The sequence below is a fragment of the Anguilla rostrata genome, chromosome 14, assembly GCF_018555375.3.
Source record: "Anguilla rostrata isolate EN2019 chromosome 14, ASM1855537v3, whole genome shotgun sequence".
NCBI lineage: Eukaryota > Metazoa > Chordata > Actinopteri > Anguilliformes > Anguillidae > Anguilla > Anguilla rostrata.
Genome location: NC_057946.1, coordinates 1 through 107,500, shown reverse-complemented (window position 1 = coordinate 107,500; position 107,500 = coordinate 1). Strand labels below are relative to the sequence as shown.

The 107,500-nt window shown below is 46.1% G+C and overlaps 1 protein-coding gene across 2 annotated transcripts; it reads left to right on the top strand.

The window, feature by feature from the left end:
• The first annotated feature begins 30,085 nt into the window (after positions 1-30,085).
• gnaz (guanine nucleotide binding protein (G protein), alpha z polypeptide) lies at positions 30,086-98,085 on the top strand. Of its 2 annotated transcripts, XM_064307214.1 has the most exons (4): positions 30,086-30,417; positions 64,617-64,879; positions 72,165-73,531; positions 96,011-98,085. In XM_064307214.1, the coding sequence occupies exons 3-4, from the start codon at positions 72,809-72,811 to the stop codon at positions 96,353-96,355; spliced, it is 1,068 nt and encodes a 355-aa protein (XP_064163284.1). In that variant the 5' UTR covers positions 30,086-30,417; positions 64,617-64,879; positions 72,165-72,808; the 3' UTR covers positions 96,356-98,085. The 2 variants fall into 2 exon arrangements, with proteins under 2 accessions (XP_064163284.1, XP_064163283.1); XM_064307213.1 differs by lacking the exon at positions 64,617-64,879.
• The last annotated feature ends 9,415 nt before the right edge of the window (positions 98,086-107,500 follow it).

The window sequence follows — 107,500 nt, the reverse complement described above, 5'->3', positions numbered from 1 at the left end:
ATAAGCTCTTAAATGAATGTACAATTGGACCCCACTCATTTTTACATTTAAATGGAAAATATAATCTCAGAAGAATGAAGCACACTGTTCCAAGACAGGCACCCATAAAACTAGAAATACGATTCTGTTATCTCTAAACAACTGGATTTTTAGTTTCATTATATCTACGGTCTTCTTGCGAGTTCCATAAATGCTCTGTAAGGCAAGCTTCTCACGGGTCTAGATTTAAAAGATTGGAGAGCAAAGTGTTTGCAACCTTCTCTTTCAATGTCATGAAAATCAACCATGGATTATTTCCTGTTGAGAAAAATATGCAAAAAAATGAGACCTTCATATTACGAAACATTCTAGTATACAAGAGACAGGCACCAGAGTACTGTGAGCATAAAAATAAAGCATTCTGACACATTTTTAACACCCATAATTGATCAAAAGATTGGCTGCATACAAAGTGCCTGGTTTAGAAAGATGAGCATGTGGCCATAGCTCAGAGAGGGAAGGGGTTTGGGCTTTCTGTAGCTCAGAGAGGGAAGGGGTTTGGGCTTTCTGTAGCTCAGGGAGGGAAGGGGTTTGGGCTTTCTGTAGCTCAGAGAGGGAAGGGTTTTGGGCTTTCTGTAGCTCAGGGAGGGAAGGGGTTTGGGCTTTGTGCTCACACAGGTGTGGGGGCGAGGCTAAATGTGGGTCTCACCACACAGTTGTGGGGGAGGGGCTAAAAGTGGGTCTCACCACACAGTTGTGGGGGAGGGGCTAAATGTGGGTCTCACCACACAGTTGTGGGGGCGGGGCTAAATGTGGGTCTCACCACACAGTTGTGGGGGAGGGGTTAAAAGTGGGTCTCACCACACAGTTGTGGGGGCGGGGCTAAATGTAGGTCTCATCACGCAGTTGTGGGGGAGGGGCTAAATGTTGTGTTGTTCATTCATCCTGAAACACGATGCCTCTACATTCCTTCCATCTCAGCCAAAAACTGACAGGTCTTTTTGGGCCTTCTCCCTCACCCCTACAGGTCCCCCCCTGTTTGCACCAATCCAGAAGCTTATTCAGGCACATAATATAATTTCACATTTTCAACCTTCCATCCTCTGAACAGGAAGTTCCCTCATTTCGTAATACGCGTACAGTCAGACACGATTGTTCCTGTTTTGGTGGGTGTGTCGGGGCTAGAAACAGTGAGTCATATTTAAGTGTGATGCAGAATGCAGTCTGGTGAGGTGGGGGGGGGGGTGTATAGGGAAGTGGACGGGTAACCTAAGGGCAGCATGCTCAGCTCCCATTTCAGGACACACTGTCATTGCGCCCTTGAGCAACGCACTTAACCCTGGGTGCTCTAGTCAAAATATCCAGTCACTTCGGATGAAATTGTCAGCTGCGTGGCCAAATTGTAATTATAATATCAACATAATCTATCTGCAGGTATGCTGACAGTGCCCAGCAACCAGATGTACTGTGCAGCACCATTTCAGTTTGGGAAACATTTGGCAATGAAGCCCAGGTTCTCTCGATCAGGGGTGTCCCATCGTATCCGAAAAGGGCCGGTTAGCTGCAGGTTTCGTTTTAGCCCAGCACTAAGGATACGCAGCTCAGCTGGACGCCCACAGGCTGCAGATTAAAGCTGCATATAAAAGGTCTTCCCCTGAACCGCCTGTGAGCTGAGCTGCAGTCTGCAGTGTGAAAAGGAGCATCTAGCGCCACCACATGTTTCTCAGGAGAACTGTGGTTGTCTACACTCTCCCTAATAGGTAGTGGGGTTAGGGTTAACTCTACACCCGAGTCGTACTATACAAACTTATAAATAAGGGAATCAGAATATTTGAGAGAGTGGTGCTGAGATTGCGTCAAGCTTCTACTAAACTTGTGAGTATTTGAAATAAACGAGTGAGACTGTATTTTTAAATCAGTCTAGAAATCAAAATAGGGCAAGTCCCTAGTAAGTGAGCATCAATTTTATTTTAATGCAAGGTTCCATCTATAGACCCATTAAACACACACACACACAAACACTTGCACGCACACACACTCTCTCACACACACACTCACAAATGCACACACACGTACACATACACACTCGCACGCACGCATGCACACACACACAAACGCTCACACACTCACATACGCACACATGCACGCACACACACACACTCACATTATAAGCACAAATTCTGCAACTTGAGTCTCTTTTAGCTGTCTCATGCAGTCATGATTGAGAAAACACACTGACACATCTCAGCCAGGTTAGATAATGAATAACATAACATATATGTAGTTAAACATCAAATACATGTTTCAGAAAAGAAAATGCTTTTATGTACAGTACTTTCACATGAACCCCTAGCATAGTTAAATTAGATGTAAGCAACTAAAGTTAGAAACTCTGGGTAAGGTCAATGAAATCTAGAACACATGAGATTACATTTGGCTGCTGAAATATCACTGTTATAGCTAGCTGCTTAGCTTCATAATGCAGAATATACACCGATCAGCCACAACATTAAAACCACCTGCCTAATATTGTGTAAGTCCCCCTCGTGCCACCAAAACAGCTCTGACCAGTCTGCAGCTAAGCAGCCCCACATGCAGCAAGCTGCAATGCACTGTGTGCTCTAACACCTGTCTATCATAGCCAGCATTAACTTTTTCAGAAATTTGTGCTACAGTAGCTGTTCTGTGGGATCGGACCAGACGGGCTAGCCTTCGCTCCCCATGCCCATCTATGAGCCTTGGGCGCCCATGACCCTGTCGCCGGTTCACCGGTTGTCCTTCCTTGGACACCCCACAAGACCTGCCGTTTTGGAGATGCTCTGACACAGTCATCTAGCCATCACAATTTGGCCCTTGTCAAAGTCGCTCAGATCCTTACACGTGCCCATTTTTCCTGCTTCCAACACATCAACTTCAAGAACTGACTGTTCACTTGCTGCCTAATATATCTCATCCCTTGACAGGTGCCAATGTAATGAGATAATCAATGTTATTCACTTCACCTGTCAGTGGTTTTAATGTTGTGGCTGATCAGTGTAGATCATACATATAAAAATGCATAATTATATTTTCTTTTTGGCTTGGGAAAAACACATATTTATCACATACTGTTCAGGAGGTTCTGATGGTGGTATCTTCCTACTGAATTGCAGCTTGGTTATTTTGTATTTCGGGGTTAAATCAATTTTCAAAGCTTAGAATACCTTATTATTGAATTTAAAAAGCTTATCGGTCATCCCGATAAGGTCTAAATATTAAAATGTCACACATACTTTGAAGTTTTACACAGTAGAGTTACAGTGTCAAGATACAAGCTAATGTCAACACGAGTGATAATTTCATTCTTTAATGTAAATACTTTTTTATTAAATTTATGGAGCCGACTATCTGTGGTAAACATTACCACCGCGATGGCAGTTTTATAAACGCTGTGGGTAATAATCTTGGAAATGCTTTCTTCTGCCATGTTGTCTGTGTAACTGAATAGCTCTGACCCATGGAGATGGCCAACCTTGGCATCATACCGTAAGCATTATAACAATACTGCACTGAAACACAGCACAAGCAAGCAGCTCTCATGCATTTTGTGTCCTTTTCTAACTTATTAATACCACTAGAAAACAGTCTGTAAATCTATTACAACATAACAATAAAAATTAAGGTAATGAGCACTTTTGTTTATTACTTTTGTCAGGAAATGGGTACCCAAAACAAATTTTAAACTATACATTTGAATACATGATATTATTTTTTATAACGAGATGTGTATTTCTCATACTGAAGTAACAATATCTAATAGAATAACTGATGCTTTCCATAAAGGCATTAAAAATAAAGCATACAGAGTTTACAAAACTTGCTGTGGTAAACGTTATTATTGCCTTATCATGCAACTTATGTGGAAGATATCAAAGAAATGTGTGGTGAGGGAGAAGTCCAATCACAGGTCACAGTGCTGATATCGCTGCTGCTTTTCAGTCCGATCAGAGGTCGGCAGTACTGATATCGCTGCTTCTTTTCAGTTCGATCAGAGGTCGGCAGTGCTGATATCGCTGCTGCTTTTCAGTCCGATCAGAGGTCGCAGTGCTGATATCGCTGCTGCTTTTCAGTCCAATCAGAGGTTGCAGTGCTGATATCGCTGCTGCTTTTCAGTCCGATCAGAGGTCGCAGTGCTGATATCGCTGCTTCTTTTCAGTTTGATCAGAGGTCGGCAGTGCTGATATCGCTGCTGCTTTTCAGTCCGATCAGAGGTCGCAGTGCTGATATAGCTGCTGCTTTTCAGTCCAATCAGAGGTTGCAGTGCTGATATCGCTGCTGCTTTTCAGTCCGATCAAGGGCGCAGTGCTGATATCGCTGCTGCTTTTCAGTCCGATCGGAGGTCGGAAGTGCTGACATTGCTGCTGCTTTTCAGTTCGATCAGAGGTCTCAGTGCTGACATCGCTGCTGCTTTTCAGTCCGATCAGAGGTCTCAGAGCTGATATCGCTGCTGCTTTTCAGTCCGATCGAAGGTCGGAAGTGCTGACATTGCTGCTGCTTTTCAGAGGCAGGAAACAGAAGGCTCTGTTAACGGTGAAAAGCAGAAGCTGCGACATCTGAAAGCATTAGCCAATCAGAATCACATCCAATGATGAAGCAGTCAGTTCCAAAAAACAAATGTATATTTGATTATCTGTGAGGGTGTTTTTGCCAGCTGTGTTTTTTTCCTGAGCTCTTGAAACAGATTTGTTCCTGAGTGCAGTTCAGTGGCTGAAGTTCATGCTGAGTTCAACATGCAAAATAAATGGAAAGGATGGAGCAGAGGCATCGTTTTTTACCATTGCCCTGATTCTGCCTCAAAATATCCTTGACATTTTACTCAATTATGAGGTTATACATTCAGGTTGAAGCTTGTATTTTATTACCATCTTAAACTAGCTAGATTAAGTATTTTTCATGGGTGCTTTGAGAATAATTTTCCCACATTCAGTTATGACTATGAGCATGGTGTGCATTTGTGACAGAGTATAATATGACCACTGCTCGATAGATGCTCTATCTAGGTCAGACACAGCGGTATGTGTTCTGACACTTAGCCGGGCCCCATTTGCCAAATCTGATATTAAACATTCAGCATTCTGTACCCCTGCAACTCCCCATCCCCCCTTTCTGTTGTATGTTTTTCACCCTTTTTCGGCATGAGAGAAAAGGAAGAGTCCCGCCAGTCTCCATAGCACAGGAAACCCAAACCAACCGTCATGTCACTCATGAGTCCAGCCAGCCTCCACAGGAAACGCAAACCGATAGTCATATTGTTCATTCGTGCTCAGTGTTCTCTCTGGCAAGATAAGAAGCACGTTTGACTTTTTTTTTCTTTCTATCTGACAGAGATGGTGAGAAGACAATCAGATAGTGCTGACTTCCTGCATGAAGCCTGACCAGCACCGTGCGCTAGCGCTGCCAGTTAGCACGTTAACAGCTTATAGGGGAGTTCCAGACTGCATCTTATATCACGATTAAGAATCCTGGCTTCTGCAGCAAACACTACTGATCACATTACAGGTGCTCAGCTGTCATAGTTTCTGACTCAATGGACTCAAGCCTTGTCTCTGTCACTTATCATCTCTCTCTGTCACTTAACATCCCTCTCTGTCACTTAACATCGCTCTCTGTCACTTAACACTGCTCTCTGTCACTTAACACCGCTCTCTGTCACTTAACATCGCTCTCTGTCACTTAACATCCCTCTCTGTCACTTAACATCTTTCTCTGTCACCTGTCACTTAACATCTCTCTCTGTCACTTAACATCACTCTCTGTCACTTAACATCACTCTCTGTCACTTAACATTACTCTTTGTCACTTAACATCCCTCTCTGTCACTTAACATCCCTCTGTCACTTAGCATCCCTCTCTGTCACTTAACATCTCTCTCTGTCACTTAACATCCCTCTCTGTCACTTAACATCTCTCTCTGTCACTTAACATCACTCTCAATGATAATTTCGTTCCTTTTGAAATTTTCAGTTTGTTTGTCATGTATTGTTACCCAGTAAAAAGCTCCTAACAAATAAAGATAAATAAAATACTTTCATGCATGTTTTATTGGGCACCATTTTTGGCAGTTCAAAGGTCACGACAGTCCCAGCCGGATGGATGATTCTCTGATATAAAAGTCTTGTCGGTGTGTGACAAATTGAACAGAAAGGGTTACAGTGGGAATGAGATGGGTGTAATCACATTTGTTTCTTCACTACATCCGTTAACATGAGACAAAACTCTTCTGATGTCATTCAAAATGTCCAGAGTAATTCTTGTGCACGATTAATGGCTGCCCACACATTTGGGTTTTGTTCACGGTTGCCATGCTCGTCTGTGGTCAGAGCTGTCAGCCAACCATCACCCAGTGTAAACGGCACAAAAAAGCTAGGCGAGGGCCTAGTCAGGCACTGAGATATGGCCTGTAGTCTGCATTAGTCCTTAACTTTGACTGACAGGTAAATGAAAGATCTGAAGAAAAAGTTTTCAACATAAAAAAATGCCAAGGTACTCACACATATGAAGCACTAACAGTACCACACAACACAACATGATAAATATTGGGGGGGGGGACCAGGGGGTCCATTTGATGCTTTCCCAAAGTTGTGAGAGACGTGTCCCCCCTGAGATCTACATCCATGGCATATGCATTCTCATCCCAATATTATGTGAAGTGCTCAAAGAGAGAAGAATCTTGCCACGCCTCAACACATGACTAAGATACAACTTCATTATGTCTATTTTCTGCGTAACATTTTCGATAGGCTATAATGAGATAAAGTTTCTCATCATGACGACATCCTTTTCTCATTACAATGAGACAAGTTGGTATGATGTTATAGTGAGTTTATCATAACAAGAAAAGTTTCTCATTTTAACAAGATATTGAGTGCAACATATTTTTTCCACTGTAGCAGCAATGCACTGCAGTAGCAATAGAAATTATATAGCTGATATAAACCCAACTGAAGAACTGAACAGTAGGGTGCGTAGAAGAAGATCTCGATGTGCCTGGCAGTGCTACAGCAGAGATTGCTGAGAATGAATCTCACTCTTTGGCTGCCACACCAAAGTCTAATAGAGGTCATCGGGACACTGTCATTCAAAAGGAAGACTTTTGGCGTTCCTGGTGTGAGTGAGATCCCTTAAGAACAAAGCAATTCTTTTTGCTGGCACAGTATTCTTTCCCCCGACTGCTCATAATGCCCTTCTGGTGTCTGCTTCAGATCCGCACAGAGAGCTCTCACCTGTTCAAGCAGACATTTCCTAAACTAAAGCTGGAATCCAGCTGTGATTACAAAGACTGTCTGTTCAAAAAGGCAAGGGCCCCCAATCCTCAAGGAGACTCCCTGCTTACTGCACACGGGAGAAAAGGATAAATCTGTGTTTAACACTGTGTATATAAGGGGTTTAAGGGTCCTGAAATCTGATTTTTTTTACATTTTTTATTTAACCTTTATTTACCCAGGGTGGGTTCACTGAGCATGGATGCTCATTTGCAGCAACGCCCTGCTTCACACTAATACACATTCACACCTGGGAGCTGCCCAGCACAACCACAATCCTCTATTGTTGGCCACTGAGCAGCTCCACTGGAGGGAGAGAACATTTTTTTAGCTGATTAAATCAGGGGATGTTTGAGTGGCAAGTGTTTTTTGTGAGAGCCAGATCTGGGATTTTAGCCAGGAAACCAGGGAACCCCCTACTCTTTGCGAATAGTGTCATGGGATCTTTAATGACCACAGTGAGTCAGGACCTCGGTTTAACATCTCATCCGAAAGACGGCTCTCGTACAGTACAGTGTCCCCATCACTGCACTGGGGCATTGGGGTTTATTTGACCAGAGTGAAGATTGCTTCCTGCTGGCCCACCGACACCACTTCCAGCAGCAACTCAGTATTCCCTGGTGGTCTCCCATCCAAGTACTAACCAAGCCCACACTTGCTTAGCTTCAGCCAGTCAGCAGGAGCAGAGTGCGTGGTGGTATGTCTGCTGGCAGAAAACAAAGTCAGAGTTTATGAGGTATATTTCACTCCTCACACAGGTCTTTCCCCAGCAGTCCATGCACGTTTTCGTTCCTTTTAAGGAAACCAGTTTCTCCCTAATATTTCAATGTTTTACCTTCCCACAACCAGGAATGGGAAGTATTTCAAATACATGGATATGAAACATATTTACATGCATTCATTTCATATTTAATGTTGGTCTCTTTTTGTATGATTTGTATGGTATGTGTACCACCAGTAAAGCAACCTACACCACCACTGTTTTTATTGAAGTTTATAGACACATTCTATCTGGGATGCATTTTGCACATTTCAGTGTATTTTCACTCATGTGTGCTCTAATCTAGCAATGCCTTTTCCATCTAGCATGTGCATTAGCCAGACACTGTGAACAAGGGCCTCAAGAGATTCTGAAGGCTACTGCCAACTTTCAACTGGACTGGTTTGCAGCTATTTAAGCCACAAATGACCAAAAATACATGCTATATGCACCAATACAGCCACAAACACAGTTTTTATGAGTGTCAATCAGGATTTATTTGAACTACTTTTAAACAGAGTGGTGAAGTGCACCAAACTCAATACTGCTTCATAATTATAATCATACAGCACATAAAGGCAATGTCAATATTGGTCAGGTTTGTTTTTTTCTATATTATTTTGGATGAATGAAAAATAATGATTTAATTCCTCAGTCTAAAGGACTTGGTGAATACTATAATGAAGTAAAATACAGCTGACTTCTATTTTAAGTGTAAATAAGGTCATATCATGATAGGTGCTATTTTTCTCAAAGAGTCTTTGCAACTCAAAGCTGAAAATCTACAGTAATGTCTGCAGATGAACAGCCCTGATGTAAGCACAGAGGATCCTGGGAGATACTCTTTCCAATTGCTCTCAGTAGGATCACAATAGCACGATAGCACGATAGCATGCCGAGGGACAGCGGTGAGAGAAGCAAGACAGAAGGCTTGTAGGCGCAAGGTTCCTGTTGGGAGCATCAGGGTGCGGAGGGAGCTGGGTGCGCTGACAGAGTATCCCCGCCTGCAATAAAAGCCTGATCAAAGCAGGACCCGTTCCGCCTGACAGATTTTCATAGGATTAGGGATTAGAGGGACAGGAAGCTGAGAGAGAAATGGAGAGGGGGGGAGACGGGGGGGGACGCAGACACCAGTGTGCATGCCGACGGGCTCGGGCGGAGCGGTAAAGCCCAGCCAGGCCAAGCCAAACCAGTCACATGGGCCAGCGTGGGGTTTTTATTTTGGACGATAGCAAATATAACCAGAGAAAGGGCCCCATGTCTTTGACTTTGTATCTACCCAATCTCTCTCTCTCTCTCTCTCTCTCTCTCTGTCTCTCATACACAGACACACACACAGACACACACACAAACATTTATGCAAGCATGCTTACACATATATAAAAGCTTCTATCAATACACATGTACACAGCTTGGCTCAAATTTAACCCCCTCCTCCCCGGTCCGACAGTGTGCACATGAATGGTATCCCTAAATCTCACGGCCCTATCTGCACTCCATCAATGATACTCTTCTGTCATCTGATTGGATGAAAAGACAAGAAGCCTGAAAGTACTGAAATGATCTCCTCACTCACCAGGCCTTTGCATCGGGGGGAATGACCTCACAGAGACAAGAGTAATGTGTGCACAATAAGGTTGCAAATAATGCCATATGGTGCTGTTCAACTGCTGCTACATTAACCAGCCACAGTTGTTTTTTATTGACCTTTCTTTATCACTACCCTTCTTAATTTCTCACCAATTACTGTGACAATAAAAATGAAGCTGTTTTCTCCCTGTTATTGTTGAACTCAGAGACTAACATTGGTAAACTAAAACCAGTGTAGCAACAGAAGGTGACCGCCATACAGCCCGTTAGCCAGTCAGCTAAGTCAAGTCAAGCAGAAAGCTGAAGAGTTTGAGCCTAACGCCTCACGCCACAGATGCAGACTGCTGGCCTGTTTGCTCGCCCTGTCAGGCCTCAATGGTTCAGGCCTCTACTGGTTGCTAGCTTACCAATGAATGCACTTTTGCTATGGATAGCATTGAATAGTTTTCAAACCAATGCAAACTTTTTCAGCCTGAGTCAGCTGATCAGTTAAAGCAGCTTATTACACAGAAACTCACTTTCTTTGGTTTCTTAATTCGTGTTTGAACTCTTCAGATCCACCAAACCTCATAAGTATCTGAGTGGGGAAGGAACATGTGTATCATACCTGATACTATTGGAATCATTTAATGATATCTTTATTATCTGACTGCAAAATAATGTTTAAACCTTTCCGCTGTGCAGAGAGAAGCTTACCAGCAGAAGTGTGGCTCTATACAGATCATTATCTGTCTTGGTAGATGCGGACGTGCCAAATGCCTGTTTAAAGTAACCTTTCTCCAGTGTTCGTTGCTCCCCCCCTTATTATAGTGTTCACTACTATAGTGTTGGCCGGTCTGTTTTAACTGCTCTTATATTAACACAAAAACCATAAATCATCACCAAATTTTGTTTAACACATTTTAAAGATGTGAAACAATGTCTTCAACTAATGGTACGGGGCGGCTGGGTGGGGGGTGAGGGGGTTGTGGTTGTGGATGTGTGGGTGAGTGGGTGTGTGTATTGGGATGTTTGTCATCTGCTGGATGAACATAATATAGTCTTACTCATTAATTTCCTATGGTGGTCATTTTAGACCCGGAACACCACAGGTGTGACAAAGTTGACTAAACCACTCAAAATTCAATGAAAGTGGTGATCAGCAATTTTATATGTTTAAATGCCTAGTGTGGAGGAAAACATAAGGTCTTGAGGCAATCAGGTGAAAAACACAATATTTATGATTTAGGAAAGTTGTAAATCAGTCAGATTTGACCCGAACACTGGAGGAAGGGTAAATGCAATTTATTGTAGTGCGTTAATAATGGCAGTATACAATGGTGCAAAAGAGTGGGTGTAGTGAGATGGTTATACTCATATACCCAAATCATTGCATCTTTCTACTTATATAGTCAAAGATCAAAGCAAAACACAAAGTCATCAAATAAAGACACAAAGATAACAAAACAGTACATTAATGATCCTGCTTGTGCTATCTCTGTAAGAATATCACACTGGGTTGACCTTTGTATCTGGCTGGGCACTGACCCATAGGTATCACAATCTTTCATCAGCACCCCACCACCAAAGACAGCAACTTGTTCCCCATGACATCGGCTTTCCAATGATACAAGACATGATTACACAGTATTATGGAGAATCTTAAGTTTTACATAATGCTGATCCAGTAGGTTTCACTGCTACTGTTTTGCACTCTTCTGTAAACTTCCTCACAAAGACCACTGGCTCTAGACAGCTGCTTTCTCAGCCCCTTAGTGTGCTAATATGACACCATTACAATGAAAGACCCATCCCATCGTTTAAAAGGGTGGCACCTTGAAATCGGCTTGTCCCAATCTGAGGTGGTGGGGCACAATCCCAGTGTCCTGTAATATCCAGGTGAGTGTGCCATTGTTTTCAGACAGGCACAGAGGAACAGGACAGAACCGAATCCGTTCCCCCATGAGAGGGCACCTCTGTGCACCCTGTGCATGTTCTCCCAGGACTGCAGCGCAGCAGAAATAAGAAGCCAATGTCACTGGGATGAATAAATGGGACTCTATTTTTAAGTAGCCCAGATTTGGACCCTGGCCTGCCCCTGAGCTTTTCAAGCAGAGCAATGGCGGTCATGATCATTATCCATTCTCACCGCTACCATCATCATTATTACTGCTGCCACGACTGCCATCCCATAATAACTCAGCCCAGCAGAGAAAGCTGCAAATGTACCTCTTTATTTACTCTGTGGGGGGGGTATTGTATGTAGGTTGAGAGTCAGCCAACCCTATGGACTGCACTAAGCACTCTCTCTGAGTGCTTAGTGTCTTATTCTAGTATTGGTACCATACGTGATTTCAATGTATTGCAGTAAATTACATTTTATGAGGGTTCTGACCACTGTGACAATTGACTGACAAATTTTCATATTCATACCATGCAAATCTCTCAGTACTGATGTACAACAGTGGAGATAAGCATACCACAAAGGGTTAAATACAGCCTTCAGAAAAATACTATCTGCATTTACTTTGGAAACTGCCAGCTTGCTGCTATGACAGGGCAAAGCGTTGAAAACAGGCAGGAAAGTACATCTGCACTTCGCATTAAGTATGATTTTTAAATTTTAGTTTGTTCCATGAACTCTCTCTTTTATTAATGCCTTTACATCATTAGATAATCATGAATTTAAACCATGATTCTTTTAAAGTAAATCATATCAAAGTCATCAACCTTTCATTTATGTCACATTGCTGGGAATTAAAAAACAAAACATTAGAAAATATCAAATTTTAAATAAATGGGAAAAAATGTTTTCAAATGCCTTAAAGCTATATACCAGACTGTTATACTCCATTGGAGTAAGTCTAATTTGGGCAAATTCTACCAAAACAGAAAACAATAGATAAAAATAGGAAGATTAGAAGGATTGCTTATAATATCCCTTAAGCTTTTCACATGCTATCAACCCCCGCTTTAATCCACATAAATAACAATGTTACAACTATTAGCACAATTCACTTAGATCTGTGCATGCGCTAAGTATTATCAAAGATTCTATAGACTCTCCAGATACTCAGCTTAACAGTGAATGACAGTTCTGTTAAAGCCAAATAATTCTAATTCAGTTAGCCTTCTGAAAGTTAATCAAAGGGCCTGACCTAGTTCAATACTGTGTCAGTTGACAATCTGTACTGTACAACAGCTCCAGAAACTCCTGTTGCCTCTTGGAATCTCCAGTAGTTAATAAGGAAAGAGGACAAAGGGAAGACAGGAGTTGAGTATCTGGTGAGTCTAAAGAATCTGTGGTAATAATGGTTAATGCTGTGATTGGTCCTGACCATACATAATATTAGGCTAATCACCAAAGAGGGCTAAAAGGAAATAGAAATGTTGGAGCATCTTTTTTAAAAGGTTCCATAATGGTTTTTTTTTGGCTTGGTTATGCATTTGATTATTTGCGTTCTGTTAACACAAATATTGTGTAATTTGCTTATTTTGTCTACAATAAAATAGAGGCATTAAAACAAGGCAAGTTTGAACCCAGGACAGAAAACAAAGATACAGAATAATAACCCTAAAGGACGGAACAATGGCGCGGTCCAGATCACTTTGCTGCTGCCCGCACACAATGTGAAATATGACCTGGTCCGAGTCTGTCCAGTGCCACTGCCCCAAAATCTCCCATGCTGCACAGTCCTATCTTTTAAATTTTACTTAGATATATTTTTCTTCCTTTTAGGGAGAGAAGATGGATGTCTGGCAGAGTTGAGCAAGCTGTGTCTCACCAGCCGGGCTCCAGAGAAGACCTGGCCTGCTCCACTATCAGCCTTAGTCTTTGTAGTTCATCCTTTCATGCAGGGTGATGTTCATAAATCTCCCCTCATTTACTCACCAGCGGAGCGACTCCTGTGGCCTCTGTAAGCTCAGCCATGTCTCCTGAGTTAGTGCTGTGTCACAGGGTACTGGCCATGACACCCGGTTAAATTCCATGGTTCTGTCTCCTGAGTTAGTGCTGTGTCACAGGGTACTGGCCATGACACCCGGTTAAATTCCATGGTTCTGTCTCCTGAGTTAGTGCTGTGTCACAGGGTACTGGCCATGACACCCGGTTAAATTCCATGGTTCTGTCTCCTGAGTTAGTGCTGTGTCACAGGGTACTGGCCATGACACCCGGTTAAATTCCATGGTTCTGTCTCCTGAGTTAGTGCTGTGTCACAGGGTACTGGCCATGACACCCGGTTAAATTCCATGGTTCTGTCTCCTGAGCTAGTGCTGTGTCACAGGGTACTGGCCATGACACCCGGTTAAATTCCATGGTTCTGTCTCCTGAGTTAGTGCTGTGTCACAGGGTACTGGCCATGACACCCGGTTAAATTCCATGGTTCTGTCTCCTGAGTTAGTGCTGTGTCACAGGGTACTGGCCATGACACCCGGTTAAATTCCATGGTTCTGTCTCCTGAGTTAGTGCTGTGTCACAGGGTACTGGCCATGACACCCGGTTACATTCCATGGTTCTGTCTCCTGAGTTAGTGCTGTGTCACAGGGTACTGGCCATGACACCCGGTTAAATTCCATGGTTCTGTGTAAATGGCTTAAAGTAAATTTACATACATATTCATGAAGGAAGGCCTACAAACCTTCAATAAAATACCAGATAAGTTTGATTTTTATCTGCACCGTAGATAATGAAGTGAATAGGCTTCATATTTGAGGTAGGTAATCACTGTGACATCAAATGAATCATAGCTTTCATTGTATGGTGCCACAGTAGAGCCAAAATTGAACAGAAAGCTCAAGTGTATATTAAAGTATGATTTGCACTTTCACCATATACAGATATTGCTTACTATATATATATATATATATATATATATAGTTCTTTTTTTTTTTACTAAACCAATTTATTATGAACAATTTTAGACATCTTAGTGTTCAGCATGCCTTTGCCTGGATTTACCATTGTCATATGCCAGCCAGGGCTTGCTAACTCTGTAACTATAACAATAACCCTTCATAAGCCTGCCATAAGCATAACATAATGTGTTATATGTGTCATAATCAGGCATGGCAGTACATTGCATAAAACTGTCAAAATGTATGCAGAACCATTACTGCACACAGTATGATTGTGTTATGACATGACGCAAGTTATGACAAGTGTTATGCCAAGTCTATGACTGGATCCAGACGTCTAACGAGGTGCTGGATCCAGAGGTCTAACGAGGAGGTGGAATCAGAGGTCTAACGAGGAGGTGGATCCAGAGGTCTAACGAGGAGGTGGATTCAGAGGTCTAACGAAGTGCTGGATCCAGAGGTCTAACGAAGAGCTGGATCCAGAGGTCTAACAAGGTGCTGGATCCAGAGGTCTTGGTTACTGTTGCTAGACCTTTTCAGTGGCACCCACTGGCTTGTTTATCAAAGTTTTCAGAGTTGGTTTCATGATTTCATGAAGATAAGATAATTCACTCAGCAAGTGTGCAGCAGGAGGCAGATGAGTGCTGGGTTTTCGTTTTTGCTGCACAGGAAATGAGAGATTAGTGAGATAGAACAAAACAAAAATTCAGCCTGTTTTTCAGCTTACAGCCACTGCATGACGCTACTAAAATCCATCATCTCTAAAACCATCTACAAAGGTGCCAGTACTCTAATCTGGAAGCTCTTACAGTCATGTTTTCTTATTAAGAGGCTGAACATTGTGCATTGGGTTGCTGTGTGATGCGAAGGCTGCTGTTAACTGCACGGAGAGGCCATTGATTATGCACACATAATGCACTGTCCAGACTGACTAGCCTGGCATTCGTCTTGCAGCTCAAAATTTACAATGTGGTCCAGTCACTTCATAGTCAGCTCCCTACTGCAGCCTGCCCTCGGGCTACATCGACTGAAGTGAGCAGTGTTAAGTGCTGCCACCATCTTGGAAGAGCCACCCAGGTCTGGCATGGGGAAGGAGCAGCGGTGCTACAGCAATGTTCCAGCAGTGCTCCAGCAGTGCTCCAGAGGTTCTACTGCAGTGCTACAGCAGTGTTGCAGCAGTGCTACAGCAGTGTTCCAGCGGTGCTGCAGCAGTGTTCCAGCAGTGCTGCAGCAGTGCTCCAGAGGTTCTACTGCAGTGCTACAGCAGTGTTCCAGCAGTGCTACAGCAGTGCTACAGCAGTGTTCCAGCAGTGTTCCAGCAGTGCTACAGCAGTGCCCCAGAGGTTCTACTGCAGTGCTACAGCAGTGTTCCAGCAGTGCTACAGCAGTGTTCCAGCGGTGCTGCAGCAGTGTTCCAGCAGTGCTGCAGCAGTGCTCCAGAGGTTCTACTGCAGTGCTACAGCAGTGTTCCAGCAGTGCTACAGCAGTGCGCCAGCAGTGTTCCAGCAGTGCTACAGCAGTGCTCCAGAGGTTCTACTGCAGTGCTACAGCAGTGTTCCAGCGGTGCTGCAGCAGTGTTCCAGCGGTGCTGCAGCAGTGTTCCAGCAGTGCTGCAGCAGTGCTCCAGAGGTTCTACTGCAGTGCTACAGCAGTGTTCCAGCAGTGCTACAGCAGTGTTCCAGTAGTGCTACAGCAGTGCTCCAGAGGTTCTACTGCAGTGCTACAGCAGTGTTCCAGCAGTGCTACAGCAGAGAGGCATCAATTGTAAAGCGCTTTGGATAAAAGCGCTATATAAATGCAGTCCATTTACCATTTACCATTTACCAGTGTTCCAGCGGTGCTGCAGCAGTGTTCCAGCAGTGCTCCAGAGGTTCTACTGCAGTGCTACAGCAGTGTTCCAGCGGTGCTGCAGCAGTGTTCCAGCAGTAAATGGTAAATGGTAAATGGTCTGCATTTATATAGCGCTTTTATCCAAAGCGCTTTACAATTGATGCCTCTCATTCGCCAGAGCAGTTAGGGGTTACGTGTCTTGCTCAAGGACACTTCGACACGCCCAGGCCGGGGTTTGAACCGGCAACCCTCCGACTGCCAGACAATCGCTCTTACCTCCTGAGCCATGTCGCCCCCGTGTTCCAGCAGTGCTACAGCAGTGTACCAGCGGTGCTGCAGCAGTGTTCCAGCAGTGCTACAGCAGTGCTCCAGAGGTTCTACTGCAGTGCTACAGCAGTGGTCTGGCAGTGCTCCTGCAGTGCTCCAGAGGTTCTGCTACAGTGCTACAGCAGTGTTCCAGCAGTGCTACAGCAGTGTACCAGCGGTGCTACAGCAGTGTTCCAGCAGTGCTCCAGCAGTGTTCCAGTAATGCTACAGCAGTGCTACAGCGGTGCTACAGCAGTGTTCCAGCAGTGCTACAGCGGTGTTCCAGCAGTGTTCCAGCGGTGCTACAGCGGTGTTCCAGCAGTGCTACAGCAGTGTTCCAGTAGTGCTACAGCAGTGTTCCAGTAGTGCTACAGCAGTGCTACAGCAGTGTTCCAGTAGTGCTACAGAAGTGTTCCAGCAGTGCTACAGCGGTGTTCCAGCAGTGCTACAGCAGTGTTCCAGTAGTGCTACAGCAGTGTTCCAGTAGTGCTACAGGAGTGCTACAGCAGTGTTCCAGTAGTGCTACAGAAGTGTTCCAGCAGTGCTACAGCGGTGTTCCAGCAGTGCTACAGCAGTGTTCCAGCAGTGCTACAGCAGTATACCAGCAATGCTACAGCGGTGTTCCAGCAGTGCTACAGCAGTGTTCCAGTAGTGCTACAGCAGTGTTCCAGTAGTGCTACAGCAGTGCTCCAGCAGTGTTCCAGTAGTGCTACAGAAGTGTTCCAGTAATGCTACAGCAGTGCTACAGCGGTGCTACAGCAGTGTTCCAGCGGTGCTACAGCGGTGTTCCAGCAGTGCTACAGCAGTGTTCCAGTAGTGCTACAGCAGTGTTCCAGTAGTGCTACAGCAGTGCTACAGCAGTGTACCAGTAGTGCTCCAGCAGAGTTCCAGCATGTCTAGTATTCAGGCCCAGGTCCATCTCCATGGCGTCTCTTCATTCCTATTAAGGTTCTCGCACAGGTGATATCACTTGCCTTTAAACCACTTATTTAGTTATGAACCTTTATATAGGGGAGGTTAACTGAGCATGCATGCTCATTTGGAACAACACCCTGTGAATGCTCCACCCTAAGTAGCCTAATCTGCAAATCTTTGTATCTTTGGGCCTGTGAAAGGAAAGAATAATACAATGTACTGTCATCATTACTACCTTAGGAACTACTTTGCATGAGAAACTTGTGCGTACAAACCTGGCTAATCATGGGATGCCGGGATGACAGTGTAGACCGAACCAACATGACAATGCTTGGGGAAGCTCTGGATTAAAGCACACCTGCATATATGCATCCTTACTCCTGATTGGGAACTTTTATTTTATTTTATTTCACCAAGCAAGTCATTAAGAACAAATTCTTATTTACAATGGTGGCCTGGCAAGCTACAAAAGCCACTTAAGGGAAGGGGAGGTGGGATAGAAGATAAAAGCATTTTAAAAGCACAAAATACATCAATAATAACAAACTAAACATAGGCACATGAAAACACAGGCCAGCAAACAAGTCGGCAAACGAGATATAGGGGGGGCGGAAAAAGAAAACCCATAAGAGTGTTATGGGGAAAATTACATGGCAGAAAAACAATTGGAGGAATCAGTGAAAATGTCTGAGATGGCATCTTTGAAGGCAGAAATGGTAATAAATTTATCCAGTTTTAGGGTTTTTTGCAGAGCATTCCAGTCGCAAGCAGCAGCAGATTGAAATGATGCAAGACCGAGGGAGGTGTTGTTTTGGGAATTTTTAATTGGATATGGAGTGAGGACCAGGTGTTGTGTGTGACAAACATAGGGTGCAGCAGGTGACACAGGTAGGGAGGTGATAGACCGAGAAGGGTCTTGTAAATGAGAGTAAGCCAGTGAATGTTACGACGGGTGTGAAGGGAGGGCCAGTTGCCCAAAGAGTAAAGCGTGCAGTGGTGTGTTTTGAAGGGGGCATTTGTGGCAAACTGGATAGCAGAATAGTAAAGAGTATCAAGCTTGCAAAGTGTACCTGCATGCAGACCTGTATATTATGTCACCGTAACCGAACATGGGGAGAATAGTCATTTGTATGAGGGTGAGATTGTCAGCAGAGGTAAAAGTGAATAAATTTCTATAAAGGAACCCGAGTTTGGCCTTGACCTTAGACTGCAGCTTAGAGATGTGGTGGGAGAAGGATAGCATGCTGTCTAGCCAGATGCCCAAGTACTTATAGACTGTGACCTGATCCAGGGTAGCTCCCTCACTGGTGGTGATGTTGAGGGGTGGAGGGGGCGTGGCACCACATAACCTTAGTCTTGGAAGTGTTAAGAGACAGTTTAAGGTGGGTAAAAGTCTGTTGGACTTGGAGGAAGCTATCCTGGAGTGTGTTTAGTACAGTATCAGGGGAAGGACCAGTAGCATAAAGAATTGTGTCATCAGTGTATAGGTGAATGAGTGAGTTACCAGCAGCCTGAGGGATGTTATTGATGGATATGGAGAACAGTGTGGGACCAAGCAAGCCTAGGGGGACACCCCTGGTAACTGGGAGAGGGTGAGAGAGAAGGTTTTCAAACCTCACACGTTGCACCCGGTGAGAGAGATAGTGAGAGAACCAAGCCAGTGAGTGATTAGTGACCCCAATGCTGCTCAGTCAGTTTATAAGAATGGTATGAACTGTCTTTGGGGACACAGGAATTTTGATTCCCCTTCTGCTCCAAAAAAACACTTCTTGTGTACCCTGCAGCTGCTCTCTGCGGTGAAACACTTCCTGTGTGACCTGCTGCTGCTGTCAACGGTTCTCTTTTTCTGATTGTGACATCACTATGTTGTGCTAGCATCTCCGGCAACGCCATCACAGTAGGAATATGTCCAAGGTACAGCTGCCACCCGCAGATCGCACACACAGTCATCGCCAACATCCATCCACGCTCTGGTTTCTTTGGTTTCACTTCTTCCAGCGCAAAAATAAATGCGTGCTCGGTGAAAATAATATTCTGCACCCCGCTGATATTATCAGAATCAGAAAAAACCTGAAAGCTTTGCAGTTTGTATTTGTATGTTGTGAATGTTTCTGAGCACAGATTAAGGTTTCTGATAAGATGCTTTTTGCTGAATATTCAAATATGATGATGAATGACTTTGCATTCATACTTCCTCTTTGCACCATGCATCCACACACACACACACACACTCACGCGCACACACTCACACATACACACACACACACACACGCATATGCACACACACACACAAACACACACACACACACACACACACACAAATTCATACACAATGTGCACACACACACATACTGACATAAGCTCACACATGCACACTCGCAGGCACACAAACATACACACATACGCACACACACGTAAACATATACACATACACACACATTAATCCATAAAAGATTAAATACTGTGTAACCCTCATTTTTTTTATAGTATAATCTGCCAATTTGCCAGTATGCTGTCTGTTTTGTGTTGAAGGTATTGTTTTGTCATATCTGTGTGTGTTGCATTAACTATACTGTATTGGATGTTTTGTCATGTCTATGTTTGAATGTTAGAGGACCACAATGGAAATAAGCCTGCTGACTTTCTTGTGTTTCCATCCTCAATAAATTTTAGAGGATTACTGTCTGTTATGCAGTCTTATGAAATCAAAGTTTTTAATTGTCAAATAAATTAATTCATTCACACACACAAACACACACACTCTCTCTCTCTCTCTCTTACATACACACATTTTTTCACTGTTTTATTTTTTCCAAATGCACTCTACACTCCCCAAGGGCCTATATTATACCCCAGATGTTGACATGATTGTTGAGAAACAGTTTCAACTGAACGGGCTGTCGTCGGTAAAAACCCACCATTTCAGACTGGTGCCCCTCCCACCCTCTCTAGCACTTCCCACCATTTGTACTAATTCAGGTTATGATATATTAATGCTTTCATATTTTTCTTCTTTTTCTCCTTCTTCAGGTTATGATATATTCATGCTTTCATATTGCTTGCATGCATGCATCCTGCATTTGTATTTTTGTTCTTGGTTAGATAGTTCATGTTTAGTGATGTTGCAGGGCCAACTGATAGTTGTTAGCCACATGTGGCACTGCCGCTCACATCGAGCAGGTAGATGCACTTATGTTCTCATACAGTGCAATGCACTCTGGAGAACAGCATCTACTAACTGAATGTAATGCAATGAAAGGCTGACCCCATAACCACACCCCTGTGACACACAAGCTCAAGATAAGGAAGGAGCAGTAATTCAGAGAGGTTTGGAAGCCGGCTGCTGGAGGCCCACTTGTGCACTGGCACACTTGTACTCTTGCACACTGGCTAGTTGGGACAGATGCTCTGAATGACTGATGAAAATGAAAAAATGAATCACAGTCCCTTCAGGTTCCCTTTCTATTTTGCTGCCAAAATGTATAAACGCAAAACATTTTTATATATTTAATATAATGGTGATATTTCATTGCTTACTGATGTTGTGATATGTATATGAATGTTTTCTTTTACTGTAGGGTCCTTCACTTCAAAGGGGCAAATATATTTTATAGAGACTTAGTCGACTAATATAGTGGTTACTGGGTGCATGCAAAAGTGAGGCGTGCTCCAAAAAGCATCACTTCTTATTTTCAGTTTCTTTTCTCGATAATAATCTCATACGCAGTCTGTCCTTGTATGTGGCTTCTCTGGGGCTTGTTAACTGACTGATGCTCACCTATTTTCTGTCTCTCTTGTCTGTTATTGTGGTCCTGTTCATCCTTATTTTAAGACGTTTCTTTTATTTTCAACCTTTTAACCCCTCCCCCACCCCCTCCTCGTGCCTCCTGAAAAGCACTCTTGACTCTTGCCAGGCCATCATTGTAAATACGATTCTGAATTTAACTGACCAGCCTTGTAAAATGAAGGTTACTTCAAAGAATCTCTTATGCCTTTAATCTTCAGATTCCACCACATCTGGAGCACAGCATATTGTGAGATCGCCAATGTAATACAATGACACACAAGGTCATACATGGTCACACTGGTTTTAGTGCTCACTGCTACGCAAGCTCAGTGTTATCATTTGCATCAGAAGAGTATTCATATCAAATCCAAATGAAAATATGAATGAATACAGCTCCAGCCCTGTCCCCTCATTTGTTCAGTTTGAATACTGCTGCACTCTTTGGCTGTGTGGTTGAAAGTTTAGGCCATATTAGTCTGATAAGATAGAAATAGAAAAAAGCTTTCTTGCTATTCTGAGGGACTGTTTTCTGCCTAGCAGATGACTGGGATTCTTGGTTTGCACTGAGCATTTTAGTCTGTGTTACCAAAATGGCACTTAACCTGCATTGCTTCAGTATACTGTATATCCAGCAGTATAAATAGATACAATGTAAAATGTTATGTAGAAGTTGTGTAAGTCACTCTGGATAAGAGCGTCTGCTAAATGCTTGTAATGTAATGTAATGAGGAGATTTGATTGAGGTTTTTAAATTCATAAAGGGAATCAACAAAGTAAACTACAAGTGATTCTTCAGGTTGAGTTCTGTGGGTAGATTGAAGGGACACTGTGGTGTGGGGATGGCTGGTTTAAGCAGCCACACCTGCCCTGGGTCAAGGTAATTAGACCTGGCCAATTGGATAATTGGTTAAGAATTAGATAATTGGCCAGGCTAATTGGACCCGGGAACAGGAGTGGCTGCACCTGTGCGTAGCGAGGTAATCAGTGCGCACAGGTTAAATCTGCCATCCCCACTCACACGGGGAGCCTCTGTCATGACTGTTTTACATCTGCTCAGTTGACTGTAACATCTTGCTGACCCTTGTAAATAAATGTGGACTGTTGGAACATCATCTCCCTGTGTCTCTGTGCTGAAGGGCCCCTAGGAAAGCCACTTCGGTGGCCTGTGGCAGGCTTGTTTGCCACAGACACAAATGGAAATTAGCAAAACGTAAATTCCATACAGATATTAGGACAAATATTTTCATGCCAAGAGTAGTCAATGTGTGGAATAACCAGCCAAGTCATGTAGTAGAGGCAGAAACTCAGGCGATTTTTCAAGACCAGTCTTGATAAGGTGTTAGATACTATCTAGTCTGTAGGTAATCAGAGCACTAGGTACCAATTTAGTCAAGAAAATGGCAAGTATTATTGTGCTAAATTGTCTGTTCTTGTCATTATCTTATGTTATCTATCTTCTACAAACGGCTTCTGAAAGAACTGATTAGCATATGTTTCACTACTGACACATATTTTAAGGAACCTTGGACGGGAAGCAGAGCTTTTACAGAAAGCAGAACTTGTTAAATGCATACTGTCTGTTACTTCAGATGTTCTGGGAAAGCTGACCACTGCACCTCATTTCTTAGCGGCAAAAAAAGGTCAGTTTCTCTCGAGCTTCCTCACCAGTCCTTCGTCGCCCTCAGCAACACTTTCTCACCAGCTTCCTGTAAAAAGGGCCCTCCATCACACTGAACCCTGCCACCTGAACCTCCATCTCACTGAACCCTGCCACCTGAGCCCTGCCACCTGAACCTCCACCACACTGAACCCTGCCACCTGAACCTCCACCACACTGAACCCTGCCACCTGAACCTCCATCTCACTGAACCCTGCCACCTGAACCTCCACCACACTGAACCCTGCCACCTGAACCTCCATCACACTGAACCCTGCCACCTGAACCTCCACCACACTGAACCCTGCCACCTGAGCCCTGCCACCTGAACCTCCACCACACTGAACCTCCACCACACTGAACCCTGCCACCTGAACCTCCATCTCACTGAACCCTGCCACCTGAACCTCCACCACACTGAACCCTGCCACCTGAACCTCCACCACACTGAACCCTGCCACCTGAACCTCCACCACACTGAACCCTGCCACCTGAACCTCCACCACACTGAACCCTGCCACCTGAACCTCCACCACACTGAACCCTGCCACCTGAACCTCCACCACACTGAACCCTGCCACCTGGAGCCTCCACCACACTGAACACTGCCACCTGAGCCCTGCCACCTGGAGCCTCCACCACACTGAACCCTGCCACCTGGAGCCTCCACCACACTGAACCCTGCCACCTGGAGCCTCCACCACACTGAACCCTGCCACCTGGAGCCTCCACCACACTGAACCCTGCCACCTGAACCTCCACCACACTGAACCCTGCCACCTGGAGCCTCCACCACACTGAACCCTGCCACCTGAACCTCCACCACTGAACCTGCCACTGAACCTCCACCACACTGAACCCTGCCACCTGAACCTCCACCACACTGAACCCTGCCACCTGAACCTCCACCACACTGAACCCTGCCACCTGAACCTCCACCACACTGAACCCTGCCACCTGAACCTCCACCACACTGAACCCTGCCACCTGAACCTCCACCACACTGAACCCTGCCACCTGAACCTCCACCACACTGAACCCTGCCACCTGAACCTCCACCACACTGAACCCTGCCACCTGAACCTCCACCACACTGAACCGCACCTGACCTGCCACCTGAACCTCCACCACACTGAACCCTGCCACCTGAACCTCCACCACACTGAACCCTGCCACCTGAACCTCCACACACTGAACCTCCTGACCACACTGAAGCCCCTCCACCACACTGAACCCTGCCACCTGAGCCCTGCCACTGAACCTCCACCACACTGAACCCTGCCACCTGAACCTCACCACACTGAACCCTGCCACCTGAACCCTCCACCACACCTGCACCCTGCCACCTGACCACCATGCCCTGCCACCTGACCTCCACCCACTGAACCCCTGACCACCTGACCCTGCCACCTGAACCTCCACCACACTGACCCTGCCACCTGAGCCTGCCACCTGGACCTCCACCACACTGAACCCTGCCACCTGAACCTCCACCACTGAACCCTGCCACCTGAACCTCCACCACACTGAACCCTGCCACCTGAGCCCTGCCACCTGGAGCCTCCACCACACTGAACACTGCCACCTGGAGCCTCCATCTCACTGAACCCTGCCACCTGGAGCCTCCACCACACTGAACACTGCCACCTGAGCCCTGCCACCTGGAGCCTCCACCACACTGAACCCTGCCACCTGAACCTGCTCACCACTAACTGAATCCTGCTACACTGAACCTCCACTACACAACTGACTGCATAGCCCTGCCACACTGAAGCTCTCCACCACACTGAACCCTGCTCACCTGAGCCTCCACACTGCATTGCCTGAGCCCTCACTGACTACACTGAACCCTGCCACCTGAGCACTGCCACCTGAGGGTTTGGTCATTCAGAAGGTCATAAACAAACCTTAATTCAGATGCATCACACCTTGTGTTTGTGTCCAAGTTCTCATCATAGTGGCTGTATATTTCCCACTAGCTACAGAATAATATTTCAAGTCAATAACCATGTGTACATCCGATTCATTCATTATTTTAGGCCTCTATGCACTTTTCATAAAAAGTTGCCCCCCAGGTAGGAGTATATAAGAAGCTGCTAGTACAGAACCCAGCTTGCTCTTTGAATTCTGTACACCTAATCTATACTGCCCTATAATGCCATAATCTATACCACCCTATAATGCTATAATCTAAAGTGCTCTATAATGCTATGATCTATAATGTCCTATAATACTATGATCTATAGTGCCCAATAATGCTATGATCTATAATGCGATATAATTATATCATCTTCAATGCCCTATAATGTTATGATTTAGGCCCTATAATCTATAATACCCTATAATTCTATCATCTTTAATGCCCTATAATGCTATGATCTGTAATGCTTTATAATGCCCAGGTAGTTACTCTGGATGAGACTGTTACGTCCCCTGCCTCTGCTTGCCTGGGTAGTGCAGGTAGAGATAATTACCTAATTACCTAATTGCCTGATTGCCTCCACCTGCCTGTGGCCCAATATAAGCCCTGTAGTAGAAGGCTGGAGGGGGATCTTCTTTGGGGCTGTGTGTGGTTTGTGAAGATCTTTTTGTTTTGTGTACTTTGTAGGGTTTTTGTGTGTTGTAGTTTGCGTGTTAGTTTGTAATTTATATTAATAAATGTCAGGGTTTTGTTTTTAAATCACTTTCTGGATTGTGTGTTTTTGGTGAATTTGGACTTCGAGCCGGCCGTGACAGAAACCATCGGTCAGATTTAATAAACAGTGTATTACCTGGTGTATGTTTGACTTTTGGTTATGGTTTGGTTTGGTTATGAATGATGTTGTCCACAAGTCCCCCAAATAAACCAGTATTTTCACTGGGAAAGCTTTGATAAGATGCTGCTAAGATTTCATTTCAAGTTAATGTGCAAGGAAGCCCTCAATTTCCATGACCCTGTGCAACGTAGACCAGGATTGATTCACCATGCAGTAACACGATGAACCAACAGGTGTCCTCATTGGAAGCAGACAATCAGTTCAGTATGACAGAGCACTTCCACATGAATACTGACCGTAGGCCTGTTACAGGTTCAGATAAACAGTGTTTTATTTGTGGATCATTTTCATGCCTTTAAAAATATTGTTCTGTGTCATTCTTAGCTTAGCCTATTTGCATTTATATCATAAAGCACAATGTTGCAAATACATGCATGTTTCTTGGTCAGCCTTGTACATTTATCGGGCCACACATTTTCTCCTACAAGAAAAAAAAAGTTGGACTGGCAGTTCTAGTTTGGATTATTCAGAAAGCTCATTCATATTTACCCGCAGCTCATATGATGGTTCATCAAAATGAATATTTATATATTGTACATTCAGATTCAGATTCTTTAATGACCACACAGCCAAGGCTGGTGGAATTTGTTAGCAGTACAGTATAGTAAAAACAGCAGAGTCCCAACATTTAACGCCAACATCATGATCATTTCTAACACAGTACAACATGGAACATCCCAGACAATTTAACACAGTACAATATGAGACATCATAGACACAGAGAATTCATCAATGAATAGATGCAATATGCATCAATGAATTCTGCACAGGCTTTGACTTGGGAATTTAAAATGAATTTAAATCTGTGTGGTGTTACAGAGTGAGAACAGAAAAGAACAAGAGAGGGTTAGAGATGGAGGAGGGAGAGAGAAGGAGGAGGGAGAGAAAGGCAGAGAAAGAGAGGAAGCAGGGAGGAGAGAGAGAAGTGGGAGAGGGAACCCTAGTGGGTTGTATAAGAGAAGCAGGTCATAAATAATCTGTGGCTCAGTGCAGATTAGTGAGTGAGAGACAATGGCACCTCAGCCTGACACCCGCTCACCTGCAGCACAGGATTAATGAGCCATTCAGAGAGACGAGCAGGCCCCACTGTCCCAAAACACACACTGCTCCCCCCCACACTGTCCCAAAACACACACTGTCCCAAACACCACACTGTCCCCCACACTGTCCCAAAACACACACCGCTCCCCCACACTGTCCCAAAACACACCGCTCCCCCACACTGTCCCAAAACACACACTGCTCCCCCCCACACTGTCCCAAAACACACACTGTCCCAAAACACACACTGCTCCCCCCCACACTGTCCCAAAACACACACCGCTCCCCCCCACACTGTCCCAAAACACACAACCGCTCCCCCCCCACCTGTCCCAAAACACACACCTGCTCCCGCCCACACTGTCCTAAAACACACACTCTCCCCCCCACACTGTCCCAAAACACAAATTCCCCCCCCCCCACACTGTCCCAAAACACACACCGCTCCCCCCCACACTGTCCCAAAACACACACCGCTCCCCCCCACACTGTCCCAAAACACACACTGCTCCCCCCCACACTGTCCCAAAACACACACCGCTCCCCCCCACACTGTCCCAAAACACACACCGCTCCCCCCCACACTGTCCCAAAACACACACCGCTCCCCCCCACACTGTCCCAAAACACACACTGCTCCCGCCCACACTGTCCTAAAACACACACTCCCCCCCCCACACTGTCCCAAAACACAAATTCCCCCCCCCCCACACTGTCCCAAAACACACACTGTCCCAAAACACACACTGCTCCCCCCACTGTCCCAAACCCACTGTCCCAGTCCCAAAACACACACTGCTCCCCCTTACACTGTCCCAAAACACACACTCTCTCCCTCCACACTGTCCCAAAACACACACTGCTCCCCCCCACACTGTCCCAAAACACACACTCTCCCCCCCACACTGTCCCAAAACACACACTCTCCCCTCTCTCCATCTCTCTCTCTCTCTCTCTCTCTCCATCTGCACACCCTCTTCTGTTCTACACTCTCCTCTGCCTTCTTCCAACTCTCTCTTTCCTGCCACAGGGCTGCATGGACACATGCACGCACGCATGCACACACACGCACACACACATGCACGCACGCACGCCCACACACGCACGCAAACACATACGCACACACACACACACGCACGCACGCACTCACACGCTCAGACACACACTTATAAACACACGTATGCACACACACACACACATGCACGCACGCACGCAAGCATGCACACACACGCACGCTCACGCACACACACACACACACATGCACGCACACACGCACGCACACACGCACGCACGCACACACGCACACGCACACACACACGCATGCACGGACATATGCACACATACGCACACACGCGCTCACGCAGGCACACACACATGCACGCACGCACGCATGCCCACACACGAATGCACACACACGCACGCAAACACATACGCACACACACACACGCACGCACACACAAGCACGCACGCACTCACACGCTCAGACACACACTTATAAACACACTTATGCACACACATGCACACGAACACATATGCACACACACGCTCACCCATGCACACACACACACACACACACACGCATGCAAACACACACGCATTCGCTCACACGCTCAGACACACTTAAAAACACACGTACACACACACGCATGCACACACACACACACATGCACGCACGCACGCATGCACACACACACGCGCTCACGCACACACACACATGCACGCACGCACGCACGCACACACGCTCACGCACACACACACGCATGCACGGACATATGCACACACACGCACATACGCGCTCACGCACGCACACACACATGCACGCACGCATGCCCACACACGAATGCACACACACGCACGCAAACACATACGCACACACACACACGCTCAGACACACACTTATAAACACACTTATGCACACACATGCACACGAACACATATGCACACACACGCTCACCCATGCACAGACACACACACACACACACACACACACACGCATGCAAACACACACGCATGCGCTCACACGCTCAGACACACTTAAAAACACACGTACACACACACGCATGCACATGCACACACACGCACGCACACACACGCAAACACACACGCACGTACTCACACGCTCAGACACACACTTAAAAACACGTACGCATGCACGCACACACACGCACACAAGCACACACTCACACACACACATACACACACACAAACACACACGCACACGCTTATGCACACATGCAGCACACACACTCACACGCACACACACACACGTGCTTATGCACACGTGCACATACACACACTCACCAACAAACACTCTCACATGCACACACACTCACACACACACAAACACGCACACACATGCACGTGCTCACATGCAAACACAAACACACACACGCACGCGCTTACGCACACATGCACACAGTCACACAGTCACACACACACGCACACACTCACATGCACACACACTCACATTGCTGCAGCAACACCGAAAAGCTTCTCTAATGTAGAAGTGCCACGATCCCCACAGTGCGACACCGTTAGTGCCCTACTGCCCCAGGGAGGGGGCTTCCGTGCAGCCCCAGTATCTGATTGGTCAGTCGCCTGGCTGAACTGCCCCACGGGGGTAGGAGCAGCCTTTCTGTTTCACCCCTCCAGGGTTGGGGACAGGCTGTGCTTTTTAAGTGTAGTTAGAATGCAGTAGCTATAGCAGCTCCCCGTGAGGCTGTCTGTGAAGCCAATCGGCCAATGGGCACAGGTCCTTCTGTCACAGAGACAGTTGGCACGGAAACAGAATTTTATACTACAAGCCAACCCCCTCGTCCCCTGTCGTCATCACTCTCACTCCTCCCACTGGCCTCCCCTCTCTCTGCCTCTCACCCCCCCCCCCCCAACCTTACTCTCTGTCTCAGCTATCAATTAAATCAATGAAGAAATCCATTGGTTGCTTGAGCTATCGGAGGTGCTGGAGAGAGGAGTCAGATCCGGCTCTCGCTGGGAGGAGCTGTGAAAGTGGAATCCGTGAACCCACCGCATTGTTGCAGGGGTAAGACCTGCGTCCATTTGTCTGTTTTCCAAAAAAAAAATGGTGAGATTGCTCCAACCCTCCCAGTCCTCTGTCACTCATTTCTCTGCTTTAATCCCAGCTTTTCTTCTTCATTCCTTCCATCCTCACTCACCCCTCCCTCCATCTCTGCCGCACTCTCTCTCTCTCACTCTCTCTCTCTCTCTCAGACGTGCGCGCAACGCATATACACACACACCCTCCTCCCCCATCGCTGCGGCGTGTCTTAACTGCCTTGGAGCTAACAAGAGAGGAAATAGCACACAGACAATAATCAGAGACCGAGCGAGAGAGCGAGAGAGAGAGAGAGAGAGAGAGAGAGAGCAAGAGAGAGAGCGAGCGAGAGAGAGCGAGTGAGAGAGAGAGCAAGCGAGAGAGAGAGCGAGTGAGAGAGAGAGCGAGAGGGACAGAGAGAGAGACAGAGAGAGACAGAGATAGGAGGATGTTGGCAGATCAGTGCTGAGGACGGAAGGCACACACTCCCGCTCGCCCAGCGAATGTTTGCCTGCATATCAGCTGCGTTTGGAAGGAGGCCGCTGAACCGGTAAGACAGCCGGAGCTCCAGCTTCCTCCTGAGCCTGCCGCTGCCAGGCTAGCCTCGTTCGGCTGCTGTTTGTTTTCTGTGTGCGGGGGATTAACTGAATTTCCCGTCTGACGGAAGGGAGGTTTGTTCTGCCCGTGGCTCAGGCCGCTCTGCGTTTGGTGCGATTGTGACGAAGCGCTGCTGCGCTGCTGCTCTGGGTTAGGGATGCGTGTGATCCGCGAACAAATACAGGACATGTCTGTGTAATGTTCACGTGTGCACACACACACACGCACACACGCACACACACACACACCACCACCATGTACGCGGACACTTGGGCCAAGTCATAGATATATAATGTATATATTTATATCATAAATTCAAGTGTGTATGAGGGATTAGATGTGTGTGTGTATGCATGGGCGTCCAGCCATTCCTCAGTCCTACAGAGAGAGAGAGAGTACGTCAACACATAGCCCCATACTGCTAGGTCTGTGGTGTAGGCTTGCATGCTTCTCCAGTGTGTGAATGTGGTACAGGAGGAATACACTCAGCAGATCGTCCATGTGTCTGTGTGTCTGTGTCCGTGTGTCTGTGTGTCCGTGTGTCTGTATCTGTGTCTGTGTGTTGGTCTGTGCGTCTGTATCTGTATGTCTGTGTTCGTGTGTCTGTATCTGTGTCCGTGCGTCTGTATGTCTGTGTCTGTGCGTCTGTGTCCATGTGTCTGTATCTGTGTCCGTGTGTCTGTATCGGTGTCTGTGTGTCTGTGTTCCTGTGTCTGTCTGTCTGTCTGTGTCTGTGTGTCTGCATCGGCATTTCGCCAACAGCAACAGCAGCATCCCATCCATCTGTCACTGCACTGATATTGGGACTGTATCCATTTTTGTGTGCGTGCGTGTGAGTGAGGTGTGTGCGTTTGTAAGTGTGTGTGTAAGTGTGTGTGCAGGAGGGTGTGTGTGTGTATGTGTGTAAGTGTGTGAATATGTGAGTAAGTGTGTGTGTGTGTATGTAAGTGTGTGTGTGAGTGTGTGTAAGTATGTGTGCATGACGGTGTTTGTAAGTGTGTGTGTGAGTGTGTGTAAGTGTGTGTGTGAGAGTATGTGTAAGTGTGTGTGCATGAGGGTGTGCGCATTCACACAAGACAGACCACATGTCCACTGGGCTGTGCTTCCCAGGGTCTTTTTGTCATTTGCTTCTAAAATTCCAGGCATCTTAAATTAAGCAGAGAGTGAAACAGGGAGGGGCCGAGGCCGAGGCTGGGGGAATGTGTGTAACTGCGGGGGGGGGGGGGGGTTGTGGGTCAAAGGGCTGAGAGGGGAAGAACAGCAAGCAAGAGAGAGAGGCAGGGGGGTCGGTGTGGGGAGAGCGAGAGAGCGAGAGAAAGTGAAAAAGGAGAGCAGAAGACAGGCCATGCGGTTACCGGTGGAGGAAGGCGTGTAGCTGAGAGGCTAGATGGCACATGACAGCACTGTTATATAATGGCAAACATTTCAGCACTCTGAATTATTCAATGGCCGTGCGATTAAAAAGAAAAAAAAGAGCACCCTATACAGCAGGGCCTTCGGAGAAAAAATAAAGGCGGATGACAGGAAAGGAGAGATGGTGAAAACGAGACTCCTGACGAATGAAACGACTCGTTTGTCTGTAATGCTGCAGCTGGTTTGGTGTGGCCTATGACTTAAGAGAAAACGTATTTGCAGAGTTTTCCTTTTTTTCCCCTTCTTTTAAACCATTGTCATGATCTGGCTTGGTAAAACACAGTGATTGTCCTCATATACACTGTTACCACGTATTCCGTTGTTGCATCTAAAGGCCAAAATTACTAGGTTTTAGCACGGCCAAAAAGGTCTCAGAAAATCAATTTTTCCTATTGGTTTTATTAGTAGAGTCTGCTTGGGCGAACAACAAGGCAAATCCACCCTTTAGTCACATCATCCTGGATACACGTACAGATGGATGTGATCATTTCTCAGGAAATGTGGTAAAGGAGCAACAGGACTGAATGTGAGTGAGGCGATTCAACTGCTTTAACATCGTACAGTTGTTTAGAAACCGTTGACCAGTGGCTGTAAAGAAACACTGGGCAATTGAAGCAAAACTGGACTTCAAAGGGATTCAGTTAATCAGGATCTCATTTCAACATCTTAGTGAGGCTAATAGATTTGGACATGGATTTATGGATTTATAAGTTTCAGATTTTGATTAGATCCGGCCAAACAATGAGGATTCTATAATAACTGAACAGACAAAACGATCCTTCTGATCCAAAATTTTAAAAAATCGTTATTTTATTGGACAGATCAAAGCATTTATAATTCTGCAAATGTTTCGTAAAGGATGAACTGTAGCCATTTAAATATGTACCTAATTACCAGGATAAAGGGAATTGCACTAGAAATCTGATAATAACATTTTTATTAAAAGTTTTTTAAATTCCAGGATTCTTTGGTTCCTATGAAGCCACACATTATTACATAAATAATCTAGTTTTGCCTATGGACTACAATTTTCCACTTGTTTTGCTGGCTAAAGGCAGTCCAGAATGTGTAAACTAGTTACATAAGATAACCAACTCTGCTACTAGCTGGTTAATATCCATCCATCCATCCATTCTCTAACTGCTTAGTCCAAGTCAGGGTCGCAGTGGTTGGTTAATGTGGCAAGTCGAATTTATGCTTTCATTAAACATAATTTTAGTTACAGTTTACCCTGTATATTTTATAGTAGCTATTAATATGTACGGTATAAATATATAAAAACTGCTTGCACATAATAAAGGAGAACATTAAATACGGTGCAATTAGTAATCAGACAATGTAAACTCGTACATTTTACCATCAAGGAATCAATGTATCCTTTACTTATTTAAGTTAAATATCTAACAGTGTAAAATTTAAATATAAGCAACAATGTTGGAATCAACTGTGCTGTTCATGGAACGCATTAAGCAGTTGTCCAAGCTGAATAAAAATTGAAATTAAAAATATTTCTAAAAACACATTAACGAGCTGCTGGGTGGCTCATTCGGTTAAGGCACTACACTGTAGTACATGGATGAGCCCCACGGTTTTGTATCAAATCTGGACCATGTGAGTGGTGGCTGTGTCTGGCAGCTCCATAGGGTGTCAAAGTCGATAGCGTCGCCCAGGGTACGGAAAGGTGCATTGAGCCCACGTTTCCAATCTCTATAGCCACCACTGCTGGTCATTTGGGTGCCTGTGGACTATATGTCAAAGCCGCATGTGAAAGGTCTTCCTCTGACTCCGCTCCTATGTGAGCTTGGCTGCGGGCTGAGCAGCGAACAGAAGCAGTCTGGCGACACCACATGTTTGAGAGGAGAACCGCAGATCTCTGCACTCTCCCAAATCGGAAGGGGGGATTAGGCATGAATGCAGCTGCAATTGCAACATTAAATTGGACGTTTTGGTTGCACATCGATTGTGCCGGAGGACTTTACATGTTGTAAGACAGCAGGTGCTAGACTAACCAGAGAGGGCGCTCTATGACAGTAAGGCGACATATACAAAAAGAGGTGGGAAACCCTCTCTGACTTGCTGAATGGTGACTTAAGTGACTTAGGTGCATTAACTGTCTTAACTACTGCTTGTATTTTTTCCATAGACTGCGTTGTTGCCGTTCTCGTTGTTAGTGTTAATCAGTTTAACCTTCAGGGTCCAAGTTGAACTATGCTGTTGTTCCCTGCACTTGGACTGGTACTTCTCTCTAGGGGTTTCGTCATACTTGTTCCTGGTTATGGTTATACACTTTGTTGTACGTCGCTCTGGATAAGAGCGTCTGCCAAATGCCTGTAATGTAATGTAATGTAATGTAATGAATGTACAGCCAGTATTGTAAAGAAATAGTGCAGTCATCAGGGGTCTGTGAGCTCAGACAGTCAGCTCACCAGACGGTCTCACCTTACTTCCTGGAGCAGGAATAGACCAAAGGATGGGCATCAGTGCACTAAGAACAAGCGGCTCAACCACCACATGTACCATCGGGGAGCACTATTGTATTGTACTTCATGAACTCCAAAACCCAGCGAATATGTTCAGTTGGCCACATAAAAACATTAATCAATGAGCCTTGCGAGGTACCAGTGACTCGCCAGCTCCACCAAAAAAACCTGTTCCTGCAATTTGTCTTCAAACAAACACTTATTTTAAGTTGAAAATTAGTTTCCCGAGGCCTAATGAGATGTGTACAATAAAGTCATTTGCTAGTGAATCTACAGAAAATGTTTTCAGAGAAAAGCCCCGTGAAGCCTTTAACATTGGGGGGCTGGAGCCATACATGAATAAGGTCATGTAAGGGTAGCTATTATTATTATTATTATTATTATTATTATTAATAATAAAAAATAATAATTTGGCACCCAACGTGGGGCTGAGCATGGGACAGCTAGATAGTGATGAATGCAGTCTGCTAACTGACCGAACCCACACATATTGCGGGTAATGCAATCGCCAATCCTGCCTCTACCTCTGGAGCGTCTATCCACAGTCGGCATTGGCATGGTCCGGATTCGATAGGAGACCCAGCAGTAGCTTTAATGAATGACACAGTTAGCGAGCAATCGGCACTGGAGGAATGAGGCAGGGCAGTGGGGAACTTGCCTTACTCTGGGAAGTGGGATCAGTCTGGGCCTGGCAATCTGGCCTCTCCTTCAGCTCAGAACACCCAGGACACTGCTTATGTGTTTCACTTTTGGCCCAACCACCCGAACGCGAAGCTGAAAACCAATCATTTGTAGCTTTACCTTCTGAATGCCAGCCCAATCCTAAAGTACACTACTTTTTTCTTCAAATTGATGATTTTCTTTTCTTTAGACTAGAGTCTTAGAAGGACTATCATCAGTACAGGCGCCAGAGGATAATTTAGTTTACTGCGACTGTAATCTTATCTAACAATGTTAGCTAGCCACCATGCCCATTTTAATTTAGCTGGGTATTCTGGTTAGCTAGCTAACGTCACAAAAAGTAGAGCCTCCCTGTGACTGGGAAAATAATTAGTTATGGTTCAGTTCTTCCTCTTCTCAAACAAGGCATTGCATGTGATACACAAAGAAAACACACGGCAATGGCGAATGACAGAAAACTACAGTCTCATTCCAGTCCTCACTAGCTACATTTTATTTAAACTTCTAGTGCTTAATGTCCCAGCAGGCAACTAATCCCAACCTGTTGGGAAAAAAGGTAGCACAACGGTGCTGTGCAAACAGCAAGCTGCAGTAGCCATCATAGCCCTTAATCTAATCTCCATATCCATTTTTAGTGTAGTTCAGTGAAATTTCTCTAAAGTACGAATGTGTGAGATGTTTCCTGCACCCTGTGTGTTACGCGCTCCAGGCGCCAGACCAAGCCCTCGTGTGTCTGCCCAGCCGCCATCGCAGGGCTGACCTTAAATTTACCGTGTGCTCCAGCCGACGTCATCCTGACGCCAGCGAGCAGTCACTCGTAACTCAATAACTGCACTTATTAATAAGCACATTCTGCCTTGTGCGGTCTAAACAAAAGGACATGTATGGGCCAGGCCATGTCCCACATTCAGAGCGTTTCCATGGTGAGTGCCTTCACATACAGCCGTGCGCATGACGGATGTAGCATAATTAAGACTCTTCAGTGTGTGACTGTAAGTCCAGCCCAGCGGTGGCACTAAGGGGAGGGAGTGGGGGAGCCTTGGCTACAGCCCTGTCACTAATCTGCATAGTACAGGCCTCGCCACTGAAGAGAAGCTTCCCTCAACCCTATGCAAAACACGTTCCAGAACAGGAAATGGAAGGACCAAACTGACCCTTCCAGAAGGATCACAAGGGTGTTTTCCTGTACAGGATCTCTGATCGCCTTAAGAGAGATAACTGAGGTCGTATTACAGCAGTAAGAAGCAATATATAATGTGGCAATAATAATAAGTCCGATTGCATGAATGGGTTATGTTTATACTGCAGAACAGATAAAATGGTTAATGTAGTCCAAGCCCTCTTAGAGACAAAGCCTCTTTATAAAAAAGTCCAATCCAATCAAGTGTGCAGTCTTGAACTGTCCTCGGACAGACAGGGACAAACAGTTTCTGTTTGACCTTCATGTGTTGCAAAGGAAATGCTCAAAAAAGAGAAGTGCGTACACTCTTTTTTTCATTCTTAATGATCTCAATTTTTGCTGAATGCCATTACATCGTCCAAAATCCTCAAATGACGAAACATTGAGCGTCTTTATTAGTTGATCATGTATCCTCGCCTCACAGTGGTCTTGTCCAGCCAATAGAAACTGAGATTAGAGTCTGGTAAAACAGTGTCCTGTACTGTTCAGACAATAGCAGCTGAGATTAAAGAGTCTGGTGAAACAGTGGCCTGTAGAAACTGTGGACTGACTGGTCACACTGCAGGACAGCAATAGTGAGAGAGGAAGTGTGGGGCTCTGTAATTTTATGATCAGATACTGCCATTTTCCATGTTTTACTCATTTAAAAGCTGATTACCACACAGACATATACTCTGGCGTGTAGATTGGGTATGCAATACATATTTCCATTGACTCGATTTAACTGGTCTCTGAGCAAACCGTTTAGTAATATGTTTTCCAGCTTATTTCTGTTGTGTGTACCTCCTTGGGCAAGACTGACTCTATTTCATTGCCCTGTCTCCCACATTCTGAAACATGGGCTCTTACCTTTCATTTTTGCACCAATGTGGATCAAGGGTGGTGCCCTGTGTGGATCCAAAATGGCGCCCTGGGTGGATTCAAAATGGCGCCTTGTGTGGATTCAAAATGGCGTCCTGTGTGGATCTGGAATGGCGATTTTTGGGGCAGTTATCCATTTTGTGCCTAGAGTGCCACTGTATGCTCTCCCACAGGCCCTCATGTCTGCATACATTAAGGCAGGTACCATCTAACGGGCTTGGCAGCTCATTATTGCCGACTCATTATTGCTGTGTCACTGCATAGGTTCCCTAATCTTAATAAGGTGCCTTGTCTTCTCAGGGGCCGCCTGCCGGGTTTCCTTTTTTAAGTTCATTCCTTCTATTAGAGCTTGTATTCCTACGTCCACTTGATAAATGTGCTGGGGGAAAGACCAGGGCCTTTAATTAATAAAGTGCCTACACCACTGATGCAGGATCATTTTTGAGGTTTTACACCTGTTGTATAAGGCAGGGATATGGACAGGGGCAAACTGATCCTAGATCATGGCTCAGATGCTTTGTGAACACAGGGACCGCACTATTCAAAGAGAGCAAGTGCCCGTGCAGTGAGAGGGCGAGAGACTGTAAGCGGGACCGATGCGGTCATGTGACCTATAGAGGAATAGATGCCCTGCTGGGCACACATCCACAGGCCTTGGGCTGAGAGGCAGGGTGAGAGACTCACTATAACACACCACTGATAGGACAAAAACAGGCCTGTAAACCGAAAGGACCGACCTTTGTAGTCATCATGGAATAAGTGCTTATAGGGGTGAATATGAAGGTTGCACAAGGGCAATGGAACCGCTTGTAAAATTCAATTATATTCATCAAGCAGTGAGACACTTTCAGGTTCTAATAAATCAAATCTGAAATACAGTGTTCATTCATTTTCATTCAGTTGCGCTGCACATATTGTTTTGGGGTGCTATTCAGGATGTCAATGAATAATGGCCCTCAAACTCAATTAATAAAGAAATTCAGTACTCCATGGTTTCACAAACAACTATCTCATCCTGACGCAGCTGGTCACACACAATTGGGGCGTGGGATGTGGGGGGGGTGGGGTGGATCGATGGTGTCTGGGCGGTTCCTGACGAGGACAGTAGCTCAGCCGCGCGTTCATAGGCTTACCGCCTATCTGCAGCGGACCTGCAGGCTGCTACGCCCAACCCGATCTAGGTCACACAGTCCGGTGCACACCAGCTAATGCTCCATACATCTGAGGGAAAGATTGCATTTACAATGAGGAGGATGACGAAGCGAACAAGAGCAATATCATAATAATAATAACATCATCATAATCATACACAATAAAATAACAAGAAACATTACATAACATTAAACATTGAAAATAATAATTAATATTATATATTTATTTAGAGCATTTATATTTATTTAATTTATATTTATTTAATAAGTCTGGTATACTAGAGTATTTAGTACTGGGAAATGTGGAATAACAGGAGCCACTTACGACATACAGGGGTACAGGTTTGGGACACACAGGGGTACAGGTTTGGGGCACACAGGGTGTACCCCAGTACTCAGGTTTGATTTGATTAAGAATAAGAGACGCATTTAACAACTGAACAAGAGGATGGCAGGGCTGCAGTCATTTTGCTGTTAAAAAAAGAAAACAGGACGAAGCAATCGGCAGGTCTCATACTATCCATCTTAATGATCTCCCCCACCCCCCCAGCTCAAAAACAGACTGTTTCTATGCCAGCAATGCACAGCTAACAATGATTCTTCCCCATGCTTATTAAAAGTGTGCACAGAAGGGGGCGGGGCCAATAAGGGACAGGGCATCTTTGTATTCAGCTGCGCGCATGACCCGAGTCACATGACAGAGGGATGGCCTCTGAGGAAGAGGGCGGTGCCCAGTCTTTCACACTCTCTTTCTTCTCTCTGTCTACCTGCCACCTTCACTCTCTCTCCCTTCCTATCCTGCTCTCTCTTCCCTGCTCTCTCTCTCTCTCCCTCCCTTCCTCTCCTGCTCTCTCTTCCCCGTGCTCTCTCTCTCTCTCTCTCTCTCTATCTCTGGTCCTGCTCTGGGAATGCAGTCTCAGTCGTGGGGGTTAGGATGAAGGGGAAAGCTGTTCTGGTCACATGATCAACAGGAGATGTGTGAGCTTAGTCCGTGTCTTAAAGCAAAGCAGGATGAGTGGAGGCACTGGGCAGATGGTGTAGACACTGGAGCTGGGGTGACACCTGTATGGCACTCTCCTCCCCCCCCCCCCCCCCAGAAATGTGAGCCAAACAGAAAAGCCAAAGCAGTCGCGATTGTAAACTGAATCAAAGTGATTGGACATAATCTTTGGAATCCAAACTAAGGCCAGAAATATATCAGTGCCTGTAGGATAGCCAAGCAGTTAGCTGCTTTTCAAATTCAAATGAATCATTATAAACATTTTTTTAGTAAGTTAGTAATTCAGTATTTATCAACAAGAAAGAGATTATCAGGGCTAACTGGCCATTAAGAAAACAGAATGTGAGTAAAGCCAGTGTGTTGTTGAAGTCATGGATGCACAGTACTTTTGACCAACAGGCTGGCAGTTACACACAAAGGAATCCCTTAGATCTAACAGGATACATTTGTCAGAGAGAGATTGACAAAATGTCAACCTCTCTCTGAGCCTGCGCCTAAAGGTTGTGAACCCACAGTGCTACCACTCATTGCTTTAAGGCTGTTGTATTGATAGCCGGCCTACTTTCTGCTACTATACTTTTACACTGTTACTAATCTAAACTGTTGTTGGTCAACGGTGGTAAGGTTTTACTACTTCATTATGCTGAGCTATTGCTTCACTATACACTTCTCTTCCTTGCTTTTACACTCTTACCACTTCACAGTATTACATTAAGATTACTCACTAGTGCACAATAAAGAGTGCAGTATTAGTACTACACAGTGCTAATACTATACTCACTACTACATTATTGCTACATTAATCACTGCTACATTACTGCTGCATTACTTACTGCTACATTACTGCTACATTATTCACTGCTACATTACTGCTACATTACTCACTGCTACATTACTCCTACATTACGCACTGCTACATTACTGCTACATTACTCACTGCTACATTACTGCTACATTACTCACTGCTACATTACTCTTACATTACGCACTGCTACATTACTGCTACATAACTCACTGATACATTACTGCTGCATTACTCACTGATACATTACTGCTGCATTACTCACTGCTACATTACTCTTACATTACACACTGCTACATTACTCACTGCTACATTACTGCTACATAACTCACTGCTACATTACTGCTACATTACTCACTGATACATTACTGCTGCATTACTCACTGATAATTACTGCTGCATTACTTACTGATACATTACTGCTACATAACTCACAGCTATATTACTGCTACATAACTCACTGCTACATTACTCTTACATTACACACTGCTACATTACTCACTGCTACATTACTCTTACATTACTCACTGCTACATTACTGCTACATTACTCACTGATACATTACTGCTGCATTACTCACTGATAATTACTGCTGCATTATTCACTGATACATTACTGCTACATAACTCACAGCTATATTACTGCTACATAACTCACTGCTACATTACTCCTACATTACGCACTGCTACATTACTGCTACATTACTCACTGCTGCATTACTGCTACATTACTCACTGATACATTACAGCTACATTTCTGCTGCATTACACACTGCTACATTACTGCTGCATTACACACTGCTACATTACTGCTGCATTACACACTGCCACATTACTCATTGCTGCATTACACACTGCCACATTACTCACTGCTGCATTACACACTGCAACATTACCCACTGCTACATTAGTAGAATCACTTGTGGAGCTCATAAGCTCACAGAACTATGAGCCCGATCAGGCTGCTCATAACCTTACAGCACTATGAGCCCGACCAGGCTGCTCATAACCTTACAACACTATGAGCCTGGCCAGGCTGCTCATAACCTTACAGCACTATGAGCCTGGCCAGGCTGCTCATAACCTTACAGCACTATGAGCCTGACCTGGCTGCTCATAACCTTACAGCACTATGAGCCTGACCTGGCTGCTCATAACCTTACAGCACTGTGAGCCTGACCAGGCTGCTCATAACCGTACAGCACTGTGAGCTCGACCAGGCTGCTCATAACCTTATAGCACTATGAGCCTGAACAGGCTGCTCATAACCTTACAGCACTATGAGCCTGATCAGTGACCTGATAGTTGTGTAAATACTACCCATATCTTTAGCTTGGCCTGGTCTGGCCAATGTCTAGAGCCATTCCCATTAGATTTTTGGTGCTTGTGATACTTTCTGTTGCATAATTATAACTGACATTGAGTGCAACAGAAAGGATCTCATCTCGTTTACGGTATCACTGGACAATCAGCCACAGAGGGATCATGGGTGTCAGTCCATAATGGAAGCGCTCAAATGTGATTAGTGACATGGTAAATCCCTCTCACATCATAGGACGGCAAACACACCGGCGATGTGTCGCTCCACAAAGGTGGTCTTACTCTCTCATTGTCATACACACTACAGACAGATGCTGGTGAAATCCCAGGTAATTGCTAGGGGTAGACCACCCAAACTACACGAGGCGCTCACATTGTGTGAGCCTCCCTGTCAGCTCCCCTGAAAACCTATATTTAATGATTACCTTTGTTTATGTACCACGTCAAAGGCAGATTGCATAGCTACAGCTATTTTGCCAGCTAGCTAGCTACTATAACAGATAATCGTTTAACTCTATGAACCCACACAAGGTAAAACAGACTCCAATTTTGGTTAAAGGAATAACACTTCGGTTAAATGAGGATTGAAATCAACATATTGAACAAAATGCTAGTCTTGCTAGTCATTTAATTTAATAGCTAATTTTGTTATTATATTGGAAGTGTAACACAATGTGATTCATTTGTGCTCTATAGACTATCATTACTCACTGAAGCAGCAGTTAATTTTTGCTGAAAAGGGTGCAGGGTGTGTAGAGAGTGCACAATGCTGCAGATGAGTAGGAGGGTGTGTGCAGCTGGGCGCAGGTCCCCAAAAATGCAGCTAAATGGAACATCTGTGCCTTGGTCGCTCGGGGCTAAACAAATGGGAACTGGCTGTAACTAAGGGGTAAACCTTCTTTTGTGTTCTGCGATTGGTAGAAACATTTTTTGAGCTCAGCGATTGGAGGAGACTGTTCCGAGCTGCAGGACCCCAGGGACACATGGTGAGCACGGTGGCTGCTGGATACGAACTCAGCGCCGGGTCACAGCGGCCGGAGCTGGAGGAGGCAAGCACTGCACCCATCCGGCGCAAAACGAGCCGCTGAACTCTGTCCCTCCCCCTCAGCCTCCCAATGGGCATTGTTCCCTTTTTCAGACAAATACCACGCGCTGCCTTTGCCTCCCAGACAAGCATGCTATTGTCAGCGGATCTCCAGCATGTGACTGTGTGACCTACAGTTTCAGAGTGCGCTCCCCTCCCCTTTCATCCACACGCCCCTCACGCCCCCCCTCCCCCCACGACCCCCCCCGCCACCCCCGACCGCCCAGCCAACGACACAGAGGCGCTGAGGCAAAGCCCTGTTGTTCTCCTTCATCCAGCCTGACAGCTACGCTTATCACAGAAGCGATCTACAACCCCCCCACACCGCTGGACACACCGCCCTGTCTGAATGGCCTGAAACGGCTCTGCAGGGACCTGCCAAATCTCTCAGGAAGCTAAGTCTTGCACAACAGAACAGTGTGTGAGTGTCTATGTAGTGTGTGAGTGTCTATGCAGTGTGTGAGTGCCTCTGCAGTCTGTGAGTGCTTCTGCAGTGTGTGAGTGCCCCTGCAGTGTGTGAGTGGCCCTGCAGTGTGTCAGTGCCCCTGCAGTGTGTGAGTATCTATGCAGTGTGTGAGTGCCTCTGCAGTGTGTGAGTGTCTATGCAGTGTGTGAGTGCCCCTGCAGTGTGTGAGTCCCTCTGCAGTGTGTGAGTGTCTATGCAGTGTGTGAGTGCCCCTGCAGTGTGTGAGTGCCCCTGCAGTGTGTCAGTGTCTATGCAGTGTGTGAGTGTATATGCAGTGTGTGAGTGCCCCTGCAGTGTGTGAGTGCCTCTGCAGTGTGTGAGTGCCCTCTACAGTGTGTGAGTGTCTATGCAGTGTGTGAGTGCCTCTGCAGTGTGTGAGTGTCTATGTAGTGTGTGAGTGCCCCTGCAGTGTGTGAGTGCCTCTGCAGTGTGTGAGTGCCTCTGCAGTGTGTGAGTGTCTATGCAGTGTGTGAGTGCCTATGCAGTGTGTGAGTGCCCCTGCAGTGTGTGAGTGCCCCTGCAGTGTGTGAGTGTCTATGCAGTGTGTGAGTGCCCCTGCAGTGTGTGAGTGCCCCTGCAGTGTGTGAGTGCCCCTGCAGTGTGTGAGTGCCTCTGCATTGTGTGAGTGCTTCTGCAGTGTGTGAGTGCCTCTGCAGTGTGTGAGTGTCTATGCAGTGTGTGAGTGCCTCTGCAGTGTGTGAGTGTCTATGCAGTGTGTCAGTGTCTATGCAGTGTATGAGTGCCCCTGCAGTGTGTGAGTGTCTATGCAGTGTGTGAGTGTCTATGCAGTGTATGAGTGCCTCTGCATTGTGAGTGCTTCTGCAGTGTGTGAGTTTATATGCAAAGTAAATGCAGTAGCTAACAGAGTGGGTATCTTTTTTCTATACATTTAATTAATGACAAACTCATTTTCCTAAATTAAATTTATCATTTAATCTCCCAGAGATGTAACGAAAGAAACTGTATGTTTACCTGCCAATGGATTATTCAGATTGTTGGCACACTTGTTAATTAATTAAAATGAATGAAAAAAGGTTGACACCAATGATCAGTTCAAAGGGAAGGTTTCTGCCCCATCTATTTTCAGCTCAGCAACCACCACCGTCAGGAAGTGAGCTCATTAGTGAAATCTGGTGGTGTAGTGCATGGTTGGAGCAAATACTACAGACACTGAGGCCCACAGAACCTGGAGTGGAGTACCACTTATGTTTCTCTGAAGTGAGCCACAGTACATAGGGTTAAACCTTTTGAAGTATTTAGTGGCTTCTGATTGGGTGGGATAAATGAGGGAAGGCATTTCCTTCAGTGATTATCTTCTTGGAAAAGGCCAAGGCAGGGGAAATTAAAACAGCTCTTTGTGTGGAGTGGTTGTGAGTCTCGGATGATTGGGCCAAAATCACAAGCCTTCAATTAGAGTAAGGAGGTGGTCCCGCCTCCCCAAACCCATCCTGTTCTTCTTTCTCTGTCACAGCCACATCCTCCCTTTTAGACAGACCTTGGAAGGAGAAGCTAAGTTTGCCCGTAAACTCTCTGGCTTTTGTCTGGCCCTCCATGCCCACCTCTGCTCCTGCCAGAATTCCATCACAATTTTGCCTTCGTTCACCAAGCTGTGCTTGTGAAGAAAAACCCTGCTGCATTATGTCAAAATCTGTCACTTCCAACTGGCATTTGTCTTATTCAGAGTAGGGTTTGTTTCAGGATTTTGTGCCAACTTAATTATTTAATTAGGTTAATTGTATCTTCATCTGACATTTTTTTTGAAGTGTCAGCTACAGCTGCAGACTGAGCATGCGTCTTCAATATTTGACTGTGGTCCAGTCGAACATTAGCACATAGAGCTGTTTAGAACACAAAAAAAATATTTGGTCAGGAATATCCTTTCCAGGTTCCCGTTTGCCTCAGGAACATTGGTTTTACAAGTGTAGGGTTTGAGAGAGTGGTTTGGTGAATCTGGCTGCCTGTCGCTATATTGACTACGACAGGTTGTTAATGGATGTGGCCTCACTGTCTGGGTTCGGCGTAGTGTGCTGTAAAGGTGCCACAGCAGACGTGCCTGCCTAAGAGCTGAGAGGAAACAAGGGGCATTTGGTATAACCGTCGCTGAGGTGTAATGATCTCACACGGGTATGTGGTGGGGTGGGTGGGTCCATATCCCCTTCCTGGTTCTTGTTTAGGATGCTGTAAAATTTGGATTTGAAAGCTTTTTAGATTCAAATTTTCCTTGATTGAACCATTTTGAGATTAGTTAATACTGTGTTAGTGCAGGTGTCGGAAGCTCTGGTTACGGAGGGCTGCAGGGTCTACTGGTTTCTGTTTTCACCTCAAAATCAGCGACAAATCAAGACTAAAGAAACCAGGAGAGATGTGTTGATCAATTAAGCGCTGAGACAGAAGAAAAACCAGCCATGTGGTTCTGGCTTTAAAAAGCTGAAGACTTTCAAGCATTCATTCATAATCTGATATTCATAATGTCCTCAAAATGCATCCTTTGATGGCTACCAAAAGGCCTGTGAACATAAGCAGGGTAATGCTTACCATAGTTTCCGCCTCTATATAAAGTAATGCAAGATTTAAACAGAATCCAGCAGTGGACAGAAACTTGGCAAGTTAAATGTAATATTGTTAAATGTACAGTTCTGCATGTGAGAAATATAAACACAAGGCAGGACTACATTATGGGAGAAACAAAACTGCAATGCACAGATCAAGAAAATGTCTTTACTTGTCATCAGCACAGAAGCATTTCCAGAAGTGTACTTCTCACTGAAAGGACCAGTAGACTGAAGACAAGAAATATCCAATTTAACACTCAAAGTATTAAGCAAATGTCTTAACCAGCCTGATTTACTTAAAAGCCTGACTTACTTAAAACCTTGGGCAAAACAAAACCTCCAGTATCATTCTCTGGCAAAATTCAGCACCTCAGACTTTGAGGAAGGAGGCCCACCGTAGAATTATCACATTGCCTACAAATCTCAGGAGAAATGGGTGCAATTTACTTTCACATTTTCCATTTCAGTGTTTTAACATCTGATGGATAAATCTTGACTAAAAAACAAAAACAAACAGAAAAAAGCATAAGCAGTATCTAGAATCATATGCATGTAGAATCATAAGTCCAACCTAGACTTAGCTATAAGAAAACACAACTGCTTTTCATTTATTTAGTTTAACTGTCAAGTTCAGGCCGAAGAGTCATGCTATAAAGTTATGCTATACTCTCAGATATACTGGTGTTAGCCAGATACACAGACCACCAGCCAGGTTAGTGACCAACATGTTGAGGACAGGCTCAGCCAATGGCCAATCAGGAGCAGCGATTCTGTCTGTGACCAAAACGGGCCATTTATTTACAATGCTGTTCTTGGAAGGTTAGATTGGCCTACCGATGAAAGGACTTTTTAAAAGTATTGTTTCAGTTTTAGTGCTTGTTTTCAATTGGCCCTTACAGTTTATATGTGAAATTAAAGATATTGCATATATATATATATGTATAGTTTGTTGTCTACAGCAAGAAAATACATTTCAAGTAACCCCAAAGCAGCTTGGACATTAATGATGTTTCCAGAGGTTTTTTATTTTTATTTTTTAGAATGTATTCAGAATTATAAACATAAATATGTGGCTTTTATATCATGCCAGCTTGACTGGAAAACACTAGTTTTAAGCAACCCCAACTAATATCTGAAAAAAGTATTAAATTTCCCATTTCCACCACCCAAAAACACCCCAGTGGCAGTTAAAACATCCTATAGCAAACCGGTTTTTGTTTTTTTGAGCTTCAACAGAAATAAGGTCCTTTTGGTCCCCCTCATTAGCATGCTCCTAAGGGCAGACAAAACACTGATTCATCAATAATTATTTGGCCTGTCAATTAATCATAGAAACATTGTCATAACCTGTGGTGATAGCTGTCACTCAGCTGCCCCCCCTCCATATTGTGCTGAGAAGCAGAACAGCCTAGCCAGCTGTTTTCAAAACAATGGCAAAGAGAAAATGTACATTCAGCAGCAGACCCTAACCAGCCTACTCCTTTACTGAGCGTAAAGAACAGTACAATTACAGCATCCAATTACCTCTTTACGAAGCGTAAAGAACAGTACAATTACAGCACCCAATGACCTCTTTATGGAGTGTAAAGAACAGTACAATTACAGCACCCAATGACCCCTTTACCGAGCATAAAGAACAGTACAATTACTACACCCAATGACCCCTTTACTGAGCGTAAAGAACAGTACAATTACAGCACCCAATGACCCCTTTACGGAGCGTAAAGAACAGTACAATTACAGCACCCAATGACCTCTTTATGGAGTGTAAAGAACAGTACAATTACAGCACCCAATGACCCCTTTACGGAGCGTAAAGAACAGTACAATTACAGCACCCAATGACCCCTTTACGGAGCGTAAAGAACAGTACAATTACTACACCCAATGACCCCTTTACTGAGCATAAAGAACAGTACAATTACTACACCTAATGACCCCTTTACTGAGCATAAAGAACAGTACAATTACTACACCCAATGACCCCTTTACTGAGCATAAAGAACAGTACAATTACAGCACCCAATGACCCCTTTACCAAGCGTAAAGAACAGTACAATTACAGCACCCAATGACCCCTTCACAGAGCGTAAAGAACAGTACAATTACAGAACCCAATGACCCCTTTACCAAGCGTAAAGAACAGTACAATTACAGCACCCAATGACCCCTTTACGGAGTGTAAAGAACAGTACAATTACTGTTCCCAATGCAAGTATTTATTTACTTCGCTCATGGTGGCCATGCTGACATCAGTGTCCATGAACCGATAACCAGACATAGGTGATCACTGGAGATTTCGAGCAGTAGTGTTGCTTACTTTTTTAACCACAGTAGTCCCCAATGAAGTCCCCATAGTACATTGTTTTCTTGAAGGTCTATTGTACAAAATGTTAGTCTTATTTTTTGTCCTGGTTTTCAGTTAAAAAAACTGGTCACCCTACAGAGACAACTATTTCAAATTTAGTTTTCTGTACAGAATTTGAGTAGTAGGCCATCTTTCAAAGGAGATTTGTCCTCATCATAAATATCAAACAACTAGCAAGCAGTGAATATGCATGTAAATATTTCATATCAACCAACCACAAGAAGTCCTCACATTTTGTTCTTACATTTAGTTGATATAGTATGCATATTTATGTAATATGTTAGTGCTAGTCAGTGCTAGTTTGTACTTAGCAGGATTGTTGTTTGTTTGCTGAACAGGTTACTCTACAGGGTTGGAGTCCTGATCTATGTGGTCACTTCTGGCACTACGATCTTTACTTCACTCTAGTGTGTTTCTTTTGCACTGCACCTTGAACTAATGCACTTGTTGTACGTCGCTCTGGATAAGAGCGTCTGCTTAATACCTGTAATGTAACGTAATGTAATGTGTTGCTAGCTAGTCATTCAAATACAATGAAGTAACCGGATTTATTCATTGGAACAACCAAATTTGTGGGGGAAAAGTTCAGTTCATACCCACAGTCTTGGTTATGCGAGCCTATGTCCTGCAGCTGAACAGCACATGCTGTGCAGATTGCTTGCTGGAGGTGTTACAGTGACGTTGCCCTTGCGGAATCCATTGAAGATCACATTTCTATGCAGTGTGTGATAGGCTAACTGAAACAGGGCTCATGTCACACATCTGGTACATTTTCAATGTAGTATCCAATTATCAGTGGAAAAACTAGCCCATTCGTACATCCTCAAATAACACCAACTGTGTTAAGGCAGGAGAACCTACAGAACAGGAGTTGAATGACAACCAAAAGAAGAATTGACCAAGAAGAAGAATAAAGAAATCTCATTGGCATTGGTGCAGTATTAGGATGGGGGGGTGGTGGTTTAGGATGATTCCAGACAGGGGCCCTCATTGTGCTGTAATTGTGCAGGGATGGGGTGACCTCGTGTGGCTGGGCCCAAAGTTAGATTTTTTCACGGGGCCCAAAATCCCTGGTGGTGCCCCTGCCCATTGTTGAAAATAACATAACGTAACATAACAAAAAAATAAAGTGGAAAAAGAAGAGAAAGACAGCTGCAGCCTGACACACACAGTGTGTGTTCCTGTGATATAAAATGCACTGCCTGTTCCCCCTCAGCCTCACTCTAAAGCATTTCAAGGGATTAATAAATCCAGACCAAAGCCTTGTTTCAGGACAGAAATGCGTAAGTGCCATCAGCTAACCTGGTTTAGGGCCTGACTCTGTACGGTAACGGCTGGCTCTGTACGGTAACGGGGCAATGGGGCCTGACTCTGTACGGTAACGGCTGGCTCTGTACGGTAACGGGGCAATGGGGCCTGACTCTGTACGGTAACGGCTGGCTCTGTACGGTAACGGGGCAATGGGGCCTGACTCTGTACGGTAACGGCTGGCTCTGTACGGTAACAGGGCAATGGGGCCTGACTCTGTACGGTAACGGCTGGCTCTGTACGGTAACAGGGCATTGGGGCCTGACTCTGTACGGTAACGGCTGGCTCTGTACGGTAACGGCTGACTCTGTACGGTAACGGCTGACTCTGTACGGTAACGGCTGGCTCTGTACGGTAACGGGCCATTGGGGCCTGACTCTGTACGGTAACGGCTGGCTCTGTACGGTAACGGGCCATTGGGGCCTGACTCTGTACGGTAACGGCTGGCTCTGTACGGTAACGGGGCAATGGGGCCTGGCTCTGTACGGTAACGGCTGACTCTGTACGGTAACGGGGCATTGGGGCCTGACTCTGTACGGTAACGGGGCATTGGGGCCTGGCTCTGTACGGTAACGGGGCATTGGGGCCTGACTCTGTACGGTAACGGCTGGTTCTGTACGGTAACGGGGCATTGGGGCCTGGCTCTGTACGGTAACGGGGCATTGGGGCCTGGCTCTGTACGGTAACGGCTGGCTCTGTATGGTAACGGGGCATTGGGGCCTGGCTCTGTACGGTAACGGCTGGCTCTGTATGGTAACGGGGCATTGGGGCCTGACTGTACGGTAAGGCTGCTCTGTACGTAACGGCATTGGGCCTGACTCTGTACGATAACGGGACATTGGGGCCTGGCTCTGTACGGTAACGGCTGGCTCTGTACGGTAACGGGGCATTGGGGCCTGGCTCTGTACGGTAACGGCTGGCTCTGTACGGTAACGGCTGACTCTGTACGGTAACGGGGCATTGGGGCCTGGCTCTGTACGGTAACGGCTGGCTCTGTACGGTAACGGGGCATTGGGGCCTGGCTCTGTACGGTAACGACTGGCTCTGTACGGTAACGGCTGACTCTGTACGGTAACGGGGCATTGGGCTGACTGTACGGTAACGGCTGGCTCTGTACGGTAACGGGGCATTGGGGCCTGACTCTGTACGGTAACGACTGGCTCTGTACGGTAACGGCTGACTCTGTACGGTAACGGGCATTGGGGCCTGACTGTACGGTAACGGCTGGCTCTGTACGGTGAGGGCTGGCTCTGTACGGTAACGGGGCTTGGGGCCTGACTCTGTACGGTAACGGGCATTGGGGCCTGACTTGTACGTACGGCTGGCTTGTACGGTACGGCTGGTCTGTACGGTAACGGCTGCTCTGTACGGTAACGGGCATTGGGGCCTGACTCTGTACGGTAACGGCTGACTCTGTACGGTAACGGCTGGCTCTGTACGGTAACGGCTGACTCTGTACGGTAACGGCTGGCTCTGTACGGTAACGACTGGCTCTGTACGGTAACGGCTGACTCTGTACGGTAACGGGGCATTGGGGTCTGACTCTGTATGGTAACAGCTGACTCTGTATGGTAACGGGGCATTGGGGCCTGACTCTGTACAGTAACGGCTGGCTCTGTACGGTAACGGCTGGCTCTGTACGGTAACAGGGGCATTGGGGCCTGGCTATTTTTCGGTAACGGCTGACTCTGTACGGTAACGGGGCATTGGGGCCTGGCTCTGTACGGTAACGGCTGCCTCTGTACGGTAACGGGGCATTGGGGCCTGACTCTGTACGGTAACGGCTGACTCTGTACGGTAACGGCTGGCTCTGTACGGTAACGGCTGGCTCTGTACGGTAACGGGGCATTGGGGCCTGACTCTGTACGGTAACGACTGGCTCTGTACGGTAACGGCTGACTCTGTACGGTAACGGGGCATTGGGGCCTGACTGTACGGTAACGGCTGGCTCTGTACGGTAACGGGGCATTGGGGCCTGACTCTGTACGGTAACGACTGGCTCTGTACGGTAACGGCTGACTCTGTACGGTAACGGGGCATTGGGGCCTGACTGTACGGTAACGGCTGGCTCTGTACGGTGAGGGCTGGCTCTGTACGGTAACGGGGCATTGGGGCCTGACTCTGTACGGTAACGGGGCATTGGGGCCTGACTCTGTACGGTAACGGCTGGCTCTGTACGGTAACGGCTGGCTCTGTACGGTAACGGCTGCCTCTGTACGGTAACGGGGCATTGGGGCCTGACTCTGTACGGTAACGGCTGACTCTGTACGGTAACGGCTGGCTCTGTACGGTAACGGCTGACTCTGTACGGTAACGGCTGGCTCTGTACGGTAACGACTGGCTCTGTACGGTAACGGCTGACTCTGTACGGTAACGGGGCATTGGGGTCTGACTCTGTATGGTAACGGCTGACTCTGTATGGTAACGGGGCATTGGGGCCTGACTCTGTACGGTAACGGCTGGCTCTGTACGGTAACGGCTGGCTCTGTACGGTAACAGGGCATTGAGTGCGTGACTCTCTCCCTTCTCTTTCCCTTGCCCTTTCTCTTTCCCTCTCCCTTTCCCTCTCCCTCGCTCTCTTTCTTTGTGTTGTTGGCACGCCCTTCTCTTCAGCGTAGCTCTAAATTACAGCTATAAAAAGGACCCCAAACACACTCTGATCATTTACTGGCAAGCTCACTGCGTGTCATGTGACTTCCTCGCTGCCCAGGTGAAGACTGAAAGGTGAATAAATGCTCTGTGAGTAAATGATATATACGGCAGTGTGGTAATGACTTGCACTGCTGATTGCAGGGTGGAATTCAGGTAGGGCTCTAATGGCAGAGAGTTCACTGGAGCTGCTGCCACCGTCAACACAACTCTGACTGGGGCAGTCACAACCTACTCACACACACACAAACACTGACACACACACTCTCACACACACTGACACACTCACTCACACTCTCACACACACATACACACACACTTATGCTCTCACTCACACTGACACACACACACACACACACTCACTGACACAAACACATACACTCTCACTCACTCACACTATCACACTCACTCACTCACGGTCACACACTCACACTCCCACATACACACACTCACTGACAAAAACACTCACTCACTCACACTCACATATACACACACTCACACTCTCACACACACTGACACACACACTCACTCACGCTCACACACGCACAATCACACTCACTCACACTATCACACACACATACACACACACTCACTGACACACACACACTCACTCACGCTCACACATACACTCACACACACACACACTGACACACACATACACACACACTCACAGACACAAACACTCACACACACTGACACACACACTTACTCACGCTCACACATACACTCACACTCACTCACACTATCACAAACATACACACAAACTCACACACACACTGACACTCACACACACTGACACACGCACTCACTCACGTTTACACATACACTCACACTGACACACATACATAAATACACATGCACACACATACACTGACACTCACTCACACCTCACACACACTGACACACACACACTGACACTCACTCACACCTCACACACACTGACACACACACACACACTCACTCACACTCTTTTTCACCTATTTTTATTTTACTATTATTCATTTATCTATTGCATTTTTAGCACCTGATCCTCATCAGCTGCTTAGTATAAAATGTCCTCTAATAGGCCGCTGTTGTGCTGACTGGAAAAAAACAATAGCGTATCGATGGCATTTTGCTGCTGGGCAGGTAGTGGAGCCTGCATGTATGCTGGCTGGTAATGAGAGATCATTGTGCTCTGCTGAAAAAAATCTCCACTCCCACAATACACTGCAGTCACCGGTCTATGGCCACCAGTGGTAGTGAAATTAAAGAACAGCTTTGTTGAAGGCGTGAAGATAGCAATGCTATGACTAAGTCAATGGCAAATGTCTGAAATACCCAGCAAAATCTAACTGTTAAATCAACACACAGAGTTTGTGTTCAGTTGAAACCATTTGTATTCCATTAGAGTAAAAAGTACTCCATTTAATTTTACATTGAAAATGTAGCTCTCAATGACATGGTAAAAGCCAAGGTAGCCCTTTAACTGGAGGATAGAGTTTCCCTTGTGTGTACTGCAGATTTGGAGAGTCCCTGCACTCAGATATCCATTGAGGATTTCTGTTACACACCGAAAGACTGGAGCTCCTGTCCAAAGGCTTCCGCTCCCAGCAACCTGCAACCATGACGACTGTCTTATCATTTATTTCCTGGAGCAGGCAGATAAAAGCCCATAGGCCAATCGCAGCCCTGGCCTTTTTAATACTGTTTAATGAAAAACAGCTAAGTGCCAACCCTGTGCGTGTGTGTGTGTGTGTGTGTGTGTGTGTGCGTGGGTGTGCGTGCGCGTGTGTGTGTGGGTCCCCCCCCCCTCATATCCATGTCTATTCATTTTCTGTCTGCATGCATTTCACATCTCAGCAGCATCAAAAATAAAAATGGGCCAAATGTGACCCAAATCCAAGATTCCTTAAAAAAACCTGCATGTTTGGCTCAAAAACAGGGTTGGGAAAAAAAATCAATTAAATACAAAACTACTGCATAATCATTTTAATAAATATATTATTACGCCATGAATGGTCATGGGGTTTACTGTGCTTATTTTCATAAATACAGAATGTGAATGAATAGATCATTCACATACCCAGTAGACAGGAAACGTTACATCCACATCTTCCTTAGACCTGTTTCTCCAACAGGTAAAAATGAGACCCTTCAGTTCAGTTCAATTAGTGCTTTACAGTGCCTCCTTTTTCCTGTGCTTTTATCCTGAGAACCAACTGGAAAAAAAACCATGATCTACAAAAATTAAATTTAATATTTAAACCCACAGAGTTCAGTTTCAGATCTAAACAATTAAATATAGGAAAACAAGGCACTTACTGATTTTTCTTTTATTTCAATGCAATTTGATCTAATAAAATTTGATACAATTGCCTTATGACTGTAATAGCCCACCAGTAATTTATCTGACAGAACAGAAGATCTCCAGCCTGATGATCACTTTAAAAATAAAAAGCTTTAGAAATAAAAATAATAGAATTATTCTATTTTTTATTTCACATTTTAAATAAATTCTGGGGGCAAAATGGCCTTGCTTTCAATCCAGATGACAGTATTTAGATTTGCAGCAGGCAGTAACTATGAATTCCGAACTTCATGACCAGTAGATAAAGTGCAATTCATTTGTTTATTAAAAGACCTGCCCTGTGATCAAACAACACAAGTCCATTCAACAGCTCAGTCTATCATTTCAGAGCAGGTTGAAATTCACAGCCACAAGCTGTCTGGTGACAGCCCTGACACTGCACTTTGGCCACAGCTGGTCTTATCTCAGGACAGACATGTAGAAAAGGCTATTATCCATGGCAGCAGCTATAGGCCTGGGCAGTGGGAAACTTAGGCCCTGAAAAATGTATTTTCCTTCTTTTTAAAAATTATCCATGAGAGCGATATCCTGTCCAACCCATTGTATGCACAGAAGAGAGACAGCGAGGCTTTCAGACTCCTTTTTCTCTCTCAGTGACTCACATCAGAAATGATGTCCAAATCCACAGACTACAGTCACACCAGAGTGCTTTGGTTGCTTCAGGGATGGATTCTATAGGGGTGCAGACATTCCAGTTGGGTATAGCAATGCCAAAGGCCAGACTTCTTTTACTAATCAAACCCAAAGTCCATCAATTCACCAGGTAATATCTTGTACATGTGCAAATATTAATTTTTGGAGGATGTGGCTTTCCTGACACCTGTGCAACATACGTTACCAGTCACTGATTTGAACCATTTATTGTGTTTACCTTGCAACGAGAGAAACCTTTTGATTAATTCAAAAGAGCTTGTGAATAACGGCTGATTTTTTCTCTGCCCATTTCCTGTGTCATTACTAAATACTAGAACTGCTTTAAATATCCGTGAGTGGAGCTGGAGCCCCGGAGAAAGGGTTCAGATATAACTGAGACCTTTTCATTGAAGTGGGGGTTCATACCACAGTAGCGCCTCCATCTGGTTAGTCAGGAACCTGCAGTTTGCAGCGCATGAGGTGTATGAAACCAACATACAACTGAGCATTCCAGAAAGCAGTGACAGAATAAGCCAAGCAAGGCCTGATCCTTTTCTCAATAACAAGCATATTTCTGACCACAGACTGGAAAGGCCTATTGAACAGCAGCGTGTGTGAATTTGTACATTGCACACCTACTCCAGCTTAAATAGTCAGTAAGGTTTCCCACCTCTGGGGATTGCTGCTGCATGACAGATTTCTTACTGCAGTGATATGTGCACTTCATGAACTATACATAACTGATTATTATTATCAATGTGAAAAAATAACATTAAAAACTGAGTGATTACTGCTGAGCGACGGCAGAGTATATATCCCACATGCCCCTGAGAACTCTGGCATTATCATTATGATTCATATGGCAACAACACTTATTATTGTTTTTGTTTTGTTGTTGCCATGAACATTATAATAATTATTATGATTATTATTGTTATTATTGATAATGTACAACTGATCCTACTTTTCTAATGATTCTGATCAACAATGAGCTGGATGACCTAAGAGCATATCAGATTAAATACAAATAAATCCAACACACTGTGCAGCCTCAGAGGCTGACATATCCCTGTTAATCTGCCACATCTGTGGATTATATTCATTTGCTTCATCACCTCTTCTCTGCTCTATCCTTCAGTGCCAGTTAATGCAGATTTGGTGGAACCTAGGAGCTCCTAATTAAAACGTGTCCATGGGGGGCGAAAGGTCAAACGGTCCCTGGGCAAAAAACCTAATTATTTTTAAGGGCCCTTTCTAACACACAAGGTTCTGCACAGCATGACCAATCTATTCAGGTTTCCCCACAACAGTCCTTTTCCAGATTAGAAGTGGGGAAATAAAGTAATATACAACATGTGCATTTTGTGATAAACATTCAATAGTCAGCGTTGGAATATACAGTATAACCACGAAAGGACCTTCCAATGAGCAGCAAGTTTAATAATTATCTATGTATAATTCACCGTGTTTCGACAAATACAGTAAATGTGTTGGTGAAAATGGAAATAGTAAACAACAGCTGCATTCTCCATAACAGTATTGTGCATTCTGAAAAAAAAAATGTAATTAAAAATGAGTATAACTGTGCAATGCCATTCCCATGTTCTCCAATACAACATTTTCATATCTTGGTATTTTCATTTTCATATGAACGTGGGGCGGGGGGGGAGCTCATGGGCAATGCAAGAGATTACTTAAGAGAAGTAAGCTTACTGATTATTTTTAAAAGAAAAATTAATTAAAGCCAGATTGAAAAAAAATGGAAACCCCTAGTTTTCCTAGGATTATGAGATTTTTGTAGGATTGTGGGATTGTGTCAGTGAACACGAGCGTGTCTGACTGAGGGAATGTCTAAAAGCTTTGTTTGAACCCGGATTATTCAATGATATGCTAAAACACTGTTTCCCTGTACTCTGTTAAAGTGATTGCCCCATCACTAATTTTCTCAGCTAATATCACTGTTTGGCCTAAATCCAGTTAAATTCTGTAAATTCAGGAAATTAATTGAAATACCATCATAGAAGATAACATTATGCAAATTTATCAATCCACAAATTTAACTGAAATTCATTTCCCAAATTTACTGCGTTGAAATGAAATTAACTTTCTAGCATCTCCCCACCTCAGTGCCCTGAGCCTGTACACACAACAAAGCATCTCCGTTCAAAGTGCTGATCTGCAGTTGGTGTTCCCCGACCAAATCCTACCCCTACCCATTATGAGCTAGCTAAAAGGCTAAATTATGCTTGATCAGTGCCCATGTTCATAAAGCAACAGTGAAAGGAACAGTGCTGCTGTAGGAACACGTTTCTCCTTGTCCAATGGGATGAGGCTAAACTGACCCATGACCAGAGACTGTAAAAAATATGGACAAAGCTACTGTGACGTCACCCAATGACTCTCCGTGGGTCTCTAAAACACGTTTTGAAGCTCAATGGCGGGTGCGGCCATGTTGTCGATTTGGACCCAAAACCATAGAGTTAAGCGGTCTTGTGATTTTTACAATGTGATTGACAGCCCATCAACCTGAACGAACGATTGCAGAACGAACTTGAGACTAGCTGACTGTCTGCCGTTATGTTTTAAAATATATTATCAAATGTTTACGAAGTTTAAGTTCCATCCGTGACTGTACTGTGTCATGTAATCACGTTATTACATTACATTACAGGCATTTAGCAGACGCTCTTATCCAGAGCACAACTTTTACATGGCATTTTTTACATTGTATCCATTTATACAGCTGGATATATACTGAAGCAATTTCGGTTAACTACCTTGCTCAAGGGTACAACGGCAGTGTCCTACCCGAGAATCGAACCTGCGACCTTTCGGTTACAAGCCCAGTTCCTTACCCACTGTGCTACACTCCGTCCATATATGTATGACATACGTTATATGTATGACATTAATAATACAATTATGTTCAGTTATCTTCGATTTATGTTTCTCAGCAAAACGAATATGCTTAGCTAGCATATCAGCTTGCCAGTGAGCTGGGTAGGCTATCCGTGGTTAGCTTATGCATTAGCAATATGAACCACGGGGGAAGAACATCGACTACACTGATGGTCAATCAATCAGAGATGTGTAGGCTACTGGTGATTTGACTAGGATAATTTTCGTACAACTGTCTGGTAGACCTGCTGTTAACCGAGCAAGTTATCGTCGTAGTTTTTCGCCACAGTCAGTTAATGAGCCAGCAACTGCTACTAGCCTACTCCATCGCCGTTTGTGGTGTTCACTTGCTGGGTGACGCTAGCTGACCGATTGTTCGCAAGTCACTTTCTACCGAATAAGAATTAACACTGTCAGCGGTGATTAACAAATCTACCAAGTATTTTAATAACTGATCTGCAGGCATGTAAATATGACAATGCACCTTGTACAGCAAGTTTTCCACCTGGTGCATGAAGACAAAAATAATGTACATTGAATTTCTAATTATTATTAGGCTATTTTTTTTTTCTCTTGTAAATCATCATAACCAATGGAAAAAAGCCAATATACGCAAGGAGCCCCCAGGACTGATTCTGAGAACCACTGTCTTAAATGCTCGTCGGTCTCTTAAATGTTAAAAACATGTTCCTTTCTAAATGCCAGTCTTACAAAGATGGTTAATTTCGTTAAATTATGTGTGTGTGATTTCATCGTGTGTTGTATGTTATTCAGCAAATAAACCTTAAGACTCTTAATTCGCTTCGTGAAACTGAAAATTTTGCTTTTATCCCAAAATCGGGATTATAGTAGCTGTGTCACATGCGTGAAGCAAGGCCCAGGTAGACATTTACGGAATGTACACGACTGACAAGCCGTCAAACATATTTGACAGATTGAATATTTGCCGGTTAGGGTTAGCTAGCTAGTCAAATGGCTTGGTAGCCGAAGTTGCGAACTGCTTTAGCGTAGGCTACTGGACCACCAAATATAGCAACCTGATTACGCTTTCTGCCAACTAATTATTTGGTTAAGTAGGCTTAGGGAAATTGTAAAAATGATTCGGCTACCGAAAAACTTCAGAGGATGATTATTTTATGGTCGTCTACTGCAGCTGTAAATAGCACACGCCATAATGAAATCACTACGAAATGGGATGCCTGCATTTTCTGACTTCCTACAGGTGGACCGTGGTCGGAGCCGCAATGTCAAGGCCAAGAGGCGCCACCTCCCACCCCAGTGACCATAGACTGTAAGCCCCTACTGTAGCTTAATCCTCCGCAGTAATCAGGAAGTGACGCAAACTGTACCTCATTGGTCCACAACAAATATTATAACAGTGCCCAAATGACACAATAAATCATGAAATCTACCCATGGACAGTCATAAGACAAATAAAATACACATACTGTGACTATTTGTACTCATGAGAAAAAATTATTGACTTTGTATTTTGACCGCATTTGTACTGTAGACTTACATGGAAACCGGATATGAAAACACCTATACTGGAGCCAACTGTAGTGGCGCTAGTGAGCAACCAGGAACAACAAGACCAGGAAATGAGCTTCAAAAACGAAGTCTAGTTTTGGCCGCTTGCCCATGACTTGACCAGCACTTCTCCCAGACTCTGTGAACTCAAGGCCCTGATGCAGCACCGCATACACAGGTCAGCTTAAGACCAGGGCTGGAGGAAACCGGAGATATCAGTGTTCCCACTCTCATTGTTGCAGGCTCAGGAGTACGAGAGGTTAGTGGGCCATCATGAGCAGACAAGGCCTGAAGGACTCCCCCCCCCCCCTCAATTGTCTTTTACCGATGCATCTGCTCGGTCAAAGTGCTAACAGCAACTAAGCAGTGCCCCGCCCCCCACCAGGCCAGTGTACCCCCGCCCCCCACCTGGCTGATAGGCTCCGGTTGAGGGCCACTCAAAAATCGTATTCCGTCCTATTTCCTCAACAAGATAAACCCGGCAATAGCCCTAAAATATGCCAATACAGCAGTGAAAACGCTGCTCACTGAATAACGAAATAAACAATTTTAAAACATTTTACAAAATGATACCATGTCATTCTACAGTCAATATCTGTGACTAAATATTGATTAAATAGGCTATACAACCTTACCATTGGTTTTACTCGTAGAGATGTCGCTGTTGAGACTGAGTGGTCATATATTGTCGTGGACAATCCGTTTGTGAAACATACGCGCATTTGTGACGCCTGGGCACCTTCCAAATAGCTGTGTGTAATTCCACACGTGTTGATTATGGCGTTGTCGCCCTTTTTAGTACGGTCTGGCTTGATTGACAATTAATTTATTCAGCAGGTGAGAGTATAAGCTTTCTAACGATGTATAACATGTCTATTTTTGCTTTTGGAATAGCGTTTTATAGGTCAGCGTAACCAAAATCATCGCATTCACTTACACATAATCCGTGGTAGCAAAAAGACGCTGCACCTAACGAAACGTCAACAATTTTTCTTAATTTCTTAGAAAATACTATTATTATTGAGGACTTCTGGGCATAGCTAAGCCATTTGTTTGCTGTGATAGACCCAGCTGACATCGTTTTCTGGAGGAAGACAAGCGGATATTGATTTAACTGTCTCTGTCTCTATCTACCGAAAACATAAGATTTAATCATTGCTATGTAAGTATTAATGTTCAAAATATTTCAGGTATATACGTTATTTGTGAAATTGGGTGTATTTAAATAGGTTAGTGGTATTATATAATGTGGATATATCTATAAGCTAACGCTGGTCACTCACCAAGACACCTGCCCAGTTCTCCACTGGTTCTCCTCACCCCACAACTCAATATCTCTCCTCTGACCGTTATTCCTTGTAACCCTTGTCTGCTCCTGGTCTCTTGGACGCCTAGCAGGCTCATAATTATATGGTTGTGGTCCGTCATATGCGTTTGCATAAACATTTACAACCTCTTCAGTGTCTTCAGTGTCAAAACTACCATTGAGATCCATTCTTCTTTATTGTTCAACCGTCTTGACCGGCTCTCCCTTTTGTTACGTCACTTCCGGTTTGGTGTTTTTTTTTTGTTTGTTTTTTTTTAAAGATGCAGAAGTAAAATTCACTCTCAAAAACGACTCCAGAAGTCACTGTAGTGTACATATAAATATATTTTTATGGAAATCTAGTTCCCACATCATTTTCCTACACACTGGGGTCTCCAACCTGCAATATACTCTTTAATAATGACGTTCTTGGAGACTCAATGGGGGAAAATTACCCAACATGGCAACTCTTGTCTCTACTGGAGCGCTGATTGGATAGTTGAAAATGCCTTGAACGATTGGCTCTCCATACCGGATGTGTAAAAACAGTGCCAAAAGCTGGCCAAAAGTCTGTATGTGTAACTTGCTTCTTGTAAACTGGGAGTTGCATGTAGAGGGAGTGTCGCACGAAAAAACTGTTTTGCATTCGTACTTTTCCTGTTCACAAATGTTAATAAACCACTTCAGATCACAAAACACATGTAGATTTTAATTTACAAACGTGACCCTCCATCCTCACAAAAATCTATATCCACAAACATAACGTTTTATTACAGGCTCAACTTGCAGAGTACAAACACGAACCATGAGTTGCAACCACAAGTCATTGCTTACAAATACAAAATACTTTTGGCATTCATTTGAGCCCATAGTGCCGGGCTGGTGTTAAGCGCTGCATCAGGGCAGTGCTGGGCTGGTGTTAAGCGCTGCGTCAGGGTAGTGCTGGGCTGGTGTTAAGCGCTGCATCAGGGCAGTGCTGGGCTGGTGTTAAGCGCTGCGTCAGGGCAGTGCTGGGCTGGTGTTAAGCGCTGCGTCAGGCAGTGCGTGACGCTGCACGGGCAGTGCGGCTGTAGCGCTGTCAGGCAGTGGTGGTTTAGTGCGTCAGGGAGCGCGTGTAGCGCTGTCAGGGCAGTGCTGGTGTTTAGCGCTGCGTCAGGGCAGTGCTGGTGTTAAGCGTTGTGTCAGGGCAGTGCTGGGCTGGTGTTAAGTGCTGCGTCAGGGCAGTGCTGGTGTTAAGCGCTGCGTCAGGGCAGTGCTGGGCTGGTGTTTAGCGCTGCGTCAGGGCAGTGCTGGTGTTTAGCGCTGCGTCAGGGCGGTGCTGGTGTTAAGTGCTGCGTCAGGGCAGTGCTGGGCTGGTGTTAAGTGCTGTGTCAGGGCAGTGCTGGTGTTTAGCGCTGCGTCAGGGCAGTGCTGGTGTTAAGCGCTGCGTCAGGGCAGTGCTGGTGTTAAGCGCTGCGTCAGGGCAGTGCTGGTGTTAAGCGCTGCGTCAGGGCAGTGCTGGTGTTAAGTGCTGTGTCAGGGTAGTGCTGGGCTGGTGTTAAGTGCTGTGTCAGGGCAGTGCTGGTGTTAAGTGCTGTGTCAAGGCAGTGCTGGGCTGGTGTTAAGCGCTGTGTCAGGGGAGTGCTGGGCTGGTGTTAAGCGCTGTGTCAAGGCAGTGCTGGTGTTAAGTGCTGTGTCAAGGCATTGCTGGTGTTAAGCGCTGTGTCAAGGCAGTGCTGGTGTTAAGTGCTGTGTCAGGGCAATGCTGGTGTTAAGCGCTGCGTCAGGGCAGTGCTGGGCTGGTGTTAAGTGCTGCGTCAGGGCAGTGCTGGTGTTAAGCGTTGTGTCAGGGCAGTGCTGGTGTTTAGCGCTGCGTCAGGGCAGTGCTGGGCTGGTGTTAAGCGCTGCGTCAGGGCAGTGCTGGGCTGGTGTTAAGCGCTGCGTCAGGGCAGTGCTGGGCTGGTGTTAAGCGCTGCGTCAGGGCAGTGCTGGGCTGGTGTTAAGCGCTGCGTCAGGGCAGTGCTGGGCTGGTGTTAAGCGTTGTCAGGGCAGTGCTGGGCTGGTGTTAAGCGCTGTTTCAGGGCAGTGCTGGCTGGTGTAAGCGCTGCGTCAGGGCAGTGCTGGCTGGTGTTAAGCGCTGTGTCAGGGCAGTGCTGGGCTGGTGTTAGCGCTGCGTCAGGGCAGTGCTGGGCTGGTGTTAAGCGTTGCGTCAGGGCAGTGCTGGGTTGGTGTTAAGCGCTGCGTCACGGCAGTGCTGGGCTGGTATTAAGTGCTGCGTCAGGGCAGTGCTGATGTTTAGCGCTGTCAGGGCATCTGGCTGGTAGCGGCAGTGCTGGGTGGTTTAAGCGCTGCGTCAGGGCAGTGCTGGGCTGGTGTTAAGCGCTGCGTCAGGGCAGTGCTGGGCTGGTGTTAAGCGTTGTGTCAGGGCAGTGCTGGGCTGGTGTTAAGCGCTGCGTCAGGGCAGTGCTGGGCTGGTGTTAAGTGCTGTGTCAGGGCAGTGCTGGGCTGGTGTTAAGCGCTGCGTCAGGGCAGTGCTGGTGTTTAGCGCTGCGTCAGGGCAGTGCTGGGCTGGTGTTAAGCGTTGTGTCAGGGCAGTGCTGGGCTGGTGTTAAGCGCTGCGTCACGGCAGTGCTGGGCTGGTGTTAAGGCTTGGTCGGGCAGTGCTGGTGTTAAGCTGGTCAGCGTGCTGGCTGGGTAAGCGCTGCGTCACGGCAGTGCTGGGCTGGTGTTAAGCGTTGTGTCAGGGCAGTGCTGGTGTTAAGCGCTGCATCAGGCCGGTGCTGGGCTGGTGTTAAGCGCTGCGTCACGGCAGTGCTGGGCTGGTGTTAAGCGTTGTGTCAGGGCAGGGCTAGGCTGGTGTTAAGCGTTGTGTCAGGGCAGGGCTAGGCTGGGACAGTGAACTCTGCGGGTACAGGGTTGGCCTGCAGTCTCATTCTCGTCTGAAAAGGTCTTTTGAAAACCGTCACGTTCCTGACTGGGTTTTCCCCACTCGTGGCCTGGATGGCATGATCTCTTCCCGTACCTGTGGCTGGGGCATGATGGGAAATCGTGTGCACAGGCACACGCAGACAGGGAGAGGGGACAGAGCAAACTGCAGGAAGTGACTGTTGGCAAACGGCCTTATGTAACACACAGGCATTCATCAATACGGGAGAGATTCCATTGTATTTTGTCAGAGCTTATGTAATGCCCTATTTATTGCACAATGCAGACCTTGTCTTTTGGTAGGGCAGAGGGGCACGGATGCTACCCTGCACCCCTGGCGAAAAGGGGGGTCAGGGAGCCGACAGGGGTGCTCAAGGCTGGAGGGCAGTCCTCCACCTCCTGCTCAGATGTGTGGGGGAGGGGGGGTGGGGCAGAGTGGAGCTCAGGTGTCATGTCTTTCTCCTCTTCATATCACACTCCTCCCACCTTGCACACACTGACCTACAAACACAGTGCACACACAGGTGTGTGCGCGTGACACACCAGAGTCTGCCTGCCAATACGAACACACACACCTAGCGTGCATAAACCCGCTCCCTCACAAATAACTATTTGTGTACACATGTCTACATCAGCAGACACAGACTCACAAATGCTCATCCATGACAGACTTAAGCATGCACACTCACACAAACACTCACACACACGTGCACACACACACTCACGCATACGCACATGCACACACACGCACATGCACACACACAAGCACACTCGCACGCGCACACGCACACACCCAAACACACACACACCCACGCATATGCGCACACGCACACACACACTCACGCATACGCACACACACGCACACATACACACGCACCCACGCATACGCACACACACACACACACACACGCACACACACACGCACACGCACACACGCGCACACACACACACACACGCACACGCGCGCACACACACATGCATACACACACACACACACACACACACACGCACACTCACACACGCGCACACACACACTCACGCACACGCGCGCACACACACACACATGCACACTCACGCACACGCACGCACACACACACACATGCACACACACGCACACGCGCACACACTTGCGCGTACGCACACACACACGCACACACACACGCTGAGCACTGATAACGTCGGCCTGCTGTTTGCCTTCCCCTTTTGTTTGGCCTCAGGCAGACGCAATCCTCCGGACTGCTCTGTTGACACAACAAGCCAAGGGGCTGGGTGCTGGGTGCTGGGGGCTGGGCTCAGATGGCAGTGACACGGAGACAGAAGCCTGGGAATGTCATGGCTGGGCAGTAGAGCCACAGTGTGCATGAGGAAGGCAGCGCGGGGCGAACCGAACGGTGAACCGAACGGCGAGCGGAGGCCAATCAGTGCACGACGCGCAGAGCAGATCGCCGCGCTGCGGAACGAACGGAGGGGTGACAGGAAGGTGTGTGAGTTTAATCGCCGCGTCGCGTTTTCATGATTATCGAAGGCTGTCGTTAGGAACTCGTGAGCACGTGTCTTGGAACTTCGCACATTTTGAGCAGTTAGGGGAGCGATAACAAACTACAACACGGTGCTGTAATTAAGCATTATATCCAGGACATTTTGAGGAAAGCTGGGGCCGCATTTTCCCTGGAGGCACCAGGGAAACGCGTTGGCGTGACGTCAAACTGAATCTGAATTCAATGCTATAGCAAGCGTGCGGTGCGAAAGTCCGGTACAGCGTTGGCTGTTTACAGGAGTCAGGGCAGCTGACACCAGGGTAGGTTGGTCTGCTGAGGGCAGGGAGGAGCTTGAGCCGCTGGTCTAGCGAGTTAAGCCTGCTCCTGTAGTAAAGCCTGCTCCTGTAGTAAAGCCCGCTCCTGTAGTAAAGCCTGCTCCTGTAGTAAAGTCCGCTCCTGTAGTAAAGCCCGCTCCTGTAGTAAAGCCCGCTCCTGTAGTAAAGCCCGCTCCTGTAGTAAAGCCAGCTCCTGTAGTAAAGCCAGCTCCTGTAGTAAAGCACGCTCCTGTAGTAAAGCCTGCTCCTGTAGTAAAGCCTGCTCCTGTAGTAAAGCCTGCTCCTGTAGTAAAGCCCGCTCCTGTAGTAAAGTCCGCTCCTGTAGTAAAGCCCGCTCCTGTAGTAAAGCCCGCTCCTGTAGTAAAGCACGCTCCTGTAGTAAAGCCCGCTCCTGTAGTAAATTCCGCTCCTGTAGTAAAGCCCTCTCCTGTAATAAAGTCCGCTCCTGTAGTAAAGCCCGCTCCTGTAGTAAAGCCCGCTCCTGTAGTAAAGCCCGCTCCTGTAGTAAAGTCCGCTCCTGTAGTAAAGTCCGCTCCTGTAATAAAGCCCGCTCCTGTAGTAAATTCCGCTCCTGTAGTAAAGCCCTCTCCTGTAATAAAGTCCGCTCCTGTAGTAAAGTCCGCTCCTGTAGTAAATTCGCTCCTGTAGTAAAGCCCTCTCCTGTAATAAAGTCCGCTCCTGTAGTAAAGTCCGCTCCTGTAGTAAAGTCCGCTCCTGTAGTAAAGCCCGCTCCTGTAGTAAAGCCTGCTCCTGTAGTAAAGCCAGCTCCTGTAGTAAATTCCGCTCCTGTAGTAAAGCCCTCTCCTGTAATAAAGTCCGCTCCTGTAGTAAAGCCCGCTCCTGTAGTAAAGCCCGCTCCTGTAGTAAAGTCCGCTCCTGTAATAAAGCCCGCTCCTGTAGTAAATTCCGCTCCTGTAGTAAAGCCCTCTCCTGTAATAAAGTCCGCTCCTGTAGTAAAGTCCGCTCCTGTAGTAAATTCCGCTCCTGTAGTAAAGCCCTCTCCTGTAATAAAGTCCGCTCCTGTAGTAAAGTCCGCTCCTGTAGTAAAGTCCGCTCCTGTAGTAAAGCACGCTCCTGTAGTAAAGCACGCTCCTGTAGTAAATTCCGCTCCTGTAATAAAGTCCGCTCCTGTAGTAAAGTCCGCTCCTGTAGTAAAGCCCGCTCCTGTAGTAAAGTCCGCTCCTGTAGTAAAGCCCGCTCCTGTAGTAAAGCCAGCTCCTGTAGTAAAGCCCGCTCCTGTAGTAAAGCACACTCCTGTAGTAAAGCCCGCTCCTGTAGTAAATTCCGCTCCTGTAGTAAAGCCCTCTCCTGTAATAAAGTCCGCTCCTGTAGTAAAGCCCGCTCCTGTAGTAAAGCCCGCTCCTGTAGTAAAGCACACTCCTGTAGTAAAGCCCACTCCTGTAGTAAAGCCCTCTCCTGTAGTAAAGCCCGCTCCTGTAGTAAAGTCCGCTCCTGTAGTAAAGCCTGCTCCTGTAGTAAAGTCCGCTCCTGTAGTAAAGCCCGCTCCTGTAGTAAAGCCCTCTCCTGTAGTAAAGCCCGCTCCTGTAGTAAAGCCCGCTCCTGTAGTAAAGCCCGCTCCTGTAGTAAAGCCAGCTCCTGTAGTAAAGCCCGCTCCTGTAGTAAAGCCCGCTCCTGTAGTAAAGCCCGCTCCTGTAGTAAAGCACACTCCTGTAGTAAAGCCAGCTCCTGTAGTAAAGCCCGCTCCTGTAGTAAAGCCCGCTCCTGTAGTAAAGCCCGCTCCTGTAGTAAAGCACACTCCTGTAGTAAAGCCCACTCCTGTAGTAAAGCCAGCTCCTGTAGTAAAGCCAGCTCCTGTAGTAAAGCCAGCTCCTGTAATAAAGTCTGCTCCTGTAGTAAAGCCAGCTCCTGTAGTAAAGCCCGCTCCTGTAATAAAGTCTGCTCCTGTAGTAAAGCCAGCCGGTTACATCGTTCCGCGTTCGGAGGCGTAAGACGGGTCACTGTAAGAGTGCTGCGTTGTAGCAGGAAGATCAGTACATCTCTTACAGTGCAAAAGATCACAATTTGTAGGGCATGTGTTTCTTCTCTGCCTATACCGTTGCTCACTGAATAGATATTTTCTAAGGTTCCAACTGATCATTTTTAATAAATCAATGTGAAATTAACAGATTATTAGTTTGTGGAGTGACAGGATGGGGAGTGTTTTTTTGGATGCCTAAATAAAATTTAAATTAATATTTGTATTATTATTGTTGCTGTTATTAATTTCCATTAATTCATTTTGGTAAAGTATATTCTGTACAATAGCTTGGTGCCATAAAACAGTTTTTCTGGGTTGGTTGCGCCCTTTTCTCACTCAGTCTGAGCACCTGCCCCTCAAACGCTTTCTGCACTGCCCTGCTCTAGAGTCTAATGAAAAGAGACCAAGTTTATGATTTAGAGAAAACTGTTTGATTTAAATTCCAGGGAATATTGAATCATAAAAAGTGGATGCAAATGTTAAAAGGATGGTTCCTTCTGTCAAAGCGATCACAGGGCAGATATCTTCCTTTAGGACAGGAAGAGTGACCTGAGGCCTAACTCACCAGGAGCACAACCAGAGGCCTAACTCCCCAGGAGCACAACCTGAGGCCTAACTCCCCAGGAGCACAAGCTGAGGCCTAACTCCCCAGGAGCACAACCTGAGGCCTAACTCCCCAGGAGCACAAGCTGAGGCCTAACTCCCCAGGAGCACAACCTGAGGCCTAACTCCCCAGGAGCACAACCTGAGGCCTAACTCCGCAGGAGCACAAGCTGAGGCCTAACTCCGCAGGAGCACAAGCTGAGGCCTAACTCCCCAGGAGCACAAGCTGAGGCCTAACTCCCAGCTGAGTAATCCAGAGCAAGAGGCCTAACTCCAGGAGCACAAAGCTACTAATCCCCGGAGCACAACTGAGGCCTAATCTCTTTAACTCAAGCCGTTACAAAGCGGACAAGAGAGGACATAAAAAAGGGAAACTCAGTCTGCCTTCATCACGTGGGGAAAAGGCTGCTGATTTTTATCACTGAAAGCTGCGTTTCCTTGATTGTACGACCTTGAGATTAATGCATTTTTTGTCCAACTTTGGGACATTGTTCGTGATGTTTTGAGGGGTACAGTGACTGTCTCTGGTCATATCTGTTGCTAAATCTTGGCTCAACACTTCAATACATTTTGGCCACATAGGAATTTATTTATTTATTTGTGCATGCTTCAGAAGGGTGTGATCCCGAGCAAAATGCCCTGCTGAAATGGCTCTACAGCCGGCTCTCCTGATGTGGCCAGTAACTCGCTTATAGATTAAACCGCAGAATTTTTCATTATGATTCAAGGAATCTAAGAAGGTAGTACAAGACAGTGCCTTCCATTTGATTCACAGTTATCCTTAGCTTTGTCTTTCAATGAAAAAAAGCAAGCATTATGCATTTTTAAAGACGTAATTTATTTTTCATTGGTTTCTGGTGATTGGGAAATTCCCTGACCTTGTGTTTGGGAAGGGGAAAAAAATCAAAAAAGAAAATGCAGGACACAGAGCGTGAGGTGATGCTTGGATATGATTATTTATTAATTTTTTTGCTGTAACCTTTAAGTTGATGGCTGGAGATGAGCGCCGTTAATATATCTGCTTTGATTATTTGCTGGAAGGCCAACACCCCAGTCTCCATGGCGGTCAGTCACCAGCCCCTCCCCTTTTGCCATGGCAACGGCTCTCGCCCTGTAGTGGAAACACCACACTGACAGAAAGCGCTGAAGAGCGTGGCAAAACAAAACACAGATCTGATGCGTGCCCTCAAGCCTCAATGGGCAAACGTCACACAACCGACAAAAAATCTGAATTCCACAGGAAAGACATACCTCTGTATCTACAAGATATTATGAGCGAAACCCTGGCAGTGTGTTCGTTTGGAAACGCCACCTCTGCTGCCCTGCATCAGCCTACTGATGACTGCCCCAGTAATCACATGCTATTATTACCGTCGGGTTTAATGGAATTAACTTTCTGTTCACAGTGCAGCATTGTGGGATGTGTGTGTGTGGAGCTGCGGCATTGTGGGATGTGCGTGTGGAGCTGCGGCATTGTGGGATGTGCGTGTGGAGCTGCGGCATTGTGGGATGTGCGTGTGGAGCTGCAGCATTGTGGGATGTGCGTGTGGAGCTTCGGCATTGTGGGATGTGTGTGTGGAGCTGCGGCATTGTGGGATGTGTGTGTGGAGGTGCGGCATTGTGGGATGTGTGTGTGGAGTTGCGGCATTGTGGGATGTGTGTGTGGTGCTGCGGCATTGTGGGATGTGTGTGTGGTGCTGCGGCATTGTGGGATGTGTGTGTGTGGTGCTGCGGCATTGTGGGATGTGTGTGTGGTGCTGCGGCATTGTGGGATGTGTGTGTGTGGTGCTGCAGCACTGTGGGATGTGTGTGTGGTGGTGCAGCACTGTGGTATGTGCACCTGGAGCTGCAGCATTGTGGGATGTGTGTGGAGCTGCAGCATTGTGGGATGTGTGTGTGGAGCTGCAGCATTGTGGGATGTGTGTGTGGTGCTGCAGCATTGTGGGATGTGTGTGTAGAGCTGCAGCATTGTGGGATGTGTGTGTGGAGCTGCAGCATTGTGGTATGTGTGTGTGGTGCTGCGGCATTGTGGGATGTGTGTGTGGAGCTGCAGCATTGTGGGATGTGTGTGTGGTGCTGCAGCATTGTGGGATGTGTCTGTGGAGCTGCAGCATTATGGGATGTGTGTGTGGTGCTGCAGCATTGTGGGATGTGTCTGTGGAGCTGCACCATTGTGGGATGTGTCTGTGGAGCTGCAGCATTGTGGGATGTGTGTGTGGAGCTGCAGCATTGTGGGATGTGTGTGTGGGGCTCTTTCCTCTGGGCGTGTCTCTGTTGAGCCGCGTGTTGACAGTGAGAGCAGAACTGTGAGGTCACACCCTTTCACGATAGGCTAGACTACTTTGCACAAAATAGAGAGGCCCACATTGAAAGGTGCCGGGCATTTAGTTCATTTTGTGAAAAAAATAAAAAAAGGTTCTCTGTGACTTTGGCAGGCGGTATTAGAACTGCATGAAACAAACGATTCTGCAGACAACTTCCTTCGCTACTTCCTTTCCAGGGCAGGGTGCAGTTTCCATGAATCGATCGACCGCCTCCTGTGTTACCGTGGCGATTGGTTGCCCTGAAATGAGCACATGGCTTGGATGTTATAGATTGTTAATTTATATTTATATTTTAAAATAAATTTAAAAAAGGGGGGGGGTTGTGGGGATGAGGGTTATCACAGCTGCTTTTACATTCCAAAAACTAGGCCTTGCTGCACAATCAGAAAGGGAAATGCAGCCTGGGAACTGTAGTCTCCATAGACAACCAGTAAAAGCTACCCAAGTATCAGACATCAGTACCCCAATGCGGCTCCTTATTAAACATATTCAGTGAGCGTCTAATGCATTTCTCATGAGTATAGCTGTTAAAAAAGAGAAAGGCCATGCTTTGCTCCAATCTCGAAAGCAGCTAATGCATCTTCACAACCTTCCCATAAGACAAAGTGTCATTAGAATGTAATATTATAAATGTATTATAATAGTATAATAGAATGTAATGGAATGTAATATTATAAATGTATTTCCTTAAAAGGCATAGGCGGAGGGCAGAGCTGCAGCCCTGCTGTGGACTCTAACTGATGGCGTCTGCCGGTCTGAGCCAGTAATTTTCCACTCTGATAGTAAATAAACATTACACCTGATATTGGCTGGTAGAACAGGCTGTGGAGCAGGAGGAAGAGGGAAAGAGAGGGAGTGGGGAGGTGGGGGGGTGAGTGTGGGGAAGGACGAGTCACTTGCATCTGTTTCCGTTTCACAGCACTCTGCTTGTGTGTGTGTATGTGCACCTTTGTGTTCATACGTGCGCGTTTGTGTCCATACGTGCGCACGTGTGTGTGTGTGTATGTGTGCATTTGTGTCCATACGTGCGCACGTGTGTGTGTGTGTGTGTGTGTGTGTGTGTGCGTTTGTGTTCATGGGTGGGCGTTTGTGTCCATATGTGCGCACGTGTGTCTGTGTGTGTGTGTATGTGTATGTATATAGGGCGGGCATGGTGGCATAGAAGAAGGAGGTTCCCGGTCCGACCGGTTCCTCTCTGTGCGGGGTTTGCATGTTCTTCCCATGTTTGCGTGGGTTTACTCCGGGTACTCCGGTTTCCTCCCACACTCAAAGACATGCATGTTAGGTGCGCTCCTGCAGTTGCCCTTGACCAAGGCACTGGCCTCAGAACTGGAGTTGGTCCCCGGGCGCTGCACTGTGGCTGCCCACAGCTCCTTAGTAATTAGGATGGGTCAGATTCAGAGCACAAATTACCCCACGGCGTTCAATAAAAGTGTATCTTATGTGTGCGTTTTGTTCGTGGGTGCGCGTTTGTGTCCGTACGTGCTCACGTGTGTGTGTGTATATGCATGTTTGTGTGCGTTTGTGTCCGTACGTGCTCACGTGTGTGTGTATATGCATGTTTGTGTGCGTGGGTGCGCGTTTGTGTCCGTACATGCTCACGTGTGTGTGTGTATATGCATGTTTGTGTGCGTGCGTGCGTGTTTGTGTCCGTACATGCGCATGTGTGTGTGTGTGTGTTTGTTTGTGTCCGTACATGCGCACGTGTTTGTGTGTGTGAGCGTGTGTGTGCGTTTGTGTCCATACATGCGCATGTGTGTGTGTGTGTGTGCTTGTGTCTGTACGTGTGAACATGTGTGTGTGCTTGTGTCTGTATGTGCACGTGTATGTGTGTTCGTGTGCTTGTGTCTGTACGTGTGTGTGTGCACGTGTGCGTGCGTGTGTGTGCGCGCGTGTGTGTGGAGCCAGAGGGAGGGTCCTCCACTGTCCCACAATGCACCTTGGTCACATCTGTCAGGGCTGTCTGATTCACAATTTTACATGACTCATTTATTCTTTTTCTCCCCTCCCTGTCTTTGTTTTTTTCCTTTCCTCTTTCTATTGGCAGGAACGGACAGCGCAAGTAAACGCAGGAGCTCCTTTAAAGGGAGGCCAGAGGGGTGGAACAGGGAGCTGAAGAAAAGGAGAGAGAGCCCAGGAGAAGACTCGCCGATTCACCGAAGCACAAAGCCCCCTCATCTCCACGGAAACCAGTGGGAGGGGAAGAGCGAGAGAGGGGTGGATGAGTGCAGCCAGAGAGAGAGCAGGAGCGGCGCTGGGGTAGTCATGAGGCAGGGGAGCGAGGGAGCTCCGTCGAACCTGCTGCTCGCTGGTCCTCCCGCCGCCCACTGACAGGACAGGGAGGCCCCCGGCCCACACTTCCTCTCCACCTCACTGCTATGCCTGCAGGCCGCCTGGACACGCCTACCGGACCCCACCCTGCTGCAACGCTGCCCTGAGTCCCGCCTTCCAAAGCTGGATTAAAAAAAGAGAACACGCCCACCTTGTCCTGGCTCCTTCCAACGGTTTTGTTTTTGCCAAAGAGTCCTGCCCCATCACCCTCCCTGCCCCTGGAGAAGGAATCTAACCCATCTTCCTCCCTTTTTCCTGTTTGGTTTGACCCCTTTGTATCACCTCATCACCCTCCTCCCCTCCCCCTCCCCCCGCCCCTTAGTACGTCCCTGCTCCTCCTCTGCCACCCAACAAAGGATCATGGGATGCCGCCAAAGCTCTGAGGAGAAGGAAGCGGCTCGCCGCTCCCGTCGCATCGACCGCCACCTTCGCTCGGAGAGCCAGCGGCAGCGGCGCGAGATTAAGCTCCTCCTCCTGGGCACCAGCAACTCGGGCAAGAGCACCATCGTCAAGCAAATGAAGATAATCCACAGCGGGGGCTTCAACCTGGAGGCCTGCAAGGAGTACAAGCCCCTCATCCTGTACAACGCCATCGACTCGCTCACCCGTATAATCCGCGCCCTGGCCACCCTCAAGATCGACTTCCACAACCCCGACCGGGCCTACGATGCCGTCCAGCTCTTCGCCCTAACAGGCCCCGCCGAGAGCAAGGGCGAGATCACGCCGGAGCTCCTGGGCGTGATGAAGCGCCTGTGGGCTGACTCGGGCGTGCAGGAGTGCTTCTGCCGCTCCAACGAGTACCACCTAGAGGACAACACGGCCTACTATCTCAATGACCTGGACCGCATCTCGGCGGGCGAGTACATCCCCACTGTGGAGGACATCCTTCGGTCCAGGGACATGACCACCGGCATTGTGGAGAACAAATTCACCTTCAAGGAGCTCACCTTCAAGATGGTGGACGTGGGCGGACAGCGCTCCGAACGCAAGAAGTGGATCCACTGCTTTGAGGGCGTCACCGCCATCATCTTCTGCGTGGAGCTCAGCGGGTATGACCTCAAGCTCTATGAGGACAACCAGACGGTAAGAACGCTCCCTTCCCTCCTCCTGGGGATGTGCTGTGTATGTTGGGGTTACAGCTCATCACTCAAAGTTGTTGGAATCATGAGCTTTTATGTTCTTCTGGTCATAGCGGGTCCAATACAGTTTCCGGCCTACTACAGTTAGTCAAGCAAAGTGATTTTCATTCAGCTAGCTTGCATGCAAAAGAAATGTGAACAATGCAACAATGACAATGACTTTCACAAAGCAAATGGCCAAATCTCAGGAGCTAGCTAACTAGGCATGAAGCTGCTTACAGACGCTAGTCACGCATCCTCTCTCATATGACTGGTTTCCTGTTAGCTGTACAGAATTCAGCACTATTCAAGAGAATTTGGTATCAGTTATATCTTTTATGGTAACAGGGAATGGATGTACACTATCAAATGACTTTGACGAAGCAAATTGCTAAATCTCAGTACCAAGCTAGATCTAGCTAGGCTAGGGTTATTCATTGCAAAAAAATAACCTGCAAAAATTTACCTTGCATCTTACTAGATCCACAAACATCACCAACATAGCCCTACAATAGACAGTGTGCAACGTCATTGACTTATGGAATAAAGATATATTTTTTTTAACATAATTGACCATAACTTAAAATATTTCCATGGAGGATGGATCACAGAAAATGGATTGACTTACTACCCTGTCCCACAGCGTGTGATCTGATGGATTCACCTGTCCAGAGCGTATAATCTGACAGATTAAGCCCTATCCCAGAGCGTGTGATCTGACGTATTCAGCCCTGTTCCAGAGCGTGTGATCTGACGTATTCAGCCCTGTCCCAGAGCGTGCAGGTACAGCGAATGATCTTCTCAGCCAATTCAGATCACTCAGACTAAGTTTCCAGAATCCACTTTTTACCTTGTTCCCTGGCCAAGATACCATATTAGGGCGAGAAGGTAGTTAAGCCATAGGGATATAGACATAAAGATAGGGAACCCAGACCAGGCGTCTGAAAGACTGTTCATCGATACGTTATTTATACACCAAACATTGCTGGTTCTCCACAATTAACTTGACACCTACATGATTAAATGTAATTAAGTAACCAAGACAGAAAATGTCTAGTTTGACTAGGGAGCTTCAGAATTAAGTTCTCATTGTCGTTTATGGGTCATGTTTAGGAGGAAAAGAACATGCTTGTTACAGTACTACAGTATTCAGTGCTAATATCACATGGCCAAAAGTATGTGGATACCTGACATCCAACATCTAATCCTAAATTATAAGCATTAATATGGAGTTGGTCCACCCTTTGCTGCGATAACAACCTCCACTCTTATGGGAAGGCTTTATATTAAATCTTGGAGCATTGCTGCTGGGATTTGCTTCCATTCAGCCAGAAGAGCATTAGTGAGGTTGGGCTCTGATTGGGCGATTAGGCCTGGTTCGCAGTAGGTTTTCTAATTGATCACAAAGGTGTTGGATGGGGTTGAAGTCAGGGCTTTGTGCAGGCCATCCAAATTCATCAACACCGCTCTTGGCAAAACCATTTTTGTAAAGACCTTGCTGTGTGCCCAGGGGCCTTGTCAAGCTGAAACAAGAAAGGGCCTTCTCAAAACTGTTTGGGAAGCACAGAATCGTCTAGAATGTAATTATATGCTATAGCATAAGATATGACTTCAATGGAACGAAGGGGTCTAACCCAAAGTATGAAAAATAGCCCCAGACCAAGGGGTGTCCAGATACTTTTGGTCACAGTGTACATAGCCATAGATGTATATTTCACTTTGTATAAATCCAAACTAGCATTAAATACCCACACTGATTTAGCATGCTGCTAGGCCTCTAAAAAACTAAAAGCACCAACAGTAACACTAAGCTCTCTGTTACTCAAGGTTTGTATCACTCTGCTTTAAGATCACACAGGTAATGGCAGCAGCTACAATTGTCAGTAAATTGATTTATTATGGACTCTTTGGTGGTCCGTTCAGAAGCAAATATTATAAATGTAATATTGTTATTAAGTTTATCCTGCTAAGGATAATAAAGTCATCAATAGGTTCACATAAGTATGCCCTGGAATGTCCTGGGGGGTCATTATGTGCTTCTTGTTCAGCTAAAGAGTGGTTTGTGCAGTCATTCAGATTAATACATCACCATTCCACATGCTTGATGAAATCGAAATCACCATCATCAGGAGTATAGTATAGACCATAATCATCATCATCACCGACACCCATCAATAAAATGATTTACTGAAAGACTAGGTTTAGTCTTCTTGTAGCTTTCACCCCTCTAAAAACTTAAATATGCACAAGGCGACAGTTTTCCTGATAAATCACTATGCTAAATGCCTAGTGAGTCTTATTAACAGGGGCAGATCTGACTGATATATGGCTTGCAGTTATGCAGGATGGTTTTCCCACTTAATTCATGTCCTCTGCCACACCCAACTGATGTTCGGTATTTTATTATTGTTGGGGGACATCCCAGAGCCCAACACACATTATAAGAATCCTGGAAGCAAACCTGGTGACACTTCCTTCCTGGTGGAACACATCCTTATTGTGTTTTATGATATTTTATGTGTATAATGAATCCCTTGACAGCACCAGAAGTGGTTTGACTGGGTAGTTGTACAGGGTGCACAGAATAAATCAGAATTCAAGCAAATATTTTGAATATACCTGTTCTACTTGCATTAATGCATTTTATGTAAAACTAGTTTCTCACCTCATATATTGCAAGTTTATTACATCAGTGCCACCTGCAAAACAAACTCCACCTCCACCATTTTGAAGTTGCTTATGTGTTTTATTTCATTGTGTGTGAGAGCCTTAGCTAGGGGCTACCAGAGTTAGTGTGAGAGCGTTAGCTAGGGGCTACCAGAGTTAGTGTGAGAGCATTAGCTAGAGGCTACCAGAGTTAGTGTGAGAGCATTTTCCTTATTTTGTTATTGCAGCCTAAAAGTTCACTGTGCATCCGTTTTAAGTGTCGTTGTCGAAGTGGTAGCATTTCGTTCAGTGCACAAGATTCTCTGGCATTTTCACAAAACAAAAAAGCGAGTCTGGTATTAATGTCTGGCAGATAAACCAAAAATAGATTTGATAATATCATCAGGGATGGAGTGCAGACGTAATAATTGAGTTCACGAGGCAAGACCAGTGAAGGAGCAGAACATGTGCCTGAGAATTTTTAATGGCTGGCTACATAAGCTGTAAGCCAGGGCTGAGCACAGTAAGGGGAGGACAGGCAAAGACAGGAAGTGGCCAAGCAAGGGAAGACATGGGGGTAGAGTGGGTGCCAGACCGGGGCAGAGACTTTTTTGAGGCAGATTTGAATCCCCAGTCATCTCACACTCCACAAATGCACATTTGAAAAATGAATATTTACTATTTACAGCATGTACGACTTATCTACTCTTAAGACCCTCGTCACCCTACATCGCCCACTGTTTATAACTGCATCCCTGTATTACACATGCACATGCGCACACGCACGCATGCACACACACACTTTTACGTGGCCGCTAGTAACAATGACGCAGTTACACCACATTGAGGTTGTCCGTTCCATTTCCCTTAGCAGGACACTCATGGACCCAATTACACAGTGGCCATTTTTTACACAGACAGCAAATGATGATTAACCCACAAATGCTTAGCAACAAATTCGTTTGAAGACACCAGCATTCCCTGACGACAAAAGGACTGTTGCATTTATACAGCGTGTTTCCAGACACGCAAACTGTTTTACAGTGATGAGGGGAAACTCATCTCAACCTTCACCAATGTGTAGCACCCACCTGGGTGATGCACGGCAGCCATTTTGCACCAGAATGCTCACCACGCACCAGCTGAGGTGGACAGGGTTAGGGTTAGGGTTAGGGCGCGGCTTTCCTACTCTCGACTGTGAACCTGATGTGAAAATATTTTCTAACCAATCACATCAAGTCAATGGTGGGATATCTCAGGCTGACAGTGGTAATTAAAACATAATTTATGCAACGCAGGGAAGCGGTTGAATTGCGAGAGGAGGCATGCTTCTGACAGTGTCCGAGCAAACTGCCCCTCTGAGCAGCCAGCATGGAAGCCTGTCTGCCGCTGCTGCAGTGAGCGCTGTTCCCAGATGGAAAGGTCATTGTCTCCAGAGGTGACCTCCTGGGTTCAGAGAATATGCGCAATCTGCGTGGTCAGGCACGGAGCATTACGGTGTGGTGCGGTGCGGTGCGGTGTGGTTCAGGGTGGTGTGGTGTGGTGTGGTGCGGTTCAGGGTGGTGTGGTGCAGTGTGGTGCGGTTCAGGGTGGTGTGGTGCAGTGTGGTGTGGTGTGGTGTGGTGCGGTTCAGGGTGGTGTGGTGCGGTGTGGTGCGGTGTGGTGTGGTGCGGTGTGGTGTGGTGCGGTTCAGGGTGGTGTGGTGCGGTGTGGTTCAGGGTGGTGTGGTGTGGTGTGGTGCGGTTCAGGGTGGTGTGGTGCGGTGTGGTGTGGTTCAGGGTGGTGTGGTGCAGTGTGGTGCGGTTCAGGGTGGTGTGGTCTGGTGCGGTTCAGGGTGGTGTGGTGCGGTGTGGTGCGGTTCAGGGTGGTGTGGTGCGGTTCAGGGTGGTGTGGTACGGTGTGGTGCGGTTCAGGGTGGTGTGGCACAGTGTGGTGCGGTGCGGTGCGGTTCAGGGTGGTGTGGTGCAGTGTGGTGCGGTTCAGGATGGTGTGGTGTGGTGCGGTTCAGGGTGGTGTGGCACAGTGTGGTGCGGTGCGGTGCGGTTCAGGGTGGTGTGGTGCGGTGTGGTGCAGTGTGGTGCGGTTCAGGGTGGTGTGGTGTGGTGTGGTACGGTGTGGTGCGGTTCAGGGTGGTGTGGTGCGGTGCGGTGTGGTACGGTGTGGTGCGGTTCAGGGTGGTGTGGTGCGGTGCGGTGCGGTGTGGTACGGTGTGGTACGGTTCAGGGTGGTGTGGTGCAGTGTGGTGTGGTGCGGTGTGGTATGGTGTGGTGCGGTTCAGGGTGGCGTGGTACAGTGTGGTGTGGTGTGGTGTGGTTCAGGGTGGTGTGGTATGGTGTGGTGCGGTTCAGGGCGGTGTGGTACGGTGTGGTGCGGTTCAGGGTGGTGTGGTGCAGTGTGGTGTGGTGCGGTTCACGGTGGTGTGGTGCAGCGTGGTGCGGTGTGGTGTGTTGCGGTTCAGGGTGGTGTGGTGCAGTGTGGTGTGGTGCGGTGTGGTGTGGTGTGGTGCGGTTCAGGGTGGTGTGGTGTGGTGCGGTTCAGGGTGGTGTGGTACAGTGTGGTGCAGTTTAGGGTGGTGTGGTGTGGTTCAGGGTGGTGTGGTGCAGTGTGGTGTGGTGTGGTGCGGTTCAGGGTGGTGTGGTGCGGTGTGATGTTGTGCGGTTCAGGGTCGTGTGGTGCGGTTCAGGGTGGTGTGGTGCGGTGTGATGTGGTGCGGTTCAGAGTGGTGTGGTGCAGTGTGTGCGGTGTGGTGTGGTGCGGTTCAGGGTGGTGTGGTGCGGTGTGGTGCGGTTCAGGGTGGTGTGGTGCGGTGCGGTGTGGTGTGGCGTCAGGGTGGTGTGGTACAGTGTGGTGTAGTATGGTGTGGTGTGGTTCAGGGCGGTGTGATGCGGTGTGGTGTCATATGGTGTGGTACGGTGTGGTGTCGTATAGTGTGGTATGGTGTGGTGTCGTATGGTGTGGTACAGTGTGGTGCATTATGGTGCAGTGTGGTGCGGTTCAGGGCGTGGTCGGGCATAGAGCATTGCGGTGCGGTATGGTGCAGGGCGTGGTCGGGGCAGGGGCCTGGGGTCAATTTGCCACAGAACTAGGCCACAGCAGGGCAGCAGGTCAAGCCTGAACAGCGAGCGTGGGGCTGAGTACAAACAGAGCGGTCAGAGGTAGCAAGCGCTGAGCGACACACATCTATGCAGCAGCAGGTTAATGAGAATGGTAAGGCAGGGCAAAACCTTATTCATTATTGCTGTTTTTAAACAAATTAATTTATAAATCATGGATGCTTACAGACATCTACTGGACATACATGCAGCATGTCAAATCTAATCTGAATCTTTTAGCTACATTAAGAAATTAAACTTATTATATAATCATTCATTTCTGGCCCACACCCTACACATACAGTCCAGTTCTCTATCCCGGTTCCTAGCCTTTCAGCTTTTTTCCTTTTTCCCATCCCTCTCTTCAATTTGAGCCAGTTGCCATGGAGACTGTTGCCTAGCAACAAGCCAGTCACACGCATCTAATCCTTTGCTGTTGACAATGAGCTGTGACTGAGAAAAAGGAGGGGGAGGGGAAATATAGCACAGGGCTACATGGAGAATGTGCAGGCGTGTGTTTGGGGGTGGGGCTGATATGGCAGAAACAGGCTAGAGCAAAACAAAAACATTTTTAAAAAAGCTTTTAGAAAGTGTGAAACATACTCTGAAGGATAGAATAGGCATACAGTAGAGCTTGTGTTTTTTGTAAAGGGGGGATGTAGCCCCTGCTGCTGCTGTGGAACGCTTGGGGATGACGAGCGCTGGCCTTTTTTTAACGCTAACGGAGAGGCAGCAGACAGACCCGGAGGAAGACTGCATTATTCCCTGGCAGGGAGGGGGATAATGGCCCACAGAGAGCCTGGTCAGGTGACCTGTCTCTGACAGAGAGCCTGGTCAGGTGACCTGTCTCTGATGGTGAGGGGGGAGTGTTGCTGCCATGCCAGAGAGCTGTAATTTGAGTCATTTTCATAAAGTGATACAACCACAGATTATGTCACAGACTGAGCGGATATTCAGCTCCATGTTCGGTCTCCTAACACTGAGGCTGAAACATTCCGATCTGACACATATTCTGAAGGGGTGTGAACCAGGACAGTGCAGCGGCAGTGGATATTCAGCAACGTAATGCATGAATGCATGAACATACACATTTCACATGCAATATGGTGCACTTGCCTCTTCCCTCAGTATGGTTTACGGCCCTGTGGCTTGCACACAGTTTATACATTTTCTTTTTATCTTACTGGCAAACAGCCAATGATTTTTACATTACATCATGCATGGCCAGCATTCCACATCACATGAAAACAAAATAGCACATAGTGACTTTGCTGGAATCCTTGAGCTGGTGGTTAATATAACTGTGCAAGCTTGAGATCTCAGACTGTTTACCATCACAAGGCTGACCCATTCATCTCTGACATCACGCAACCAGAAAAAAAACAGGCCAGTCTGTCCTCACCGTCTGTCTTGCTGCTGAGCTACTTTCTGCAGCTATTAGCAGCAGGTAGGGCTGGAGGATAACAGGAGGTTTATGGGGCTGCACTCCCCCCCCAGAGCTGGGGCAAGGGGAAAGGTGTAGAGAGAAGCTGTTTACAGAGTCTGCACAGCCAAATTAAAGAGCTCTTAAGAACTGCCCTCTCAGCTACTCTAGACGGGCACATCTGCAGTAGAGATTTGGCTGGTTTCACAGTGTTCATATAGTGCTACGTCACAGCACAGCAGTGATGGGCACACCTGCAACACGCCTGCCGCAGACTGTAACCGCAGGGGCAAAGAGAAGAGGGGGAAAACGAGAAAGGAGGGAAAAAAGGAGCTAGGGGCTACCAGAGTTAGTGTGAGAGCCTTAGCTAGGGGCTACCAGAGTTAGTGTGAGAGCCTTAGCTAGGGGCTACCAGAGTTAGTGTGAGAGCCTTAGCTAGGGGCTACCAGAGTTAGTGTGAGAGCCTTAGCTAGGGGCTACCAGAGTTAGTGTGAGAGGATTAGCTTTTGGCCCAAAAGGAGCTGGGAATAGAGGAAAGCAATGCATCGAAGGAAGATACATGTTACGCATTCAGTTTGAAGAGTTAAATGAATTTCTGCATCTATGAAAGCCCTTCATTTGAGTAAAGGAGTATGGTAAGCACATATTTCAATGCCCACTTGCATTCATAAATAAAATATGAACATTGAATTCAATTAAATTATCGTCTTGACTGTAGCGTTCAAAGCCTGGAAATATGCCAGTCAAACAAAAAAAAACAAACAAAAAAAAAAAACCCAGGGTTGCGTTTGAGCTTAAATTATTCTCATATTACAACAATTGCAGTTTCTTATGTTTTTATTTTTATTTTATTACCAAAACATTAATTGTGCAACCATGCATATTTCATTGACACAAATTAGTACAGTATTACTAAATATCCTTATAATAATACAAATAATACAATTTAATTGGCTGCATTCATGACTGACAGGATATGTTCCTTATTTCTTGCTCTTAATGAAGATGTCCTTTATTTCATTGTGCAGACATCTATACAGATTTGCCAAATGAAGCCATTTTGATTTAATAATTTCCAGAAAATTTCCCAGCTCATTTATACAGCAGTGTGCTCAAAGCTGGATGATCATTACTTGATAACAGATAATGGCAAAAGCAAAAAGGAAAACAAACTGGTATTTTGGACGCAGTTTGGATATTACATTCAGAAATACAGTGGCAAAGCTTGTCAGTTTATCCAAACTAAAAAAGAACCATTTGTGCATTCAAAGATTTTCTTTAAGTGATAATAATTATTATTATTATTCATAGAGCACTTATCCAGCAAAAAGCACAAAGTGCTTTAAATAAAGAAAAAAATGAAGTAAAATAGTAAAAAAAACAAAAGAAAAACGCAAAACACAGTAAAAGCAGTATAAGATAATGAAGATTAAAAGAAGAAAGCATAGGAATAAAAGTTAAATGGTTTACAGTTTCAGACAAAGCAAGAGAAGAAGAGAAAATAGAGAAAGATTCAGCAGACCTAACATTCCGGACAAGGCTGCTGCAGACCGTAGGGGCCCTTACTGCACAGGCACAACCACCCTTTCATTTTAAACTAGACTCTGGCACAACTAGAAGTTCCTCGTCAGAAGACCTAAGAGGTCTCGTTGTCCTATAGGGAACCAATAAGTCAGCAATGTAAGCAGTGCCGGCTCATGCAATGCTTTAAAAGTAAACATTAAAATTTAAAAAATCAATTCTAAATATCAGCAGTAACCAGTGTAAGGTAATGTGAGACCACCGGGACAATGAGAAGTGAATTTTGTTCTAGTTAAGAGCCTAGAGGCAGAATTCTGTATATCATGAAGCCAAGCCAAAGTTTTTGGGGAAACAGAAGAAGCATTGCTGTAGTCAAGGCAAGATATAAAAAAGCAAGTACAATTTTCTCAGTGTCTTCAAATGACAGGACCGATCTTAATTTCTAAATATTTTTCAGATAAAACAAGACTGGGACAGTTGTTTTGTGTGCTGCTTGAAACTCAGAATTGAATCAAAAACTATACCCAAGTTTCTAGATTCAGGCCCAACACTAGGAGTTTAAGACCTTAGGTTTCAGCGAATGTGCCTGGAGACGCACTCAGGTCCAATGATAAGAGCTTCAGTTTTGTCTGAGTTTAGTTGATAAAATATTTACTAGACATTCATTTCTTAAAATCAGCAATACAGTCATGTAAAATATCTAAATCATTAGGTCCTACTGATAGATACAGCTGGGCATCATCTGCATAACAATGAAAGGAAATTCCATGCTGACAGATAACCTGGCCCAGCGGTAGCACGTAAAGAGAGAACAGTATTGACCCAAGAATTGTGCCCTGAGGAACACCACAGTACCACATTGCACCAAAGGAATCAATCTCTAACAGACACTGAGAAGCTCTTGTTAGACAAGATGAAAACCATTTCAGCTCTCTCAAATGCCATGGTTAAATCAAGGAGCACCAGCGTAGCGCAGTCACCGGAGTCGGCATTCTTCAAAAGGTCATTAGTGAGGAGGAGGAGGAGGAGGAGGGCAGTTTCTGTACTGTAGAGGCTTCAAACACCAAACTGAAAGGATGTTATTGTCTTCAATCTCTAAAAGTTGCTTAAAGACTGCTTTCTCCAAGATCTTGAAAATGAATGGTAGTTTGGAGATGGGTCTGTAGTTACTCATGGCTGGACACCCGCAGTCTTTAAACTATTTGGAATGCAGCTGGTAGAGTGAACTATTCACAATAGGGAGTAGGTCTGTGCTGATGGCCACAATGACCTCTTTAAAGAGGCTAGAGGGTATAATGTCCAATGGACTGGAGGAGGGTTTGAAATGAGACACAATATCAAAAAGGTTTTGAGTAGAGATGGAGTTAAAATAATTCACTAAGTTAGGCTGAGGTCAATAGACTTCAAAAAAAGGTATGGAAGAGGCAATATTAGATATAATATTATCAACAAAAAAGGATGAAAAATTTCACTCTGTATGGGATGGAACAAAAACAGTGACAGGAGCAGAATTCACAAGGTGATCAATTGTGTTAAATAGGAATCTAGAATTATGTTGATGAGCAGTAATTAGATCATAAAAATTTGGCTCTAATGTCTGTAATCGCTTGGTTATAGGAGAGTAAGGACTGTTTCATTAGCAGGTAGTGGACTTGTAGCTTTGAGAACAAACCTGGGCCTAAATCCTTTAGGGCTCTCAAAAAAAGGGGTGGTGATCTAGGAGGTGCTGTCCCTGTCCATATATCAAATAGTGATATATATAGTATTGAATACACCTCATCCATTATAAGGACAAAATGGTAGTTGGATAGGGTTCCATGTGCATCACTATCTAGCAACTCCTGCTGGTCTATCGAGTACCTGCAGATTACAGTCTAAGCTGCATATAAAAGGTCTTCCTCTGCCTCCACTCTGTGTGAGCTTAGCTGTAGTCTGCAGTGTGAAAGAGGCAGGTGGTGGTGCTGCCAGGCATTTCAGAGGAGAACTGTGGATGTCTACCCACTCCTGAATCAGCACCGGAGTTTGGCACATATGCAGTTGCAGACTATTAGCCCTTCCAAATTGGGGTGGGAACTGGATATGCGGAGTCCCAAATTTATTTAAAACTAAAAGTAAATGAAACAAAGGCAAACTGACCCTAGATCACTAGAATCTTGGTGCATGAGTGCTAATATATTAACCCTATCCATTGAGCTATGTCAAATAGCTAAATACCTATCCAAACTGTCACCAATGGCCAGTAACCTAACCCTAACCCTAACCCTATCCATTGAGCTGTGTCAAATAGTTAAATACCTATCCAAACTGTCACCAACGGCCAGTAACCTAACCCTAACCCTAACCCTATCCATTGAGCTATGTCAAATAGCTAAATACTTATCCAAACTGTCACCAACGGCCAGTAAGCTAACCCTAACCCTAACCCTATCCATTGAGCTATGGGGCATGTGTTTTAATGCAGGCCCAGAGCCTTTAGTGTAGACATCAATCATCTAAACAAAAGTAAATTTCCCAAAACATAATTTTAGTCAAGTTCACAGCCTGACTTTATTTTCTTGTCTTACAACTTTGGATTAAAATAATTTTTTAAATAAAAAAATGGAAATTGGCTCAGTGAAAATGGAGATAAGTTTCTGTTTGATGTGACATTTCACCAATTGACATGGAGATACGAGGTAATGTTCTAGCAGATTATTACAGATGACCCTGACAGATATGAATTAGTGTCATCTGTAATATTTTGACAGAACTCATTTCCATTTATAACTACTGCACTTCACTCAAGTAAAAATATAATTTTTGATTGTTCTATCAAGAGATAGCCCGCTTTTGCCACCTGGGTTTGTTGCCTCTACCGCCAGTTTTCAGAGTTGCCCCTATCCGACAGTTTTTGCACACCTTCACACAGTTATTATAAGATTATGATTTGAGGCAAGTTGAGCTAATGATTAACTGTACCTTTGAGTGGTGGGTCTACTGACCACACATTGACCATTCTGAAAAAGGGAAGGTTCAGGGTTAAGCAAACGCTGGTTACTTTTTAACCAAATGTTTCACTGCAGACCATAGAATGTATAGAAAGTTGACAAGGCTGCTGTGATGTGTGTTCCACAAGAAAAAATAAAAATACCACCGTCACCAACGACCAGTAACCTCCAGACTGTCACCAACGGCCAGTTACCTCCAAACTGTCACCAACGGACTGCGTTCCTGCTCAACAGACACAATCAACAGTTGTTCTAACTTGTTTATAAAAGGCTCTGACCAAATGCATTAAGTCTGCAGGAATCGTTACCTGAATGATTCAGACTAACGGCCTGCTGCAGGAATCCAGGAATATAGGTTAGAAAAACTGTTGCTTGTTTTTCAACAAATTGTGTGATTTCCATGGGGGACAGACACACTCTAAAAATGTAAAACTTCTAATTGTTCTACTGCCATGGTGGTCGCTCTCTCTCTCTCGCATACTCAGACTCACCGGGTGTGAGGCCTTAAACGGACCACTCTTCAGGAATGACCTTGCATTCTTGGGATACTATAACAAGAATACTACTAATCATAAGTACTAATTAATTTAGTAAGTAGTTAATAATATTGTAAGGCTTACTAGCATTGAGTAACATACCAATCAGTAAGCTACCAAGGAAAGATGATGGGATATTTTTCAGCAATCATACATACAAATTAAAATCCCTTTTATCTCAAATTACAGATGTAGAAATGTAAATGTAAATTCAGTTTAGAAAAGAAGAATCATCCTTCACTCTTAAAAGCTGCCTATTTCTCTTTTTTTTTTTTTAGAATACCGAACTGTTGGTTTGTTCGCTGGCAGAAAGCCAAGCCATGAGATGAGCCTTTGCTGCGTTTGACCATTATGGCAGTCCGCTAAACTAAAGAGAGGAGGGAAGGAGGGAAAGAGAAAGAGGGAGAGGGGATGGATAGAAGACAAATCTATTTGAATGGAATTGACTTGTTGGAAGCAGGAGGCTCTGACGCTCCAGTGATTTGTATTTACTGGAAACAAAGAATTAGCAGGCTGCTGAACCTCTTCATTAATACTGAAGCTTAATTAAGGGTTGTGTGTGGGGACTGTGCAGGGAGTGTGGAGGCAGCTGGAGGCTGCATGCTGGGTACTGCTAGCTGTGGGCTTTGGGCTAAAAGCAGCGCTTTCTCCCTCTGCACCCCTCCAATCACAATGCAGCCCCCCACCCCTCCAATCACAATGCAACCCCCTCACCCCCCTCGCTGTGTGTTTCATCCAATCACAATGGGTAATAAGCTGAGCCAGCAGTGAGGCTCCCACAGAACAGCAGGTTAGAAACCCCCCCACCCATTCTCAAACCCCCCCACCCAATCTCTGAAGGCACTGTGGAGATTCCTGTGACCCGATTCCAGAGGCAGTGGGTGGAGCAGGCGAGCCGTTTCTCACACAGCTGTGTTCACAATGAGTCATCAGCTGTATGCAGCCAGGCGGCCGGTGGGAATTGTGCACCGTAACACTGCCATAGTGCAGCCGTAACACTGCTGTAGCCCTGCTGTAACACTGCCGTAACACTGCAGTAACATTGCCATAGTGCATCCGTAACACTGCTGTAGCCCTGCTGTAGCACTGCCATAACACTGCAGTAACATTGCCATAGTGCTGCTGTAACACTGCCGTAACACTGCTGTAGCCCTGCTGTAACACTGCCGTAACACTGCCGTAGTGCAGCCGTAACACTGCCGTAATGCTGCAGAAACGCTGCCGTAGTGCAGCCGTAACACTACCATACTGCAGCTGTAACACTACCGTAGCACTGCAGTAATGCTGCAGAAACACTGCCGTAGTGCAGCTGTAACACTGCTGTAACACTGCCGTACTGCAGCCGTAACACTACCGTAGCACTGCAGTAATGCTGCAGAAACGCTGCCGTAGTGCAGCTGTAACACTGCCGTAACACTGCAGTAACGCTGCCGTAGTGCAGCCATAACACTGCCGTAGCACTGCCGTACTTCAGCCGTAACACTGCCGCAACACTGCTGTAGTGCAGCCGTAACACTGCCGTAACACTGCAGTAACACTGCCGTAACACTGCCGTAGTGCAGCAGTAACACTTCCATAGTGCAGCCGTAACACTGCAGTAACACTGCCGTAACGCTGCAGAAACGCTGCCGTAGTGCAGCAGTAACACTGCCATAGTGCAGCCTTAACACTGCTGTAACACTGCCTTAGCACTGCCGTAGTGCAGCTGTAACACTACCGTACTGCAGCTGTAACACTACCGTACTGCAGCCGTAACACTGCCGTAGCACTGCCGTACTGCAGCCGTAACACTGCCGTACTGCAGCCGTAACACTGCCGTAGCACTGCTATAACACTGCCGTAACACTGCCGTGGTGCAGCCGTAACACTGCCGTAGCACTGCAGCCGTAACACTGCAGTAACACTGCAGTAACGCTGCCGTAACGCTGCAGAAACGCTGCCGTAGTGCAGCAGTAACACTGCCATAGTGTAGCCGTAACACTGCCTTAGCACTGCCGTAGTGCAGCAGTAACACTGCCATAGTGCAGCCATAACACTGCTGTAACACTGCCTTAGCACTGCCGTAGTGCAGCTGTAACACTACCGTACTGCAGCCGTAACACTGCCGTAGCACTGCTGTAACACTGCCGTAACACTGCTGTAGTGCTGCTGTAACACTGCCGTAACACTGCCATAGTGCAGCCATAACACTGCCGTAACACTGCCAGTGTAGCCGTAACACTGCCTTAGCACTGCCGTAGTGCAGCCGTAAGATTGCCGTACTGCAGCCATAACACTGCCGTAGCACTGCCGTACTGCAGCCGTAACACTGCCGTAGCACTGCCGTAACACTGCTGTAACACTGCTGTAGCGCTGCCGTAACACTGCCGTGGTGCTGCTGTAACACTGCCGTAACACTGCTGTAGTGCTGCTGTAACACTGCTGTAACACTGCTGTAGCGCTGCCGTAACACTGCCGTGGTGCTGCTGTAACACTGCCGTAACACTGCTGTAGTGCTGCTGTAACACTGCTGTAACACTGCTGTAGCGCTGCCGTAACACTGCCGTGGTGCTGCTGTAACACTGCCGTAACACTGCTGTAGTGCTGCTGTAACACTGCCGTAACACTGCCATAGTGCAGCCATAACACTGCCGTAACACTGCCATAGTGCAGCCATAACACTGCCGTAACACTGCCATAGTGTAGCCGTAACACTGCCTTAGCACTGCCGTAGTGCAGCAGTAACACTGCTGTAGCGTTGCTGTAGTGCAGCAGTAACATTGCTGTAACACTGCTGTAGTGCAGGCATAACACTGCCGTAACGCTGCCGTAACACTGCTGTAACGCTGCTGTAGTGCTGCCGTAACGCTGCCGTAGTGCAGCCGTAACACTGCTGTAGTGCAGCCGTAACACTGCCGTAACGCTGCCGTAGTGCTGCCGTAACACTGCCGTAGCGCAGACGTAACACTGCTATAACACTGCCATAACACTGCTGTAGCACTGCCGTAGTGCAGCTGTAGCACTACTGTAGTACAGCTGTAGCACTGCCATAGTGCAGCCATAACACTGCCGTAATGCTGCAGAAACGCTGCCGTAGTGCAGCCGTAACACTACCATACTGCAGCTGTAACACTACCGTAGCACTGCAGTAATGCTGCAGAAACACTGCCGTAGTGCAGCTGTAACACTGCTGTAACACTGCCGTACTGCAGCCGTAACACTACCGTAGCACTGCAGTAATGCTGCAGAAACGCTGCCGTAGTGCAGCTGTAACACTGCCGTAACACTGCAGTAACGCTGCCGTAGTGCAGCCATAACACTGCCGTAGCACTGCCGTACTTCAGCCGTAACACTGCCGTACCACTGCTGTAGCGCTGCCATAACACTGCCGCAACACTGCTGTAGTGCAGCCGTAACACTGCCGTAACACTGCAGTAACACTGCCGTAACACTGCCGTAGTGCAGCAGTAACACTTCCATAGTGCAGCCGTAACACTGCAGTAACACTGCCGTAACGCTGCAGAAACGCTGCCGTAGTGCAGCAGTAACACTGCCATAGTGCAGCCTTAACACTGCTGTAACACTGCCTTAGCACTGCCGTAGTGCAGCTGTAACACTACCGTACTGCAGCTGTAACACTACCGTACTGCAGCCGTAACACTGCCGTAGCACTGCCGTACTGCAGCCGTAACACTGCCGTACTGCAGCCGTAACACTGCCGTAGCACTGCTATAACACTGCCGTAACACTGCCGTAGCACTGCAGTAATGCTGCCGTAGTGCAGCCGTAACACTGCAGTAACACTGCAGTAACGCTGCCGTAACGCTGCAGAAACGCTGCCGTAGTGCAGCAGTAACACTGCCATAGTGTAGCCGTAACACTGCCTTAGCACTGCCGTAGTGCAGCAGTAACACTGCCATAGTGCAGCCATAACACTGCTGTAACACTGCCTTGCACTGCCGTAGTGCAGCTGTAACACTACCGTACTGCAGCCGTAACACTGCCGTAGCACTGCTGTAACACTGCCGTAACACTGCTGTAGTGCTGCTGTAACACTGCCGTAACACTGCCATAGTGCAGCCATAACACTGCCGTAACACTGCCATAGTGTAGCCGTAACACTGCCTTAGCACTGCCGTAGTGCAGCCGTAAGATTGCCGTACTGCAGCCATAACACTGCCGTAGCACTGCCGTACTGCAGCCGTAACACTGCCGTAGCACTGCCGTAACACTGCTGTAACACTGCTGTAGCGCTGCCGTAACACTGCGTGGTGCTGCTGTAACACTGCCGTAACACTGCTGTAGTGCTGCTGTAACACTGCTGTAACACTGCTGTAGCGCTGCCGTAACACTGCGTGGTGCTGCTGTAACACTGCTGTATGCTGCCTGTAACACTGCTGTAACACTGCTGTAGCGCTGCCGTAACACTGCCGTGGTGCTGCTGTAACACTGCCGTAACACTGCTGTAGTGCTGCTGTAACACTGCCGTAACACTGCCATAGTGCAGCCATAACACTGCCGTAACACTGCCATAGTGCAGCCATAACACTCCGTAACACTGCCATAGTGTAGCCGTAACACTGCCTTAGCACTGCCGTAGTGCAGCAGTAACACTGCTGTAGCGTTGCTGTAGTGCAGCAGTAACATGCTGTACACTGCTGTAGTGCAGGCATAACACTGCCGTAACGCTGCGTAACACTGCTGTAACGCTGCTGTAGTGCTGCCGTAACGCTGCCGTAGTGCAGCCGTAACACTGCTGTAGTGCAGCCGTAACACTGCCGTAACGCTGCCGTAGTGCTGCCGTAACACTGCCGTAGCGCAGACGTAACACTGCTATAACACTGCCATAACACTGCTGTAGCACTGCCGTAGTGCAGCTGTAGCACTACTGTAGTACAGCTGTAGCACTGCCGTAACACTGCCGTAACACTGCTGTAGCACTGCCGTAGTGCAGCTGTAGCACTGCCGTAACACTGCCGTAACACTGCTGTAGCACTGCGTAACGTGCGCTGTAGCCTGCCAGTAAACGCTGAGTCAGTGCAGCGTCAAACACTGCATGTGTGCGTCACTGTTAGCACTGCCGTGCCATAACACTGCAGCATGCATACACTGCTGTAAGCCGCTATGCAGCCGTACAGCTGTACACTGCCGTACTGCAGCCGTAGCACTGCCGTAGCACTGCTGTACACTGCCGTACACTGCTGTATGCGCTGTACATGCTAGCACTGCCTAGCACGCTGTACGCTGCTATGCGCGTAACACCTAGCTGCGTATGCCCGTAACATGCTGTAGCTGCAGCCGTAACACTGCCGTGCTGCGTTGCTGCGTAACACTGCGTATGCTGCGTAACACTGCTGTAACACTGCTGTAGCCTGCGTAACACTGCCGTGGTGGCTGCTGTAACCTGCTGCCGCTAAACTGCCGTGTGCTGCTGTAACACTGCTGTAACACTGCTGTAGCGCTGCCGTAACACTGCCGTGGTGCTGCTGTAACACTGCTGTAGTGCTGCTGTAACACTGCTGTAACACTGCTGTAGCGCTGCCGTAACACTGCCGTGGTGCTGCTGTAACACTGCCGTAACACTGCTGTAGTGCTGCTGTAACACTGCCGTAACACTGCCATAGTGCAGCCATAACACTGCCGTAACACTGCCATAGTGCAGCCATAACACTGCCGTAACACTGCCATAGTGTAGCCGTAACACTGCCTTAGCACTGCCGTAGTGCAGCAGTAACACTGCTGTAGTGCAGCTGTAGCACTGCAGTAACACTGCTGTAGCGCTGCTGTAGTGCAGCAGTAACATTGCTGTAACACTGCTGTAGTGCAGCTGTAGCACTGCAGTAACACTGCTGTAGCGCTGCTGTAGTGCAGCAGTAACATTGCTGTAACACTGCTGTAGTGCAGCTGTAGCACTGCCGTAACACAGCCGTAACTGCCGTAACGCTGCCGTAGTGCTGCCGTAACACTGCCGTAGTGCAGCCGTAACACTGCTGTAAGCACTGCCAGTAACACTGCTGTATGCAGCGTAGCACTCCCGTACACAGCGTAACTGCTCGTACGCTGCTAGTGCTGCCGTAACACTGCCGTAGCAAGTAACCTGCTTCATGCCACACTGCTGTAGCACTGCCGTAGTGCAGCTGTAGCACTGCCGTAACACTGCCGTAACACTGCTGTAGCACTGCCGTAGTGCAGCTGTAGCACTGCCGTAACACTGCTGTAGTGCAGTTGTAGCGCTGCCATAACACTGCTGTAGTGCAGTTGTAGCGCTGCCATAACACTGCTGTAGCACTGCTGTAGTGCAGCCGTAATGCAGCCGTAACACTGCTGTAGCACTGCCGTAGCGCTGCTGTAGTGCAGCCGTAGCACTGCTGTAGCACTGCTGTAGCACTGCCGTAACACTGCCGTAGCACTGCCGTAACACTGCCATAACACTGCTGTAGCACTGCTGTAGTGCAGCTGTAGCACTGCCGTAACACTGCCGTAGCATTGTTCACCGCTGGCCTGTGTCACCAGCGGAATGACGCGCTCAAAGCCAGCCAATGAACAACTGGAAATAGCATTCCACAGATTGGGGGGGTGGTGGTGGTGGTGGTGGTCTCACCCTCATCCTCACTGGTGGCAAGAGGACATTGTTTGCCGACTGAGGCGTTGGTGTTTAAAAGATCCCCTGTCTAAGAAGTACAAAGGCTGCAAAATGTCAGACAGTGTCCAGAGGAGAGAACTGAATTCAGGTGGCCAACTGGGGGGTGTGGCAGAGGTCACTCATCGGACCACCCTTTGATGCTTATTCACCGGTGGGCCAGACAATGGGGGGGGGGGGGGGGGGGGAGAACCGTCACCCCCGCTTCGCTCCTCTACCCCCAAAGTTAACAGTTCAGCTCCAGGTTCACACCGACTCTCCTCTTACCCTTCTCAGCGAACACCCTGCGCTTGATATTAGCTGGTTTTCATAATTAACAGTCCATTGTTTTACTCATTGAGGTAGCTATCACAAAATACATTCTCTGCTGTCCCATAATTGAGAATACATAATTCAGCAGTCTAATATATGTTACTGTTGGAAATCTTTTAATCAGCTTCAACATTTCTTGAATGCATTTCTTTGTCCAGAATTTTGCTACATAAAATGAAAATACTTGTGCAAAGAAAACCATTTTTCCTTTTTTTTTGGCTTGTATACTTTATTTCAAATTACTGGGTGATCAAAGTGTCATTACCACTCCTAGTCAAGAACATAAGTGCTTCAAATATTTTTTAAAGCTGCCTCTGAGAAACAAGAAAAAAAGGGTACAGATAAACGTTTTAAGAGTAGTAAACTTCTATAAGCACAGCATTTCCATAATTGCACATGTTATTTTATGAGAATAAGCACACAATTATATAGATTCTCTCTAATACTTATTTGATAGATCACACGTCCTTCTTCTATGGTATATTGATACAACTGTATCTGATTTCCAGATAAAAAGTGAACATGAAATGCGAGGGATGAGATCCTAAGGCATGAGGTACAACAGATTTATTTTTCCCTGACAGTGGAATCGTTCTGCCTTTTCCCATAAAAGGTGGATAAATTTGGAACCTTGTGCTTCTGTTCCATTTCCAAACATAAAAAGCTGGATTTCAGCTTGAAATGGTCAGTGTGTCCTCACAGATGAGCCTCTGTGAGAGGCACAGGAGACAGTCCTGGGAGACCATGCGCATATTTGAGACTCTCTTGCACGTGCACGTGGGAATATTATCACCAGGGTCCTCCAAGCGTGAAAAAATTTAACAGATTTTTTTTGGCAAGAGAAAGGTTTTCATTTTGGCTGGAGACACCGATGAGATCATATCTGCATTGGACACAACACTTCTCTCTCACTCTGCAGTATCATTTAACTTCACAGGGCCAACACAAGGGAACTTTCCACAATCCTAACTCCGTTATAATAACTACACACAGCGAGCAGCACAGTGAGCCAGTCCGTGTGAAACAGACAGACAGCGTTTACACAGAGAGCAGCACAGTGAGCCAGTCCATGTGAAACAGACAGACAGCGTTTACACAGAGCAGCACACTGAGCCAGTCCATGTGAAACAGACAGACAGCGTTTACACAGAGAGCAGCACACTGAGCCAGTCCATGTGGAAGTTGGAGGCGTGTTTGCACCTCGCTCTCAGTGATGCTCACACCGCTGCAGTAAGAAAAGAACAGGGAGGGTGAAGAGGGGAACAAGACCAAAGTGAAACAGGTTAGCCAGAAAAAAGAAAAGCAGATAAAAGAAATAAAGAATGGAGGAACAGGATAAAGGAGAAAGACAGGAGGAGTTAATGGGTAAATGAAATGAACAAACATGCTGAGATCTCAGAGGTGTGGCTTAAGAACAAAAAAGTCTGAACTAAGAATTTGTGTTTGTTTCAGTAAAGATGGGTCACAGAACAGTCCTTTCTTTGTTAGAAGGAAACGTTTTATTTGCCCCCAATCTGGAAGTCTATTAGCAGGGTTAACCCTGACCTGAACCCTATCCCATCCTGTTTGGTGATGTCCTATCGGAGCTTGTGCATCCTCCAAAGCACCTTATGAAGGGTCACTTTGATTATTATTGTATTATTGTTGATTATTGGTGCATATGCTGTTTTAATAAGGGTGCAGAGTGTGTGTGGACTGTGGACACTGGCTTGATCAATGCTGCCCATCATGTGTGCGTGTGTGTGTGTGGGGGGGGGCGTGATCTCTGAACTGACGACTAGAGTCTAATCTGGATGTGCCAACTAGGAGGTCGAGAAAATAAATTCAGTTAGAAAATGAGATAAAGGCTCACTCCATGCATCACTCGTGAGTCACAAGGTTTGTGTGAATCTGCAGCAAGTTCAGACTCCCTGCATGAATCACTCGTGAGTCACAAGGTTTGTGTGAATCTGCAGCGAGTTCAGACTCCCTGCATGAATCACTCGTGAGTCACAAGGTTTGTGTGAATCTGCAGCGAGTTCAGACTCCCTGCATGAATCACTCGTGAGTCACAAGGTTTGTGTGAATCTGCAGCGAGTTCAGACTCCCTGCATGAATCACTCGTGAGTCACAAGGCTTGTGTGAATCTGCAGCGAGTTCAGACTCCCTGAATGAATCACTCGTGAGTCACATGCAGGCAGTTATCAAGCAGTCTGCACCTTATCCACCTTCACTGAAATCTGCAGAAATGTTCACACCAAACATCACTTGTACCTGAACACTCGACAGTGTTTGTATAGTTTTCATGATAAACCAACAAATACAATACTTCCAAGTCATAAGTACATATTCATTTATGTAAAACAAAAGAAAAAACTAATCAATATTACTCCAAGACAAATATAGCGAAGAATTATAATCCCATACATTTGATGTGTTCAGTTATTCTTTCTATTTGCGGTCACGGTGCTTTTAAGTACTCTAAATGGCTACAGATGAAGCTTTTAACAGTATTGAATAATTCATCTGTCTGTAGAGGTGTGGCCAGTGGTTTTTCATGGGCTGGAAAACATGTCTATCATATTTCTAATTCCTCTCACAATGAAAAGTTGTCCCATTGGGGAAATTTCGGGAGAATGACATTAGACTCCATAATCAGTTTCTTTTCCCGCCTCTCTCTTTCCGTCCCGGGGTCTCTTGAGTGCTTAATCACTATGGGGCAGAACTTTCTCTGGTCATGTACCAATGTGGCACATTCACTGCTACTGGTGCAGGCACTTGTTGTCAGGCATGGGACTCCATGTGGACTAACCTGACTGGAAAATTGATCTGCATCGCTGCTTGCAGTTATCGACACAAATAATGCTGACACGATCACTGGCTGCACAAACAAATCTTTAAAATCAGTCTCCCTCTCCCTTCATGAGAGGTTGAAGAATCACTGAAGTTGGGGTTTTAGTGTTTGTGTGCTTTTGTGGATGTACCACCTTTTGTCCTTTCTTGAAATGAATGTCTGCATTTCAATAACCAGGTCTCTCCATCTCTCCCTCCCTCTTTCTAGCTCTCTCTCTCCCCTTCCTAGGTGTGAGATTCTGATTCATGTCATTCTGATGCAGAAGATTCCTGCTTTGTTGTTGATGTGATTATATGGATGGAAAATTTGTTCAATAGGTTTATTTCCAAATTCAAATGCTCTGCCATCTCCCTCTCCCTCCTCCCTCTGTATCCCTCTTTTCCTCCTCCCTCCATCTCCTCTCTCTCCTCTGTCTCTCCCCCTACCTCCTCCCTCTGTCTCTGTCTCTCCCTTCTCCCTCTCTCCTCTCCTTCAGAGCCGAATGGCGGAGAGCCTACGTCTGTTCGACTCCATCTGCAACAACAACTGGTTTGTCAACACCTCTCTCATCCTCTTCCTCAACAAGAAGGACCTGCTGGCCGAGAAGATCAAGCGCATTCCGCTGACCGTCTGCTTTGCAGACTACAAGGGGCAGAACACCTACGAGGAGGCGGCCGTGTACATCCAGCGCCAGTTCGAGGACCTGAACCGCAACAAGGAGACCAAGGAGATCTACTCCCACTTCACCTGCGCCACGGACACCAGCAACATTCAGTTTGTGTTCGACGCCGTCACGGACGTCATCATCCAGAACAATCTCAAGTACATCGGGCTGTGCTAGGGCCCGGAGTCTGGGTGTGGCGGGGCCCGCCCACACACCGCAAGCCACGCCCCTGGAGGTCAGACGGGAGGGACAGCTTTGTGAGCCAGGGAGGGGCTTATCTGGGGGGATTACAGATGCAAACAGACTTAATGAAAAAAAATGTCTGGAAAATAGCCTGGAGTTTGGAATAAATGTCTCTGCGCTGAATATACACACACACACACACACACAACCCCACACACACACACTTTTGTTAACATGCAAAACCTTGGATTTGGGATCAAATGTCAGCTGCCGGTTTGATGTAGAAACATTGGGCCCAGCCCCCCTTCTTCTTTAATTAAATCACTGGATTTAACAAGTCCATTCATCCATTTTTAAGTTTGTTTTTTTTTTTCTTCTTAGTCTAATTTACCTGTTTCAAACCATGCTTCTCTCAGAAAGGTTTTTCAAACTTAGGTCTTACAGCTTTTTAAGCTTACAGCTTTTTATCTGCTGGTGAATAACAAATAACCATACAGAGAGACAGCAGGAGGGAGTGGAGAGAGAGAGAAACTAAATTCCTGGGAAAGAGGATCTGACAGGGTTCCATTTCCCAAACTGCCACAAACTGAAATAAACTGATGTCTGTGTGTGTGTGGCCGATTTGGGTTGATGGTAGAAAAGCTCTAAAGATTATTTTGTCCTTGGACATTTTATTTTTTATTGTTGCTTTTATTTTTACAAAAGTTGGATGTGCAAAATTGCCTTTTACTGCAAGTGTTTATTTGACTTTGAGAGTATTTTCCATGCAGCTGATGGCAGGTATTAAGTTATTCATACTTTCTACTCACATCCCAAGTTACATACAAAATAAAAAAGAATTAAAAATGACAAGAGTGCCAATTTCAGTGTAAATAAAAAAGCATAAGTTCTTTTCATTTTTTATTGAGTGAGAGGAGAATAATGCATGATGTCAGGATTTTTACCATTATTATTCAGTTTTAGTTCCTAAGAAACGAAATCTCCCAAAAAATATGGTATCAAACAAACACTGTGTACGATTGTACAGTTATTGTCTGAAAGGTATTTATTGAAAACAAATTAATTAACATATGAATACGATCTATATAGGAATATAAGGAAAATGCTGGATTGGCTTTGGAAGAATTTACACATTACACAGACTGTTTCATGTAATTCAAAGCAAGGACATAGATCTTGTTTCAACTTTGGGCAGGACAACAAACAGGAAATATGAAATAGGATTTTTTTGTGGGGGGTGGGAGAATACTAACAGTGCCACCAAATACATGATAATATGGGGGGGGGGGGGGGGGGGGGAGATTTGACGTCATCCCAAAGTTGGGGGATACGTGTCCCCCCTGTCCCCCCGAGATCTAGGTCCATGATTCAGAGCGTTCAGGGGCGAGGCGACACAGAAAAGCATCATGATGACAGGGCAGCGGAAGGGAGGGGAGGGGCACTACGGGAGGAGAATAAGCATAAATATAACAGGAGCATATAATCACAAGGACACACACTCTCTGCACATGAACACTCTTTCGCTAAGTGTGAACATGTAGAGAGGGCGAGCGCTTGTCCACTTCTCTCCTCCTCTCAAACAGAGAAGAGGTACAATGTGCTAACTGCAGCTAAGGGCTTAAGGTTTGATTTTCCAAGATGTCCACTTTGAAAAATGATTTAAGAAAATAAAATAAATATAACAAGAACAATATTAGTAAATAAAGCAAATGTTGAAATGTTGACTTCACTTGTAGATGTGTTTTTGTGAGGTGGTGGGGAGGGGACGGGAGGGGAGGGGAGGGGGTCTTCACCGGGCAGGATATTTTTGTGGAAGTGTTTTATAGGTCTGATGAAGATGACGGCACAACTGCAGAAGTGTTTTATAGGTCTGATGAAGATGACAGCACAACTGCAGAAGCCCTTCCTTCTCAGAGCTGGTTCTAATGCATGCCCCTACTGACAGGATCATGTCATTCATGCGCTCCAGTGCTGGTGTTGAGTCCTCTGGTGAACAATGTCTCAATGTCAAGATTACTTTCTTCCTTTTTGAATAAAAATCAGCCACCAGTTTCAATAGGGCAAACCAAGACAGCATCCTAGTAAGAGATTAGGATCCCAAGAAATCAAAGGACTGAAATACGTTTGTTGCTAACTGCAAACAACAAGGAAATACATTTACAAAGAGCGCTCAACAGCAGTTCACGTTTGTTCAGTTATAATTTAGTTGCTGAGGCCACAGATGCTACAAACTCAAGGGACATCTGTACGGTTTCAAATTCCACATGAAGTTTGTATTTTGTTTTTCCCTAAATGACCAAATGGATCATTTGTATAATTTCAACTGGAAAAATGATAATTGTCACAGAGAACCAGACACATTTTCTAGGAAGGATATTGCTGCATTTGACTTCTTACCAAAGCATGCATTACGTTTATTTCTCAGAACTGACGAATGAAATTCCATAGCAGTGCTTAACTTCACGTTCTTACTTACTGGTAATGTGTTCCTGAAAAGCTTGCTTCATAAGTTTCACAATGTGTTTCCTGAACATGGCGAATTTGTACAAAGTAATTTCTCAAATTACAAGTAAAACACTTTGACGGAAACTTGGAAGGGTGCTGTTTGAATGATTTTCAGAGGAAAGTAGTCTTTCAGTGACAACTGGCAAGCCCTTAGCAAAGAAAATCATTTAAAACAGCACAACACATGAAAATATAAAACAATTTTACATCACCTTGCATTACCAAATGGGCATAAATGCTCTGCATTTCAGCCAATTTACTGACCAGCACTCTTCTTAGAAGTACAGAGGTGAGGCTAGAAATTCAGTCAGTCAACCACAGTGCTTATCCTGACGGTTAGGTCTGGCGGGGCTCCTGGTTCTTATGTGAGTATGTGAGCCCTTATCACTTTTTCAATGAAAAAGAAAATGCAAGCAAGTAAATTCCCTGGCTAAACATGACCACTAAAAGCCAATGAATTTGAGGATTAGATTTGACCATATATCACTTATTACACATTAACATGTTTCATATTCATTACATATTAGTCATGCAATCTTTTACTTTGTCTGAATTGTGTAAGAATATATTTAACAGTAAGGAAGGAAATGCTCTCACTTGGAGGCAACTTTGCTTTATCAAACCATGCAAGATTCAGATATCCATTTACGTGCAGAGACACAAGCTCTGCCTTTTATAAGCTCAAACTAAAGTTTTCATATGGCTGTAAAATCTACAAAGGTATTAACTTCACTGGTAATGCTCACCTGACTGTGGCCAACACACTACACTTTAGAAATTGGTGACAATTTTATTGCAACTCCGCATTTAACGGCCATATTCAATTTGTTTTGAAAATGGATGATTGTAGAAAGACCCACCATCTGGCCCCTGTATTTGGAATCCCATGGTGTTTGAAGTCAATGCACCATCATATATGCCCAAAATGAACTCTACAGCAGAAGTGTGTGTACTCACCAAAAGCACGTACCTGAGAGCAAGTCACCATTTTAAACCCAACAGTGGAGAGAACAATCGGAAAATGTATTTCCGGACATTAACATAAGTATTGTGATTAAAATACCAGTTTAGCCTTAAATTAACATATTGTGAACAGCGATCGTACATATGGAATATTAATGTGATACATTGGCTGTTTTTGTGGCCTTTTAGCTCGCACTTTCCCAAAATTCCATCAATGATAAGATCGGGACTCCGACGGCCCCGAAAACTGATAGATTTCACTGAACATTCAACTGTTTACATTTATGGGGTTCTGAACCAGTGAGATCATAACTCTTACTGGTTGATTTTACGCAGTCATTTATGGCAGTTGGTTCTCTCAGAATTCTGACTGATAACCAGGTCAGTATTTTCAGTGGACACTTGATACATCTCGCTTTATAACTTCAAAGTCCCAAGTCATTTGTGAATGGTTTCAATGGATTTTGAAAGTAGACACTTCATGTTACAAGCATGCTAACGGAAATGAGTGTGTTGTGAAGTTTAGGTAGCAAACAGGGCTGAATCCTTCTGACGTAATTTACATAGCGACTGTATGCTCAGTTCGCCTAGTTTCACTCACTATGGCCAAGCGGAATCGATAAGGTTTCAGAAAATATATAACTTTTAAAGATTTAATTCAATCTTCTACTGGGACTTTTGCCGTTTATTGAGGCTGTGACAGAAAATTTCAGTGCCGCTGACTATAATCGAATGTTTTTCACATTTACCGTTTGATTGACCAAGTACCATTCAAAGTACATTTTTATTGGTTAGTACTGTCAGATTGTGCTAGCTACTTCACATCAACCTTGGATGGCGATCAATAAAGGCTAACAGCACAGTACCACTTAATTCTAGTCACTTCTATCACCACTGTAATGAACTAAAAAAAGCGACAAATGACCTTTTCTGTGAGAAATGTATTGTCAAGCTCACGCGCATACACTGCTGGCGACATTCTAAAGCTCCGTTTTGCCCTCCCTACCAACAGGCGGCGCAGGCCTATAGGTGAAGCCTAGAGATTTTCCTTTGAACAAGCAGCCACGGTTGAAGGAACTATAGGGGGACTCAAATCTGCCTCGTGAGCAACAGGCTAGACGGACTGAGGCGGCTCAAATCTGCACTGGAGCACAGTTAGACAGGACTGAGACGGCTCAAATCTGCACTGTGAGCGCACGGTTAGACAGGACTGAGGCGGCTCAAATCTGCACTGCGAGCGCACGGTTAGACAGGACTGAGGCGGCTCAAATCTGCACTGTGAGCGCACGGTTAGACAGGACTGAGGCGGCTCAAATCTGCACTGTGAGCGCACGGTTAGACAGGACTGAGGCGGCTCAAATCTGCACTGTGAGCGCACGGTTAGACAGGACTGAGGCGGCTCAAATCTGCACTGCGAGCGCACGGTTAGACAGGACTGGGCGGCTCAAATCTGCACTGTGAGCGCACGGTTAGACAGGACTGAGGCGGCTCAAATCTGCACTGTGAGCGCACGGTTAGACAGGACTGAGGCGGCTCAAATCTGCACTGCGAGCGCACGGTTAGACAGGACTGAGGCGGCTCAAATCTGCACTGTGAGCGCACGGTTAGACAGGACTGAGGCGGCTCAAATCTGCACTGTGAGCGCACGGTTAGACAGGACTGAGGCGGCTCAAATCTGCACTGTGAGCGCCGGTTAGACAGGACTGAGGCGGCTCAAATCTGCACTGTGAGCGCACGGTTAGACAGGACTGAGGCGGCTCAAATCTGCACTGTGAGCGCACGGTTTAGCGCTCAAACTGCACTGGAGCGCATTGGCAGGCGAGGGCGCTCAAATCTGCACTGTAGAGTTGAAAGTGAACGCTCAAATCTGCACTGTGAGCGCACGGTTAGCACACTTCCAGCTGAATTGGCAGGGGACCCTTGCTCTGCTAGAAGTTGTAAAAGTGAACTTCAAACTTCTCCTGGACTGTTAGGCCAAGCTGCATGGTTTCTAGAATGTATAATTCTTGGGCATAGTCCCAAGAAATATCCCAAAAACAATTCAATAAATTACAATTTGTTAAGATGCAGTATTTACAGAAGTACATGCAAGTCAACAATGCATGAATTGGTCATATATAGTGCATGTACAGTGTGCCACACCCAACTAGCATTTTATACTTGATAAATGGTATAATGTGACAATTTCTCTGAAATTTTTGAAAAGCTTCAAAAACCATTCAGCTATTGCTCTTAGTCCTGGAATGGATGGCAGAAATTCCGGTAATGTGGCATTCATATGTTAATCATCTCATGTCTTTTTCGCCTGCATAAATTAATCATTAATGACCTGCATTAATAAATTAATAACCTGCATACACACTTGGAACTCAAAAAATTGCATTGAACAAAGTAATTCAGGAAGTCACACCGGATGTATTTAAAATCCTCAAGTAGTTAAAAAGATTGTGTTAATCTCAGCCCTCTTGACCTCCCCTACAAATAATGTACATTTTTAAAACACGGAAATTTGCTCCATAGATTCTCTAAATGAGTAACCCTGTGCCCAGTAGTACTCCATGACTGCAGCTGTAAGAAAAAGCCTCACCGTAACAAACACACTAACTGCTGCCAGAAAGAGCAGCTGACAATCTGAATTATGCCATCCCAAACCTTCCCTCCCCAGGGGCGAGTGTGCCGTCCCAAACCTTCCCTCCCCAGGGGCGAGTGTGCCGTCCCAAACCTTCCCTCCCCAGGGGCGAGTGTGCCGTCCCAAACCTTCCCTCCCCAGCGGTGAGTGTGCCGTCCCGCCCCCTCCCTCCCCAGGGGCGAGCGTGCCATCCCAAACCTTCCCTCCCCAGGGGCGAGTGTGCCGTCCCGCCCCCTCCCTCCCTCCCCAGGGGCGAGTGTGCCGTCCCCCCCTCCCTCCCTCCCCAGGGGCGAGTGTGTGTCCCGCCCCCTCCCCTCCCCAGGGGCGAGTGTGCCGTCCCGCCCCTCCCTCCCCAGGGGCGAGTGTGCCGTCCCGCCCCTCCCTCCCCAGGGCGAGTGTGCCGTCCCAAACCTTCCCTCCACAGGGCAAGTGTGCCGTCCCGCCCCCTCCCTCCCTCCCCAGGGCGAGTGTGCCGTCCCGCCCCTCCCTCCCTCCCCAGGGGCGAGTGTGCCGTCCCGCCCCCTCCCTCCCCAGGGGCGAGTGTGCCGTCCCAAACCTTCCCTCCACAGGGCAAGTGTGCCGTCCCCCCCCTCCTCCCCAGGGCAAGTGTGCCGTCCCGCCCCCTCCCTCCCCAGGGGCGAGTGTGCCATCCCAAACCTTCCTCCCCAGCGGCCAGTGTGCCGTCCCGCCCCCTCCCTCCCCAGGGGCGAGTGTGCCGTCCCAAACCTTCCCTCCACAGGGGCAAGTGTGCCGTCCCGCCCCTCCCTCCCCAGGGCAAGTGTGCCGTCCCGCCCCTCCCTCCCCAGGGGCGAGTGTGCCATCCCAAACCTTTCCTCCCCAGCGGCCAGTGTGCCGTCCCGCCCCCTCCCTCCCCAGGGGCGAGTGTGCCGTCCCAAACCTTCCCTCCACAGGGGCAAGTGTGCCGTCCCGCCCCCTCCCTCCCAGGGGCGAGTGTGCCATCCCAAACCTTTCCTCCCCAGCGGCCAGTGTGCCGTCCCGCCCCCTCCCTCTCCATTCTGATTGGCTCTCTTTGGCCAGACATTACCTCCATATACAGCATGATTGGACATAGCACCACCAGCGGCTGGAACCCAAATCAGTGACAGTGCCTTCTTCCCCATGGGTCAGCAGATGTTTGACACAGGACCAGCCACTGCCTGGGGTGCATCTAAAGACTGCTCCAAGATGATGGTAATAGTTGCATCCATTAGTATTGTCAAGAAGAGGAAAGAAACCCAGACAGAAGGCTGGAGCTCGATCTTGTGAGAGTCATGTGTACTGATCATCCTGGAATTAGACAGAGGGAGCACTTCAGTAAACTCCCGCAGAAGCTCATGGAGCTGAAAAAATTCTGAAATACAAAAGGAGAAAGAAACGCTAGAAATGAAGACGATTTAATATTGTTTTTAAAAGTGCAGCCCAAACATCCACCTGAACCCTAACAATTACACTTCACCACAGTCTGCCTGTCCGCCTTCACCAAAAAACACTGTTCTTCTGAGAACAATCCAGGTGAAAATACCTTACTTGGTATTCCAAGGCTAAGCCGATGCACCAGTGTGCCGCCCTAAAAGACTGCAGTTGCACAACACAGACCAGTCCCCAGCAGTCTCCTGGCACATATCCCAGTGTACACCTCTGCCTAAAAAATATATGCACAGCTGGTCATGAAAAAGAATAGTCTTGTGTCATTATGTTCATCAGGTAAAGTATTTAATCAACAATAACATTATTATTATCATCACCCTTTATTTATGCAAGTTGTCTCAGATTAAAATGTCTTTTATAGGAAACCTGTTGAAGGGGCAGCAGTCTGGTACTCATTACCATTACAGGTATAATCAATATAAAGAAGCACCTTAAGGTGTCCTAATATAAAAGCAGCGATACAGTATGGGAATACTGTATTAAATGTATTCTAATTGGCTATGTAAAGCCAAAGATTTATAGCATCCAGCACAATTTTTCTGGTTAAATGTGGTACTTAAGAAAATAGTGAAGAGTAAAATTTGCCATGTATATTCTGCTAAGGATTGTTAGAGTTTTCTGTATAAAAAAAAAGATCACAAATCCAAATTAGGCAGCCAGTTCATATCCTGCCATTTTGAAAATGTTATTTTGTTAAATGTCTCTAAACACTCTGAGGGGGGACCTTGATGCCCAGTATGAACAAGCCAAGGTATGTCGGTGGAAATGAAGGGGATCATGCACAAATGACCCATTTATAAGTGCATTTTCAGAGCACCCTAACCCTCAGAGCCACAGTAACACTACATGGTATATAATGAGTCTGGGCCTTTCAGCCCATCTAGAACACTAGAATGCATAATGAGCTGAACATGCCATTCTGCCCATCTAGAACATGCCATTCGGCCCACCTAGAACAGCAGAATGCATAATGAGGAGAACATGCCATTCTGCCCATCTAGAACAGCAGAATGCATAATGAGGAGAATATGCCATTCGGCCCACCTAGAACAGCAGAATGCATAATGAGGAGAATATGCCATTCGGCCCACCTAGAACATGCCATTCGGCCCATCTAGAACAGCAGAATGCATAATGAGGAGAACATGCCATTCGGCCCACCTAGAACATGCCATTCATGCTCACTGCAGCAGACCTGGGCATGAAGAGCACGGGGTTCTTTGCCCTGGCAAGCTTCTCTGCACATTGGCAATGCCGTGTTAAGAACTGCATCCTGCCATGTGTGAAATTTACCTTTTGCTCATTTCCACCTACAGCATGACCCCTTGCTCAGACTGAACTGAAAAAGAAACAGGTATTGTAATTCACTTTGTCAATCACTTTAATGAATAGGGGAAAAAAAAAAATCATACAAGTTCCCTTAATCTCCCTTTATTGAGCATGTCAGCAATGAACTGTTCTCTCAAGACAATAATTCCCTTTCAACTATATAGAAATCAGGCCAGCAGTGTTCAAAGCACTATGCAGACAAATACAGAAGTCAATGACAGTGCATCAATCAAAGAAGCATTACTTATTGTATTTCACCATCCTTTCCAAAGTACTGGCAGAATGTATTAGAGCAAGTGAATGCAAGGTAATAAAGCAGTGCACTAATGAGACAGCCAATACATTGACCAAGACCACAGTATGCGTAAAACAATGCAATTATGAATAATGACCTCACAATGGATAATTATGTTAAAATGTATAATCAATTTAGAACATTCAAACAGTTCATCTTTTATCCCTTTCCATCAATCCAGTCTTTTTGAAAAACATAGATGTATTTATGTGAGCAATGAAGAACAAGCAAAACACTTGCACTTTGTATTTTAACTGACCATTAATGCTAATCCCTGCATTAATTCACAACAATGCCGGAACAGACCAATCATATACTTTACAAAGTAATCCTTGAAGAACAAAATCATGATCATGTGTGATTCTGGAGGCCGGCTGGGTCTTCAGGCTTCCGATGTGCTCCTGCATACAACTGATTACACTTCCGTTTTTTGTTTATAGTGCTTATTGATATTCTTTGCACAGTAGTCTTGTTATTTAGCTAAGCTGTATTCTGTTGTATTATTTATTATGTGGTCCTTGTGTATTTTTTCAAAATGGCTCACTAGTTTACAGTCGATCCTAGGTTTTCACGTCACATTTGTGGAGAGCAGTCCCGGATATAGACTGCAGTGATTAGGGGAGGCAGACAGATTTTGGGAGAGCAACTTTTATTCAAGGCACAGTGTGTTTACAGGCCTGCATTAACTCAATTTTTTCTGTTTAATTTTGATCCCAATTATGTGCTAGGCAGGATTCTGCCATTTGTTTTGGATAAGAAGAGCCAAACACATGGGAAAAAACACACTGCATTCTATAGATGCACACATACTTGTCTGACATTTGTGTTGGTTATTGATTATAATATTCATACAGCCGTTGGTAGCATTGCGAGAATCAAAGAGTCTTAATTTGAATGAAAAGTGGAAAATGACATCATGTCATTCTCTCTAGCTAGCTGGTATGGTTTTGTTGCCAGTTATAACTAGAACATCCAAAAAGTTACCGTGTCTGTCAAAAAAGAGAAATTATTCATTTATTAAAGCATTTTGCTCTTGCAACTGTGAGAGGCGATGTCTTAACAACCCCAGTAGTCTATACATTCACCGAAGGCTAACAGATGATGGTAAATGGTAAATTGACTGCATTTATATAGCGCTTTTATCCAAAGCGCTTTACAATTGATGCCTTTCATTCACCAGAGCAGTTAGGGGTTAGGTGTCTTGCTCAGAGACACTTCGACATGCCCAGGGCGGGGATCGAACCGGCAACCCTCCAACTGCCAGACAACCCCTCTTACCTCCTGAGCCATATCGCCCCCTAATGATGATGTTCCACATTAAGCATTCTCGCAAGTTAGGAGACTGAGGTGCTTGTTGACTCAATTTTAAAACATGTCTTGAAGGACAGCAATTGAGCAGGAAAGGTTGTTGATATATCCGTGGTCAGACAGACTGTTTGACATGTTTAAGTTGCAAGTTTGGCGATTGCTTTTTTAAAAAGCCATCCAACTTTGGCAACTTGGCTTTTTCTCTCCAGTTCCATTTTCTCTTTTCTCTTCTGAGATCCACTTTGTGTTTATAACGCATTTTGATACTTTTAGTTGTAGCTAGGACTACTATTTGCTCTCTTCCTGATCTAGCTAACAGGCATTAAAATTCACCACAAAACCTCACTAACTGTTATGACCAATATACACTTGACAATGGACAACAGAATAGACATATTTCCCAGCAATCATTGCATATCAGAACACTAGCACCAAAGAAATGACCAAATTTTCATTGAATAGTTCAAACAATCAATTTTCTGTAGAATGGGCATATAGACTAAGTTTGACATAAGCACAGTCTATTCTACAAAGAAAGCATGTTAACCATGATTGAGATGTGTTTTTATTGAACAATATAAAAAAAGATAGCACTGCAGACAAGAAACATGGTTTCTCCAATGTTTAAGAGTCTCAAATGCGAGTGTTGCACTCTTAGAATGACAACTCAAGTATACTTGAG

Bases quoted from the DNA above. Each gene is read 5' to 3' on its own strand.
- gnaz (XM_064307213.1), top strand. From the start codon at position 72,809: ATGGGATGCCGCCAAAGCTCTGAGGAGAAGGAAGCGGCTCGCCGCTCC. The intron at 73,532-96,010 runs GTAAGAACGCTC...CCTCTCCTTCAG, and splicing joins TCTATGAGGACAACCAGACG to AGCCGAATGGCGGAGAGCCT.